At 40.1% G+C, this 133,616-nt stretch overlaps 8 protein-coding genes and 4 non-coding genes across 20 annotated transcripts in view; 8 read left to right on the top strand and 4 right to left on the bottom strand.

Moving 5' to 3' along the window:
• The window catches only part of arf2a (ADP-ribosylation factor 2a), an 8,586-nt gene extending 5,106 nt beyond the window's left edge, over nt 1-3,480 (bottom strand). Inside the window, exon 1 of the mRNA XM_031729925.2 lies at nt 3,374-3,480. The gene's annotated coding sequence lies outside the window, so the exon portion shown is untranslated. The remainder of the gene's footprint in view (nt 1-3,373) is intronic.
• A 2,366-nt stretch (nt 3,481-5,846) lies between these two features.
• wnt9b (wingless-type MMTV integration site family, member 9B) lies at nt 5,847-11,801 on the top strand. The gene is made up of 4 exons (XM_031729958.2): nt 5,847-6,052; nt 6,470-6,723; nt 8,153-8,418; nt 9,796-11,801. The coding sequence occupies exons 1-4, from the start codon at nt 5,967-5,969 to the stop codon at nt 10,255-10,257; spliced, it is 1,068 nt and encodes a 355-aa protein (XP_031585818.1). The 5' UTR covers nt 5,847-5,966; the 3' UTR covers nt 10,258-11,801.
• Nucleotides 11,802-22,539: 10,738 nt separating this feature from the next.
• On the top strand, nt 22,540-26,355 carry gosr2 (golgi SNAP receptor complex member 2). Its single transcript, XM_031729934.2, has 6 exons — nt 22,540-22,730; nt 22,955-23,019; nt 23,638-23,746; nt 24,943-25,075; nt 25,196-25,336; nt 25,807-26,355. The coding sequence occupies exons 1-6, from the start codon at nt 22,702-22,704 to the stop codon at nt 25,966-25,968; spliced, it is 639 nt and encodes a 212-aa protein (XP_031585794.1). The 5' UTR covers nt 22,540-22,701; the 3' UTR covers nt 25,969-26,355.
• A 708-nt stretch (nt 26,356-27,063) lies between these two features.
• gpatch8 (G patch domain containing 8) lies at nt 27,064-54,860 on the bottom strand. 5 transcript variants are annotated; one of them, XM_039611164.1, is made up of 10 exons: nt 54,729-54,747; nt 50,362-50,439; nt 45,763-45,781; nt 42,673-42,745; nt 36,257-36,298; nt 33,824-33,891; nt 32,874-32,960; nt 32,642-32,785; nt 32,415-32,545; nt 27,064-32,135 (listed from the first exon to the last, which is right to left on the bottom strand). In XM_039611164.1, exons 6-10 carry the CDS (start codon nt 33,848-33,850, stop codon nt 28,286-28,288), a joined length of 4,239 nt encoding a protein of 1,412 aa, XP_039467098.1. In that variant the 5' UTR covers nt 33,851-33,891; nt 36,257-36,298; nt 42,673-42,745; nt 45,763-45,781; nt 50,362-50,439; nt 54,729-54,747; the 3' UTR covers nt 27,064-28,285. The 5 variants fall into 5 exon arrangements, with proteins under 5 accessions (XP_039467098.1, XP_039467096.1, XP_039467097.1 ...); XM_039611162.1 differs by lacking the exon at nt 36,257-36,298 and adding an exon at nt 49,475-49,510 and having other exon boundaries at nt 42,673-45,781; nt 54,729-54,769; XM_039611163.1 differs by lacking the exon at nt 36,257-36,298.
• Nucleotides 54,826-74,387, top strand: map3k14a (mitogen-activated protein kinase kinase kinase 14a). 4 transcript variants are annotated; one of them, XM_031729931.2, is made up of 17 exons: nt 66,600-66,694; nt 66,807-66,934; nt 68,209-68,481; nt 68,565-68,646; nt 68,762-68,981; nt 69,272-69,655; nt 69,749-69,883; nt 69,976-70,105; nt 70,548-70,676; nt 71,978-72,082; nt 72,177-72,334; nt 72,425-72,575; nt 72,792-73,103; nt 73,196-73,305; nt 73,467-73,605; nt 73,713-73,813; nt 73,931-74,387. In XM_031729931.2, exons 3-17 carry the CDS (start codon nt 68,223-68,225, stop codon nt 74,090-74,092), a joined length of 2,577 nt encoding a protein of 858 aa, XP_031585791.1. In that variant the 5' UTR covers nt 66,600-66,694; nt 66,807-66,934; nt 68,209-68,222; the 3' UTR covers nt 74,093-74,387. The 4 variants fall into 4 exon arrangements, with proteins under 4 accessions (XP_031585793.1, XP_031585790.1, XP_031585789.1 ...); XM_031729933.2 differs by lacking the exons at nt 66,600-66,694; nt 66,807-66,934 and adding an exon at nt 54,826-54,944; XM_031729930.2 differs by lacking the exons at nt 66,600-66,694; nt 66,807-66,934 and adding an exon at nt 62,859-62,955.
• A 1,914-nt stretch (nt 74,388-76,301) lies between these two features.
• Nucleotides 76,302-79,758, bottom strand: LOC116312494 (apoptosis regulator BAX). Of its 2 annotated transcripts, XM_031729935.2 has the most exons (6): nt 79,586-79,758; nt 78,892-78,940; nt 78,222-78,380; nt 77,957-78,092; nt 77,729-77,833; nt 76,302-77,645 (listed from the first exon to the last, which is right to left on the bottom strand). In XM_031729935.2, exons 1-6 carry the CDS (start codon nt 79,614-79,616, stop codon nt 77,547-77,549), a joined length of 579 nt encoding a protein of 192 aa, XP_031585795.1. In that variant the 5' UTR covers nt 79,617-79,758; the 3' UTR covers nt 76,302-77,546. The 2 variants fall into 2 exon arrangements, with proteins under 2 accessions (XP_031585795.1, XP_039467101.1); XM_039611167.1 differs by lacking the exon at nt 79,586-79,758 and having other exon boundaries at nt 78,892-79,010.
• A 64-nt stretch (nt 79,759-79,822) lies between these two features.
• On the top strand, nt 79,823-81,820 carry rps11 (ribosomal protein S11). Its single transcript, XM_031729936.2, has 5 exons — nt 79,823-79,964; nt 80,443-80,583; nt 80,803-80,878; nt 81,206-81,335; nt 81,598-81,820. Exons 1-5 carry the CDS (start codon nt 79,950-79,952, stop codon nt 81,719-81,721), a joined length of 486 nt encoding a protein of 161 aa, XP_031585796.1. The 5' UTR covers nt 79,823-79,949; the 3' UTR covers nt 81,722-81,820.
• Nucleotides 80,644-80,727, top strand: LOC116312526. Its single transcript, XR_004198883.1, has one exon. It is a non-coding gene; the product is annotated as a small nucleolar RNA SNORD35 (small nucleolar RNA).
• LOC116312527 lies at nt 81,021-81,104 on the top strand. Its single transcript, XR_004198884.2, has one exon. It is a non-coding gene; the product is annotated as a small nucleolar RNA SNORD35 (small nucleolar RNA).
• On the top strand, nt 81,412-81,496 carry LOC116312528. Its single transcript, XR_004198885.1, has one exon. It is a non-coding gene; the product is annotated as a small nucleolar RNA SNORD35 (small nucleolar RNA).
• Nucleotides 81,821-108,080: 26,260 nt separating the features above from the next.
• On the bottom strand, nt 108,081-108,152 carry trnac-gca. The gene has a single exon. It is a non-coding gene; the product is annotated as a tRNA-Cys (tRNA).
• Nucleotides 108,153-112,807: 4,655 nt separating this feature from the next.
• lfng (LFNG O-fucosylpeptide 3-beta-N-acetylglucosaminyltransferase) lies at nt 112,808-120,324 on the top strand. The gene is made up of 8 exons (XM_031729937.2): nt 112,808-113,337; nt 117,097-117,145; nt 117,367-117,469; nt 117,549-117,702; nt 117,797-117,882; nt 118,271-118,436; nt 118,533-118,618; nt 118,704-120,324. Exons 1-8 carry the CDS (start codon nt 112,927-112,929, stop codon nt 118,768-118,770), a joined length of 1,122 nt encoding a protein of 373 aa, XP_031585797.1. The 5' UTR covers nt 112,808-112,926; the 3' UTR covers nt 118,771-120,324.
• The last annotated feature ends 13,292 nt before the right edge of the window (nt 120,325-133,616 follow it).

Genomic DNA, 133,616 nt, shown 5'->3' on the forward strand with positions numbered 1-133,616 from the left:
AACACCAGGCTTAGGGCTGTGCAATCTATTTACATTTTGATGTGCTATAAAAAAGAAAAGGGAGAGATAAAAAAGAAAAAAAAGGTCTCATGTACCATGTGTTTACCTTCCTAAGTATGCACAACAACAAGCCCAGACATATCTGAAAGCGAGAGACATGTGTCACCCACGGGTTATTGCCTAAAAGGTTGGAAGCTTACACTTCTACAGCGCCACTACTGTAGCACTGGCTTGACAGACTCTGTATGACAGGAAGTGCAAACAGTGAATGAAACTTGGCAATAAGGTTACATGGTGGAAAAGCAGCGTTTTAAGCAACTTGCTAAAAAGCTGTACCATACATCCCAAGTAAAAATATTGTTCAATTTCAACTGAAGAGTTACTTTAAGGTTAAGTTCCTTTTGTTACTGTGGAACTAAAGTGCTAAGCAATTATATTCCATTGAAAACACTACCATAGGTTTACTTCTGTTATTATATTTGACTCATGTTGTGTCACTAGATGTAATGAATTGTCATTACAGTTTGTCTTTGGAAAAAAAAGACAGTAAATGTCCACCATTGTCTTTACACTACTGCAAGCGGTAATCACAGCATACATGTGAGCATACAGTGCAAGTAAAACTTGAGCTATAATGTGGCCAGTGGCAACAGCTGGATCATAATGAGTGCTTCCGTTTGGTCAAATGTACGCCGTTTGTTGACTGTAAGTGTGAACAGTATTTTGTAGTCATTTCACAGCTACAACATGTACTTGAGACCAGCAGCTCCTGCTGATTATCTGGCATGAATGTGGTAAACCCAAGATGCGAATTTACCAGTGTCAAAAAGACTTCCTCAAAACGCCCACTGAATGCACACAATAAACACCGACTTTTTGCATGCCTGAGGCTTGATAAAAATAGCGGTAGTCTAAAAACAAGAAAAAAAACCCCCCAAAACAAAACACAAGAATCGAGTGTTACAAGCTCACTGCAACATTAATGCATCGACCTCCAGTGTGAGGAACAGAAAAGGACAGATTTAAAAGAGAGATTTGGAATATGTGGATTTACTGCTAACTAAATTTACTGTTATCTTTTCAGCATCCAGCTCTGGGATGCATCTCACTCTCAGTTTCACAAACAGAAAGCATTAATTATGTTTAGAAAACCGATATTTAGTGACTCTATAAAAAGTGATCGATTTCATCAACAAATTAAAGTGCTTTTTGACATGAGTACTGAAGTTTTAAATTTCAAAATATTAATATCCATGTTTGGGGAGAATAATAATTTAAAAAAAAAAAAATCAAACAAACAAAGATAATGGGATCTCCTAAGCTATTATGAACTGAGAAAAACAAATATGAGAGGTAGAATAACATACTGGAATCAGCAAGCAGCCTTTCAGGAAACAAGACAGCTTTACGGTATCACATCAGAGGTCAATATTTGTCTTTTCTCTGTTATGTAACATTACAGTGTTGGCTAATCATTCAAAGACTGAAGGTTTTTTGAAGAGCTGAAAGCCTGAAAAAATATTAAAGATTAGTTTATTTTCCCACAGTAATTAAAAATACTGTGGGAAAAAAGTAATTATTATCCCACAGTAAGTAATTATTGCTGAAAGAAAAATTGCGTATTAGCAATGGAACAGAATCTTATAAAAACAGATGATCGCAACACATTTTTTCCACCTCTATATTAGGCCAGTTAATGCACACTCGAGTCTTGTAATGTTAATGAAATATTTAATTATGGACCCAAGGGAGTTTGATATCAACTGATGCATACTGTCAAATCCGTTTCCATACATCAACTCTGGACTTTGTGTTGAGACGCTGACACACACCTGGTCACTTTTGGTAGTTTAAAGTTAGGTGTGGTACTTGAGTTGAGCACATGATGCACATAAACACACCTACAAGCAGCATTAACGTTATAAGGCTGATGACTTGTGCTTAATTTTATAACCTCAAAGAAATGTCTGTGTTTACATGTAAACTCTGGGATAGGGTTACAAAGTGCAGCGACTTCACTTGGATTCTGCAAGAAAGTTTGATCCACTCTCACAGAGGAGCACTACGCTCCTGTGCTTTACTGGGTGCTTAGAAGGCAAGGTTTTCCATTTTTTTTTAAAGCGGTGCATTACTTAAATACACCTTTCAATCAATTAGTCATAAATAGCAGGAAAATTGACACATTTCTGTTAAGTGATCGAAGACAGACTCATTACTACGAATGGACTAATCATGCTCTTGCGCTTACTCAAACCCACACAGGGTCATTATGAGCCAGGAAAAGACAGCTAAAGGGTTATTAAAAGTCCCCAAGTCTAGTGACAAAGTTGCTTAGTTTGCAGCAAATTAGGCGAACTAAGGAGGGATGATCACTGCTGGGTGGGAGAGTGATGTCACCACTTAAAAAAAAAAAATGAGTTTGAAGATTTCACAACACACTACCCAAAATGGTCCAGTTACTGTGCTGTGACCCTCCAAGAACCTCGTAGGAAGCAGCAGTGCATCCCTAACACCTGATTCAGCTTAAACATCATGCTTTTGGTCCGAGGAATGAGGAAGTGATGTTCAGTAGGTGTAAAGCAGTTCTTTGAGTAAACAGGACTGACAGGATCACAGAGGTGAAGTGCCACCCATCCTCCCATTCAATGAAAGAGGTGCGACTGTTTCTGGGAAGTTTTTTTTGTGTGGAACCTTTGGGTGACAAAAAGTCTTAAAAGTGTCTTTAAACCACCGACTATTATTACTTAGCTCTGTGATTCAAACCTGTCCCTCAGTTTGGTCAGCCGATCAACCCCCGTAAGACGAAACGTTTAAAGCCGTTTTGATTAACAAAAAATAAATAAATACAAATCTGAAAATAAGGTTTCAGTGCTCTGGTGCAATTTAAATGGCGCTGATGGCAACTTTAAGCCACCAAGCAGTAGAAAAGAAATTATTTTAATCTCCTTTAAGGTTTTATGGGTGAGTTGGAGCTGTGTGACGTTAACGCTAAGTGACAGCTCATTATCGCTAGCTTGCTAACTGTGCTATGGTCGTGAACCAGCGGAATAACGCGTAATATTAGCCATTTAGATCATAGTGAGCTCAAAAACACCACCGCCTAATACAGTTATTGATTACTGTTTAATAAGGGTGTGTACCCAGCGGTCAAAAACTTCTTAAGTCAACACAATGGTGCTAAAGTTAAACTGCTAAGGAAACAGCTTATGAACTTTAAAGTATCCTGCTCAAAGCGGCTACAACTTCAAACCAACCGAGCTGCAGGACTTAAACACCAGCGGCCTTCTTCTGTGTTCAAATGAAATCCATATTTATAAAGCTTAACTATATGGCATTTTTCAATGAAAACGATAAATGAAAAGAAAAATGTTACCTTCACTGACGCTTCTCGATGCTTCTACACCACCGGTCCGGTTCAACAACAAAATGGCGTTTTCCGGCGACGTCGTGTTCTTCTTCGTCACCATTTTCTTCTTCGTGTCATTTCGAAGCGGCTGAAAACATTGAACTCGAGGGTTTGCTTCACCAAATGGTGAGAAGGTGATATTACAAGCTTAGTGCAGGACTGCAAAAGTCTTCAGTATCTTAACCAAAGAAAAAAAAAAAAAAAAAAAAAAAAAAAGTCTTCAGCAATAACCCTCCAGGCTTTCCGAGGTCTCTAAACTCTTTTTTTCCCCTTTGGACATTTGGCTGCCTTTCCACTCCTTTTAAATCCAGTCCAGTCGTTTTTTAACCCACTTAACTCGGACTTAAAAAAGTACCAAGAAAAAAAGTACCACACTCAGGGCAAAAAACCACAGTTACACATTGCTACACATAATAACCCATCAAATAACTAATTTTGAACTATGTCTATAGGCACTTTGTTATTATACAGTGCAACAAAGAAAACACAGGTTTATAGACATAAAATAGGGTTTTTGTACTAACAACGTGATTCCCAAAAGGTTATTATCCAGAAACTTGACATAACCTGAATTAATGTCCAGTGCATCCTTGAAAGAATTTGATGGATCGAGACAAGTGGAGGACAGAAGAAGTAGTCACTGGCCTGAAAGAACAAAACAAAAACGATCCACAGCAGATGAAGTGTTTCTGAAAGTCATGTTCTTAAGAAAAAGAAGAAATCCTCCCAAAAACTGATAGGACCTGAGAGATGCAATTGAGATGACCCTTTAATTGATCCATCTAATTCAGGAAACAAAGACTCAGGTATGGCAAATCAGGCAACAGTTGGACTGAAGATGTATTGATTCATTTGAAGAGAAAAAATTCAAACTTTTTGGTTCAAATCATAATTAGTACAGAGGAGGTCAGGAGAGGAGCATGTACAAAACACAGTGGAGACTCCACAATGATTTGGAGCTTCATTTTAGCCAGTGGTGTTGGGAATCTTGTCAATATTGATTGAACTATGAATTCAGTAAAGTATCATCAGGTTCTGATCCAATACCATGGGTAGTGTCTGGTTTGCAACAGCTTCCCTTTTCAGCATGATGATATGAAGCTGCACTGAAGAAGTGCAAACTTCTTCAGTGCAAACTCGGTTTTTCCCATATAGACTGTATTCCTGTGTATGTTTGCATACATCACCTATTTTTCTAGCAAAATATAAAGAAATTAGGGTTTGCTCAAGACTTTTGCTGAGTACTGTAATATGTTGGCCTCTGGATGGATATATCCAATCATACACTATATAATTAATAAAACATTAATAAAGTAATATTATTGATTATTAAGCTATAATTTACAACAAAATTTGACTGACTTTTCCATTAAAGGATGGGACTGCCTTAACAAAAAAACGCCTTGCCTCCTTCTTTAGCTTAAATGTGAAATGTAGATACACAACCAAAGCATTAGTATCATTGTCTCTACGTTCATTTGTATTCCCAGATTTATTCTTTGTTTAAAAAATCCACTAGATGGGGCTCCATCCATGCCTGTTTTTTCGTTCTTTCTTTTTTCCTTCGACTGTTTGGGGCCAGATGGGATAGGTTTGATTGGAATAACAGACTCCGGTGTCTGATTCTGTCCTTTAATTTCAGAACTATTTTCAGACACGGATCCTTTGCTTCCTATCCATGCGGGGTTTTTTTGTTTTTTTTAAACCTGGCTTTCTTTTTTTCTTTCAGCGTGTTTGCAGGATGACTGAATTTATAGTCTTTAATGATGCAATATAAGAAATTATATGTGTTAACCAAAGAAACATCGTTTTGCTTTCTGAGCCCCTTTGATCAGACAGATGTTTGCTGTTAGATAACCATCAGCTTCAGTTGTGGTTGACGAACTATCTCAGCCTGAATCCATAAACATTTGCTCACTATTCCATATATTCATTCACAGCCTTTAAGCTACCATTCCATAAAACAGGTAACCATTACAGCAACTGCTTGTCTTTGTTTACTTAGCAATTTTGTTTGTTTATTGCTAGCTGGCCACACTGTTAATCATTTCAGCTAATAATTTCAGTTTTTGATGACCACTTTTGGTAGGCTATTGCAGTTTATATAGTAGCTACAGATCAATTTCAACCACTTTCCCCCGCTTTAATCATGCATATAGACCCTGTGTCTGAACAGTTCTACTGCTTATTCATTGCTTCAGGTAACTGACAGTCCTACACAAACGTTAGATTCAATCACGACTTTGATTAAGTTTTTATTATTATTATTATTATTATTATTATTATTATTATTATTATAATGAGCTGATCTTGCATCTTCTGGGTGGCGTTACAATGGGAGGGAACATACAGTAGCAATGTTGAGAGAATCCAATGACGGTGCGGCAGGATGATGAATCCTCCCCTAAGAGTCCTGCCTCCCAGCGGACGAGGGCGCCTGGCGCAGCGGATTGAGAGTCTGTGTGCATGAGGGGCCCCTTAAAGAGAAGCGCCGAGCGAACGGCACGGACTTTCTCTATTGAAGAATCAGCGAGATGAGGAACAGCGCCAACCCGGCATCATGCGCTCCAGGCTCCCGAGGACCGCCTGCCTATTGCGAATCATTGCACTCTGCATCCTTCTGTCGCACACTGCAGCTTATTTTGGGTCAGACGATAAACTTTTACTTGCACATTTTATCTTGTTGTTTGGCTTTTCTGTTTAAATCTTTAGAAGTGATCACAGCCACAACCTTTACAAGCTTTAGCCGAATTACGCACGCGTAATTATATTTTTATAGGGCTGTTCAAAATCCATGTACACGCTAAAATGTTCCAGTGAAACAAACAAATCCATATTCGCAATTTCAAATGTATTTTCAGGTAAATGAACATAAAAGTTTTATTCTTGGATTTTCTTCGAGAGAGAAAATACCGTTGTGGGAACACATTTGTAATAACCACATATGCTGGAACGGTGACAGAATAGTTTCATTACTGTGGTACAGGACGCAGTGTTTGTGTATTTTGTCACACACATACAATTTCTAATGTGATTTCCGCCCCCCCTCTTCTATAATCATAGACTGACAGGTCGGGAACCCCTGGTGTTTTTACCAGGCCCGTTTTCCAATGAAGCTCCATCGGGAAAGGCCCACCTGAAGCAGTGCGAACAAATGACTCTGACGAGGAGACAGAAGAGACTCTGTCGCAGGGAGCCGGGCTTGGCCGAGACGCTTCGGGAGTCGGTGCGCCTCAGCCTCCTTGAGTGTCGGTATCAGTTCAGAAACGAACGCTGGAACTGCAGCCTGGATGGCCGGGGAAGTCTTCTGAAAAGAGGTGAGCCACTTTAACACTTTCCTTAATTTTGGGTTCTTGCTCAAGGTCACTGAGAAAGTCTGAAATTCTCTTTAATCCAACTACAAATTATATACGTCTTCGTCTTTATTTACCTGCAGTGCATGGCTGAGCAGTAAGTACAGGATGTTTTATAGATAAGCACACCTGTAGTGCTGCAGGCATGTTTTTGTCGACATAAGCTCATCAATTAAAAAGTCAAAAATGAAAAAAATTAACCAGTAAATAAATTTATGCGTAAACTTTTTACCACCAGTTTAACAGCTGTAAAAGTTTGTAAAAAAAAAAAAAAACAAGGTTTCTTGTTCAAATTTAATGAAATAGTTTAACTGATATTTTATATTTTATTTCAAACAATACAGGTTTTACAAGCCCTTTTCTCACACAGGGAAGCAGCTTTTTCAATTACATGTATTACATGCTGTACAAGATAGAAACTGAATATACACCCGTTTATAAGGTCTTACAGGTTATTTGTTTTGTTCCTAATGGTTTTTAGTTGCATTTCTAAATAAACAACTGAGACATGAGCTTCAACTATTTGCAGCAAAGTGCTGAAAATCATTACTGTATATAAAAAAAAAGTTTGGTAAGTTATTTTGCTTGAGAAAACCAGTGACAAAATTAATTTTCTTCATCTCATTTAAAGATAAAAAATATTCCTAAGTCATTCTGTAGTACCAAAGAATTTGTCAAGATAACACTCGGTAACTCCTCTGAACCCCTTGACTTGATACAACCTTTTAAAGTTTTTGAGAAGCTGCTTACTTGAATACTTTATAATTTGCATGGCTTGATACAGCTATTGATCACCATATTGCATATAGCTCAAAATCCCTGCTGTGCACATAAACTCCTTTAGGATCTTCCAAGCTTTATGCATATGGATATCAGTGTGTGGGAGAACATGAACAGGTCAGCACAGAGGTAATGAGGGAGTAGAAAGCCAAGAAATGTGGTGCGGTGCAGAGCGCTCAAGCCCTGTGGTTATTTTTATCTCGGGAAAGTGGCCATTCCCAGAGGAAAAGGGTGGCGTGATTACCCACTTTCATCTTGGAAAATCCTTCCTAGTCAAAATAATAATTAATTGGATCAAAATATACCGTGGTGATGGCTCTGGGTGAAGCAAATAACAGTGCAAAACCAAAAGGAAATGTCAGGAGAGGAATTGCGACGTAAGAAAACTTGCAGAATTGCTGATGTTGTTGTAAACCCTGACAACGCATCGAGTCCTCTGTAAACATTCTGGCTTAAAAGGTTAATCGGTGACGCAAAAAGCATTTTGTCGTAAATTTGTTGTTTCAGAGAAAATGTTTCTGAGCACCAATAGCTTTTGCATCCAAAGCTTTGAAAAAATGTAGCTTTAAATATTTTTTCTTTTCTTCCACCTCCCCTGATCCCTCTGCCACAGCTTTCAAGGAGACTGCATTCCTGCTGGCAGTGTCCTCTGCAGCACTGACCCATGCACTTGCCAAAGCATGCAGCTCAGGTCGAATGGAGAGGTGCACTTGTGACGATTCCCCCGGGATCCAGCATCGGGAAGCGTGGCAGTGGGGGGTCTGTGGTGACAACCTGAAATACAGCACCAAGTTTCTCAAAAAGTTCCTCGGCCAAAAGAGGGTCAGCAAGGACCTGAGGGCTCAGGTGGATGCCCACAACATCAATGTTGGAATTCGGGTAAGTGTAGAAATATTACATCAATTATTCTGCAACAAAACAGTTTACTCCTTGAAGCCTGAGACGACAAAACGTACGCCTAAGCAACACTTAGCTCGATTAGTTGTTCTGCAATTTTACATGACAATTACGCCTCTGACGCAGTCCAGAGTATCAAATGTTATTGAACTGTAATCCTCGCCTCTATATTTTTCATGGTGCCAGCCAGATAAATGCTCTCTGATTTGGTGCCGTCATCGGCCCGAGCGGATAATACAGAGGCAGAGGGTGAGGCAGTTGTAGTGAGGAGACAAGATGGCTGTGGGATGGTTGGAGCCAGGTGTTTTCAGGCATGATAAAGCTTGCTGTGCGGGCCAGCAGAAAATTAAAGGTCTCATTTCAGAGAGAACGATTATAACCGTGGCCTCTTTTTAATATACGAGCAAGCATTTTTTTCCACTTACTGGATCACTGTGCTCTTCATAAATCCACCTAATGTTCATAACCACCACTGTGTAGCTGTGAAATAGCAGGCCCCAGGGTCCTACTCCTGTAGCTCACACCTACACAAAGCTGATGAGGAGAAAAAGGAAAAACACAACTATCTTATCTAATCTTTACTGAGTTAAATGTTTTCCTCAGTTGACACCAGTGTGGCCAGAAGAGACCAGGAGCCGTGTTAACAAAAACTTAAAGTGGCCGGCATCCCTCATCTCACATTAATGGTGCTCTGAAGCCCCGAGGGGTTCATACCTGCAAAAGGAGGAACTGAGCAGAAGTACCTAGAAGTACCCTCTGGGTCTCTCTGTATGACCTGTCTCTGGCCCCTGCAAAGACAGTAGCTCTCAGGCTGAGTGATTGCTCTCATCACTGACCATCAAGCTCAGTGAACTATTAACCTAAATGAGGGGCACCACTACCAAATGCTGCATTATGTTTTTGGCACTTCTTGTGCAGAAATTCTTATCGACGTTTTCCATGAGCAGGCATGTACTAAAAACAGGGTGGAGAGATTCCACTCGCCCCTGTTTGTCACCTCTGCCTCAGGCTTTAGGAAAGAGAGGCAGGAGAGAAGCCGACAGAGCTAGTTTCAACACACCGAGGAAAAAAAAAATAGCAAGAGCTGTCCAAGTGAGAAATGTGGGGTGAAATATGACATGCTGAACAGTATCTTTCAATCCATTATGTCAAATTTTTGACTGAGGTGAGCTAAAGGCACATATCGGTGGACCACCACTCCTAACCCCCTATGCACCCTGCAGGAAATTGTCTCACTCTTGCCAGATAGACCTCCCAGATAAGAGGCCAGGTAATGAATCAAAGTGAAGGAACTGACATTTCTTCCCTTTTTCCCTCCAATTCCTACCCCCCGCCCCCTAACCTCCCATCTTATCCCAGGCAGTGAAGAGCGGACTGAAAACAACCTGCAAGTGCCATGGTGTCTCCGGCTCTTGTGCTGTACGGACTTGCTGGAAGCAGCTGTCTCCTTTTCACGACACTGGACGCCTGTTGAAGTATCGATACGACACTGCCGTGCGAGTGCTGAGCGTCACCAACGCAGCCACCGGGGAGACCGAACTCGCAAGCCCCCGTCGCCAAGGTCAGAGCCTCCGGACTACCGACCTGGTCTACCTGGAAGACTCCCCCAGCTTCTGCAGGCCCTCTCGCTACTCCCCTGGTACAGGTGGCCGTTCGTGCGCCAAAGACACAAGCTGTCAGAGTCTATGCTGTGGACGTGGTTATAACACAGCCATGCGCCTCACCAGCCTGTCTTGCCACTGCCAGGTGCGCTGGTGCTGCCACGTGGAGTGTCAGACATGTGTGAGAGAGGAGGAGGTGTATACCTGCAAAAATGCATAACTGAATGATGAGATAAAGACATTTGCAAAGACCTGAATAAAGAAAAGAATGATCCTTTGAGTCAATGGAAAATGTGATTAAAAAAAATGAATCACTGATCATGGACATGACTAAACTGTAATCTCCTATAGACACTTAACACTAAGGGATTGTGAACTGCATGGAATATACAAATGTAATAATATTATACTGCTGGTTATAGTCACTAAATTGATATGCAACAGCTTACTGTAGGTGAGGATGTTTTCAAACTACCCTGCTTTTCTCTCGCTGGATGCACTGAAATCTCACTCTCCTGAGGATGAGGAGGGAAAATGCTCTTACAGCAGGTACTGGACCGGACTGGAAGACACCGGATGCTGAATCCTGTCTGCAAGGAAGCTCTAAAAGGGATTTTGTTGTGTTGTAATTGTCTCCCTCCATTTCACTATTTATTGTGCCAGTTTTGTTGTACTGCTGCTTTATATTTTAATTCTTGGAATCAATTGTTATCAATGAGGCTAAAATAGCCTCAAAAAGGAACCTACCTGTCTGACTTTCTGTCTGCTGTGGTGAACTTTTAGCTAAAGTTCAGTCCTGACTAAAAAGCACTTAAGTTGCTCTTGCTTCATGAGATCCTATGTGCATTATGAATTTTTTGTCTTTAGGTCTAAATATATGATTAGAAAGAATCACTGGAAGCTTTGAGTGGCGATTAATGCCACACAACCTACATTGTAACTGATGCATGAGAAGCTTATTGTGCAAGCAGAGAAGCTGGCTTTCAGTTGCTCTTATGGAAATGTCTATGGAAATCTTTACATGTGGACTAATGTGGGCTCAGTAGAACAAAGGGAAATACCTGGGGCAACAGTGAGGGAAACACCAAACACTGTGGTTAAAAATCACTTTTTTGCTTAATTTATCAGCATACCAGCCTGGCTCTTCTAATTTTGCTGTTTATAGAAGCACACACTTTGCTATGCTTTCAAGTTTAAAATTATTTGGCCGAACCATTTGGTCTTCAAAGTCTAATTTAGCCACATCTTTGTTCTGAATGCCTTTGAAGTGGGCTAATCATGCTCCTTATTTGCTCAAATTGCTAATCAAAGACAATCACCCACTTTACTACCCTTATATATTCAACTTCAATGTGTCCATGTGTGCAGGTCAAAAGTGCGTGCCGGACCCCAAAGGTTTGTTTTTATTGGCCAGTTAATGTTTTCTCTGAGGGACTCTGAACTGTATATATATAATCTGAGTATAACTCATGTCAGGGGTCCTGGCGTCTGACAATGTGGAATCATAATTTTCTACCTCACTTCATCTTTTGGCAAATATCAGTAAGATTTATGAGCTATGCAGAGTTATCCTCTCTGTAGATACATGTTTTCCCCTCTGCATTCGTTATAAATATCATATCTGAGATGTTTGTACAGTTCTTTTTAATTTGGTAATATATGAATACTCATTTTTCCAAAGCAATTTTTATAAAAATCTAGTTGCTTTACATTCTTATTTAAAACAAACAAGGTTAATAAATGGACAACGAGTCACAAGGCCTACGTGTTTGTTGTGTCTTGCTCAGTTGCTGCAGGCAAACACACTAAACCATGCGCACATGCACACACTTCACACGCAACAAGGAAGCGAGCGCAATACACCTGCCCGAAACACGGCTCCGTGCATCGACTGAGCAAAAACCACTTCCTGCTCATGGTGCCCTGGCCTCCTTTTCATCTGAAAATCCTGTGGTCGTGCTGCATCGCCATCAACCGCCCAACCAAAAGGCGAGGGGTGTGTGTGTGCGGAGAACACGCTTACAGGTGTTGTGCCTCTGGCCAGCACACCAGCCGCGATGACAACCATAATGCAGATGATGACAAAGGTGGTGACTCAGAGGAGTGCTGTCTTGCAGAGCATTTGACCCCAATTCACCATTAGAAAGTTACAATCGACCGCCCCACAACGATGATGAGAGCAGTTTATGTGCTATTATCCCTGAATCATAACTTTCCACTCATTTGCAAGGCATCAGTGAACCTACAGCATACAGAGGGCTATTGTATAAGGTATTTATAGTGTGCTCTCTGGTGCTTTTGATGTTGCTCTCTAATTACTGTGATTACACATTATTATTCCTTATTAGAACATTCACTTAAAACCCAAAGCATTGCAGTTAATTATAATGATAATTTTTTAAATTACTTTATATTATTGATATACAGCAAGTTATTGTTGGGTCAAATTAGTTTTTAAGTAAGATGAGTAAACTTGTCTTGGCTGTTCAGATTTTTTAATGAATTTTTTCGGACTACCTTGCATAGAAGAAAAAAAAACAGCTGTTTGCTTTAATGGCAAAACTTTATGGAGAGCCAAATGTCACCTTGGGGAAATAGGTAAAGGGAAAGGTTAGCTTGGGTAACAGACAAAAAAAATCTTAAAGGTTTTCTTGTTTTTGCTTAAAACTATTCCAAAACCAAACATATGTATGCAAATATTCAAAGTTTCAGTTTTACTAAACTTCATGTATTTTCACTATGATACATATCCGGCTTTAGTGATTTGAATTCTGACAGCTTGTTAAAGCCACTGCAGAGCCTTTAAAGGTATTTTACCTCAAGCAATAAAATGCACCACTGCTTACTATGAAATCACCAGCGGCTTACTCTAACTCTGACTTTATGATATTTCACCTTTTTTGTTTCCCATAGTCTTTAGAAAATGCTTTACAGTTTCACATGCTTTCCCAAAGCCTTCCCAAAGCTAACATGATCATTTAAAGAATCACTTGGTTAAATAGGTCAGCTTTTGTTTTAGATATTGAAGAGTTCATATTTTAGTGATATGTGATTTCCACTGGACCGCAACAATATTCTTCAGTCTGTCCAACAATTGTATTGTATTGCCTCTTTGAACCTTTGGATGTGTCCTTTGCTGCAAAACTAATTTCCCTTCTCAGACAATAAAGTTGAAAAATTCAGTTCAGCAGTACACAAAATGCGTCAGCATCTCTCCAATGACTGAGGTCAAGCCAGTTCATGTGGTCAGACTACTGACTCACCACATTAACTCATCATATTATAATAATCCAGATCAATATTTAACTTTATTCATCATGAATGTCATGTATTAAAAAGCTGCAGGATAAAGAGCAAGATGAAGGAGTGTGTCACGGAAAGAAAGGTGGAGCGGGGTTTAGATATTGAGGGACATGAAGGAAAAAGATGAGGATGGAGGGATGAGAAGGGATAGCGTGTGGCCCCGGGAGGCCTATCCCCTGCTGCTGCTCTTGTTGTTTTATAATGAACTCCTAAAGCTTTCATTTCCCTCACTACCCTCAGTGGAGGGGGCGCAGCGATGGGAGCTGCTGAGTCCACGGCCAGATTCGCACGCACAAGCCCCAGGGGTGGGGAGCTTTGAGCTGGGTGGGGGGGCTGGACTGAGCAGAGGTGCAATAGTCAAGCGCCAGTGTATGTGTTTGAAAGAGTCCTGACAGCAGACAGGTGAGGGCAAAAAGGTTTTTGCATATGTGTGTGTGAGCATACTTGCCGTGTGCACACCTGTGGTCACTTCAGCAGTGTTTGTAGTGAGGTCCTCGTGTGCGGGTGTGGGCTATAGTCACCCTGCCGTGTGCCAGAGCTTCTCTCTGTCTGCCTGAGACACTGAATAACATAGATAATGTAGGTTAAGGCTGATGGTAACACTATCTCCTGTGTCTGCACTGGCTCGGTTCAGGTAAAGGTTACTATGCCGGGTTGGGCTGCAGCAGTGCACCATGCTGTGATAGATGAAGATGAATTGGCAAATCAGGGCTGGGGCATTTTTTCAGATATGTATTATATTTGCGTTGCTTAGCAAAAAGATATTATCCATAGAGACTTACATAGCTTTCAGGTTTATACATCACTCATTTGTGTAAGAAAAGTAGATGTTAACTCAAGCGTGGAAGGCTTGGTAGATACTTTGCTCAAGGACACAAAGCGTAGTCCTGTCCTGTAATCGAAACCTCTGAGCCCCAGGTCAAACATCTACACCCTACAAGACTTCCGCCTCTGGAGAGGAGACTCTTAGACAGCATTGGAGCTGTGCCTAATGCCCACACCCTGACATCACACGGAGATAATTAAATAATGAAGACAACGAGGAGAGGAATGGATTTGGTGAAGAAGAAGAGGGAAAAGAGAGATACAGAGAGTTGTGAATACAGCATGGGGTAGGAATTTGGAATGTGAAATGACTAATGCAGTTGCTCAACCCACAACAAGAACATGCACTGCCTAGAGCTATGACAAGGCTGAGTGCATACCTCTAAGTCAGAGGCTGGGTTGGACTGGGATGGTGGCTGAGTTCCTCGCAGTAGGTGATGAGACAGTGCATGCCTGTTTGATGGTCAATTAAGCGGGCACAAGGTTTAAATGATGAATAGTTTGGTTTGTTCACCTGCGGATGGAGAAAAACAAGAAGAGCTGACAGGTATTACAATACAAATGATTAGTTTATACAAATTAATATAGGATACTAAATCAATCACAAGAAAAATATGAGGCTTTGCCTTAGAGCTGAAATTTACTGACAAGGTAATCAACTGAAAAATGAATGAGGATCTATTTTGTCTGTCAATAAAACATTTAAATCATTTTCTTTTTATTTTGTCTCTCATAAATTAGAGTTGGAAGGGATAAGCAATACCACCAGCCTCATGGTTCTTTAGGGGAAACAATATCACCTTTTGTGGATCTTCACATTTTTCAAAAATTAGTTTGATTTCTTCTAAACTGAACTGATTTAATTCCAATTTAAATCCTTCTAAGCTTATAGTGTTTTTAAGCATGTTAGCACTGTAGACAGTATAATAAATGGATGGAGCTTGGTCTAAAAAGTGAACACCACAGGCAGTGGCTTAAGCCCGCATTCTTTTTCATTGTCACCAAGGGGGGACTCAAAAATAATGCGGTTATATATAGATTTGCGGCAAAATAGTCCTCATCTCCCTTGTTCAGTGACCTCACTAATTGATCCTGATGACTTCATGAGCTTACACACTGAATAGAACATTAGGTCCATCAGTGCATTCATTTGCTCTCTTCTCTTTCCCCTCACCCCCAAGTGGGGGTGTCCAGTTGCCGTCCCCTGAGTCCAGTTCTGTCAAAGGTTTCTTCCTGTCAAGTCAAGTCTGTTTATTTATAAGCACATTTTAAAAAAGACAAGGGTTTATCAACGTGCAGTACAACTAAAAAGAATAGAGCAAGTAAAGATGTGTCTTCAAGTGGGTTTTAAAAGATGTCGAGAGTTAGTGAGGTTCTATCCCCTGCAACAGATGCAACTATAGCAAAAGCCTGTGTCATCTGTGCTTTAGGCTCAGCTCACCTTAAAGTATGCATAGTTTTAAGTTCAGAAAGAGGGTGCGGATTGCAAGGGAAGATCTGATTATTGCAAGGACTTTACCTAACAGTATAAAGCACCTCAAGGGGACCGTTCTTGTGATTTGGTGCTATACAAATAAAACTGAATAGAAATTGACATGAATTGAATTCATTTTATGCAACTTGTCCAGGTTGCAGGGGGAGCAGTTTAAGCAGAAACACAGAGACTTTCCTCTCCCCAGCTACCTCCTCCAGCTCTTCCAGCGGGACTTCAAGGTGTTCCCTTGCTGACCAAGAGATATGATCTCTCCAGCATGTCCTGGGTCTGCCCCGGGGTATCCTCCCATTAGGACATGCCTAAAACATCTCACCTAGGAGTTACCCAGAGGGCATCCAAGTCTGATGCCTGATCCTTCTCAACTGGTTTCTGTCGGTGTGGAGGATTTAGTGGCTCCTACTGAATGACACCCATCTTTGAGGGAGAGCCCAGACACCCACAGAGGAAGTTAATTTCCTTGTATCCAAGATCTCTACCAGTCACTACCCATAGTTTGCAGCCATAGATTTTCCAGTAAGTTTCAAGCTTTGATTTCACTCTAAGATCTTTTGTTTCCAAATGTCTTCCTTCTCCCTGAGGTTTGGGTTCTCAAACCTGTTGAGATTCATTTGTTTTTGTTTGAGCTACCCAGCTGTAAAGTCTTGAGACTCCTTCACAGGTTGTGATTTAATGGTTTGGACAAAAACATTCCACAAACACATACAAACACCTGCCAAAGTACTCAAAACTGCAATGACAGCTCCGATGACACATTCACAGGCAGACTCACACAGAATGGGTTGATTTCTGGTAGTTTAAAAAAAGTATAACACAGGAGTGCTGATGAACTGGTTTTACATAACAAAGATACCCACAGATGTTTACCAGACTCCTCTTGAACTGTCCATTCTCAAGCCCCACAACTACCCACCCATTGGGAAGCTCCTGTGGGAGGCTTTTCTCATGCTGCTCCACAGAAACACCTGCAGCACCAACAGAAGAGTTTACATGGCAGCTGCTGTGATAAGAGCCCACACACCTACATAACTGACTCCTCTGCTCGATATATGGCACTCCTCTTGCTTTTTCTCTCACAGCCACATGTGCGCGCACACACACACACACACATACACACATACACACAGTGACCTCCATCACAATCAAAACAAAACTTTCCCACATCAACTACGTCCAGGGAAGAAAAACACAGATAATGTTCTGAGCTATGTCTTCTCCCCAACTGGCAACATCTCTGAAAAAGAAGTCTGGTATGTTGCCTGTGATTATTTGTGATACCAATACCTACACAATTATGCTGTCTGCTGGCTTTATTTCCACCAGTATTCACAATTAAATCATGATTCTCATTAAAGGGATGGAGATAGACAAAAACATTTCTTTTGAGCTCTGTACACCACACAATTTTGTTCACACACACAGCGTAATGATGAGAGCGTGGTTTAAAGTGGTTGCATGACTGTGGGAAGGGAGCTGTCAGGCCGGGGAACCCCGGTGCAGTGCTTCGTGCCAGTGCTGTTTTTAATCGCATCCTCGCAAAGATGAAATCCAACCACAGGGGTGGACAGCATCGCTCATCCTCAGAGGTCTTAGTGTCACAGGTGGTATAACCAGAGGGCTGCATATCTGTGGGTATGTGTGTATGGGTCTGACACCTGTATGATCACTTTTAGGAGAGAAAAAAATACAGCATACCAGGAACCAACAGAGGGAGACAGTAATGCTGATCACCTGTGCCCATTTCAGAAGCTTAGTCTTCTCCACTGAAGAGAAAAAAGGTTGAGGGGAACCGCAAATCTACAGATTTACAAAAATGCATTTGACTCAAATCATGTACAAGACCTTAATAGACCAAATATTTCTTAAATAGCACTAAATCAATACCAAATAACAAATAAAAACTTTAGAGTACTTTGAAATAAAAAGAGTAAATAGAGGGCAGTTGTATTTCCACACAGCCTGCAGCAATGGGCTGATGTAAGACAATCACCCTGTGGTTTTATGCTTATTTGCGGTTGTCTTGCATCATTATGTTGTTGTCCTTAATCTGTTTTTAGTTTTGTTTCGTCTCTTTGTGGCTATTCGCAGACATTTCATCATTAAAAGTAATATAGTCGCAGCAACTGGGTGGTCATATAGACTGTCCCTCTGGGAGGAGAGGGTGCTGCCCTCTGGACCCCTAGCTGGACTCCTTTCACAGTAAAACCCACTGAGATGTTGGGAGCTTATGAGTTTCGCCTGTCATCTCTGACAGGCCCTCATTTGCTTTCATTCAGCGCCTCATCACAGCTTCAAAGACGAGTGGCTCACCTGCCTCAGGGAAGAAGCGTAAAGATCAGTGTGCCTTTAAAAGAAATGACTGGTATCCAGAAATTGTTGACCCTGGGCAATTTTGCTCCTCATAATTGGCTTCTTCGCTGTGTCTGTCTTGGGCAATCATTGTAGAGTTATGATGTGTTATACTGCCTGGAAAACATCATTAAGTACATTGTAGGGAAGTGATTCAATAACATATCATTTTCCCTTGATGAACAAAACAGTGTTGGGGTGCGGGGGTGGGGGGTAGGTCTCTGAGTACATCCAGTGCTTTCATTTCTCTACTGAACAATAACCAGGCTGCGGTGTTTTCTAAGCAGTACAGGGAGACTGATGCAGATGCAGCACTAAATGTTGTTTGGTTACAAGACCTCCAAAGAGGCTAAGATAAACAGCATTTCCTAACAACAAAGCAGCAACATACATGTATGTTCTCATATAGATATATTCAATTCATACCCATGCTTCCCTTCATACAAGTCTTGAGCCACCTTGCATTTCTTTATGTTGTATTTTGCTTCCAAGTAGCCAGACGTTTTTAAAGTGGTCGTGAGAAAGAGTTCTCCAGGCTTCCTGAATGACTTATAGAGTTTTATTTGGACTCAAAGTGATAAATCAGTGTTGTCTCTATACATAACAGACAACTTAGTAGTGAACCAGTTTTAATTTGTATCTTTAGACACTTTGTTTGTGTCATAAAAACACTAAATTTTTTCCCATTATTTAGGTGAATCTATGAAAAATGCCAAACACAACACAGTTTGACAGGAAATAGTATTTTTGAACCAACAAGGTGATTCCAAAAGAATTAGTAGTTGTAAACTTGGCATTTTTCGGCATGGTGTGCAACGTGTCCTAAAAAAATTGAGAATCACAACAAGTGGAGGACAAAAGAAGAAGTAGCAGACATAAAAAGTATCTACAGCAGATGAGCAGTATCTGAAAGTCATGTCCTTAGGAAAAATGGAAAAAGAAACCTTGAGAACGATTCCTAAAGACTATTTAAAGAAATTACAAGAGAGAGTTCTGGCTACCTTTAGAAATAAAGGTGGTCATTCTAAATTGTACTTTTCAAGCTCATCAGTATTTTGCAAACACATTTTTTTTCTTATTTACTGTATTTTTATGTATATTTCCTGTTTTCTTTGCCAATTATAAAGGTTTTCCACAATACTATGCGAACACTTTTGTGCAGTAAAATCTATACACTACCCCTCAATAGTTCAGCTATATGTTACTTTATACTACAACTGAGGGGAAATATTGTAATGCTGTAGAAAGCAGAAGTGTGTAAGAAAATTGTAATACAGTTTTCTTCTAAAGCAATATCTCAATAAAATATTTCTGTTCCGTATCATCATCCAAATTCCTTAAAATTACAAGAAAAATTAATTAAAATGGGAAAAAAGGATGGCTGTTACACCAGCTGTGCTCCATAGACATGTGTAATAAGGTATGACAGTGACAGTTTGCGCTAACTCGGTCAGTCAAAGTGATCAAGGCTCCACACCTGGAGTCTGGATTCCAGTTTGTGCCCGTGGTGATCAGGTGTGGATGAAAACCAGTAAGCTCATCTCATCCTTTCCTCAGGGCTGAAACATAAAGGACAGACGGAGAGAACCCCACGACCTCCAGAGAGGTGCCTCATGTATTGCTCAGAAATGGTTTAAGAGGGTTTATTCCTCCTTCTCGCTACTTCTTCTCTATTCTGAGCAACAGGTTAAAGCCGTACGCATCCAGCCACTACCCCGAGGATATGTTATGACAACCAAAAATGGGGAACTGCAAGAGCAAGAAGTGGCATGAACAGATCTCAAGATTTCTGACATGTGGGGGTGGGTGAAAAGGACCTCTGTTCAGAAGTGTCTAGCCTGAAGATACAACCATCAACTCATGTAGCATCAGGCAGCCGTGGAAAAGTGTCTGGGCCAACTTCTGATTGCTGTGCTGAATGAGGAAAACAAATACAGGTATCACCTCCAAACAGGAGCTCATTCCACAAAGTATGTTAATGTTTATGTTTCCCTTGCTTTCCCTTGCACCCGTTTATTCTTTCTTCCCTAACGGGTAGACACCACACTGATGGAGGCTATGTATAGGGTGATTGAGATGTGGTTTTATTAAGGCGCCAGGCAGCGCTCCAAGGTGCTTTCCTCATAATAAATCACTAAGGAACTATTGTGAAATTTAGACAGTTTTTTTCACACCCCACTCCATAACAGAGTCAGTTTGTGGCAGGCAAATCTGACATCTTCTCTTCTGTGTTCATGAATTGTAATCTCACTATGAAGTTTAATAATATTAGTTTTGGTGACTCTGGCTGCAGGCAAGAAGAGGAGAACAGCTTCTGGATGGACGAACAGGAACACTCTGACACCTGACTGTGGAAAAAGAGGATGGCCTAATTAGACCTAGTCAGCGAGAGCTGACAAAAGCTCGCCTTAGGACATGTTTCTTAGAGTCTTTCCTGTGACATGTCTACGTGTCAACAGATTATGCTGCATCTTCTCAGAGCTTGTCTTTGTAGGCCAAAGACTTTTCTTTTTACAGAGTGCAGTGATTGTACGGCATACATCTTTGGAAAAAAACAAGAATTGAGTTCATAAGTTTGAATTTTGGATAAACCACATGGTCAAAAGCATACTTACAGGCGCAAATATGTCTATACACTCCTACTTATAGTGTATGGTTAAATGTCTCTTAGCAAGTTGCACAATAACCAGTTGCTTGGTCTTTGTGAAGGTCATTTCAGAAGCTAATAACCTGCTTTATCCATTCCAAAACCATGATTGAGGTGAAGTTGAAGAATTTGGAGGTTGTCTTCCTCCTCAGTTATTCCATCTTCTTTGTGCAATGTACCACCAAAAGCAAAACTGGCTAAGACCATGACCCCCACCAGACTGACACCTAATAACAGAGTTATTAGGTTTGAAAGCCTCAACTTTAGTCCTCCAAACATACAGTGCAGTAATTCAGTTCAATTCGACTCAATTCAATTCAACATAGTTTTATTTATGTAGCACGAAATAACAAAATAGTCAGCTCAACACACTTTATGTTGTAAAGTAAAGACCCTACTAAATGCAGAGAATCATTTTGGACTTTGTAGTCTTTTAGAAAAGAGACCTTTCCAACTTGTGTAAATCTACAGTTTTATCTCTGAGATTTTCACTGAGTTCCCATGACTATTGTTCAGTCCAACTGGCAAAAAGAAACTACCATTTGTTTTGTAGTCAATCATGATTCTTGTTTTCTGAAGTCATTAAAAAAATCACAAATGTTCTATATATTTACTGAGTGTGAGTCTGTGAGCCACCTGCATTCCCAACATTTTGTGTTACTATACTATCTTGTATCATATATTTATTAGCATCATTATTTATGTATTATCATAAAAAATAATATTAAATGTATAAACCAAATCTCGACAAAAGTAACTTGAACTAAATGGAATTTAACACAAAAATAAAAGAGTAAAATAAAAACAAAATACATAAAAATATAAAACTATAACATTATTGTATATAAATATATAACATTATAATATATTATAAATATATTTTAGGAACATAATTTTAGGAAGACTGGTAGACGTAAGGATTACATTTTCAGCGTCCAAAATTGAGGAGGAGTGGGCACTCTTTTCTCCCATAAAATTTTCTGAAACATAAACAGTGACATAATAAAACTATAAGCATATGAAAAGGCTTCCAGTCAAACAGAGGTGAACAAAGTGCCGGGGGGATGCATAAAACATAATACTGAGAGAAGAACAGGAAAAATCACATGTATTACATATTAACCTTTGACAATTATGAAATAGACTGTACCAGTATTCCAGGTACAGTAGTGCATCCAACTTGATTTGAACAAGTGAATTAATTAACATAAAATAAAATATTATATATTATTATATAATATATATTATATAATATATAAATATTATTATAGGAATAATTAAAGAATAAACGAAACACTGGGTTATGGAGTTTTATATTGGTCAATAATTTTTATTAAACACTTTTAGGGTCTTTACTACTTTGATATTTTAATATTAAACTTACCAAAAATGATCAAAAGTTGGACTGGAAAACAAATATTTTTGTCCGTTGAGCTATTCAATAAACAAATGAAAATATTTATATCACAAAGTACGAACTTTTCACTTATTAAATAAAAAGCTTTGCACGTAAATCCAGAGTAAATGCAAACGATGGAAAAATCAATAACCACTTAAATCACATGAATAATCAATATACAGTATAAATCTTTACATGACATTACGTGGTATATCCTGGACACTGAAAAAAATTACTCTTCTTTCATTTCACTGATAATGCAGTATTTGTCGCATATTATTCAAGTCTTTTCCAGTTTTGGTCAATATAAATTGAAGAGCAAGGGTATTCCGAGTGTGTTCATTTCATCACTTTTTAAAAGATTTTTATTTAAAAATTCATAACCGCAATGAAAACACTCCTCTTACAGTCTGCTGACAGAGATGTGTAATTAAGAAGGAGTGAGCTCTCTTCTTTATTTCTTTCTATGTGATGACGTCGAGCGGCTTCCGGTTTCCTATTTCCGTACACAAAAGCTCCGCTGATGACGTGTAAACTCCTGTAACGTTAGCTACCAAGCTAACTGAGCTGCTTGTCACAATTAAAACTATTATAACAAAATTACGCGATAAAGTAAAGGGAGGGCGAAGCGTTTCTTAGATCGGGAAAAATGGAGACGCTTTACCACCAGACCAACAAGTGAGTTCTCTTGTCTGATGTGGAAACGGTGCCAGTTAGCTACCACTGCTAATGAGTCTAACTTATTATCACTTTTACTTCTGCTGCAGCAGGCTTATATCAGCATAATACGATTGTTAATCTATATATATGGGCCATACCAATATGTTCATGTACAGTAATAATTAAAACAAAACTATTTGTTTTTATTGCTGTTCACTAACGGTATGATCGTTGTGGATTAGGCAAATCCAGGAGGTTCAGTCTCTAATGGGAAATCTGGAAAAGACAGACCGCCAGTCAGTTCACTGTAAGTGACCAGCTGTCATGATTGTAAGGGGCTCTGCCCCTGCTCTGTGTGGGAGTGTTGTTGTGGTACAAAGCTGTCATTGCTAATGGCACCACCTCTGATCTAATCCCCTTTGAATAGCTTCTAATTTCTGCTCAGAACCGGCTCCTTGTTATGGCTGCTTCTTCCTCTCACATATATAATGATAAAAGGCAGGGCTAATTGTTTTCTGTGGATAGTGCCCGTTCAGTTCTGTGCCCAGCTGTTGCCAAGACAGGAAGTAGTAGGGTGGGTGGTGTGACAGATAATGGTGGGAGCCGGGCAGTGAACTACACTCCCCTTCACAAATGATGACAAAAGGTTTATTTTAACCCCAGGGGAGGATGTAAACCTACGCAGCTACTAATGAGCTGGGGTCGCTTAAGTGATGAATGCTACCCTGTGACACCTGGGTATATTATTAGAAGACAAACAGCAGCCCAAACTCTTTTCTTTATATATATCGGAAGACATTTTGGAATCAGTTCAGTATGGAAGTATATTAGCCAGTAAATTTAAAAATTATGAATTGTAATTTCACAGCCTTAACTGTTGTCTTCCCTGCAATTCTCTCTTCTTCATTTCTCTCTGTTTTACAAGTGTTAGAAAACGAACTGCAAGCTAGAATCGACCAGATCTTCAATCATTTAGAACGCCTTGAGATCCTGGCCAGCAAGGAACCGCCAAACCGCCGCCAGAATGCCAAATTGTAAGTTTGGATTTAAACAATAGACGGTAACCATAAAGACCCAGAAACAGCAGGGTGTATCATATGCAATAAAAGCAGAGGGAGGGTTAGATGATGAAGAGGCAGCCGCGTCCTGCCCTGTGGCAACGTGGCTCTATGAAAACATTTCCTCAGAAGCCCCCGTCATCACCAGCATTCCTGCTGCATCGGGCAAAGATTCATTTCTGAGCTGGATAAACAGGCCTTAGGGGACACAGTGCACCCCATTCCACAGCACTCCTTTAATCTTAACAGGTCTCTGGTGGGGCCTGAGTGAACTCAGGGCGGGGAAGGGGGTGGGGGATTGTGGGAGACTCTTCAGAACAACCACATAAGATTTGAGAGCAAAATAAATTTTCTCCTTATTCAGTACAACTGCTGATACACTGAATTGTGCAAAAAAAAAAAACCCAGGGTGCAGTAAGTATTAGCACCACTGTCAAACAAGGGTGGGGAGACAGTACGCTACATTAAAGTCATCAAATCTGATAAAAGTTCCTTTCCTGTCCTCTTCATAATCAGCTGATTTTATTTATTTATTTATTTATTTATTTATTTATTTAGTACAATTTAACAAGGATATTGCAGACAGCAGCCTGGTGCAGAGATGCATATGTAACTTCTCCGAGTCTCCCAGCACAGCATGTGGTTAATTTCTTTTATCTAGTTAAAATAATTTTTACTGAGAAACGCAGCAGAATTTAGTTTAATGAAATGATCGTCCATTCCATGCAGTGTACCTTCATATCAGACCCTTACTGTAACAGAATCGTGAGTGCTGAAAGTGAAAGTCAGTTCCTGATTTGGCTGATGCAGTGCTAAAAGTCAGAGGGAGGAATACATTGTTTTTCCCTGCCAGGGATGAAAAATTATTTAACAGAGACATGGATGTGTAGACCAGAGTGAGAGAAATCCCTCCTATCCACCTGGCAAATCACACCCTGGCTATAGTACTTGCACATTATAAGAAGTGCAAGCTTAAATTCAGAAGTGTTCAAAAACTCCAAATAGCCTGTTACCTCCCACAGGTTTCAAAATGCATTTGAAATCTCTATAGATTACTCTTTGAGGTGAATGGATTGCTTTGTAAAGAACTGCAGAGACCGTCATCCTTAAATTAGAAAATGTTTGGTGTAGTTGTAAAACTGGACACAGTTGAATCCTTTTCTTTCTCTCAGACGAGTGGACCAGCTCAAGTATGATGTCCAGCACCTGCGGAGTGCCCTGCAAAATTTCCAGCACAGACGCTATGCCAGAGAGGCCCAGGAGAGAGAGAGGGAGGAACTCATGAGCCGCACATTCACGACAAATGTATGTAAATTGTATAACAGTGATCAAAATGGTGATGGGTATTGGTGTGAATGCAACATTTTAAGCTAAAAAAAACATCTAGAGTTTGTGTAAAATACAGAGATTCCTCTTGTGTAATAGGACGCAGATACCTCCATCCCCATAGATGAGACCCTACAGTTTAACTCCAACTTGCACAACGCACACAGAGGCATGGATGACCTCCTGGGCAGTGGCAGCAGCATCCTTAATGGTCTCAGAGATCAGAGATCTACGCTGAAGGTTAGTGACTTAACACAGCAGAAAAACAAGTCTGCATCTGTAGCTTATTTAAACCGTTTGTTAAACAAAGGAAGCGGTATAGAAAAGCGGATTGAATTAAATTTCCTGACCCAGTTTCTGGTGTCCACGATGATCACAATAGTCGTATTGTTAGTGTGCTCATGCTCAGCTAGAGGGTGAGTCTGTGTTTCCAAGGAGGAGATGGCCTTCCTGGTTTTGCTTCAGGCCTCTTCTTATCAGGGTGTGTCTGTTGATCAGCACTCTCAGCCTGGTTGTCTAGCCATGAGAAACCTCTGACGGAGTGGCGCGTCAGGGAGGGCGTTGGCACTCCACGTCTCTCAAAATCAGAGGAATTAGTGGAGATAATTACAATGTGGTCATGGAAACATTTTGTTTATTTATGGCTCTTATAAACTGTCACATGTGATCATTACTGTTGAAATGAGTGTGGCTGTTTTGTCTCTGCACAGGGAACTCATAAGAAGATGCTGGATGTGGCTAACATGTTGGGGCTGTCAAACACAGTGATGAGACTTATAGAAAGGCGAGCCACCCAAGATAAGTTCATCATGATTGGAGGCATGCTGCTGACCTGCGTCTTCATGTTCCTGGTAATCAGATACCTGGGCTGACCTCCAACTATCCACAAGGGCGGCTTTTTGATCAGTCGTGGACATTTCTGCAGCACATCGTCCCTAATGATATGAATTTCTAACATTAAAACAAACTTCATAAGCTGTTCCCTTATATTTAGTTTTCTTTTAATGGCTTTCCATCATGTTTATTGATAAAATGGTGAAGTTGCAAAGACCTTAAACTATGGACAGTATTTTCAAACCATGTGAAGCTCAGTGTGCCGCTTTCCATTTTTACCAAAACCACTTTGAAACTGTAAATTTCTCCTGTGACTTTACACAGATGGTTTCTTATAAATACTTAACTGTTCCTCACGTTGCCATCAGTGTTAGTGTTCTTCCGCCTTGATAAACATGGTTTATAAAGAAATAGCAGTACGGAAATGTTTGTTATGTTCAGTGTTTCATCACAATGCAACTTAAGAATTCTCACCAGAAATTCTTGTGTTTTATGGTGTAAACTCAGTTACTAGCTTATTAGCTGCACCTGGTCAATACAGTCTAATGTAGTGGACAAAGTAGGATCGAGTTGATGCCATACAATTCTAATACATTAGGAACAATGACCAGAAAATTAGACTATAATTAGACATTATATTCTGCATTAAGGCAGGACTTAGTGGACAGCCTCATTAGGTTTAGCGAGCTGCACCTAATAAGCTGGGAACTGATAATATATGTAGCTAATAGTTCAAAGAAAATCGATGGAAGCAGCCCTTTTCTGTCACATGCTCTCTTTAAGTTTATGCTTGGTCTTGTCTCACTATGTGAGTGATTTTAAAGAAATTAAATCTATAATTTTCTTTCTACAGCCTCATGTAATGGTTCTGCAAGTGCTGACAGGACTGTTTCCCCTTTTACAGTAAATAGTATTAATCGTAGCCTGTGAACAAATGCACTAAATGCATGCTGCATTCACATGGCTTGACTGTTTTCCTGAAGCCTATTCTAGGTAACTCCAGCACCATCTACTGTTGGACATTTACATCTGCAGGGATTGTTTGACTGTCAGATGAGGCTTATGGAAATAAGGCAGGACCTTCATGTGACCATCTACAGTTATTTACATGGCATTTCAATAATGAAAAAATATGGAAAAAGACACACAAACTCAGGATTTTATTTGGTGAAACAGAGTTAAGTCTTTAAAAAATACAGAGTTGCTACTTTTCTTTTTAAACAGATCACTGCTGTTTGGCACCCCAGCAGGGATGAACAAACCACCGTGATAAAATACGTGTCCACCTCCCATCCAACTTGTCATTTGTCTGCTTTTCCCCCTCCCCCCAACAGCAGTGTCAACCCAGTAGAACGTTAATAGGTTAATCTACAGCAGTTTTATTTACAAAATTACACACAAAAAAAGCCAAACACAGCTCTTCTTTTGAAGAGCATTTTGGAAAATAATTTAAAAAACAGAAAAATACAATTATTGCAGTATACTACAATCTTATTATATGATGCACAGGCACCATCTTGATGTACAGATTTCAGTGCAATTGATTCAGATGTACCCTCATCTCAGGGAACAAGAGCTTTGCTTCAGAGTATTCAGGAGATTTATACCCCTTCATCACATTTCCCCTGATTTAGAGAGGGCTTCTTGTATGACAATGTCATACTTGTTTGGACACCATATCTGTTTTGTTTTGTTTTTTTTCCATATGGCTGTCACTGGTGGGTTTCTTCACATTACACACTGATCTATGTACAAGTTACTGCATTACAAATTACTTTTAAACCAAGAATCCAATAGAGAGTGAGTAGTCATTTGAAAACACAACAAGAGATCAGTAATTATGAAAGAGTCCATCTCTGAAAATTAGATTACACAGATTAAAATGTTCACCTCTAGAACAAAACCACTTCCTTGAATCGTAACATGATTCTGCTTACACTTTTAGCCATCATGTATCTCTTTGGCTGCCAAAATGAGCAAAAAAACAACCAAAAAAGCTCCAGTAGTTTCTGAGGCTGTTACTATTCCCCAAATTGGAATATAAACCAATGGTCTAGAGGAAGTTTCTACAGTTTTTAGAGGGGGAGAAAAAAAATCTGTGAAAACATGAGAAAATAAAAATCTCACATGTACCAGAAGAAAATGTTAGTGTCAATTTTGAACCCAGCAGTCTTAACCACTTTGTGGGGACGTGCTGCACTGTGAAGGCCAGTAAAGTTCTCACAAGATTCACGTCTTACAGCCTGCATGATGTAACAAAGACTTTATTTAAAACCCTAAACCAAGAGAGTTCAGGTTAAGTCTTTATTTTAGTGGTTGGTTGTTGTGAACACACTACTTCATTTTCATTTGTTTTCAAGAGCCGTGGTTAGGGGGGTGCTGGAGGTCCTGTCCTGAGAATATTGGGTGTAAGAGTGGGTGGAGCTGAAGGGCTGCTGCTGCTGCAGCCTGTGAGGGTCGGGGTGTGAAAAGTGTGGGGTAGAGGGCTGTGTGTGGAACATGGTGGAGAGCTAAGGGGGTGTGATGAAGTGCAGAAGCAGGGATAATATGTATTGGCTGACCAGAGAGGAAGGCTGTTGGGTGGGCAGGGATCAATCCTGCATGCCCCAGTGAGTGTCCCAGAGAATGACCAAGTGAGGGCCCCAAAGGAGACAGGGAGATGGGGGTAAGGTGATGCTGGGGAATGTGATGTACCTGGGCCAGCTGGGCATGTGCCGGATGTGGGTGGTGGGCATGAGCTGGGTGGATGCCCATTGCTGCAGCAGTGGCTGCATGGTGCTGAAGGATGGCATGTTGCACTGTGGTGATGGATGTGCCAGAAGCTACGGACACAGTTGGCTGCTGAATGTGGATCTGCTGCAGGGCTGGTGGAGGGGGCGCTGGGGCCAAAGTGGCAGCTGCTGCGGCAGCGGCCGCTGCAGCAGCTGAGGGAAAAGTCTTGACCTGCTTGGCTAAAAGCTGCTGCTGGATGTGCTGCTGTGCAGCCTGTTGCAGCTTGCTGTATTTCTCCATCTCCTCTGGTGTGAATGTAATGGGCTGACTTTCCAAAGGAGCCAGTCCGTCCTCCTCTGCCTCCATGCCATCCTCCTCCAAGCTGGGTGGTGGGTAACCAGGGTAGGCATGCATGGCAGCCTGCTGCTGCTGCATTTCAGGCATCATGGACTCCATCATTGGGTTCTGGGAAAGGTCCTGTCCTGACTCTCCTTGGTACTGGGGCATCATCATGGAGGGCTCTTGTTCAAATACTGGCCGGGTTTCTTGGTGCCCCTGGTCTTCTGTTGCAGGCTGCTGTGTCTCTTCTTGAGTCACTGTGCTCTGTGGGGCTTCCTCAACCTTCTGAACTGGTGGAGCTGGAGGTGGTGGTGGAGGTGGGAACTCCCTTATAGGTTCTACTAATATAACCTCTCCTTCAGCTTCAGAGCTCTTCCCTGTCCCTGATTTCTCTCCCTCTTCAGGTCTGATTAAAGGAATTGCTGGCTTTTTCCCTGCCTGCAGCTTACCAATTAGTGGAAGCATGGCTTTGTTTCCAAGAGATGGGGGTAGTTTTGGGCCAAAATAGCCCTGCGGTGGGTCTTTAATCTTAATCCCAGATTTTGTTCCTGTGGTAGAATCTTCAGAACTTTTCTTGGACTGAACCTTCTCCAACAGCTGTCGTGCAGTTAGGGTGTTTTTCTGTTCTCCTGCATCTCGTGACCCCCCTGGTCTCAGACCCAGCGAGCTCGATGAATGGGTGTTTCGGTTAAGGCCTCGTGAAGAAGAAGACCGTGGAGACTGGGAGCGGTAGATACGTGAGCGGTTGAAGTCTCTGCGATGGGTATCACTATCCTCTCGACCCCTAGTGCTTCGTCTGTGAGGAGACCCTTTATTTGAACTGGAGGAGCGGCTAGCAGAGCTGTAGCTACGACTGTAGCTCCGCCTCCAGGATCTTGCACTAGTGCTGCGACTCCAGCTGCTGGAGCTTCTGGAGCTGCTACGATGATGCCGTCTGTGCCTCTTCCTGCGGCTGTAGCTGCGTGAACGTGAGCGCGAGTCTTCTGAAGAGGAAGATGTGTACTGATGCCTCCTGGATCGTCTACGTCCTCGGCTACTCCTGCGGTCATACTCAGAGTCAGATGAACGTTTGGAGCGCCTTCGTCTGCGACCTTCTGTGCTGTAGTCGCTGTAGCTGTCTGAGTAGCTTCGGCTACGGTGGCTGTAGGCACTGCTGCCTGCTGAGGAGCGCTCAGAGCTGCTGGAATAAGAGCGACTACGGGAGGTTTGGCCACGATGATGCCGGCGACTGCTACCTCGTCGTTCCCCCCGTCTTGATGAACGGCTGCAGGATCGCCCTGATTCTTCACTATGGTGGCGGCGCTGTTCCCTCGGGCTTGACCTGTGATGACGTGAGCGCTGGGTATTAGAGCCCCCTTCTTCTTCACTTTCACTGCTGGGAGGTCTACCAGTACCAGGACTCTTCTGGGCTGAGGTGGAGCACGAGGCACTTTGAGATGCACTGGTGTCAGTCTTTTGTCTTTTGTTGCCACTGTGCTCCTCAGATGAGTTGGCCTTATCAGTACTTTTTCCATTCCCTCCTTCTGCTCCAGATTTGCAAGGCACTTCCTTAGCAGCACGTTTCCTCTTCCCCAGTTCTGCTCCTGTGTTTCCTGTAGCTCCTTCCCCTCCAGTTGTCAGCTGAACAGAGGAGGCAGCAGCTTTATCTTCCGACTTTGGTTTAGGTTTTTCCTTTTCTTCACCTGTTGCCTCAGCTTGATCTTGAGCCTTGTTTTTGCTCTTCTTACGTTTGTGTTTTTTCTTTTTTTTGGGCTTTTCTTGTGTTACCTCAGTCTCACCCTCTGCATCTTCTCCCGCTCCTTTTTCTTTTCCTTTGCGTTTTGAATGCTTTGCAGACTTCTTATGCTTCTTCTTTTTCTTTTTTTTCTTTGCACTATTACTTCCACTTGTGGGCTTTTGTTCTTCACTTTCTGGCTGGCCAGACTCTCCTTTTGACACTAGCTTGTCTTTGTCAGCACTGGTTCCAGGTTTATTAGCAGTTTCTACTTCAGATGGTGAAGCAGTCACTTCTTGTCCCTTGTCATCAGTGTCTTCACCAGGCTTGGGGGACTTTGCCACTTTCCCACCACGCACTCCTTTGTTACGGGACAGTTTGAAGTCAAAGTAGAGGGGATTGCAGCTGTAAGACAGGGAAGGTTGAGCTTTTGTAAATTCAAGGAGCTCCGATGGCCACTGTAGGGTGGTAGTCTCATCTTTGCTCAGGACTGGAAAGAAGGGACCAGTGGGCATTTTCGGACCAGTGTTTGTATCCACAGTATCACGTGTCTCTGCTTTCTGGGTGGGTGAAGCTGGTACAGCAGGAGCTGCATCTCCTGCACATGAAGGGGTCTCCTCTTCTGCCTTTACTTTAGCTGATAGAGGAACTAGGTCTGGGTCAGCATCTGCAGTAACGTTGCCTTGTTCCTTTTCAGTCTTGCACTCTGTCACACCACTCTCTGTATGTTCTGAACTTTCTTCAGCCTTGTTCTCCTCTTGTGTCTCTTCCTCATCATCTTCATCTTTGCTCTGACACTGTTCAGAGGCTTTCATGAACAGCAAAAACTGGAAGTGTGGCTTTACTCGACAGTGAGCTGGTGGTACATAGTGGTAGTACTGAGGCTCTTGTCCAGGAGATCCTTCATTGGTTTTCATCATCATTTTCAATTTGCTAAGCGTTGATGCTAAAGATCCTCCATCATCAGGCTGCTGCACCTCTTCTGTACCTGCACCACCACCTCCTTCTCCTCCTTCACCTCCTCCAGGCAGTCCCTTAGGGCTGTCTGTGCCACAGCCTGATGTGTCATCTTGTCCTCCAGCCTTTTCTCCCTCTTGACTCTCCTCTGTTTCCATAGCTTCCTCACCATGATCAGCAAAAACAGCAGCTGCTGTCTCCAGTTTTACTGGTGCTTTCTTGGCAAAAGAGAATGATACACTGACTTTTGATGCGCTGCTGGAAGTTGGCGATGATGAGGCATTCTTTCCCAGAGAGAAGCTAAAGGTTGGACCAGACTTTGGGGAGGCTTGACCAGTTTTATCTGACAGTGATCCTTCCAGGGCAGTGTCTGCCAAAGACTGTGTCATGCTGTTCTCAGGTGTCATGCTGTTGCTGTCTTCTCCTTTCTCTCCATCTACAGCGACTGTAGTTGTTTTGAACATAGGTCCACTTCCAGGAGTTCTGAAAGAAAAAATTACACCAATGTGATGCTGGACAAATTTTTTCTATCAAGGTCTTTGACTTTAATTTTTATCGTGCTTCCTGGAAAAGATGAAAATATACAAAAATATGTTTTAATTTACAGTAAGTGAAATGTTCAAATACATTTTGTTGAATTTGTCTTGTTTGGACTAACATATTGAACCAGTGACATTTATAAAATAAGTAATTTCACCACGTCCCATTAAATATATATACACAATCCATCCAGCAGATGGCACTCCAGGAATAAATACTTACCGGTCTTGCTGTTTTCTCTGCTCAGCAAGTTCATGCAATCGCCGCAGCATCTTTTCTTGCTTTTTTCCATCTTTCCGGGAACGTGATGACACATTACGGGCAAACTCTCTCTGCTTCAGCTCTTTAAGCCTCTGCAAGACAGAGAGAAACCGGGCACATCATTTCATCGTGTCTTTAAGTAACAACAGATCTGCATCAACACCGCAATGCTTGCTAAACAGCAGTACCTGCTTGTGAGCGTGGTCATAAGAGTTAATGTGGTTGTCAAATTCCTGGTGTTTGGTGTACTGTTTGTCACACAGCTCACAGTAGAAATTGGCTCTCAGGTCTTCCAGAGCTTTTGCGATGGCTTTTTCTTTTTCCATCTGGTCCTATTTTTTGTGGGAAATTAAAAAATATAGTATTAAAAAATACAGGTGATAACAATTATCACTGTGACAAAAAGATAAACAACCTCACCTTGTATTTTTGCCGCAGTTCTTCTGTATCTTCCTTTTCCACTTCAAGGACTCTCCTCTTCTCTGTGGCATCCTCAGCATAATCCAGCTAGAACAAACCAAAACGTTACATTATAAACCAACAGCATTGTCAAAGACAGTCCAAGTTCATCTTATATACCAAACATGAGTTTAATATGGTGCATAGAAGAGCTGATGTGCCTTGAACGCATCGAGTCCCTACAGTGACTATAGAAGACAGCACACAGAAACTCCAAGAAGAACAGTTGGTCAGTTTGTGTCGCTTGTGTGCGGTTACACACGTTTATCATGCTGACTGACTGTTTGCTGTAGAAACATCTATGCGACCAGGGTAGGTAAATGTTATTTCAAGACAAATATCAAAGACAAGGCAGGAGCTGAAATAACTGACAGTGATGCTCGCTGAAAATTTAAGCATAGCTTTATTTTGCTAGGCAGTGTTGGTGTCACATTCTTCTTTGCGGTTTCTACATGTTTTATTTTCATTAAATAGAATCATTCATGTCTGAAGGTATTTGAAGTGGTTAAGACTGTCCATGAGAGTCAAGATCTTTAATATGTTGAACACAGAACACCTCTGCATGAACTGTGTGTTGTGAACAGGAGCAGTTCTACTTAAGTAGTGTTGTAGGAAGTCACTGTGCCATAGCCTTGAGACTTCTGTTAAGGGATCTAGCAAAGGAACCTATCTATCTATCTATATCTATATATCTCAAAGTCATTTCTATTTCACAGTCAAAGCACTCACCCCACTATCAATACAAGTTCATAATATTTATCTAAACACCTTAAACTACTGCTTGGACACTTAAGGTGCAAAAAAAAAAAAAAAAGGAGAGAGAGAAAGGAACACCCTCAAATCTTTCTTTTATTACAGGTTCAACTACTACAACTTAAATGTGTACAAATCGATAGACATGAGCATCATACCTCCATCTCCATTCGTCCCATCCCCATGACATCATACTTAAGGATGATGGGCACAGGGTCAGTGCGTCCTAAGGGTAGAAAGAGAGAGAGAGGACTAGGTGAGCTTTTTTAATGCTTGGATGAAGGACCAACTTGGAGACAGCCTGCTTTTAGAGCATAGGGTGCTGGGGTTAGAGAATTTTGCCTTCAAGTGCAAAGAGACCAGAAAGCTACAGTGAACCAAACACCAGCCATTCTCACAGCTTACTGCAGCCACCAGCTACAGACCAATTTAGCCTTCCTGTTACATTTGACCGGGCTGCTGGTTTGCATTATGAATGAGTCAAATTAGCTGCACTGCATTCCTGATGGAGTAAATGAAGACAAGGGGATCAGGATTGCTCAGTAAAATGTCTTGATATAAAAGTACACTACAAAGCATACTGATCTTTAAGCCGGTATGTTTTCATTTGTGCCTGTCTGCACCCCTCCTCCATCCTTTCATTCCTGCAGTCCTGTTAAACCAGAATGCCAAGTTTATCAAGGACGCTGCAGCTCGAGGGACTGTGTCTGTCTGTCCGTGTGTGTGTATGTGTGTGTTTGAGAGACAGTGTGTGTGCGAGGGGAGCTGCAGCTGCTGCCACCGCTCACAAAACACCACTGCGACATCCTCCTTGAGAGTAACAAAGGCTCCCAATATTATCTAAAGGCTATTGCATCACTTCTTGCTGAACTGTCTGTCTGACCATTTACTGTCCTGAGGTCCAAACCTGTTCCCTTGTCAGAGGCCCCCCATTTCCTCATTATGACTGAAGCTGAAAGATTTTTCTTCCGTTTACTTAACCCATGTTATGATGTAAGCTGTGAAAAGAGCTAGATCAGAAGGAAATTAACTTGTAGAAAAATAAACAAACCAAAGACAACCAAAAAAACTAAAACAAAAACAGAATGAAACATTAAAGATATAAAATATATGTAAATCAAAACTACATTGGAGATCGACACAGAATTGCTTGATCCACTCATAATCAGCCAAACAAAGCAGAGAGAAAGAGTCAAATTAAAAAAAAAAAAAAAAAAAAAAAAAAAAAAAAAAGGACACAAGCACTGAACTACAGCAGAGTGACGTCACAGGCCAGGTATCGCCATGGTGACAGTGCAAGGGATGGGGATACTTACCTGGTAAAACATGGGCATGAGTAGGAGGAGAAGGAGGGGGGGACAGACAGACAGACAGGGGAATCTCAAAACAAAAGGCATAAAGAGAATTTGGACTAGTCTGCTGCTCCTGATGCCAGCCAGATGTAATAATTAATCACACTGATAATGATTATCAATTCAGTTTGGTTTCAGTTTTTTTTCCCCTCCCACAAATCCAATAATCCAATGTAGGTTTTTCCACAAATTAAATTTCTATGTATACCATTGGGCATATGGAAAAACTACTAATATTTATTTACAGTGGCGCTAAATAAGGTGTAAACTTACTACCAGTTGGTGCCATATATAAAGAAGAGAAAATAGAGTTCTCCTATTCGTAAATACAGCTGATTTTCAATAAAGAGAACGAAACATAAGTAATGGAGTAAATAATATGTTCAAAACCTTTTGGCTTTGATTAAAATTTCAAAATTATCACAACCGCAGCGGCTTTCTTACACATTCTTACTTTCCTAGACAGAGGAAAGTAAGAAAAAATTTACTGCAAATCTCCGTTTCTTTTAGCCATCATAGCCCAATGACATAGTCATTTTAAAATCATAAATGCATGGGCATAGTAGCACACTGTATAACGGCCTGCCTGCACTCTCAGTCCCACGGCAGTGTCTGTCACCTAGGCAGGCTTTTTATTTTATTTTTTTTAAAACAGAATACCTAACAGTGATTGGATGATTTTTGTGGCCATATTCAAACTAAGGAAGTGAAAGAAAACGGCTGATTTTGAGATCACAAGACTACTGATAGCCTGGACATGTAAGTTCATGCCCTTTGTCAAGCAGCAGCAGAAGTGAAACCAAAAACAGGGTTTAGTCTGTTAGCCAGCCACTGCAGTGGTCTGTCTGACAAGTCACAAGTCAGGCCTAGAATTATAGATTAATGAACAATTACAGTCATCCCAAACTATCACCAATCTTTAAACACAGTGACAATACTTCCACATTACCCATTCCAGTGAAAAAGAAAGGGACCAGACAAAAACAATGTGCATCTAAATCACAGGGTGTGAATCACAAGGTTTTTTGGAAAAAAAAAACTGAAAACAAACAAAATGACAATGTTCTAAGAGTAATACATATGCATGGTAATATACAAGCAGCAGAATGAAGACTAATACAGAGAGAATTAAAGCCTATGTAGCATTGGTGCTCTGATGAAAGGAAAAACAAACAAAAAAAATTGGAGAAATAAAAACAAACAGAAAACAATTCAATTGGGGGATAAAATAACATTTACCACTAAGTTTACCATCAGCACAACATGGGCAGGATCAAATCGCTGTAAAAAAGAAACACCAATTGGTTAAGCAGGAAGATTGAGGCACATAGAGAAGGGAGGGTGGGGTTGGGAGTGTGGTTATGGGATTTAGGGGGGTTTACCAGAGGGGCTACTGTGTGTCAACTGCCCCACCCCCCCTCATCCCTTCATTTAGGGCTAGGTGCTTACAGGGATTTCCTCTCACCACTCTCTCCCAACCACTTATCCCAGTCCCCAGGCCCCTAGCCTGATGTCATCTTGTTTCTCAAAGAAAATATACCCCAAAAAACAAATTACCACCCCTTACATCTTTTCCACTATGGGAACTTGCGACCTGTAACTGAACACAAGCCTCCCCTCAAAATGGGGCAGTGGGAGTTGCGGAAGCAAAATCTGAGCTCCCCTCAGGAGATTGTGCTAAATGAACCAACACTATAACATAACGCAAACAACATGGTTTTAAACTTTATCATGAAGAATGCTACCATTTCACTGATACATGCATGTAAGCATTGAAAAAGTGAAGACCACCTTTACCCCTCACGTTCTCATAAGGTTACATGTCAATAAGTTCCTGTAGTGGAAAAGCAGGTTGGTCTTACATCAAGTAAAACCCCAGAAATCCTTCACATTTTAGCTTGGGAAATTAAAAACAACCCACAAAACAAAAAGTGAAATCTCATCAAATAAGAACTGTTAAAGGAGATAGTCTGGGTAAAGGAGAGACTGGAGAGAACTGCCATGTCTGATAGTATTTTGGGTCTAGAGGGAGGCTTACCGCCTAAGAAAAGTAATGAATCAAAAATATACTTTTGCCTTTTTAAAGATGTGGTCAAATATCTAGATTGAGACAATAGGTGCCTCTAGGGATGACCACCATTTTCCCCCTCTGAGCTTTTTGCCTTGCAGATGCTTGTCAGCCCAGTTAGCAAATCTCCCTGAGATTCCTTCATTTCCTCGCTAGCCTACTGCCAGCAAGCTCATTTTGGGATGTGCTTAACCATGGAAAAAGTGAACACAAACTACACATAAAATGTACCTGAGGGAAGAGCCAGCAAGGCTTTGAGCAGTGCTTAGAGTGGTTTCTTTATTGCTATGGAACAGCAATGGTACTGAAGTACAACTAAAGATGTTAATTGTGCATCCAACCGTTTTGTCATATAGTCCTATATCATGTGAACGTAGTAGTTTAGTGTGCTACCTCCAACACTGCTTAAAGCCCCAGGTGAATGACAGTTGGAGGCAGGCAGAAGTGCACCTCTGGGACAAACATGCTATGCTGAAGGGGCAAAGAAACGGGGGGAGGATGGGAGCCTGTGACCATGGGGACAGAGACAATTGGGGTGTAAGAGGTGGAGAGGTTTTCCCTGCAAGTTGACTCTATGGCCCGGTCAGTAGCAGACACACACGCATCTCAGTTCCACATAATGACCACACACATACACATGAGTTTCACAGGTTTGGAGGTAGAAACAGGCAAACAAGCAGAGGGGAGAAAACTTGTCTACTCTGCAAGCCATTCACAGTCTGAGCCATGGTTACAGCCAATCAGATTACCCAACAGCAGCCACGGAAACTCAAAGAAGGGGGGAAAAAAAATCTAACATACACGGAGATGATGATTCTAAGGATTTTGAATGAATCATGGCTTCCTAAATCTACCTTGATTTAAAATGGATCGTTCTTTGTTCAAATTGAAGCACTTTACTCATAAGCAGATTGAAATAAAGGTTTAGTGATTATAAAGCAAAGAGGAGGAAGCTGACAGAGGCCATTAGCCTATGATAAACTGTAAAAGGGGTGTTACACTGAGGTCAACTGCAGAGTGGGAAAAGAAAACACACCCACACACACACACACACATACCCACCCACCCACACACACACACTGACATACAGAGGATCCAACAAACCTTACCTAAAAAAAGGGCAAAAGGGACAAAAGAAGAATAAGAACAGAGTCAATACAGTGAAAAACTTAAAAAAGGGGACAATGCTTTAATGTCAAATTTCATCAACCGTCTCTTCAGGCAAAGAGGACAGGAAAGAAGAGGAAGATTATAGTGATTATCCAGCAGACTTCAATGAGATGCAATGGTTCACCTATGTGATATGCCTACTCCTAAGTATATTAGCAAAATTCAACAGGAGATAGCGTGTTCCAACACTGGGCCATTAATTCCAGCACAACAACTGGACACAATTTGCCGCAGTCTCATCTGCCCACAAAGCAGGATGCTTACATAACCACATGACTGGTGCCAGCGGCAAAAACAAGAGCACAGTCAGCCCCTGCAACTTGTTCTCTCCTCCACACAGAGCACACATCCTTATCACATCAAATAGTCTGCTATTCACTGGTTCATGGCCAGATGGAAATAAACAATGATGGTTACTGAACGCTAAGCTCTGATATTTCTGCTGTTGTTACCCTCCATAAACTTGTCAGCCTGCCCAGAAAGAAATGAAGCAGCCTCCTGGCCTACTCTGGTCCTTGGCCATGGTCAGCCTGAGAATACCTATGAGGGACAACACTAGGAGCCAAGGCCATATATGTACATGTGAGAGCTGCTAGGGCGGCAGCAACAATAAAACTCAACAACCAGAGCTCATCAGAGCTTAGTATCTCTGGAGGACAAGTGATTCCTAGAAGCAACATTTTAACATGGAAAGAACAGACCTCACATGCTGCTATGCTGCATTAGCAAAAAAGGTAAAGACTATAGTGATTACCTGACTTTAATACCTTTTTACACTCAAATAAAAACAACAAAAAATACATAACAGCTCCATGTTAACAGTAGAAAGAGGATTCATCATGTTCATCTTCCTCTACTGGTCAGCCAAATGTCAACACTTAGCATTATTCTGGTAAATTAAGGACACTGTTTAGTTAGGCAGTCTGTGTTCCAATTTTGTCAAGCACACAGTCCAAGACATTTTCAAGAGCCCCTTTTCTCACTCTTTTACTTGGCAATATGGTGTGCTGAAAAATCCAATTCCCAGAACCATATAAACAAGGAGATCTGGACTAGATGAAAACAATTAAGCAGCACTATCCTGGACACATGTTTATAGATCTGTATATATAAGACAAGTGAATTTAAGCAACCCAGTTACAAGCTCTGCCTAAGCCCCAACACATTTAAGACAACTTTGTAATTTGGGCGTGTGCTTTTCACTGTTTTGCAGTATTAGTGGTGTTTCTCAATAAAATACCGATATTGAAAACAGATGTTACTGCTAGGTTTACAGGAAGGGCAATGCACTTGAGAGAGCATTGCAACTGAGCAAGACTAAGTGAGTGAGGGAGATGGATAAGTCAGACATGACTAAAATGTTATGGGTCCAGTGGATAGAAAGGGACATAGAGGAGGAGGCAGATAAGATTAATACCAGAAGCTATGTAGAAAAACAAGCTCCACTCTTAACAGACTGCAAGGACTCGTTTGCGCTGAAGGCATTGACATCACTCATATAGAATGCTATACATCACTCTTTTTGGGCAGAATTCAGGGAAGGGTGAGGCTATGAGCAGAAACAGAAAGGGGGAGGAAAGGAGAAAATGAAGATGCTGATGAGAACAGGAAAGCCAGTGAAGAGACAGGAAACGGCTTGGTGGAGACATGCCAAGGCTCTGCACCACTGCCTCTGAGCCAATGAGCCTATGAGCACAGCAGGTCTGAGCTAATGAGGTGCCAACGTCAGCCAAGGTCTAACCCACACGCTCAGCTATGTGCAGCCTTCTAAGTTCGTGCAATTCAATATAAACAAGGCCATTAGATTACTATGAATGGCCAAGAGAAAGTAAACCTCTCTTAATGCAGCTTTTTAATCTAAAGCCTTTTACATCTTAGAGAATTTGCTCCCGTGCAGAGGTCACTGAGCATGATACAGTCACTCTCATAATACAAAGCAATCCTTAAACTAATAGAGTAATACAATGTAATATGTTGTTGGACATGCAGTTAGAGTAGGGCTGCCACAATTAGTCGACTAGTCACGATTACGTCGACGACTAATTTAATAGTCGACGCGTCGTTTGAAGCTTTGTAAGATCACAAAAGACGCAGGAATAAGAAGTAGGATTTAAGAGTGTAATAACGGACTGAAACAGAAGATGGCAGGACTGCATGTACAAGGATGCCAGCTGCCGTTAAACCCCGAAGAAGAAGAAGAAGAAGAAGAAGAAGAAGAAGAAGAAGAAGAAGCTGTGTCCAAGAATTCATAGCGCGGCCCAGCGCAGCCCTGCTCAGTTTCCAACAGCTAGTTAAGTTTTAATATTACTCTTATTACTCTTTCTGGGTCACAAAATAAACGTTTAACATGTTTTCAGGCGAGAATGTAGCTGTGTAAACTTCAAATATCTGCTCAGTTTATCAAGACACCACATATTTTCAAAAGCCCTCCGACGTTTTTGGAGACGTCTGTTACCCACCAGCTCGATAGCTAGCCGGGGTTCAAGGCTCATTAGAGCCGGTGAGAACACCGGACTCCCGGCAAATTGTTTTCAAACCCACCGCCGTCTTTCACTACTCAGGTTAAACATGATATATAAGTCACTTAGATATCTTAAAAATGTTATTGTTTGGCTTTTTTTAGTATTTTATTTGTTCCTGAGTAAATCGGTTTGGCTGAGATTAAAGTTATAGTTTTTGCACAGATGAATAAACGTCAAGCAGACAACTGATTATCAGAAGTGTGAGATGCTCGAGAATATACTCCGGTGTCCTGTTAGATAGCAAGGAGCAGACGGCTGAGTTTATTAAACTCCACCGAAACAATCTGCAAATTTCATTAAAATTTAATAAACTATCATCTTGTCTTTATTTTTAGTTAGCACATACCTTAAACACTTAAAGCTGTAAGCTAATGATAGTTATTTAAGAGCAGATGCATGCTGGTGCAATAAGCTGTACGTTTTACGTCCAATGGATGCATGATCTGATTCGTCAACTAATCGCAAAAATAATTGGTGACTAGTCGACTATCAAAATAGTCGTTTTTGGCAGCCCTAAGTTAGAGTAACAGAAAAAACGATTTTTAGATTAAATGCTGGACTCAATAATTGTATAAAGTCATAGGTATACAGGGTAAACAGCAAAAGCACTGAGTTTAATGTTACAAGAAGTGTTCAACTAATGGGACTGTCCAACACAGTGTGTGATCAAATGTCTCTGCAACTAGTGGATCTATGGCCCCATTACTAATTTCTGTTTGCGGTCTCACAGCTGTAGGGTGTGTGATGACCAGCACACACACAGCAACCACACAATGGACAGCATAAAAACTTCTTTTTGAATAAAAAAATATGGCAATGCAGTGCATTCCTGTAGGGTTGTGGAGGTGTAGGCATGTTTATTATGAACTTAGAACATAATGGCTGTAAAACCATCTTTTTTTTTAATTTCTCGGAATCATCACTCTGTTCAATACCAGCTTGCTGATTAACATATTTATAAACTGCCAACTTATGGAGGTCCACTTTACAGTAACAGAACTGTTTTTTACCAGCTATGTGACCAAGAGATGAGCCTGGTCAAACTGCTGGTTAAAATGCTGCAAGTCGGTAACTGAGTGAATCAGAAATAATCTGTGCTACAAGTCTCACTCCAACGCTCAGGGACTTGTGGGGTAAAATAACTCCCCCAGAGGGTCTCTGGGCCTCTGTAGTTAAAATCAAGAGGTCCTTCAAAAGTCTTTAGTCCCTGGGAAAGGTTCTTGCAATGGAAAAAAAAAAAACAAAAAAAAAAAAACAGCTAATGTGTTCTCCTTTATTTGCACAACTATCCAACTAAAATAAATAAATACTCATGTTTTAACAGAAATGCAATTTAGCTAAAAATGAGATAAGATAAACACTTCATTTATCCCATATTTAGAAAATTCTGATATGATCAGCACATGCTTTCAAGTTCAAGGCATGATCTGAAATAGATAAAACAAATATGTGCCCTGGAGGCAACACAGAAACTACCATATCAGCAAACTGTATGTTCATAAGCATTGAATCTGAATGTGAACAAAGGGCAGATTCAACTTTGCTGTCAACTAAAGCATTATGTAAAGATGAATAGCTCCATTCTAGTTCCCAAGCCCCAAAGTCCCTTCCCTAAGTCTTAATCAAGGTCAAGAATATTTTCTTCCCTCTTTCAGTTTAAAGTAACAGCAGTATGAGAGCAAAAAAACAACTACAATGTTTCCTTAAATAACAATCAATTTCACACTACCAGATACAAAGGAAGAAGGCAGAGAAAAGATAAAGAGAAAAGAAAATCTAGCACAAAAAATAAAATAATACAAAAGGGGGAATGTGAGGGGAAAGAAAATGATACATAGTGTTCCAATAACATCAGTATACATTGAACTTAAGTGTAAAGAAGAGTGTGCCCTTACCCTGCATAGTTTTGCCAAGGCCTTGGCCCAACTTCCAGCCATGTTTCTGAAGCAGCCGGTGCCCGATGTTATCCTAGCAGAGAGAGAAGAGAAGAAAAAAACCAAAAATATTCCAATAATAAGAGGAGCTTTACCCGTAGGCACGGGTGAAAAAATAAAATAAATACAAAATTAAAATTAAAAAAACTAACAAAGAAAAAAAAAAATAACACTCAGATCACGCTACCATCATCAGCACAACCACCACCACCAACACCATCGTCATTATCGTCATCACCTACAGCGTGTAATAATCAGTGTCTTCCAGCACAAAGAGTGGTAAGGGAGGCTGGGTGTGGGGGAATAAAAAGTGGGAGACTGAGAGGAAGGGTTGAATTTCAACTATGAACAATACATGAGGCTATATGTTATCTGTAAACTACAAGATATCCTCCTGAAGTAGGAGTGCATTTTTAAAACCTTTATTAGGCAAAAAAAACTGGGCGTGATCATTTCTCTATTTTTCATTGATAAAGGTAACACATGAAGTCACATCCACTAACTGAGAAGTTAAGAGGAGGAGGAGTAGGAAGGAGGAAGGAGAGGGCGATATATGTATCACACGCATACATATATGAACCACTACAGAGCAAGATCTCAGTACACAAAGAAAAGTAACACAGAACAGGTATGGAAATCTAGCATAAACAAAACAAAGACCAGAAACTCCAAGCTTGCTGTGATTCTGTAACCATGACAAGGAGAGCACCATGAAACATATGCAGCTGTCACAAAAAATTATAGCAACAGGAAGAGACAGAAGTGGAACTAGTGGGCCTTGGATTACCATTACAAGGCCCAGGGTGGACAGAATATGCACGTGTGAGGGGATATGCGGGTGTGCAGGTGACGAGAGGGACACATTGTGTGCATGTAGCCCCACCAGATATACAAAAAATAGCTGTTGTGCTTATTTTTGGACATCCTTCGCAGCTCTGGTCTGTTATCAATCATCACATCCCATCAATTTCAACACCTATAATTTGATATTTTCATAGATATCATTAGTATTCAGAAATGAGAAAACATACCTTCAGACTACTTGAGGCCTCTGAATGTGCGTGCAAGGCTTTTCTTTTAATACTAATGATTTCTATGACAAACGCATCACAAGATCAAGCAACTGATAATGAACCAAAGAGGCAAGAGGAGTGCCAAAACATACACAACAGGAACTCTCAGCACACTGTGGGGCCAAATGTGCATGTCGGAGACCGTTATATCACTAGTATGGGTCAGCAAGAAAACAAAAACATTAAGTGAAATGCAAGACCGTCCCACCACTACACACTACAGTACATCCTCAAGCACAAATAAACAGGTAACAATGAGATTTCTTAATAAGCAGTGTTTTGCTGTTGTGATTATAACTATTCCAAGCTTGTCTAACATTCACCAGAGTGCTGCATTCTACCAAAAAACATACAAACCAAACAAAAAAGGATATTTATAATCACAAAGAGATTGACATCAACTTTCACAAACAGAAAGTGAAGGGGTTTAAACAGAAAAAAACTGCATGCAGCTTTTTGTTAAAGAGTTTTAACAAAAAGGATCGTCGGTGTTAGTAGCGCACTGTGAATGGTACACATACAGAGGAGTGGGGCGGGCTGAGGGGTGTGGGCGGGTTAAAAAAAAAAACTCCAACTGTGTTAGTCTCAGGTGGTTCAGGCACAGAAAGGAAAGTGATGGCTCAACAGGGCTCAATTAGTTCTCTTTGGTAAAAACAGGAGGTTGGGAGCAGAACAGAGCAGGCTGAGCCATGATGAGGGTGAGTTTCTAGGGTGGTGAAGGTGAACTGGGCTTGTATGAGTTAGTGCATGTGAAGGGGAGTGGTACTCACACACGCAGTATGCATACTGCATCTCCGCCCACGAGACTTTAATTGAGATACATCTGGCTGTGGCCCTTTTTAAGGTGCTTTTTCAGAGTAAACTGTTGCCTTCCTTTGCCCCATTTTACAAGTGACATACTTGTAAATTGTGACATACTCAGGACACTTAAAAATACTTTGCATTTTAGTGACAAGAATAACATATCCAAATCATCTGGCTGATCTTTGCAGCAAATGCTCAAGAAAGACTCAAATTCTTCACTTGCTGTTTATGTTACAGTTTGGTGGGTTGGTTTTTTTTTTACTGTGCAACTGTCAGATCCTTTCCGCTGTGGGATGAGATAAGAGAGAAATATGTGCTAGGACTAACATGGCAGGAAGGCAACTGGAGACAGACTGCCTGAATCAACTCCTAAATCAGGACACTGAAGGCTAAATTAAAAAGTCCTGCAAATCACGGTTTATTACTTGTTGCTGCCTAGCAGTTGGGCAAGGACTTATAAGAATTAGAGGCTTTATGGCCACTAAGGATCATTTCTTCATGCCTAATAGACAAAATGTGCTCTGAATTTATTGTTAGGGGAAAACACTGCAGAATTTGCTGCAGTGAAAGCCACTCCTGTTCTTGACACAGAACCTGCTTCTGTCCTTAACTGCAGTATTGGAGTGTGACAAGACTCTACACAAAAAGCATTTATTGATGAGGGGAATTAGCTGACCTATGAAGAAGGAATCGAGAAAATAAAATCCACCCTGAACTAACTGCTGAGAAAGGCACTCCCTCATCCTCTGCACAATTGATGTTAGCTGATTTATTTCTCCAGCACATAACGTGGTAGTTAGGAAAAAAAAAGACTCAGACTCAAGTGCCATAAATGTATATGCTCCCTTTAACAAATCAATTTTTTGTATTTAAATCAATTAATTATATTAAAAAACAACCTCCCCCCCTAAAAAAAAAAAAACAACAACAACAAAAAAGAAAAAAAAAGAAAAACCCAGCAAGGGCATGTTGGATGAGGCAACAGTTCCAACTGCTGACAGTGAGAAAACGATGCGTTCAAAATGTGTTCAGCAAAAGTTAGAGGGCGGAGATGAGGAGCAGACTGGGTGTTGAACAGACGAGTGCACCAAAAGAATAGACAGACAGACAGATGAAAGCAACGACGGCGAGTCCAACAGCAGTGCAAGTGGAGTGAAGGCATTTCCATACGAACCTGGCTTTAAAATACTGGGCTGTCAAAAAAACAGTCACACGTGACACAACGTAAGAAACCGGCCAAACGCTTTCAACTGCAATTCTGCTAGCTTCTCTAGTTCTTAAAAATACAAATCTCTCTCTGCTTTAAAACAAACATAATACTGTATACAAACAGAAAAGGTAGGCATTTCAATAAATCCACCAACTGACTGTTAATACAAGAGAAAGAAAAAAAATAGAAAATGTTATCCAAACAAAGACCTCTACAAGAGGAGGTGTTCAAGAGTGTGCAATGTGCTTTCAATGGCACAGTGCATGGCAACAGATATGTAAAAAGGGAAGTGATATGCAGGGGACCCCATTTGGAGACCTCAGAGTATTTACTTTTAGTGAGTCAGCCTATGCAGCCATTTTAATGAGACAGTATGTGTGTGTTTGTGTGTCCCTGTCAGGGTGTGAGAAATTGCTTTAGCTCAGATTAATAAAGACATGCCAATACTGGACAGGCATACTCATAAATGTATGGACCTAAGCTAACAAAAACCATATATTTTCAGTGGTGGTAGACAAGATTGCTTTCTGCAGCTCTTCATTCATTTTAGCAATTGCCTTGAAAGAGAAGCTCTGTAGTTGTCAGTTACTCTACATATGACTAAATGAAAACAACCATCTAAGTGCACGAAAAAGCAATTAAATAAAATAATAACCTTATTTGTATATGTGTAGACGTGGCCAATTTTATTTAATTTATTTAAAATAAAATAACTAAAAACATGTACTTACCTCATAATTCTGAAGTCACATATCAAGGTGAGGAAATTTAGCAGTCTAGTTAAGAAATAAACACCTCTAAACAGATAGGTGTTCCTGCTCTTTTTGTGTGTGAGTGTGTGTTAATGTCCAATAGCTACTTAAATCATTTGGGATGGTCTCAATTATGGCCCCCTTTGGTAGCTGTGGTAAATTTAGAGACTGTGGTGTTGTGAAAAATGTGGGTCAGTTGTGTTTGACCTTTTGCTTGTGCTGTTGTTCTTCCTACCTTTTATGTGACAGAAGTCAAACAAGGATAAACAGCTGTCAGATACTGTCTGGCTGTAATGCAAAACCCTGCATACTTCAGTAACAGCTGATACACCGTCACTCAAATGTTCCCATGAGAACCTTGGTAACTTTAAGACAATCATAATGTCTACAAGTAGCATAGTAAACACATAATAGAGAAATAAATCTCCCTGTGGCCTGAATACATGTGTTTCTTGGATTGGACAGCTGTGTGGTTTCTGTGGCTCTGAGGCTGCCCGCTGCATATCGCTCTGGTACTGGGTCAGGTCAGGGAAGGAAGGAGGATGGTAGGATTGAGGGACTAGGAGAGTCAAGAGACGTGGGGGGAATGAGTCTGGGAGAAAAGGTTGTAGTTGTGATTAAGACAGAGTGTTGAGAGGAAATAGTACTGAATGCTATCAAGTTAACACATGCAATGCAAAAATAGTGTTAGAGAAAATAGCAAAGACCAAATGGGAAAGATAGGAAGAGAAAAAAAGATCCCAATAAAGTACCACAGACCTCTAGCTGCCTATAGATCACACACAATAAGTGGCTGGAGAGGGGCTCCGAGAAGCTAGGCCGAAGCATTCACCAACAGCTCTGAGATGTAACACTGGTGATCAACTGCCACAAATTCTACTACCTTAGAAGTTTTCACTAAGGAAGCTGGGATAGGCGTGTCAACATAATAACTTAGCTTAAAATTTAATGCAGACTTTCAGATCTACTTGTATTTGTGTCATTTACATCCAAGTATTAAATTCTGTTTTTAAAACATGCTTTGGGGGATTTGGTCAGCATAATATAGTTACATTTTTTTGCTTTAAAAACTGTACTACACCTTTTTTTTTTTAAATTAAGAACAGCCTCATAATATATTCTGAATCATCAAATATCACCTGATATATGCTTGCATATGCAGTACTGTGCAAAAGTATTATTGAAACATCTGCAAAAAACAAAAACAAAACAAAACCCCCCACAAAGTTTGTACAATTCTAATGAGTATGAAAGTCAATATTTGGAATGACCACCTTTATTCATCAGCACAGCCTGAACTTTCTTACGCTTTCTTATAATTACTTTAAGTAGTCCTCAGGAATAGTACTCCACGCTAATTAAAGGTCAGTTCAAAGCTCTTCTTTGGATGATGGCTGCTTTTTAAACAGAACAGAAGTTCTGTTCAAAAACAGAAGTTCAGCCAAGATGATCTCACACTGCTTCAATAATGTTGAGGCCCTTGGGTCTGGGGAGACCAATCCATGACTGTTAATGTTCCAGGGTGTGCATTTCTATAAAAAGATATGCCTTTACTGTACTGCATCCCTGTCAGGCTGAAAAATGAAGGTGTTGCCCGTATTTTGTGTGTGATCATAATTCCTTCAATTTTGAAAAGATCTGAACTGGTTGAAAGGCAGCCCCAAACCATGACAGAGCCTCCAACGGGTCTTACAAATACTTTTACCTCTCTCCTGACCTCTTCCATACATACTGATAACAATATCATGTTTCTTTTCCCCATGTTTAATGTTTCTCAAGGACATGGCTTTCAGATACATTTATCTACTGCTTTTTTTTTCTTTTTTTTTTTTAGGCCTGCCATTTTGTCCTCCAAAGCAAAATATGAATAAATGGTGGGTGCCTAAGTACTTTTGCACAGTACTGTAGGTAAATTCACCTTGTTTTTGAGCATGCACTATACAAACAATTATGTTCAATAATGCTAACAGTAAGTGACAGTTGACAACACCTCTGCTGACGTGTGAGGAGCTGTGTGATGCTGCAGCATGGCCCTCAGGACCCCTCCACAAATAATAGCGCAGGAGCAAAAGAGCCGCTTAAGCCAGGTGAGCAGGCCACCTCTCTCCCTCACTGTTTTCTCCATCTCTCTCCCACACAGTACGATCATTTTTGTATCTGTGACGAACTACTTCATACATAAAATTCTACATGGATAGAATCTTTTAATGTTCTTGGTTAACAGAGTACTATCTACTATCCTCCTTAAAAATTCAACGAGGCTTGGTCAAATCAAAGGCTCAGTAAAATTCTTTTATAGCATACAGCTGTGTTTAATCCAAAACATGCAAGTTATTTTTCAAGCTAATACTGTGGTTAGAAATTATTTTACAGTACTTAGAATTCATCTAAGTTCCTCCATTTTTCATTCATCATTATACCCATTTACTACTGTATACTCTGTGATTAAAGAATTAGTTTCTGTTTTTTTAATAATTTATTTGTATTTCAGGTAAAGAGTTATTTAACTCTATGTGGTTACTGATTCTATCTGACATGCTTCATAAAGTGACCTAAAACTGAAAGTAAGCAGAGTTTGGGCCTGCTCACCACACTGCTTGAGAGACAGAACGGGGGTATGGAGAAAGTAAGAAAGACAGAAAGAAGACAGCTGCCTGCGCTATTATTGAAGTGCCTTTTCAGCGAAAAATGCAGTCCCAGTTGCACAAGCACCATGCCAGCACAGAATGACAGAGGGTACTGTACACCGAATCACTGTGTAGTAGGGAGGGAGCGAGAGAGAAACTGAGGTAGAGAGAGAATAGATGTAAAGTTTAACAGTAGTGAAACAGAGATAGCCAGAGAGAGAGAGAGAGAGGTAGTCAGAGAAGCGTTACAAGGACCCTAAAGATAGGAGTAAGAAAGCAGAGCGTGCAAATACAAACCGGGTCATTGCTGCTTAGCTAATAGGGGCCAATTCGCTGCAGGAGAGAAATGTCGAACACCCCAAGTTGTGTACAATAAGATAACTGTCCTATAGACACAAACACTAAGACACAAATTCTAAAGCTACATAGACACACACTCACTCAAACACAAATGTATCCACTCACACCATCTAATGTGCACTCGCTTGTTTGCTAAATGGGGTGGAATAAGCACTGCATAGTTTTCATAAACATAAATTTGACCCACTGCAAAATGTATTCTATTATTCTTCCTTTTTTAAGACTTCATTTAAGAATACACAAATGAAATAAAAAAAATACAAATAAAAAATAGCCTTGAAATCTAAAAGTGACTCATAAAAATATAAGTGACCAGCTTTGTTTAGCGTGTAAACTCATGCTACACCTATGTGTAATGTCTATGCCGTATCCATATTAAAATCTGTATGAATTTTCCTTTAAGTACTCAAATAACAGCCCCTAATGACAGTGCTTCATCCACTCCATGGTTTCACAGCAATTTCTTCTCCTAGCGTTTAGATGACTAACAATGACTAATGGGAAACTGATACAAAAATCTAACGATTATCTGTAAGCTCTACATAAAACAGGAACATCTAGCCTATACATACTTATTTTAATTGTCACACAAGAAATGGAGTAGGCATAGGACATGGGAAGTGGGGGGAGGGACTTAAAGGATATTAATGCACATGAGACAAGTGATTCTACAAGTTAGGTGACAATGTGTTCAAGAAAACACTGGATGCAGCTACACGGACAGTATGAATGGAGTAAAAGGTGTTGTTCTTATTGCTCCCTGGACCAATCATATCCACTCTCACAGCTGGTCCAATGGTGCAGGATGATGGATGCAGCCTTACCGATTCGATGGGCTTGTCCAGGGATGCCTGCTCCAGCTCCAACTGGCCCTCTTCATACTGGTCAAAGTGATTCCCACCCTGATGGACACATTTAAAAGTGTAATGTAGAAATATATCAGAAAGCAGTTCTAGTAGAAAACTGGTCAATTAATAAAGAAATAATTGGCAACTACTTTGATAAAAGAAGCAGTTAAGTCATTTTAAAATATAAACATTAAACATCATTTGGTCTTCTGACTAATAATTTGACAAAACACGCTTTTTAAACACAGGCGAAGATCTGTAATTTTTCACAATTTTCTCACATTTCAGAGATCAAATGATTCATCTGAATTGAGAAAATAGCTGTTGCTTAGACACGTAGTGAAAATAACCATTAGTTGCTGCAGCACTGATAGCAATTCACAGGAAGAAATTTGTAGGAAGAACTCAGGAATGAACATAAAATCTGCATTTCAAGACAACGCATTACTTGATTCTTATGTCTGCACTTTTAAAACAATGAGACAGCAATCTGAAGGGAGGAGTGCCCTATGCCTGGTACACCTTTACACTGCCCTTTACACTGAGCAACAGACCAGCACACAAATAACTGATCCATACCTTGAGTAAAAGCTACAATGCAGACATAAAGATGTGTTAATCTGGAGTCAATTTCTCAGCTGGTGCTGCTGTTGACCCGTGTATCATCAAATAAAAATGTGTATTTTATCATGCTACAGCATGGCCTGAATAACTACATACTTAAATTTAATTGTACATTTGGAGTGAAACATGTTTAAACATCATGTCTCACTCCATAACAAAATATGTCAATACTATACTTTATATTAAAAAACAGGAACTATAGAATCAATCCTAAGCTCCATGTAGCTCAAAAATGTACATGAGGTGCACACTATAATGACACAATTATGATTTTCTATTTGTTCCCGTTTTTACTTGTTTAATTGAATTGAATCTTTCTGTGTGAGGTTAGCACTACTTAGAACATGCTTTAGTTCATTTAAAACCTTGACTGAAAACTAAAGTGACAGGGCTGAGTTCCATTTCTTTATTTCATGTTAAATTTCTTCCAGCAGTTACAGTGACTTAATGCTTCCTCAGGATATCTGACTGAATATGAAGCATAGCTTTAGAAATACAAACTGAATCTTGGGTCAGGCCCAGAGTGAGTAATGGGCTTACCACCCCAACTGAAGGAGTGAGCTTACAGAGCAGTTTCTACTCTGAGACAGATGGCTTCCTTTCTCTAGAAGCAGAGGAGAGACGAAGGTCATGCTTATGAGTTTGTTTTATTCTAACCTCAGAATTATGAAAGACTACAAAGATATTGGACGGTGTATTATTTACTATAGCTGTAGCGTCTACAAACAGGATGTGTGTGGAAATCAAAAGCAACTATTAAAAAATAGAAGAAAAACTAGCAAAGTTTTGTAAACAGTAGAATATTTAGTTTCCCTTTATATTCATAAGTCTTCTTCCACTGGATGATAACTGATAATATTCTACAGCTTACAGCAACTCTGAAAGGAAATGTGTGTTTAAAAACAAAAGAAAACAATGCTTATGTGGCTGAGCAATGGAACTGCAGCACTTTTTTTTTTTAATTTTTTTTTTTTAGGAAGCCTGGTTTTGCAGAGATAAGCAACTATTTAATTCAGCATACTATAATGAGGTGATGAGATGCCATACTTGCTGTCATTAATTCAGACGAAACAGGACCCTGCATCAGCATGAGCGAAGCCGGGGATTATGAGAAGAAGAGCTGCTCGGGAAGCGCAAAGGGCTTATTTGTGAACAAATCGATGGCTCCCTGCAGTTCCCCCCTCGTCTCCTCTTCTCCTGACTTTCTGTCCAAACCACTTAATGTGCTATCAACACTGCCTCTATCCACCACAATGACTTCTAATTTTCACTGCTGTTTGCTTCCTCATCACTCTGACTCTTAATACATGAACCCCACACCAGTGCTGCATAGAAATGACTCTGACCATGTTCTCCAATCTGCATTACAAGAGTAAACTGCCACTTGTGCAATAGCAGTTAAATAGATGCCCCATACCACATCGCATTAGGAAATGAGAGTTACTCTTTGCAGGAGCTCATGAATTGTGTTATATTATTCTGCAAGTCAAGACTAGTCATGTTCTACAGGTCCAACAGCACTGCTAAGTCATTAAAGAGGACAGGGTTGTTGGGCTAGTTGTGCTATAGATATTAGGTAGACCATCTGTGGGTGTTTCCTGAATAGTGTTGCTTGGCAGCAAGCTTTTATCCATGGAGTCAGAGAGAAACTTTCTGAATACTGAGCATATGAATGCCTTTGCAGCAGTTCTCACATACAGAGCTCTACTGTGCTGTGCTGGAGCTGCCCTCAACAGACTCATTCAGACCACACAGCAATTCATCTCTCACTGACAAACCAGCAAAAAACCCAAGTTCCACAGTGGGTGCAGAGGGGGAAAAAAACAAAACAGTTTCTTATATGCAAGCTTATAATTAGAACTTAATTGCATGTCTGGTAGTTTGTCACAACACTGCTCAAAGAAACAGCTGATTACCAACTGTAATTATGTTTGATAATATTACCAAAATACACCCAATTTTAACCAAAAAGCTTAATACCAGCCCAAAAGACCACATGCTGTAATGTCATTTTTAAAATGTATCTTAATAACAGAACAGAAAAATCTAAGAAATAGGGGCAGAAATCATAAACACAAGCATTCATCCATGGATTAGCATTCAATTAAAGGCTTTAAACTCATTAACTAACCCAGCCTGAACTGCTATCGACATAAAGTGTCTCCTGCTTTTTTACAAAAAGTATAAAATAAAGGGGACATAGACATGACAAAAAGAACTGAACTATGTCCATGTATGTACAATGTGGCAATGCAAGTTTTTCCAAGTAGATAGGGTGATGCTTCCTAGAATCAGTGTTTTGAAATCCCAGGCTAAATGTGTTGGTGATTGGCTTGTTTTATTTATTAAAACTCCTTCCACATTAGTGTACTGTAATTAAGCACATAAAAGTATTAACATGTGCATCAGAATGATATCTGAGATTCAGATTACCACACTGCCATGTATCAACTCTTCTGAAGTATCTTTGAACCAGATGACAGATTACGAACAGATGTTAAAACAGTTACTTCATTCTCACTTGTAGTAACAGCTTATAGACCGCCCAACAACAACAACGGCAAAAGTGGGAAGTCCACAAGAAATAAAAAAAAAAAAAAAAGGTTTAGATGTTTGAAAGAAGTGAGTTACACAGTGGATGAATGACCCTCTAGCGAAGTGTTTATAATGAAACAATACCAACAGTCAATATGCAAGTTTATTTTGTAGTCTAGTAAGCATAACAGTATTTGGTTTCTACTGGGTGCGGTCTTAGATCCAAGATAGGCTAGTGGGGGACAAACAGCGGTTGTGAAATTAATCTATTCAGCTACAGAACCAAGCCAAGTATACAATCTGAATAACGTCATGTCACAAACATAACATTTTTAACTGGCATCGGAGATGTATTTATTAAGATAAAGTCACGACTGACCTTAAGCTGACGCAAAATATTTACAAAGACTCCCAGTTACTGTGTCAATATTGAGCCCGACGTTTAAATGCGGGTGGAAACAAAACAAAAGTGAAGCACTTCAGTGTGAAACCAATGATAAAAGACAGTTAATTTACACAGTTACATTAGCAGATAATCAGCATATGAATGACCAAGGACACGGTACTTAAAATGTGTCGCTAAACATGCTCCTAACTTATACTCTGTGTTTTCAAGTCGATACCGGAGGCAATTTCTGACTAATATCCGACAGCTATCTGTTGCTAGATTCATCCTGACCTGATGATGACCAGCTGTGGTGGAAATTCAGCTGTCAAAATGATACAGCCATTTATGGCTATTATTGCTGCAACAGCTCAATGTGCGTACAAGCTAGCTATGTTAGCTCACTATCCATCCTTAGCATATGTCGAAAAATAATCAGTATGCCCAAGGTCACTAATGAGCTAATTGGGACTCCAGTATCTATTTTGCTGTTGCGTGGTTAAATGTTTGTAGTTTTAGAAAGAAACGGTTAATAATGAAGACGATAACCCAAGACATGGGTCAAATATAGCACAGGCAAACACTGAGCCGTACGGCAAGTTAATATCAAAAGAGCCGCAGTGCACTAGCGTTAGCATAGCTAGCTTGCAGTGCTAGCAACGGGGATCTAGAGCGAAATGCACGATGGTATACACGATACGTCAAAACTGTCCTTAACCTTCAAATAGATATTAACTTACTGAAACACCTCGACACTTTAAAATATATGGAGGTGGACCAAATATTTAACATGCATTACCTGGAAATCACGCTCTTCGTTGAATCTAGAAAATCTGTCGGCCATTTTCTGAACGCAGCAGCAGTTGTGTACTCGCTCAGTCTGTGTCCAACAGAAGCGCGCTGTGGTGGGGAGGACGGTCTGCGGTGAATTTACACTTCACTGCCAATATCCACCAACAACTTCCAGCGTTGTACATGGAAAGCTAGACCGTATCAACATGACTACTTCTACACAGTGTGTATTTTACTTGTGTGAATGTTAAAGTGTTAGGCAACCCGGAGAGCAGAGTGACCTAGTGTCCCACTTTTTGCGAGACAACACAAACGTTTTTATCGCAAATACTGAGACAGTGACCGACATTTTGATTGGATCTAATTTTAAAGAGGACAAATAGAGAGAACATTAGCCAAAATTAGTTTTTGTTGTCACTTTAATTTGTTAGTTTCTACCGTGGGTGGGCTCATTTCAGTTTTGTTAAAGTGTTGCGTTTTTGTTTAGTTTTTAATATTTTCCATGTTAATTTTAGTTTGTCTTTGGGTGATTAAGAGGGTAAGAGCAGTTCAATAATAGAAAGAATAAATTCACTTGAATTACAGCTGTGAGACAAAACGGGGCTCCTTAAAGACATGGAACCAATTCCTCTCATGCTGGTTGTGTTTGGCATATTTGAGCAAAATAACAATGACAAAGAATGAAACTAACTTAGTTTTTTTTTTTTCATTGAATTTAATGCCCTAAGACAGTAAAAACAAATTAAGCTTACTTTTACTTAATAAGTATGAAAATAGCATTCAAACAAAATATTGGGTCATTGTATTCTGTTAATTACTTTCAAGGCAACTGATGATGCCATAATATCTGATATAGATAAGAACCTCCAAGGGCCTAAGATCCACTCATTTCTTACATATATTGTATTAAATAGACTACTCATTTTAGTAAACTAAAAGATAAGCATGTATATATATTTAAAGTGCTTTCTGCTTTATCATAGCAGAATTCAAACAACAGCAGGAAATTTAAATAGGTGGTTACTTACGAAATAAACATACATAAATTAATTAAACAGATAAATAAATAAGGGCTTTGTTTATGTGCAATTTAGCATGGAATTATTAAATATCTCCCCTTGCGCATTACATGAGCCTAGAAAACTACAAAAAATAGAGGTTGTAGATGTCGTTTCTATGCTAAAATGACCTTATTTTAGACGGTTACTAGGTGGTTGCTAAGGATGTATAATCAGACCTTTGCTGATATAAATGTGAAAGAAACATTATATGAATCTTTTATGTGTTACCAGTGCGTAAATTATATAACTGGTGATTTTATTTTGTTGCTTCGTGGCTACTAGGCAACACGACGATGCCATGATATCTGATATAGATAAGTACCTTCAGGAGCCCAAGATGTACTTCTTTTGGTTTGGTTTCTCAACTCCTGTTGATCTTGGAATTTGTGGAAACAAGTTAACAGACAGACAGAGATCCCTGGGGGGGGGGGTTAGGGTGAAACATCTTATTTGGAATTTGATCTCACCAACATCTACGCCTACATTTTTAAAAAGCTGGGACAGCAGCATGTTTTGTAGCTCCGAAAGCAAAACTATTTTCTTATTCTTGTTTGACATTCTTGCTTGTTTTACGGTCATGGCTTTCTTTGTCATATTTTTTTTTGTTTCATGATGCATAATGTGTGACTTGAAACCATTGTAGGTGTGCCAGTTTATCACCTGCATTGTTTTTCTACAAAGCCACGCTGTTGTAATACTTGTAAAATGTGGTATTGTCTTGCTGAAGTAGGCAAGGCCTTCCCAGAAAAAGACATCAACAGGATGGCAGCATGTCTAACTTTCACATTTAACCTGTACAAATACACCCTTGTATCTTTAAAGATCTTGGCTTAAATTAAAAGCAAATGTTAGTTTGTCACACCAGATTACATACACAATACACATGGAATGGAAAGAGGTACACAAACAGTAGCTATATAATGTATGTAGCTTAATTTAAAACATGGCTGAAACAAGCCAGAACATTTCCAGATAAAACACAATGGCATCCACACCTAAGGACGACTCAGAACGTTTTTTCAGATGAAGCCACAAAATTTTATTTGTAAAGCACATTTCAAGTTAAACATCACAAAGTTCTTCAGAACAAAAATAGCACAACATTAATGCAAGTTTAAAAAGCTGACTTTTTAAAAATCACAGTGCTCAAGCTCAGTGGGAGAGAGTTCTGTTCCCTTTAGTTCTCAGCCTTGTCTGATGCACAACCAGCAGGCCCATAAACTCTGAGCTTCCTCAAGGCCTATTTTAGGGATATATGGATGTAAAAGTTCACTGCTGCATTTTCATGCAGACCTCTAAAAGTCAAAACCTGAATCTTAATGTGGACTCTAATGTTAATGGGTAGCCAGTGCAGCTGAATGAGTAACAATGTGAGCACTTTGAAGACTTAATCAAAAACCTCGCATTGGCCTTCTGAACAACCTGCTGATGTTCCAATGAGGCTTTGTTCATACAAGTAAACAATGAATTACAGTAATCTAAACATGATGAAATAAAGGCATGAATAACAATTTCCGAGTCAAATTGTGACACAATGGAACTCAATTTGACTATATTTCGTAAGTGACAAAAAACAAGAGTGAACCAGAGATTTAAAATGAACATCCACAGTGAAGGCAGAAGCAAAAGCTAACAGAGGGTTCCTGGTAGAAAATTTAACAAATAGAACCTAGGGTTCTATTACCTTAAGTACAAATATGTAACTGAATGTCATTTGCATAATAGCAATAAGAAATGACATCAAAAGTGCTTGAGATGCAATGAAGAGCAAGCAGCTATGACAGTAAAGCCCCCAGAACAGAACCTTGTGGCACTTACTTAGAAGGCAGCCAGAAAAACCGATCATTTAGACAGATAGTACCACTCCAAAACAGACCAGTATCCAGTATCTCAGCCTATGAAGCATAATGTGATGCTCAAGGCAGATATCTAAGGCAGAGGTCAAGTCCAATATTAGCAAAATGAAACATTCTCCTACATTACTTAACATTATCAATACATTATTGAGATTTCACTGGGAGACTCTAAGAAGAGCCGTGTCAGTGGGATGAGCTCTATGAAAGTGGTTAAAACAGAAGTTAATGCTGTTCTAACAAGAACAAAATGGAAAAGACAGTGATCATTAAAAAGATCTGTTGAGAGATCAGCATCATTCTATACATGCACATATGTTTCTGTGGATGAAACTGCTAAAACTACCTTGCGCATAGGTTTACATGTTTGATTCGTCTTGATGCATGCTCAATCATCCAGGTAAGTAAATCTCCAAAAGTTGATTCTGTTCATCTGGACGTAGCTTTTTCAGTGGGAGAAACGTTTCGTCACTCATCCAAGTGATTTCTTCAGTCTCAGCTGACTGCAGGTTTCCTGCACCCTCAAGACCGATTGTCTGTATGATCAACTCGGTCACCTATAATTATCTCCAAGTTTCTGGCTTTGACCCTCAACCCGCTGGTAGGCAGCTCTGAACACCACATGCAGAACATGTTGGATTATGTTGGGAAGGTGAGAGATGTCATTATGGAGGCAGATGAAACCATGGTCTAGAACGATGTTACATCTCTCTTCACTTGCATCCCAGTCATGGAAGCACTGGAGGTAGTTCGTAAGAGATTACAGGATGACCCCAACCTCAGCAACAGGACCACTCTCAGCATCGACCAAGTGTGTTTGCTTTTGGAACTGTGTCTTCATTCCACCTATTTCAAATACAAGGGTCAGTTCTACAGGCAGAAACATGGGTGTGCCATGGGCTCCCCAGTATCACCCATCGTGGCCAATTTGTACATGGAAGAAGTGGAAAAGAGGGCTTTGTTATCCTACCCTGGAACACCACAAGTCATTGGTTCAGGTATGTGGATGACACCTGGGTGAAAATCAAATCTCAGGACGTACCACAATTCACGGATCACATTAACTCGGTGGACCGACACATCAAATTCAACAGGGAGGATATGAAAAGTGACAGATTAGCCTTCTTAGACTTTGAGATTTCCATCAGTAATGGGGGACATCTAAAAGCTGATGTGTACCGGAAACCTACGCATACAGATCAGTATTTAAGGTTTGACTCTCATCATCCACTGGAGCATAAACTGGGTGTCATCAGGACGCTACAACACAGAGCGAACACCATCCCTACAGACACAGCAGCCAGGGAAGCAGAAGAACATCACATCAAGAAGGCCCTGAGTAAATGTGGTTATCCCAGCTGGACCTTTTTCAAAGCTGGGAAGGCGCCAAAAAAAAGCTCCAGCCGATCCAGGAGAGAAGGACAACTGCTGCCTAAGGGAAAACCCTCAGTGATCCCGTATGTGTCAGGAGTATCGGAACAGCTGAGGTGCATTTTTTCTAAACACCGGGTCTCTGTGGCTTTCAAACCCCAAAACATGCTGCGCCAAAAATTGGTCCACCCCAAGGATCGGGTCCCCCGACACAGAGTAACATAGTGTACGCTGTTAAGTGCCAGGAGGATTGCCAGGATTTATATATCGGGGAAACCAAACAACCTCTGGCGAAGCGGATGGCACAACACAGAAGAGCTACCTTGTCAGGCCAGGACTCTGCAGTCTATTTACACCTACCGGCCAGTGGACACTCTTTCAATGACGAGGATGTACACATCCTGGACAGGGAGGAACGCTGGTTTGAGCGCTGAGTCAAGGAGGCCATTTACGTGAAAAGGGAAAGACCATCTCTGAATCGAGGAGGGGGCCCAAGGGTACATCTGTCACCATCTTACAATGCTGTGATTGCAGCCATTCCCCAACTCTCTGTGAATGGTACTCATGGCCATTGATCAGTGTTCTTTGATCAGTGGGCTTTGATTAGTGGTTGTTGATCAATGGTCATGAGAATTTGCATAATTATGATTAAGGAACTGACCTCCCAGTCCATTGTTCCTTCAGTGGGCTGGTTTCAGTCATTATGCAAAGGTACTGTTTATAAGATTGGGGAAACCTGCAGTCAGCTGAGACTGAAGAAGTCACTTGGATGAGTGACGAAATGTTTCTCCCACTGAAAATGCTACATCCAGATGAACAGAATCAACCTTTGGAGATTTTAAGCAAATGATTTTAATCTAACAAGGTTTTTTATTACCCATTTAAATTAAATTGCCTGTCTTTAAAAATGAAACTAACATTAGATTGAAAACTCAATATTTTGGCCAGCAAATTTAAATGACATAATCCTTATTCATTGGCGGTGGCTAATAAAAATGTAATTTAGAGATGCAGAAGCAGATAGACAAACATTTTAAGAAGTTAGATATTCATGAGAAAAAAGAGACTGACGTTGTGCAAAAGAGTAGTGGAAATAGTATTAATATATAATGTCTACACTATAACTCAAAGAAAGGAGCAGTAAGGTATAATACAGAAATCTGTAAGTATTTGTGTAAACCTATTACCTGACAAGTGTATTCATCTATTATAGAGTAGTAGAAGAATGTAGGAATGTACAACTGCAGGAAAGATTTCCTGAAATGTTCTTTAGGACAAGTGAGTTCTGCTGCATCTATAGTGCATTATCCTGTTCAACAAGTGACTGAAATGTTTATAAAAATAATGAGTGTGAAAGATACCAATTTAAACACACAACTTCACATCAGTGAGGCTCAGAGGACAATGCATGCCTTATGGCCCCGTGTATTAACCTGTAAAAGACTTAAGTAGGTTATAGCTCCATCTTGTGGTAGATTTATATAAATACAGATATTTTTCTTACAGCATGACGTATGAGCTGATGATATACTGTATTAGATTACTCATCATTATTATCATTTATTTATCCAGGTAAAAGTTTCAGAGAGATTTAGCGAGTGAGTCACTGAGTCAGTCTTTTTCAAGATAGACCTGGCCAAGAGGGCAGCAGATGGTACAGCAAATACAACACATAAGAATATAACAATTACAGAAATGAACACGAATGATAATCAGTATAGACATGTGAAGACAAACATGTGGATAATATGCAAGAACGGATCATTACAAGAGTAATAATAAAAACAGTCCCTCTGACCAAAAGAGCTATTCTTCTGCTCCTTTAAATTGGACTTAATTTCCCCCATGGTAGGACGAATCAGCCCAAGCAGAGATTTCCATTTATATTTTCAGATGAAAACCAACCAATGGGAAAGTCTATGGATAATGGCTACTTGGCAGCACCATACAGAGAACAGTTTGGACAGGAGCACTTCAGTGTGTTTTAACCTGACAAATTATGATATGCAATGATACCTAGATACCTATAACATGTAACCAGTTTAATTTCAATTACTTGAATCCTTTTGCTCTTAGGAAGTGTAGACAACAACTTCTTTTGCCATTTGAGATTAACATGAACTTGGATTTAACACAAACCTCAAAGGCAGGCAGCAGAAATTTAAAGATTTGCACTCCTACAGATAAATGGAATGCAGTATTTGGATAAAATATCACAAAGGTTATTTACATAGAGAGAGATAAAGAGTGGTCCCAATATAGATCTCTGAGGAGCTCCTTTGGATACTGGGAGAAACAAAGAAGAAGACTCAGCAAAGAGGACACACTGTGTTTAACTGACAAGTCATTTGAAAACTAGCTAACAGCTTTTACTGATAAACCAATATTGTTCTCTCTGTTTATTAACATTACATGCCCAACTGTGTGATCTGTAGTTTTTAACATATGAAGGACCACCTCCTCATCACCTCCCTATCATCAACAAAGGGTATATTTCTATATTTCCATATCACCACTGTTCCAAAGCATAAGGTTAAAAATTAAAAGTTTGTGGTTCATCCAGCTTAGGAAAATAAGGTTTAAATTGATGTGGTCTTGAATTCATTGTATCCAACAGCTTTAAAGCCTTGTGGATCTCCATGACATTCAGAAAAGAAAAGCTGAAGAGTTGAATACAAGATTCATTTCGAGCAGTTGCAGAGATAACCTCCTGTTCATTAAGCTGTTTTAAATCTTTATGTAAAGATTCAAATAAAGACCCTGGAGAAACCAAATATTTATTAAAGCCGTTAGGAATGTCACATTTTTCAGTTAAAGTACAGACGTCATCAACAACAAAAAGGGTGTTATATCGCCGTAAGAAGATCGTATTGTTATCCAGAATCTTTTAGAATCATTAAACTGTTTAGTGTTTTGAGGTTGAATTATTTTTGAGTTAAAAATCAGCCAGATTTAGTTTTTCTGGCCTTAGCCCAGCCAGCATCACTTTCTTTGAGGTGACTGGACAGCATTTTACTCTAAATTTGCGGATAGGGGCATGGTTATTTAATATTTTAATGAAAATGTATTTCCATGGCAAATCAATATCACTAATCAGGTTTTATTCAAGTTGCAGTCCTATGAATCGCGGAAGAAAGGTTGCTAAAAAAATCTCGTTTAAAAAACAATTTGTTGTCTTGATTTCAGGAGTATCGATTACCTGACTGCATCTACAACACAGTAATTACTGACATCATTTGCAAGACACTAATATGGGAATATTTATGCGGAGAGTATGTAAAAAATAAATAAATGTGGTGATGATTTTTCTGAGCATTTAAGATTTGGACAAGTTGGACTGTAAATTAGTTGCGTGAGATTAATATTTGTAAATGTAAAACTGCCTGAGACAGAAGATAGTCAGTACGAGTTAAAATCTCCAGCGAGGAGAATTTCAATAAGATCTACTGTAGATACTCATCTTGGTAAAATACATCATAAACGCCTTATATATTAAAATACAAATATCTATATCTCAGCAGAAAGCAAGCAAGACCTATAGATATATAGTAATAGGTTATTAAAACATAAAACAAACAGACAAACAAAGGCTTTTTATGTGCAGTTTATTAAACAGCTCCCCTTTCACGCTGCATGACCGCTTATCCTCTTGTCTTTAAATTAAAAACAGACGCATACATGAAGAGAGAGCATTTTGTCTTCAAATTAAAAGCACAACTATAACTTACAGCCACACGCAAACATTGTGCTCAGTCCGAGCAACATTTAAACATACTGTTACAGTCAGTGATTAATAATAGCGCAATATGTCTTTGCATTCTGGCGCTAAATGTTGTTATTGTAAAAATTAAGGGAACCCAAACACTACTTCGAAATTCAAGCGGAAACAGGAAAGAAGCTACATGATGTCAAGATCGCCATCGGCCGACGCCTAGTTACGGGAAATACGGTAAGTGAAGAATATATAGTATTTATCATAAACGGTTTAACGAAGTTAAGAGCTTTCTGACTTCAGTGTTTCCCGCTGTTTGTCGAGAACTCGATTTCTTGATTTACATGTTTGACTGTTTAACGAATAGTTCAAACATTTTGGGCCCAAGTTTTATGTGAAATGGCGGTGAATGTGGCTAGAAGGAAGTTGGTGCGCGTGCACACAATAACAGCGCGTGTATACACATGAAATTACTGTTTAGTCAAATTATGTTCATTTTTAAATGAATCGCTAAATAGTTAAACATCAAAGGTGTTATCAAAGGTAAATTGTTATAGAGGCTTACTGTAGATTTTACTGTACAGAATATAATTACCGTCGTACTGCTCATACTTCTCAGTGGTACCCTCATTTTATTTGTATTTTTTGTCACAAAGGCTGTACTAACTCTAAACATGAATATGTTGATGTTCTTACCTGGTAAAAAAATTTTTTTAAGAGCATATTAGTGATAGAAAAAAAACTTGCTATATTTGTTATAGGAGTCCTCATAAGAATAGCCGTTATGTATGTTATTATATGTTGTCGCAATATATGCAGTCATATATCTTTTTATGCTCTTATCTGTTTCATTTAAACATTAGAGCCCCCATGTAATCTTGATAGAGCTAAACAATTACATCTACCAGATGTAATTGTTTACATTAGTCACTCTTGGCAGGTCCTATTTTTCAGGTCCAAGTTATGCTGGGCCTCCATACCGCAACAATGCTTGCTAGATCTTTCTTGGCCCAGAGTCAAACTCCTGGCCTGCATTTACAAGCGAATCAGCACTGGTCCAGGTCCACCCTTAAACGAAAAACCTTTTGTTCCTCCTGTGCAAATATCCTGTTCTCATTTTCTTTACAAGATAGCAGGAAAGTGCAAATATGACTGTATTAAGATGAGCTCACTATATAGAAAATGTATAGAAAGATTGCAGCTTAGTAGAACATTATTATAATATACATGCTTTTAGAGTTGTTGACTTTGGCCATGTTTAGTAAACCTATGTTGAATAGCATTGGGAAATGGAGGGGAATGTTTTTCTTGAGGTGTCAAATACGCATTTCTAATATTGATTCATGAGAAAACTGTTTTCCGAATTAATTTTAATTTGTCAAAGAACCCAGTAATGTTTACAGAAAAACTAGGATAACATTAATAACAATGGCTTAGCTCAGAATTTTCCTGGGTAATTATTCTTTTAAAATGCCAGGAGTTTATAGAACATCTCAGTTTAATGGAAATAATGTGCAGCAAAGAGAGGACTATGCATTCTTACTGTAACTGACTGTTTCTTCATTGAAGTTAATATTGAGGAAGTAACTAGAAAAAGGGAAGTTGTTAGACATTAGACAAGGGGTATGACTGAGTACTTGGAGCTGCATTTAAATGTGTGCCTGCAGATGTTTTTTTTTGCAACCTTGTGGATGTGTAGTTGAGGACTGGAATGCTTTCCTGAGAAGCAGCCACCGGTTCTCTTAAGGAACTCTTGCCTGTGTATTCTGAGTCCCTTTTAGCTGTCGTTACTAAAGGGTTTGGAATTTCATTAATCTCTGTGAGAGAAACAGAGCAGCAGAAGCTGTACAGTCACCAACTGTATGTTTTGTTACAGTTTAGTTAAAGATTTCCACAGCAAAGATCATTATGGATTAAAGTTTATAGTGTGCACTATTAGTTACATGTTTATTAGATATGTGTAGACATTTAGGGTGCAAAACTCCTCTAAAACATAATTGTTTAGGTTTCTGATGACACTGACAGGGAAGTGTAGGTTCAGTTTGCATGTAAATCAAAAGACTTTAGTTTTGATTACTTGACCTGCAAAATTAATTTGCAGAATTTGATAATCAGTCATTGCCATTTCTCCAGTTAGTAAAATGCCATGCTTGTCAGTGCAGAAAGTTGGAATAGAAGTTAAAAAATGACCTTAGAGTTGCACAGACTTCTTTTGCAAAAAGTGAAATATTCTCAGGACTGCATGAGCAATATATGGCAATAGTGAAGATCATTGGAGATTCATTTCAGGTATAGGGTTTCTAGAAATGATGTTTGGAATATGGTCAGAATTGGTGGTGTGCCCAAAGCTGAGACGTATAGCCCTATTCTTATCTGTTTTACAGTGGTACCAGGGAGCTGTCGTTTGGTCTGTCTGTTTCCAGATTCATTCACAGCTTAAAACAATTTGACCACAAATGAATGTAAATGAATTTTTGGACAAAAACCCAAAACAAAGCAGAATTTACGTCAAGCTTTTAATAATATGAAGAGGCAATTAAAAACATGAAATTTAAAAATCAAAACCAGCAAATTGCAAAGCAACCCCCAAAAAAAAAACAAAACAAAAAACAAAACAAAACAAAACAAAACCACTGGTCACTGTGGTATATTAAAAGAAACCTTAAAATCTTGAACCTTGAACTAGTAACTTTTGACTGTTTTTTTGTCACACAGTTAATCTGTTGCACATAATGTTGTGGCTAAACTGACTAAATATTTCAGCTCTAGACAGAATGAGTAAATGAGAAAATGATTGGCAGATGAACTGATAATTGGTACTAATTGTTGCCATTTTTATGAGTCATAATATGTGAAGTTGGTGACTAATAGAGTACCAAAAACAAAATTCAAAATGCTTTGACTGTCTACAATGTCTGTACCTGTGTCCTCAAGCTTATGTCGGTTTGGCAGAGATATTGTTGTCATGACAAACAGTTTCCTTATCAGTAGGGGTGGAGTGAGCAACTTACATTGAGCTTTTCGATTATGGCATGTACCAGAACCTGTCAAGTGGTGTTCCGAGTTTCCTGTAGTGGTTTTTGTATGACTAAGTTGTTTTTCTGCTCAAGAGAAAAGCAAGTGAGATTATTTCAGATAGAGCCATCAGATTATTGACAGCTCATACGCTTGCCTCAGTCTAAACACTGTTTTCGGAAATAATTTTTCGCAAGAAGATGCTCATAATGTGAGTTTTCACACTGCCACATTTTCATAAAGAAAGAAACTCTTTGTTGTTTTAACAACAGGACATATAGTGGAGAATGTGGGCGTGTGACATGACATGTGACGTGCTCTTGAATGTTGGCTTGCTACAGGGCACGCACTTATTAGAATATCAGAGCAAATGAAAGGCCACAAATCCCTTCACATTTAGTGGTGTGAATGTGTACAGAAAGTTGACTATCCATTCCGGGTGATTATCAGACTACCTGGTTTAATGTGCACACAGAATTGAAATTGTTTTTCACCCAGTAAAGAAACTTTTTTTAACTGATTTTTCGCTTTTAAACAAATTTGAATTCAGTGCTCGGCTGTACTAATCATATCCTTTGCTTCTTCCTCACTAAAACCTTGTATCTTGATAGTCTGCAAAGATTGAAAGGGTTTAGATATTACCACTACTCACATCACAGTTCATAGTTCACTTTTTTTTTGTCATCATACCCATAAGCAAACCTGTTATCCTTTAATTGGTAGTACTCAAGAGGGCAGAGTAAGTAAACCAGCCCTGTTAGAGGGAGCAGAAGGAGGGGGGAATATGGGGAAGTGTAGATGCATTTCCCATAAGTCATAGTCAGCCAGCTCCTCCCCCCAGTTGGCTGAAAGCCAGCATCAGGAGAGCAGAAAGCAGAGCGGCAGCAACTGAGCTGAGTCGTTACTGAAAAGTCGAACATGAAGGCACGCAAACGGAGCACCTAGTTCGTGTCGATGACAGGTTATTCAGAACAAATACTTGAGAATGCAGTTCAGACTGGCATCTATTGGTATGTCTGCCCGCTACGTCGGCTCACACATACAGAGTCTGTTTTTGTGCCTGTTTGTTGCAGTGGGGTTTTCTCTATTTCCTTTCCACGTAAATTCATTGGGGTGTGGTGGTGCAGCGTCTTAAGACGGAAGTGACAGTTGAGTTGCTTCGCTCTAGATAATCTTGCGGTGCATGAAGTCTGCGTACAAGGTAGTATCATTAATAAACTCAAATAGCTTTAACGTAATTTTGATTATGTTTTGATCTTATTTTTTGCTGTATTCTTACTTGTATCTGTATTTTATTGGTGTTGTCAGCAGCAAAAACATGCAGCGTGCATGTGATTGTTTTAGTCAAGAATTTAGGCTTAATCTTTGTGTGAGAAGCTACTAGTGTAATGGACAAACTGACGCAACTAATTGCAACTGTAGTGCTCTAAATGTAGTTCTCAGTTTGTGCCTTTTAAACTGCATGTAGTTTTCCTGTGTTGGTTTTACAGTCTTACCTGTTGTGCTGGTAATAACTTTTAAGGTGTGAACAGGCAGCCATGCAAATCTTTATTTCAAATTAGTCCAGGCTGTGCAGCCCAGGCATTGCCTAGGTTACTTCCTCTGACTGAAACAGAGTGCATGCACTGAGCGACAGAGTTTGCAACTGTGAAAACAAGGCCGGGGTTTAATTTCCTGTCTCATCTGCCCACCTCAAATTTCACAGTTTCAGTTCATCTGCGCTCCTAAACATGTGTGGCGCAGTAAAATATGTTAAACTTCAAACGAGCCATAATGAAGCAGATCAAATTATTTTTGCGTTTATGCATGGGTGTATAATTCTGTCGTAAACCTTTCATCTTCAGTCAGATTTATGAGCTTTTCTGTTGTGCTCGATTACAGCAGGCAAATGGCACTGTGGAAAGTATTTGCAAAGTGCGCCATAGATGCAAACTAAGAACGAAAAATTAAGAAAAAATGAACAAAAACATACAGCAAAATGCAATGCAACCTTTAACCTGAGATGTGTTTAGTTTTCAGTATCCATTTGTTCCCCTTTTTAGGTATCCTCACTCCCACGCTCACATTAGCAGATAAAAGTCCTTTGTTACATTTTGGAGAAATGGTTTATGCTTATACAAACTTCACAACATTTCTAAAGGTCACTCTTGATGAGTCGCAGCAAGCATCTGACTAACTGAATAAATATGACGCACTGTGAGCTCTGAAGTAACATGTTCATCAAAATCGAAAGCTCAGTTTATAAAGGAGCCAAATATGTTGCCCTCGACCAAAGACAAATTCACTAATTAATATTTAAATAATAATACTAAAAAGTTACTTTTAACTGTCTGGTTATAGCCACACAAACAACCCAGGCGTCTATAACTAAAACCAAATTGATTAACTCTTATATAAGATTAAAGACAAAACATAAAGGCAGGATACAGTTGATAAGGAAAATCGTTATTTATCAGCTGCTTGTGTCTCTTGCAGATTTAGAAGATAACATGGCGGTGAGACAGAGGCTCTTCAACTCAACAGCGCCTTTCACTGGACCACCAAAAGCTGACCTGAAGGGGACATATCCATCATGCTCCAATGCAGAGCAGGAGACTGAGGAGGCACAAGAGGAGGGGAAGGATGGCAAAATGGGATTTACGCAAAAGTGGTCTGCTGATAAACTCACTAAACTCCTGACACATGGAACTGCAGAACAAGTGGAAGAAATGCAGTTCAAGACCTCAACCATTGTTGCTCAGGCAGAATGTAAATATATCTTATTTTTATAGTGTATCACATCAATGAACTTTCCTGTGAGCCAATTTTACATTAACACTGTGCTCTTTTAGGTGAAACCCAGGACTCCCAGGAGTTTAGCCCTTCCTGTTATGAACGATCCTTCCGTGCCTTCCCTAAATGCTTGACCACCAGGTAAGATCTTGGGGACATTCTCCGCATTATAAATTAAATTTCTGTTCAAGGGTCTGTGCTGAATTGTGTAAACATGCCTTAAATTCCTTTTGCTTTCTTCGAATTTCTTTTGAAGTCTTTCATCTGACCAAAACAATGTGGCGTGCCAAACAATGGCCACCATCCAGGAAGCAAGCACATCAATACTCTCCCCAAGAAAGAGTACCCATAGGAGACAGAAACGTAAGGGGAAGAGGAAGAAGCAGCAGAAGAAGAAGGACAAGCAGCGACAGAGACGTCGAATGCCTTCTGGAGTGCCTGAACAAGAAAGTGGAAGTTCTCTGATCCCGATCCTGGTGAGGTTACTCTTCACATCTCTCTGAGTCTTGACTATGAAACTGGATTGAAAAATGGGTTAATATTTAGTATACTGTGCTGTTAAAAGAATTTAAATCATCTTCAACAATAGGGTCCTAATCTCTAGAAGTCCCCATGTAAACATTACCCTTCCTAAATTGTGGAAGTGAAACATTGAATTCCAACAGCCCCGCCTCTTTTGGCCTTGAATTTTTAAGCCTAGAGCAAATTTGGAGGATGTAAACACCATCTTGTCTAAAAACTTTTTTTCTTCTTCTTCTTCTTGTAGGAGGACTCTTCTGTTGAAGAGAGAAGCGATCTCAGTACCTCTTGCTGTAGCAGCTTTGAAAGCTCAGAGGAAGACGACCGAAGGGCTTCTTTTTACAGCCAACAAGTTTACAACAAAGGCTCAAGCTGTTCCCCTTTGAACTGGCCAGTTTTGGGTAACCTCTCCAGTGTTCGGTCATATGAGCACAACAGCAGCTCGGACTCTCTTAGCAGTGTGGGAGACTGCTCACTGGCCCTTGCTGGGCTCAGGGGCTGTGTCAGTCAGGGGGATCCATGCTATGCAGGGCCATTTTTCAAAGAAGTGGAGAGGGAGACTAGGGAAGACGAAGATGAGTTCTCGGAAGCTGACTCTGTTAGCAATGAGGGACTAATTTTTTATCATGAAGTAAGTTCTGCTTTGCTTCAGTCTGCTTGCTTCAGTATGTTTTGGTTTGAAAATTTGCTGAACCAAACTAACCTGTTTCTCTCTTCCTGACAGAAAATTCAGCCTGTGGACTCAGAGTACAAAGAAGGGAGAGAGTATGTCTTCCAGCACTTCATCAAGGAAGGCTCCTATGGTGAAGTACACAGTGCTGAAGATGTGAACAGTGGGTTCAAATTTGCTGCCAAAAAGGTAATTTACAGCATACTGTTTTGTATAAAAACGGTCTTGTTTAAAAGTATGTACATAATCTTAGTATTTTATGTTCCATCTTTTTCTCAAAGATCGCCCTGAAGAGGTTCAACAGTGAGGAGGTGGGTGCGTGGAGTGCCCTCAGATCTCCTCGTGTGGTGAAGCTCTTTGGAGTGGTTAGAGAGGGGCCTAATGTCGTCCTTCTGATGGAACACAAAGCTGGTAAACAATCCCACTATCTTCCCTTCACACACAGCGTATGTTGTTGATACTAACTACTCCTGTTCTCATTTAAACTCAAGAAACAGATGAGATCAATTAAGTGCACCAACATGTACAGTACATGGAACTTGAGTCGACTGAGTTCAAGTGTAGAAAAATACGGATGTGATTAGTGTTGAGATGTGGAAGTGGGTGTTTCTGGGATGCTTGAAATGACTGTTGACCTTACTCAAAGAGTGTTTGTCCAAACTGCACCAAACGTGTGACGCGAGCTCCCTTCCTGATAAACATTGATATACCTGACACATTTTTCCATTGTCATTAAATGCTGGCTTCTTTACAAGCCATAACCCAGAGGAAAAGATTAATCAGATGCTCTCTGTTGGTAAATATTACTGAGACAACAGTCTTTGTCCCGCTCTAACGTTTTGTGTTATTCCAGGCTCTTTGGGCCAGCTGATAGTGGAACGTGGTCGACTGCCAGAGGATTTAAGTCTCCACTACCACTCTCAAGTTTTAACAGCGTTGGAGTACTTAGTGAAGAAAAGGGTGGTGCATCTCGATATTAAAGGTATATTATACAAATGCCATACCTTTGAAAACTTTGATGACTCGAATGTTAGCCTCATATTTAGTATGTTTGGTGTGCCCACATTATGACTGAACAGCCATTGAAGTCATTCATCAACACATGTGGTTATTCATGACACGTATCTTAAGAGTGAGCTTTTGTAAGAATTTTAGTGTAATTTAATCAATTTACAACAGAAAATAAATCCACAAAGTGAAGTTGTTAACTTTTATCCACTTTTTATCTCTGTATAATTTACAAATTAATAACGACTGTGACTGTTCCTGTGACTTCCTAAATATTGGTGATGTTGTCGACTGATAAATTATGGAATGAAAATGGTAAATCCAAAAAAGTAACAATATATCGATATTGGCACTGCCTCACAACACTTTCATTGTGAATATTAAGAGGTAGAGAACAATAGTAATAACAGTAAAACTAAGAAATGTGTCAGCTTGACTTTTACTTGTTGTGGTAGTGGAAAGTTGAAAAAAAGACAGAGAGAAAGTCAGATTTGTAATTAGTTCTCATCAGAGGATTTTGTGTCTATGTGCAGCTGTTGTTTGGAACACAAGTGTCATAGATACAGTCTAGATTTGATCTTCAAGCACCTGGGTTGTGAAACCAGATTACCACAAAGAAAAAGACGGGCTGGGAATTTCCCACAGTGTGACTCACTGCTGTTCTGTAGACACGGCGCATGTGCACAAAATCAGGAGAGCGAGAGAGAAAGGGAGAACGAAACGGAGTGAGGGGGGGATGGGACAAAGAGCAGGAAGTAGTTTGAAAGAGAAGAAGAGGAGAAAAAGTACAATGGACAGAAAGAATACAGAAGATGAAAATAAAGTGGAAAGGGTTATATAGAAGAACAAAGGAAACACAAAAACAGAACAGAAACTGAGATTGAGGAAGAGCAAAAAAGACAGAATAGCTTAAGAGCTGACAAGACATGTTTTGTGGTGTATCTCAAGCGCCATCTGCTGTCTGTAATTTCTCAGGAAAAGCTAGACAATAATACCACAGATCTTCTTTATCTGCGTACGGTTTGTGACTAGTTTCCACATCCATTCCACATTAAAGAGTTGAGCACAGCAGCTGTCCCTGTGTGACTTCATATTTTCCATTCATTTGGCTCCTTTGTCTTAGACTGTTTTGTGTCTAAGCAGCTGCCCTGTTTCTAATTATGTCATCTAAAAACTACACAGCACAAGTCATGGAAATCAACCAAGCACCACTGACATCACACAGCAGCACACAGATTAATGCAATGGATTACTGACTCTGCTTGTTTCTCACAGCCGACAACGTGTTGCTGTCGGATGATGGTAGAGACACCTTCCTATGTGACTTTGGACATGCCGAAAGGCTCGACAATCAGGGTCAGAGCCTCAGTAGGTCCAAAGGTAAATCCTTTTCCACTGAGTAATTTTGGTAAGATGTGCAATTTCTCCACTTACATGTCAGAATTCACAATTTTCTCAATCTATTTGATTACAGATCTGAAGGGCACAGAGACTCACATGGCCCCTGAAATAGTAAAAGGAGAACCCCGCGGAGCTAAAGCAGATGTGTGGAGCAGCTGCTGTATGTTACTGCACATGCTCAATGGTTGTCAGCCTTGGACAAGATACTATAATTGTCGCCTTTATTTGAAGGTATTCTTCGAATACTTTATTGACAGATGTTTGTTCTTTAGAGTACTCGTATCAAGCCTTGACTGAATTCCCTTGGTTGATTGGTTACAGATTGCTAACGAGCCCCCTCCTCTGAGAGAGATCCCACCTGACTGTGGCTCTCTCACTGCTGAAGTTATAAAAGCAGGACTCCAGAAGGATCCACTGAAGAGATCATCAGCATCTGACCTCAAAGAACAAACTGACAGAGCTCTGAGAGAAGGTAAAGTAAATCTGCACTGCATCTGGGTTGATGGTGGTTTCAGCAGTGAGTTTACAGACAATTGAGAGTTTGTTATTTTGCATTTATATGATATGGAATGCTTGGTTTAGTGACCATCAGTTGACCACACTGAGTTTAGTAATACCTGCTATACATTTTGAAGTCAGTTTATCGTAGGTACATAAGTTCATTTAATTTTTATTGATTTGATTGCAGTTGGAGGACTCACCAGCCCAGTGAAGGGTCCCTACTTAGAGCCCTTGCTTAACACCAACAAACCAGGTGACTCCATGCAATTCATCACCAGCAGTGCTGACTTTGAGGATGAAGAGATGCACCAAGAGTCCGTGGAAAAGCTGATCACAACAGGGAGGACAAAGAAACTGACTGATGAAGAAGAGGCAGACGCTGAGAAGTCGAAACGAGGCTCGCCTCATGAACCACAAATGCTGATCTCTGAGCTGAGCCACAAGAGGGACAACAAAATCACCACGGTACCTGAACTTGAGCTGCGGAAGCTGGTTGGAGGTGAGGTTTTCTTTAAGCTGTATTTAATTTCAGGTGTTAAGTATAGCAGATGCTTGAACTCTGTATGCTTTTGTTTTTTTGTTTGTTTGCAGATTTCTATCTGAGCAGCCTCTCCCAGCTTCATTCTGCTGAGATGCAGGAGCAGTTGTTGTCTTGCCTCAGCAGTGACCCTTACTCGAACTGGGAACCGTGGGACAAAAAGGTAAATCAAAATGCAGAGCAGAAATAAAGCCGAAATATCAGGAAAAACATGTTGTTAGGCGAATAGGTTACCAATTACAAGAACTTCTCTGGTGGCCTATTGTTTTGGTTAACAGCAGAATTAATGGACCTACTGTTTGGTTTGTGTTCCCCTTTTTCCAGGACTCTGGCCGCTGGTCTCTGAGCCCAGGAGACGACCTCAGCTCCGGTGTCTTCTCCTACAATAGCCAGCCAGATGGGCAGGTGTTCAGCTTGGATTTCCTGGGTCACACACAGCAGCCACCACCTTGCTGTTTTGAAGGTGAGATGAAAAGCTTCTCTTCTCTACTGTTTAATATGATACCAAATTGTATATATATATTTTTTCTCTTTCGTCATGTGGCTTACTCTGCTTTATTATTGGTCCAGGGGTGGATGTCTGCATCAGAGACTTTAGTGATAAGAAAATCCGGATCAGAGAGATGCGTCGGGTGAAGGTTGGCCATATTGCCACTGGAATCAGTGATCAGGTGAAGTGTACTCACAGCATCCCACGCTATTATATGCAAAAAGCATGTGTTGTTTGTCCATTTCAGCGAAAAATATAAAGATTACACTCGTTTGACGCTTATCTGTGTGTGATTTAGATCTCTGAGAGGGTTTTCACACTGAAAACTGAGCACGGCCAGCAGATTGGTCACGATGAGGAGGTGCAAGAGTCCGGCCTGGCGCTCCGCTGTTTTCCAGCTCCAGACTTCAGCACTTCCTGGAGATGGAGAATCAAAGATGGCATGCTGGAAACACGATAGAGCCCTCAGCTACTTTATTCCAGCTGCAATTTCATATTAACCGCTCATCATTTCATGTTGTGCTTCAAACACGTGTCTTCAGCTTTTGTTGATGTGTGAGGGACCATAAAAACATTTGTGAGCCTCCACTTTAACAAACTGCTTTTGTGCCTAAAATATCATAAATAAAATTTAAAAATAAAAAATAAAATGAAATATAAAAGAAGATTGATTTTTAGCTTTGTGTCTTGTAATGTTGCATGTGTCAATGTTTACGATGAGTCAATAAACATAAAACTGTGAAGTCTGTGAAAAATTGTGATCTCTCTTTTTATTTCATACAAAAACAGGTTTGTAATACTTATAAGTTGATAGTTCACACAACGATTTAGAAGTTACAGCTATATAGTTACTAATTATATTATTACTATTACTATAATAAATATAATGGTTTCCCATTAGGATAAAGTTGGTCTCATTTTACTTTTCAGCCTTTTAAGGTTATATCCAATATCCTTTAATAAATAATAATAATAATAATGATAATAATAATAATAATAAAAGAAAGGCCTTTTCTATTTGTTCCACACTGGTGGCAGCCTCCCCCTCCCTCATGGATGAATATATCAGTCAGTCTGGTGACTAGGGATGGGTATTGATAAGATTTTAACGATTCCGATTCCATTTTCGATTCTGTTTAACGATTCGATTCTTTATCGATTCTCTTATCGATTCTTGTTTTTAAAAAGGAGAACACTAAGGTCGATTAGCTTAGAATTTTGTTTTATATCTTCTCTTTGAACAAGATAGAAATTTAGGAGTAACATGGCCTTATAAACCCAACAGTGAGATCTTAAGAGATCCACAGCCTATGGCTCTTCAATGGGGTGTCACAGGGTCCCCGGGGAAAATTGTAAATGTAAAATAATAAAATAAATATTCTTCTGTAGCAATAACAAAGTATAACATAAATTATTCTGTAGCAATTACACAAGAATATCCAGTAATGTCCCTGCCTACAATTAAACACATTCACTTACCATCTGCTGTGGCAAATGGCTGCAAGGTTTTGACCACAAACTAGTCACTGCTCGGTGACATTCGGGCCTGAAAAGAGACGCTACCGGTGGACTGCAGCGACAACTGCCAGCGAGCGCCAGCCAGACTCTGTCTGTCTGTCTCATCACGGTCACCTAAATGCGCAGTAATGGCAGGTTTTGTAATAAAGCAGATCGCACTAACATAATATGCACTGTTAGTTGATTATTTACCTGCCGCATTAACGGGAGAGGACGTGCAAACGTTACCGCTGCTGCTGGGTTGAGATTCACGAGTCCGGAGCGGAATTAAAAACACGACATTCATTTAAGGTTATCGCGTTTTGTGAGCAAATGCTTTTGCATATTCGTAGTGTTTCCTCCTTTAAATGAAATATCTACTTTGCAAGTATTGCAAGTTGTCCTGTTGTCATCCGTTCTGGTAAAGTATAACCAAACTTTTGAGCGTTTGAGCCGCTTAGGTGCCGTGTTTCCTGCCAGGTACGCTCCGCAACGTGGTGACGTCATTAAGGGCGACTGGAATCGATAAGGGAATCGTTTGCAAAAATGGCAAACGATTCCAAGGAATTGAAACAGTGGGAACCGGTTCTCAACAAGAACCGGTTTTCGATACCCATCCCTACTGGTGACTGATGACTATTGCATATTTACCAGAATCTTTGGTGCAGAGCGAGGCTAATCCCAGAGAAGAGATTATTAATACCTAAAGATTATTTATCACAGTTTGATAATCCACCATTTTTCCAAAATTATCTGAAGGCTATACTTTGGATTACTAAGCCTTGGGTTATGTTTATGAAAATGAAAAGGTTGATGTCTTAACTTGGACATTAAAAAAATATCAGTGTGCTTCCTGGTGTCTTACTTTGCATTAAAAATTGACACCAATGTATAATCTAATTAGCACATTGTTGTATTGATCTATACAGGTTCAAACACCTCTCGGGAGACTAAGTTTCTATTTGTCTCTACATTTCCAGCAACACATGCATTTTCTAGGAAAAGGAAAACAGGGATAACTGGTATGGTGATTTGCTGACGTAAGAAAAATTTTAATCAAGTAGGGGGTGTGACTGATCGCGAATGATCTGAGCCATATTTTATGTGATCATAGTGCTGTAAGCCTTTTTAGTGCAGTCAACATTCTGTGTGTGATTGATGCACAACTACAGTTAAGAGTTAAAAGATTTATTTTTAATATTACAGCATACAAAGTCACTGCAAAAAGATTTCAAGGGAGACTTGAAGGAAATTTTACCTTTACAAATATGATATAGAAAAGGTGAAAACTTGAGAATATCAAAATGATTTCAGAGTTAAAAAAGAAAACAAAATCCACCAAGGCACTGACAAACAAGAAGAATGTATAAAAAGCCTTTTGCTGTATAGACAAAGTCGCAGTTTGAATAACTCACGTACAAAATACAGTACTTTGAATATGTGTAAAGTGAGGTAAGAATATGTGAGCAATCCATTGCTTTCTGTGTCTGCAGCGTCAAACCTTTAGTAGACCAAAAGAACACCGAGAAGTAACAGAATTATTGAGTGTCACGTTAAGGTCAGAATGCTGGTCAAAATGCCCCCAAACACCTTATGATTGTATATTACACAAGATTGCAGTTCTTTTACCATCTTTTCAGAGAAATTATATGACTGTTTTTTTAACAATCTAATGATTCATCTTAAACGTAAACATAACTTTATACAGAAGAATTGGGTGTTGCACCTACTGGAAGAAGAGAAATGAACTGGGGTTTAATTAAACCCAAACTTTTACCGGAGTTCTCTTAATATATACCGTTTTCTAAATATTTCCGCAAAAATATCTCTTTAACTTCATGGAATATGACCACCCTCTTACACGTTCAGTGCCAGCAGAACATTACAGATTTACACTAGTGAACACTCACAAATACATGAGAATGTGGATTGGCTAGTATACAGACAATGATGTAAAACGGATGGAGAGAGTGGGAAGAGCAGAAAGGCAATTTCTGTGAAAAAAATACCAAAAAAACCAAAAGAAAACAAGGGAAACTCTTAATTTGATCAAAACATTTCTCATAATATCATTTAAGGTAGAAAACAGAATGCAGTGACTTGTGTACCAAGTAAAAAATAAATTAATTAAAATGCATTCCTTGTTCAAGTCTTGACAAGCTCTCCATCCTTCAATTTTGTGCACGTAATCCTGCACAGCTCACTTCCCCAGTGGCATAGGCATCTTGAGTGCAACAGCGCTATTAGTCCAACTCCCAATTCTTACACATGAATAAGAGGCAGAAATGAAGAACAATTAATTCGAGACAAGTTCTTCCTGTTGAGCGGGTTTCTTTTTGCATTCTTCCTCCTCCTGTGCCCATTTCCCTCAACTGCAAATCTTGCTGTCTTTCTCCTCTCTGCTCTTCATGCTTCCCTCACATCTTGCGAATGACAAGAACAGTGGTAAGGACTCCTGCCAAGAAAACCCCGACCGTCTGCCATGTTGGTGTGCCGAAGTAGGAGCGAATACCCTCCTAAAAATGCAGAAAAGACATGAAAATTAATATGGACAAATGGACTATTGCTAATAGATTAGGTTTATTAGTTAGCTCCTTACCCAGCCACCTTGCTCCCTGATCCAGTTGATCACATGTTCCCGGAGATAGTCTATGGTCCAACTGATAATGGTTCTGATAATATCAGGAATCTGAGTTACAAGAGCCTGGAAAGGTGTAAAGAGAAGATTTTTAGATTTTTTTTAATTTTTTTTTTAAAATTAAATAATGCATGCCTCACTTTTGTTATTCATTTATTTTTAAATACCAAGCACAGCAATTTCACGTACTTTGATAACGAGTCGGCATGCAAAGTAGAACAGGGCAACCACCCTGCCCCAGTTAAATATTCCATCTGAAAAGATCTCATAGGCCACTCTCATAAAAACCTCTCTTGTGGGACAAAGTGAAGAGTCATTTATCATTCTAGGGAAAAAGATTGAATAATGGTAAGCAAATCATTTACTTATTACAGTTATAGTTGACCAAACTTGCATATCATAATACTCCACGCCTTTAAAATTGCCTGAAGAGGCACACAGACAAGTTACCAACCTTTGGAGGTCTACATTTCCATCCAGCTCGTCTCCAATCTGCTGCAGGCACTGAGCAAGCTTCTTAGTTTTTGGGTCAGTCAGCTGGCTTCCACCAAGCTGTTCTCTCGTCACTGCTTTATTGCCATCTACTTGCCTCTGAACTCGCTCATAGATGAAACTATACAGCACAAATACACAACAGTAAGCATTCTTACACTTTCTCTAATTCAACAGCAAGAAACCAAAGTGAAGGGGTTAAGCTGACCTGGTTACCTAAGCTGGTTGTCATCATTGAACCTTGGCACATTAGCACTTTCAAAATGGACTGTTACTTATAAATAGCACTTTACTTCTCTATTTGAGCGTTGAATGTGTTTTCTTACAACAAGCCTCGTTCACATACGATACATATTTTCTCTGTGGCAAAGCACTTCTAACCCAGCGTTAGGACACTAGCACTGCGTCAAGGTCAACATGAGATTCACTATTTACGTTGACATGCAACCTAGAAGAGCCGGGGATCAAACCAACAGCCTTCCAACTGGAAGGTGACCTGCTCTACCTTCTGAGCCAAGTCATCAAAGGCACTCAAACTCCTTACACCTAACCCCTCATATCAAGTTGATTTCCTTCACAAAAATGATATATTCCACATATAACTGCTACCCAAGAGTGTAGTGTGTACTCACTCCTTTAACAAAATAGTTCCGACTTCCAGTATCTGATCTCCGGAATTCCCTGAAAGACAAATGTAGGCACTCATTAGATGACTCAAATGCTGATAAATAAGCATTGCGCCAAATTATTATCTAAAGTGATCTCATGTCTCATGAGCAAGATGTAATTATACGTCAATTCTCAGTTTCATCCTATGCATTTTCTTCGTAACAATTAGTTTAAACACGTTTTTAAAACTATTGTTTTTGTAAATTATTTATATCTGCTGTTCAACTCAACTCTAGACACCTGTTTGTCCGTAAAATATACAAAGGCAATACATCAAATCTGGTGTTAGTTATTTACTTGATAGTATTACTTTAAGTTAATTCGCGTTAAACATGGTCGTAACTGAGGAAATTTGCCATTTTTTAATGTCAAAAGGATGCCGTTTCCAAATGTGTACGTTTCGCTTTTGGTCAAACGCGTTTGCTTACTCTTTCTAGCGCGAACATCTACACAACGCAGTGCTAACGCAAAGCTAACGTTTAGCTACTTTTGCTAAGCTAAGCCCTATCCATGTTAACGATACACTTAGCAAGCAATAAAGCGGCAAACTAAATGTTAACTGTTAAAGCGCCACATTATCTGTGTCTATCGGACTCCCACCGACACTGTCAGAGTCGAAATATATATATTTTATTTGTTGACGATAGCTGCTACTACCTTGATCGCCTCCTCCTGGGTGTGATGCCATCTTGTTTTCTGTTTGGGTCGTTTCTGTTTCCCGTGCAATCACGTGATAACAGTTATTTGTTCGTGCCAGTGGGCGGCACTTGCCACCCTCACTTTTTCACCCCCTAGTTTAATTTACAAATGTACAAATAGAACTATAGGCAACAGAAATAGGGAAAAACTATAATGTCCCCTACCACACGTAAAGTGGTACGATAACCCTGTAATTTTAGACCAAAAAAAGTCTGTTATATCTTTTTTTTAGCCTCGCCTAAATGAACGTCATTTCCCGTACCTCGGTGTCTTCCGTCCGTCGCGCGCATGCACAGGCCTCTTTACGACTCGGCTGGCAAAGATGGCGGATGCACAAGTATGTTCGGCAAAACGGCGTGGTGACTTTAAAACGACATATTTACACTTTAATAAACCATTTACTCATCTAGAATTAAGTATATGCCATTATAGTGTTCTTATATTTGTTCCTGAGTCACTTCAAACTACATTTACGCGCTTATAGTCAACATTTTTTGCTCCTCTGTACTCCCTCGTGCACCGCTCAAGTAGCCGGAATGGTAGCTTGGTTAGCTTAGCGTGCTATTAATTACCATTCCCTATAAATACGGCTTCTACTCTTCGCATGTTGTGCGTGTTAAGTCTTAGCGTTTAGGCACGTCTTCTGTAACTTGTTAGCCTGTATGTCATATTAACCAAAAGTGAACATAGTTTTTAGTGAGAGGAAGTAAGTCTTAAGTCGACTAACGAGCGGCGGCGTGTGAGAGAAATGCGTGGTGAAGGTGATGTGATTTCTTTTTCAAAGCTTTAACTCGCTGATCTGTTTTTCTGACCAGACCGAGAGATCCTATCAGAAGCAGCCTACCATCTTCCAGAACAAAAAGCGTGTTCTGATCGCAGATGGTGGCAAGGAGACCAAGGAAAAGCTTCCTCGCTACCACAAGAGTGTTGGGCTGGGCTTCAAAACACCAAGAGAGGTAAATGAATCAATTCAAGACATTCGTCAAACATTTAAATACATGTATTTGGTTGTAAGCTGCAGATGATGTTTTTCTCACGATGGTCTTCCAAGCCTGCAAGGTTCTGACGACAGTGCCTTTTGGCAACACTGATGCAAACTTGTGATTATGATTCCATGTTAGACTTGATAGTGTTATCACTCATTCATAGACAGTAACATGTTTGTTTTTCTCCAGGCTATTGAAGGCACCTACATTGACAAGAAATGCCCCTTCACTGGAAATGTTTCCATCCGTGGCCGTATTCTCTCTGGTCAGTTTGTTTCATAGCACAGACAAGTGTTTTTACAGACGTCCTAAACTTAATTCAATTTTAACTTGTAATTTTATTTTAAATGAAGCCAGAACAGTCTAATTTACTACAAACCACATATCTTCCTTTTTTGTCACTGTCCTGCAAATGATGCTTATCTCACGATGGTCTTCCAAACCCTTTGGGTTCTGACGACAATGCCTAATGGCAACACTGATGTAGTCTAGTGACAAAAGTACTAAGAGCAGTTTTCTAAATCTATCCTTTGCCATGTAATGACTATAGAAAGTGGTATAACACAAAATGCTGTCCATTATCTGTCTGAAGGTGTGGTGACCAAAATGAAGATGCAGAGGACCATTGTCATCAGACGTGACTACCTGCATTACATCCGCAAGTACAACCGCTTTGAGAAGAGGCACAAGAACCTCTCGGTCCATCTGTCACCTTGCTTTAGGTACAGCATCTCAAATATGTTTTGTTAAATAACTGTTTACTTAATAACTGTGTTCCTTCAAAGCATCTTATTTTGCTGCATATGATGTTTTTTCTCACGATGGTCTTCCAAGCTCAGGAAGCTCTGACGACACTGCCTTTGGCAAAAACTGATGCCGCTTTGCTTCAGTATGACAAAATTTCTGTCTACTTATTTTTGGACATGCATACCCATTTTAAATTCCCCTTTGCACTGTTTTTTTTTTTTTTTTTTTCTTCCACAGAGACGTCACAGTTGGAGACATTGTGACTGTCGGGGAGTGCCGACCCCTCAGCAAGACTGTGAGATTTAACGTCCTCAAAGTGACAAAGGCTGCTGGAGCCAAGAAGCAGTTCCAGAAGTTTTAGATGTGACTTTGAACAAGATGTCTGCTGTCGGCTAATTTGTCTCATTTTGAAATAAAGGAAATCTTGGCTAAATTTCCCGGAACAGACTGAAATAGAAAACATTTTTGTGTGGCTTTATTTCCAGTATTTTGAGGATAATAAAGAGACAGCACTCTGTATTACTGGTCACTGTAACAATATTATTGATAAATTTATGAAGTACTTGTACTAAAATTAAGTATTTTAATGTTGGGTACTCTGCTTCCTGGTCTAAAAGTCTATAAAATCTGGCATTACCGTCATGATAAGGTACACTCTTCCAATTCTTAGATTTTACATATCAGTGCACAAGGAAGTTCTGGTTCTAAAGTTATTTAAATACAAACCTAATGAACAGCAGCACATGACATATTGTCAGTGAGCAAAAAAAGAAAAATGCAGAAGCAGTGGGTGAAAACATCAAGATTCAACAGCTTGTTTCTAAATGTGGTTCGCCTTTAAAAACAATACAAGGAACTGCAGTGACTGCTTATAAAGACTATCAGTCTCATTGTTGGGTATGAGTTTGGGCTCACTCCTTTTCTTACATTACTGCTTTAGTGAGGGTTGCTCTGCACAGCATTTTAATCGTGTAGACTTGGCTATTGCAGCATCTTGATCCTTTATCAGCTATTGTAAGTTTGTTGCTGTCCTTGGGATCATTATACTATTGCATGACCCGGTTTGGACCAAGCTTTATTTGTCAAACAGACGGCCTCACATTTGGCTCCACAAGATTTAAAGAGCATTGTTCCCAAGTCCGAGGAACAATTGCTCCCAGATTGTTAACGATTTATCTCCTCCTTAACATTGTTTTAACACACCTGAATGCTGCAGACCAGCAAACTGCCAAGAGTGGGATAAAGTAGAAGTCCTTTAATTTTCTTTTATAGACGTTCTCACACTTGCTGCTTTCCCTATTGATTCCCGTGTAATTAATAAGTGTGGACTTGATTTTCACACAATTTGAATTTTGATTCAAATTGTTGTCAGATTAATAATCACATGGTGTAATATGTTTTGTAGTTCATCTGGACTATAGTTTGAGGGCATTTAAGCCCTGCTAGAGAAAACATTTTTTACATCTTCATAAATTAAGCCTTAGAAATGAAAGAGAGTGCACTTTGTTTTTATGAAAACTAGTAAGACAAAATAATGCAAACAAGGTGAGGCTTTGGAAGTTTTAAACATAGTTGAAGTTGAGTAGATAGAAAAGTTGAATCTATATTTTCATATTCGGTGCTTTAGTTCACTTACCAGCTTTATTGGTCTTTCTCAGGATGGCTCCTCTACTGTTTTAATGAAATAAATCCTATAGATTGTCCCCACAAGATACATTACTGCAGCAGGTATTTGTAGTAGCCAACAAATGCTTTTAGTGATAAATTGTGAATTATTCTACCATCAATAACTCGAGTGTCCTAAGGCTGAAAGAGAGTTATTTCCTAACTGAAGTCTAGTTAAAAGCAACATGGCAATGATGGGACATTTAGCTTAATAAGTAGGTTTTTTTTTAATTATCCTGTAAAAATCATGAAATCCATGCAGTTGCTAGACATGGCACTAAAAGCACAAAAGAGATTATGAAATGACCACTGGACCAATGGGATGGAAGATGCAAATGAACCTCTTCAACCTCACTTTTCCACATGAGAGAGGTATAAAAAAACAATTAGTTTTGTTATCATTAAACATCAGAACTTCAGCGTGATTTGCCAAACTGGGAGAAAGCCAAAACAAAGAATACAATGATGACAATGTAGAGAGAGTGTAAAATATTATATATGTGAATTTACATTGAGGTACATTACATAATGTGAGCAACAGACACATTAGAACAATATGCAATGTGTTAGGATGACATACAGATCAGACTGAAGAGTGGGATATAAAATGCAAGTCCTTCCATTTTCTTAACTTCTTCAATTCAAGGTCAGGGTGGTATGATGCCTAAGAACAATATAGAATATAATATAGAACACTAGAGATAATATATGTATAGTATCTGTTAGTATGGGATGCACAAAAAACAAACAAAAAATCCCACACATAGTGTCTCACTCAAACACTGGGTCATAAGCAAGTATTGTGCTGTAACATGTATTCATAATTATTTTTTAAGCAATCAAAATACATCAACCTGTTCCTAACCAATCTCCCTATTATCGCCAGCAGGGGGCAACATTTGATTTCATGAATCAAATGACAATACTTGCTTTGTAAATAAAAATTATGTTAATAGAATTTTTAATGATAAAATATAATAATAATAAGAAAACAATATTTATTTTTATTGATCTCACAAAATAGTACAATACAATAAATAAACAGCAAAGTAAAAGCGGCAACAGCACTTAAAAACATAAAACAAAGAAAAGTACAAATTAATTATGAATATGCATAAAATATGCATTTTCATCTGTCACAGAAAGAAGAGTTATATAATAATATATAAAATAATATCGGATTACTGTTGAATAACATGAATGTCTATTTCAGTGATTCCAAAGGTGTGATTCCGGGCCTCCTGTTGGGCCATTAAGGTACTGCAGGTGGGCCGCACCAGTAACAGAAATTCAGTTTGAATTTAGTCTGTATGTATGTACAATTAAACATAATGGTATTAGTTATACTTAAAAAACAAAACAAAACAAAAAAACAAAGCACGATGTAATTAACCCTTGGGAGAACCTGGGACCATGTAAAATGAATGAATGAATTAATAATGATAAAATACATTGCAGTGTTTTTTTCAAATCATATCTCTTGGATATGTAAAATGACACTTGCATGATGCTGCAGCCATAATATGACCTCATTCTTTTGTACTGTTAAGGCCCAAAGATGCTCAGTGGTGTCTGAGATTCAGAGAAATACACAACAAGTGTGCTTCTCAGCTGATTCATTTGCATTTGTCCTTATTTCTGCTTGAGAAGCTGACAGCTCTTCTGTGTGGGAATCAGTCAGCCCCCCACCCCCTTCACCGTCTGCTAGCTGAGTGCCGTGACAGAGGAGTCACTATTAACATAATGTCGCAGTACATGCTTTTTTCTCAGTGCTCTAGTGATTGTGGGACATATGGTGACGATGTGAAAAGGAGAAAGTGGTTAATGTGAGCTCAGCCATGTAAGTAGTCCTGTCATTTAATGATTAGCAGACTGAGCAGCTGTTCTTCTGAAGCTTTGCTATGGAAAAACAAATATTTCCCCCAATTACAGTTTTTACTTTTGTTTTTGCTGTAATAATAATAATGTAGCTCTCCACCCATGCTGCAGTGTTTACCTAAACAGCAGTGTCCCAGCTTCAAACCACAAATTGTCCTCTGTACCGGGGCTTTCCCAGCTCTTTCTCTCCTTCGTTGCCGACACTACGGGAGGGTGGGAGGGCTTGCAGGATGTTCTCGGAATAACAGGCTTTCTCACAAGCAGACACCCCAGGGAGCATGATGGCCCTGAAGGACCCCCAGCCCACATGAGTGCAAGCATGCTCCCAAGGAGTGTTTGTCTGAGGGCAGAGGTCTGATCCCTTAAGAAGTCTGAGCAACCATAATAAACCAAAACTGACTGTCAAAACTGTGATGGATATGTACGGGTAGATAAGCCTGGCCATGTTGCTGTTGTTGTGCATAGATCCAGAAAGCTAAGATAAACCGTGCTAATCATTTAAGCTAAAGAGTTTTTCAAAACTTCTGACACACAAGATGCAGACATACATTTCTTTGTGCCATTGTTCTATGCATTTACTTCCACGCAAGTCTGATTGCTGAATTCAAAAACAGCAATAAAAAAAACATTATTTATTTGTATTTTCATCCTCACTTCGTGAAACACAAGCCCTGCAATTCAGGGTTCAGCTTTGAGATGGAAAAAACAGTCACGCTTCTGCTAAACTAATTTCAATTTTCCTTTTGGAGGCATCACAAAAAGTGAAGATAGATTCCGTGTAGAGTGGAATTTAGTAGAGCATCCATCACTGGTGGCTTACTCGGGCCCTCTGTGCATATGAAACAAATGTAAACGGTAAAGAGCCTATTTTTTAGCACACTCGTATAAAAGGGTTCTCAGCACGCTAATATCTGCAAACAGCAGTATTGCAACATGTTCTTCTGTTCAATAGTAGTCTTTAAACATTGTTATCTATATATTTTCTGGCCATGACATTGGACACACAGCCAGGTCACTTCACATTCCTCCAGTCTGCCAACATGTTTACCCGGAGTCATGGAGCATGCTTGCAGCCATGCTTACTTGTGTACCTAATGGTAGTGATGTTAACTCTAAGGGTCATCCCAGTGAGGGTAATCAAACAATCAAAACAGAGACCTTCTGGTGAGCCAGCAGGAGGTTGCAAAGCCACCGAAGCTGGAGCCTGATCATGGGCTGTTTGGAGGCTGTCGGCGGCATCCAAACTGTTTTCCAGCAGAAACAGCGGCATAAATCAGAACTGATGGACTGAACAGATGCAGAGACTGTTTTGTGTAATACAGAGTAGCCTGTGCTTTAACACATAAAGCCTTTCACTCTGTGGTCTGTATTACAGACAAAATAACACGACTGCCCAACACAAAGGTAAGCTTGTTTCCTGAACCTCAACAAATGACCTCTACGTTTAAGTCTGCCTTATGAGGGATAAATGTATTATATTGCTACAGATTTTTTTCTTCTACTGCAATATAATACAGAACCATTAAACCCACCACTTCCCTGTGGTTGCCTGCTAGGGTGCACAACACAAACTAGACTCCACTACGGGTCAACACAGGGTCACCCTCCACATCTGGGCATGCCATTATATATTTGAACGGACAAAAAGGGTCCAACGGCATATTATTATGACACGATTCTCGGCCACAAACAAAGTGCCATGTGGTCAGGCTGCACACTGCAGTCATATATATTAAATATGGGTTTGGATGGCCTTTGGTTAAAGCCAGTGAAAGTGGATATGGTGGCTAATAGGCATGTCAAGATCTATGTCTTTAAGGTTAAAGGTTCTGGTCACAGTTATCAGTGTCCGTTATCTACAGCAGCACCTTGAGCTTCTTAACTGATTTTAAGTGATCTAGCAGATGTGGCTGCTGCTCTTCGCTTGCAGACTCATCAGTTTATGGTTGCTTTTGTAAAAACATGCTTTTATTAACCTTATGATTCCTGTTTGCATGTGAGTGAATGTTCGCTGAAGGGTAAATTTGAACACTTCAAAGAGTATCCATTACAAAACGCTGATTGATAACTGCTCACCTGGTCTGCCTGGTAAGTCGAGAGCCATGCAGCTACACTGCAGATTTACACGACATCTACTAATTCAATATTCTCGGCGTTCATGCCTGCCTGTCATACAAACTGCATGTCTGGCATGTGTGACTGCGGTGGGCATCTCCAATTTTACACCATGTCATCAGATCAAAAGGGCGGCTGGTGCTGGCGGGTCACAGGACAGGGTGTTGTGTGCAGCAGCAATTTTGGGTCATGTGTGAACCATCCAGCATGGCTGTCATCAGAGCAGCCCCGGGGTGTGCTCCTGCTGAGTGATGGCCTCACACTGGAGCCCTGATCAGGCAGAATCTGGACTACATATTAACCATGTGCTATTTTCAGATAAACCAGGTGACTTGTGTCCTCATGGAATGTATATTCATTTGTACTTGAATAGGCATCTATTGCTAATGAATACAAACTAAATAAATAACAGAATTACTACAGAAATACCAGAAGTTTTAGTCTTTTGTTTTGTTGAATTCTTTGAGTTTGTGTTTTGAGAAGGTAAATAAAGACCTGCACTGTAAAGTGTAACACTTCTCCCTATGAAGTGTAACAGGAGAAACTCAAAGGAACGCCCCTCAGCAACAGTTTGTGCTGTTATTGAGCAGTTCCTGTGCAGTGAGAAGAATTCACCCTGGCAGATGGTGGGGCCGAGGCCCCCGAGGCCCCAGGCAATGCTACACCCTGGGACCCGGATACCTAATCATGCCCTGTTGAGCCTCTCACCTGCTGCTCCACTGCTCACAATGTTATCTCATCTCCCTGACCTATTGTGGCTCCCATCGGTGATAATGACAGTTAAGAGACCCACGCAGCGCTGGAGCAGGAGCTCGGTCTCCCCGGAGAGAGTCAGAATCATGGGAAACCTCAGAGTAATCGATCTCCCCATCCTGCCTCCTCTGGTGGATCTTATTTCTTATCTCGTATTGCAGTAAACTACTGTGGTGTCTGTGATTAAAGCACAGATTGTTTTGACTTTCACAGCCACTGTTCTTAGAGCTCAATCTTATTTTATTATTATTATTTTTTTAATAAATCAGTTGTCAGTGCCCCTCATACACTGTAGGAAATAGAATTATAACAATGTAATGTAAAATCCACAGTGGCATTTAATTTGCTCTTTGTCTCGTCTCATCAGTCTAAAGTCTAATTTCACAATAGACAGAAAAAATTCCACTTGCTCGCCATCTAGCTCAGAAAGTGTTTGCAGACCATAGCTATGCGGCCTTGGGTAACCACAGTTAGTTGCATTTTAAAAATTCTGTTCGCGCAACCTACTTAACCAAACCACAGTATTGTGAAGATCCTTGTTGTTGTTGTTGTCCTCTTTATTTTTGTGCTTCACTATTTTCATTTTCACTTAGTCATTTATCATGAGAAAAAAACCCTCCTCTTCATGTGCGACCTCAGTTCCCACCATCTCAGACAGACATGGTCACAGTGGCCCATTTTTCACTGGGCTCTGCCCAACTTAATTAGACTTTCATTACTTCATTCTGAATGTGTACCTCATCAGTAAAAAAAAAAAAGATGGGAAAATGACCTGCTAGGTCAAAAATAATAAAAGGGGTATTTGTTAAGTGAGTTTAGCATTTTACTTTTTGTCAAATATAATCCACTTATTCTTCATAAGGAAGTTCTTTTCTCTGTGTTCGGTATTTACATAACTGATCTTGGGGCACGGTTCCCACTGAAGTGAATGCATTTGCTTATACACAGTGACTACATTAAGGAGACAATAGCTTTCAGTTGCACATACTGTACTGTAAATCCTATAGCTGCTGGTTTGTTTCTCTATATTTCTATCTTCCCCACCCAGTTTTTAACTCCAAATCCACAAGTTCCCCCAAATCTCACATGAAGTCATTAAAGAAAATAAAGTTTTTGTAGGACTTGATGCAGCCTTTTTGCTTTTATAGGAAATAGGACATTAGGTGACAGCCAATAGGTAGCTCCTAACCAAATGCAGTCAGTTAACTGATCATCAGTTAGTTGACTGGAAATCCCAGCAAATTCATCTCAAGGTCAGACAGGTCAGGTCCTAAATTGCAAAAACCTAATATCTACATCCCAGATGCTACAAGCCTTAGTTAGCATGCAAAATTTTAAAATTTATGACATTACAATTAGAAAACTGAACAAGTATGACTTGTTTGGAAGGGTTGCCAAGAGAAAGGCTCTTGTCTTTAATGGCAGAACACCTTAAGTAGCTTCTGAAGACTTGTCGAACAATGTCCTTTGTAGAGCATCACATCACATTTGGTGGAAACGGAACACAGCAGATGAGCGCACACACCGCATACCAACCTTCAAGCTGGGATTTGGCTGTTAATCAAATGCACTTGATTGAGCAATCATGAGCAAGTGTGAGCAACTCAGAAGCAGAAGTTTGGGCAGTTTGCTGATCTGGATCATTCAGGTGTGTGTTGAAAGAGTACCACAATTTTCCCAGACGTCCCAACAAATTCATCCCAAAGTCAGACAATGACAATGATAAGAAAAACTGCAAAAAAGAGAAGAAAACTACCAACTGGCAAGCAGGTTCTGTCGCTAATCGAATGCACTTGATTAATTGATCATCAACAAGTGTGAGCAGTTCTATGAAAGCAGATGTTTGGGCAGTTTGCTGGTATGCAGCATTCAGGGCTTCGGGGCTTGTTTTACAGACCTGGGCACCTTGAAGTCAATGAGTCAATCATGAACTTGTCTGTAAAAGTATTCTAGACTCAAATGTGAGATCATCTGTCTGACAGCTAAAGCATGGTTGATACTGGGTTGTGCCATGGCCCTATTTACGTACAAATAATTCACAGAGTGCAAAAGTGCAATAAATGTTTGCATTTTGGGTGCAGATGTTTGGATAAAGAACCAAATGATGTGTAAATGAATGTCCAGTTTCTTCTAAAATAATGATGAACTGAGATCTCTTAAATTCTAAAGAAAATAACAACTAAATTTCAACATGATACCATCTTAAATCAGCAGAAATCTCTTCTGGCTTTTTGTTGGCTTATTAAAAAAAATGTGTGGGTTACATATGACAGTTTTAAAAGCCTTTGTTTGAGGTCTAGTTGTGCTTGTGTGCTGCACACATTAAGGGAAAGTAGTGAAAGGGATTTCACAATGACCTGTTTCTTTATTATTTTCTCTATGAATGGAAAAAACAGTATCTTGTTTCTTTAGTAAATTACAACTGAAAAGAGAACAAAAGAGATCACATGGAAGGACCACACCCAATAACTCTCTGACTGATTTCAATTATGTTCCCTTTGTAGCAATACAATCAGTATCTAGTCAAGAGAAAGGAATGTATTCACATGGGATCTCCTACAAATTCGACCTCCTTAAGCATTAAAGGCCACTTAAATGCTGGTTATTTAGTGAGACCTGCTTAAAATGAATAAAATTTAACACAATGGCACATTTTCAATTTCAGTTTAAGAGCTTTATGATTCATAGTTCAGGAAATCTGGAGGATATCTTGTGTCTTTCCACCTTGGCAGGATTCCTACTCTAAATCAACCATGCATATGTTATGTGTAATGTTAAAAATCTCACCGTAATCATAAGATTATTAAAATATTTCACTCTGGATGAGGCTCAGATGTAGGCTGCAACTTTTCCACTGACAGAAAAAGGAGAACACACATGTTGACAGACCTCACAGATAGTTGGTTGAATTTCCTTCTTCATAACACAGTAGAAACTCCCCCAACAATTCTGCAGTGTAACATCAAAGAAAAGTACTATCAAAATGACATTGTTGTGTTCAGTTTATGGGCGAGAGTTGTTGATGTAGGCTGGTACAATGAAAATAAATAACATTTGGCATGTCTGTGTTAGAGAAATGTTCTTACTCAGAGAGGTTTTATGTACAATCCAACAGAAGCCTGAAAAAAAGAACCTTAAAAACCTATTCAAACCCTATGTGATTGCATTTCCATGCAAAAAATGCATGACCTCCCACCCTCCTCCCGTGTCCTCAGTGGTAGTTATGACCCCGGCTGACATACTTCTTTTGCGGGCCAAGCACATGTTAGACCACCTCCCCGTGAAACAGAGGGGGTGCTTTCAATGCAAGACAAGCTGAAGTGACACAGCTGATAACCCTGTGCCATTGTGTGCCTGGCTGCCAGAACATCTCTGTTTCATTGCAGTGCGTAAAACATGTTGGAGATAACAGCCAATCCCAAACATTCCGCAACAGAATAAACAAAGCCGTCATTTTTCTCTCACCAAATCTCGTTTCTTAAGATAGATTGCATCTGTAAGACCACCATAATTCAAAGAGAGGAAATCTGATCGTTTGTAATGTTTTGTCTCTTGGGACAAAGTGGCATTTTGTAACATGTATGAAAACATATTTGGTAAGAAGAGAGAGCAGATTGGTGTGTGTTTGTGTTTGGAGACTTAATAGGGCATAACTTTTACATTAACATCCAATAGCTGGTATACAACCCTCTTTAGAAAATGTTTCAAGCTGCTTTATTTTGAGACATGAACCATGTCAAATTGGCCTCAGTTATGCATTTCATTAGCTTCACATGCAAATGTGTCTCAATTAAAAAGCCTTATGTGTCTTAACCCATTTATTGTAGAACATATGAAAATAAAGAAACAGCACGGTTTATGCTTGCAGTGTTGATGTGCTTAGTCTTAGCATCACAAATATAACATCCAAGGCCTAAAAGAGGCTTTTCCGAAGTTATATACATATATTATTTTGGTCCCAAACAATTCATGGATGAATCATGAACAGACACACTCTGGTTTATAAAAAAGTTGCAAAATAGCCTGAACTGTCTGTTGTGATTTGGCAAGAAACTGAAAAATAAACATGGGCTGAGATGGGGTGTGGAGGAGAACATAAATTATCTACCTTTGGCTTTTTAATTAAAAGTACAAACAAAAGTTAACAAAAGTGCTTTGTAAGTACTAAGCCATGATAGATAAAGTTTGCTGGAATTGCTGGAGGGTAGCGGAAGCTACAATCAAACTCTGTGATCGTGGCATCAAAGATAAGGGAAATACTATACGGTGCATGTACCGGTAAGGAAGATGGGTTTCTTTTAATATTCCTAGAATATGGGAAAACACCGGTATGGCTTTTAACATCAAGACTATTTTTATTATAAGCAAAATGCAGGCGCTAGGCTACACTTGTTCACAAAACTGTGGGAATTAGGACTAATAGACTAATAGACTACTCTAGCACAAACAATCTTTTTTTACGTTTGTATAAGTCATTAACTATGATTGTGTAATGGGTTAGTAGCCCAAAGCAGGTGGTACACAAAGGAATAATCCTGACATTTTGACCAAAGAAAGCTAGGTTCAAGAGCCTAGTTAATGGTATGGATCTGTATAACAGTACTCCTCAGCTTTAAAAATAAAGACTTCTCTGACTTTTTCCCATCCTGTTAAATTCCAAATTCTCAACATGTTACAATCAACAATTAGACTTAACAGTAGTTGAGAGATTTGCTGTTTGTATTTGTAAATGGACTGATTCTTATATAGCACTTTTCTACTCTCCCGGAGTACTCAAAGCGCTGTATACAACATGCCTCATTCACCCAATCACAACCACTTCTAAACTCAAGTGCAACTAATAAGCATTCACACACATTCACACTCCGATGAACGCATCGGAAGGCAACTTGGGGTTAGTATGTTGCCCACGTGGACTGGGGCAGCCAGGAATCGAACCACCAACCTTCCAATCAGTAGTTGATCTGCTCTACCATCTGAGCCACAGCCACCGAGTGCCAAGTGCATTTAGGCATATAAGTACAGGAATATGCATAACACAGCCTTGGCAGTCCCATTAAAGAAGGGCATCTTTGCAAGTCCTGCTATGCTTGTGTGGAGAAATCGAGAGAAGGAAACAAAGCGTTTCTCGACAATCTGTTTCATTGTCAGTTTCTCTGATCAGCAGAGCAACAATAATCTTTTCTGCTTTAGCAACTTTCAGCTAAAGATAAAACAAAAGACATCAAATAGAAAAGGAAAAAAACAGTCAATCACTGTCTGATGACTTGAACTGTATTCACACAATAAGCTTAATCTCCAAAGCAAAAGCATAATCAAGCAAAAGAAAATGAATGAACTCTGCCTGACCTTATGAAAGGTCATACAATGGTCAGTGAGTTTTGGTTTGCCACTCTGTCTTTATCTATGAGGCTGTCAGCTCTTTAGCTATAAAAACAATTGATTTTGTAAATAAGAAGCTTTCAGATTCTTTTCTGTTGGCTAGAGTATTCCAATCAACTGATACTGAATTTAGATTTAACAATAAGCCTTCCCAACTTTCCAGACTCAGAGAATCAATGTCTTATTGCAAAAAAGACCACACCACTGGTCCGTAACCCTCAAATAGCAACAACAACATAACCACTTTGTTTGCTTTTCGTTTAACATATGGAAAAAAGTGACTCATCTAATGGTACACTGAAAAATCAAAGCCCCTCTGCATCCTCAAGAGGTGGCCCCAACATAAACAGCGATCTGTTGAGCAGCAGTGTAAACTTCCTTTTGCTTGCTCTGATGCACACACTTCCTGAGGGGATTGAGTTCTACACCAGACTGAACCCCATTCTCCATAACGGGGTGGAAGTGTTCCAGCCAACCAGACAAATTTAGGCCAGCTGCTGTTCTTGGTTGCATCTTTGTCTGCATGTATCTGTATGCAAAACCTAAAAGACTGCATGTGAAAAAACAAGCAGACATAAGCTGTGGGGGCATTTGTATATTTTCAGGGCTTAAAACTAGAATTACAACCACCAGCCAGCTCAGAGCTGTTAGAGTTTACATGTCTCCACATACTGGATACAAATGAGACTTTAAAGGAATTTAATGAAAAGTAATAAGTGTTTTTATGTCTGCCCATAAAGACAAAGCATAAAGTTGCAGTCATAACAGTAAACAACGTTTCACAAATTAACACAGACACAATCTGACTTCTGTTCCTGATTTATGGCACTAAGAAAGTTATTTTTGGATAAAATAATAACATCACAAGGAAGAACATCAACATGGTCTTTACGTCAACACTTCATTACAAATTTGTCTAAAATGCTGTCATAATAAGCATAGAAATAGTTGAACTATTGAAGTGTTCTTGATATTACAGTAGTACTTTCACAAGGATAAGATGGACAGATAAACAACTGGGGAAAAAAACACTTGTTGTCAGTATGGAGGTCTAACAGTATCCAAAGGCGTAGTGCACACTGCCTGGTATTAAAGATGGGCTAAGGGATGATATTAACAACTTTTGAAGAGATAAACTCATCATCCCCAGTGGATACATAACTTGTGTCACAATCGTGTAATTGTAACTGATCTTTGACCTTTTACCTGCTCCTATCGTCAGATTAAAATTTCCTCCAGCCTTAGTCGTGCTTTGTATTTGGTCCTAATTAGAATATGAACTAAGATTGCTACTAAACATCAACATATCCATGTTATCACCATGACCTTGTTGGCATGGTTAACATCTAGTAAGCACATAGTTAAGGCTGGACCAGGTGACCCTAAATCCTCCTTTAGTTATGCTGCAATAGGTGTAGGCTGCTGGGGGACTCCCATGATGCATTGAGTATTTCTTCTCCAGTCATCTTTCTCACTCACTGTGTGTTAATAGACCTCTTTGCATTGAATCATACTTGTTATTAATCTCCGGCTCTGTCGGCAGATGGCCGCCCCTCCCTGAGCCTGGTCCTGCCGGAGGTTTCTTTCTGTTAAAAGGGAGTTTTTCCTTCCCACTGTCGCCAAAGTACTTGCTCATGGGGGGATCATATGATTGTTGGGTTTTTCTCTGTATGTATTATTGTAGGGTCTACCTTACAATATAAAGCACCTTGAGGCGACTGTTGTTGTGATTTGGCGCTGTATAAATAAAATTGAATTGATGTGATATTAGAGTTCACTGTCATTAATTCTCTTTCATTAGTTCTCATTTTTTACTTGAAATCAAATAACTATTTTTGACAGTGTCTTTTGAACTGTTTCATCACACTCTTAGTTCAAATTAAAGCAGCCAGTAAAACATCGGTTCATACCCTCATAGAGCAGGGGTGGCCAATTAATTTTCTCGATGGGCCACAAATAGGGCCTAGTTGTAACATCTTGCCAGTAGCGGTTCATAAAGTAATAAAATTAATATTGAACAGAACCGAGTTTAGCTTATTGATGTCCATCACAGTAGTATCTCATAGATTCTCATGTAGCCCCTTAAGGAAATGAACTGCCTACCCCTGATGCAGAGTCACTGGTGACCAGTGGCATTTAAAACCCTCCTGCACACAGTTTTAAACCTTAATAAATATTAAACTGGTTATCCATTAAAGTAAATCGGCTCCAGTACACTGTTTGTTATGATGGGATATATTCACTATAGAAACAAAAGTGATTTTTGTACCAGGCTTCAAACATTCTTCTTTTTTCTGCTGTAACTCTGACTCAAGCCTTTATAGAGCATACAGATTTTTCAACCCTGGAGTGTTATTGGAGTTTATTATGAGACTTTTTACCCCTAAATTTTCCATTGTCATGCTGCAAATCATTTCACCATATATGGTTCCCTGCTGATAAAAGATTAAGGAAGTGTAGTTTTTGCCTCTTTGCTGTTCTTTTGCTTCATTGTTTAGCCTCGAAGGCTGCTGCAGCTCATTTCCCACAAAGTCTTGTGTTGAGATGATGTTCCTCAGATATAAATGATGTCAACACTACATGTTTTCTGAGAAACAAGTCTGTTAACTTAATTGTTATGATAAAGGTGGATTATCTAGCCGGTCCCACTAATTCAGCGTGTTCTGCAGTTTATTTTTGATTTCCTGCACCATGACTGGAGATTCATATCTCTGCTGGCAGTAGCCCAACTGCAACAAAATCACATCTATGAAGGTCCCCAACCTTGGCACTTTGAGAAACACTACAGCTAGTCCAACAGGTCATAGCATTGCACTATGGGAGACATGATTGGGGTACAGTAGGTATGTATAAGTTTGGACCTCCTGGGGGGAGTCCCACCCAGGGAGAATGGAGAGGAAACCGCACAGATGGAGGTCAGAGTTGGGTGGCTCACATCCTACTCAGTGTTTGTCCTGTTATTCTAATCTACGCCAACACACACACACACGCGGGATCCCGATTGGGGAATAATGCCTAGGGAATCATCTCAAAAAGCCTTCTTTTAAAGGCTCGGCAACATATGGAAAATTCTACAAACTGCAGAACTCTACTCTACTACAACTCATGAACAAGAAAGCATGGAATGACATTTAGGAAACTGCAGGATTTTAAGAATTGTTGTAAAATGCGGTCTTTGGGGTGACCTTGCCGCAAAGTCTTGTAAAACCAATATAAAAGAGTATAATTAGAAAGAATACTGCTCTAAACTGTCATTTTTCATCTACAGAGGACTCTACATGCAACCTTAAGGCATGACTTGGCAAGTGTAAAGTCCTTAAAGCCTTTGAAGACTGTCCGACTGATGTATGGCATTCCAATATATGATATCCCTCTGTGATTATTTGTGTGGCCTGTATCATGTTTTTTCCAGGCTGTTGCTGAGTCCGGAGGCTAAAGCTGGCCGATGTCATGTTTTTCATGGCTGAAACACGGACACCATCCTCAGATGTTAAACGTATTGAGAGTAAAAGTAAACCCCTCACTATTGTGTGGGACAGGGAAGAGACATTTATAATACTTATCATGCTGTGTTTGTACCGATTTATTATCTGCTAAATACTAACACACCAATAAGCCTGATGCATTGTTGGATCCATAATTTTTTTTTTTTGTGATATCACAAGAAAAGCTATTCCTGGATGGTATTTACAGCACACGACTACAAAGGCAAAATCTCCATGTGCGCCTTTCCCGAATATGTGACTATGTTCACATTGTCTCATCAAAGGTCACACTGAGACACGTCAGGCAAACTCTGGCCAAGACCAACGAAGCAGCGGTAGTGACCTGGGAAATCGGGATCTTTCCGTCAATACTGCAGAGACAAAGCGATGTCAGGGGATGATGACCCTTTCCAGCTAATCAGAGGGAAGGTCTCCTCCCTCCACCTCTGCTCTGACAGTAAAGAGGTTTCCATGTTTGTGTTGGCTCGTGGAGGCCTGGCGGTACCTGTATCCTTTCTGGCATAAGTTGATGATACAGATACTTATCTTCTGTCTTTGCATGGAAGAGAGGAAGTCAGAGTTTCATCAATTAATCTTGTTTATCACTGCCTAAATTCTGAATCCCTGTAAATGTAATTATTTAGTTTCCTTTCACGTAGCTTTTGCCCAAATTCCTGTACCACATAATCCACAGATAAAGTTGTTGTAAACCACATCTTGAAAAACTAATTCAGGCTTAAATTTCTCCATGTCCATTTTCTTGCCACCTCACATGTATTTCAATTTTCAGTGACAGTGGGACATGACTGAATTTACAACCAACACTGGCTGTCAGTCGGTCAACCACTTTGGCCTAGATTAGAATATATTACTGACAGCTGAATGGTTATGATGTTTTGTTGAGACATTTTAATCTTTAACAGATGTCAAACTCTATTGTTGGAGTCCAGACCTTACATCTCCTTTGTGCTTCTGATGTAATTTTTTAATGTTACTATTCCCCTTTCTTTAGCTGTTAATGTACACACTGCAAAATATAAAAAGAGTTAGCCCCACAGAAGACAAACATGGTTGATGGAATGCAGCTTTACTAGCAGAAAAATGGCTCCAAACTTGAAACTTGAAACCTGGCCTAAAAATTACATTTTTTTCAAACCACTGCCATCCATCCAACTCTTTCCTAATGAGTTTATGGCCTCAGTTGGTAGTTTCAAGTCTTATTTTGTAAAATAGAGTCCCTGTTAGAGTAAAAAAGAATAACAAAAACAGCAGAGTAAAATAAAATTTATCACGTGGCCGAGTAGCTGTTCGCCTGTGAGTCAGATGATGGGCCACGTTTCAAAACACCAAGAAACTAGTCAGCTTTAGACTTCACAACAGGCCTTCACTAACCTGTAGGTGACAATGAATCCATCCATTTTTCATATACAGGACATACACCATAATCTATTATATAAATATTTAATTATATTATATAGTTATTATATAATTTATTCCAAGATCAGCAAAGTAATATACCCATACTTGCCATGTTTTATGGCATTATTGAGTTAAAAAGGCTTGTAATGAATTTATTTCATGTTTTCTGAACAGAATAATTGTCTTTTGAACCCTTTGATGCATCTGCTGATATTGTATGACATTTCTTTTATCCTCTGAGACTGTTCCTTTTGTTCTTCAACAGTAGCTTTATAGAGCGATGGCCATTGACAGCGAGGGCCCTTTTTCAGTCACTGTGGCCAAGCATTGGCTTAAGATGCATATCTAAGCGTACTCTGACCTGTGCTTTCTTCATGCCGGCTGAAATCCACAGTTTGTCCAGAGTCCTGACCCACTCCAGTCTACGCCGTGACCCTGGTAATGTTATACAAATGTCATGCATCACAGGACTGATAGCTCTTGTATAAGATGCAGGCATTTGGCCTACGAGCACTGTTGCAGAAAAGGTCCTTTGTATGAAAACAGGGACCCCCTAGCCCAGTGGTTTATTAATACAAGGTTTAGCAGAAAAAAAGCCAAAACTAAACTAAAATGTTGTAAGGTTTCTGCTGGCAATGCCATCTCAAAAAATGCTTCCGCTTAATTATTTGTAATGTCTGTTGTTTCCTCAAGCCATTTATAACTCAAGCTGGCTCTTTATTTGTGCAGCCTTCGAGAAGAACAAAGCTCTTGATGCTGCAGTATACTTTGTGGTTTCTTCATTTCAGCATTGCAAGACTTTTGAGATTTATAGTCAATGTTGCTTTGATGTTAAAGATTGATAAAAGTTGTAATTGTGTTCAACTCTCAGCAATAAATTGTCTTTAAAAGGCTTTGGAGTAACATGTTATCATAATATGACATATAATCCTGTCCAAGGATTTTAGCTGAAGAACAAAAAGTTCCCTTAAAGTTGCAATAAAGATGTGATTAGCTTAGCAGGATCTGTGGGCTGCCTTTCACTCAGTTAAGCGAATGATTTATTGCCCATTTGGTGAGATAAGACGATGAAGCCAGGATTTGATCAAAGACTTAGACAAAAAGTTGCATTCTTCTGTAGCCATCACCTCAAAGGAAATGACTTACAGTCAAGCCACAGTAAACTGTCAGAACAACAAGCTCTGCTTTTTTATCTCTGCCTTTTCTGCAGCACCCTGTGGCTTTGCAGTTCTCCCAGCTGAAACCATCTCCAGACGTTAAGGTTTCTTATTATAGTGACTGTTTATAGATAAAGATTTCATGTTTGTGTGGTGTACAGAAAAGTATGCGAGAAAAACACACTCACACAGTCACATACAGAAAATTTGAACTGTAAAAATTATTTAAAAAATGATGAATGCTTTGAACAGTAAATAAAGATCCTCTCAGGCTGCTACAGCTTAAAAAAAACTATTAAACAATATACCATCAACAGTCTTGTTTTTATATCTTCTTGTTTTCCCGGAGTCCTGCTTTCCTGTTTCACTGTCACTTCATATTTCTTGCATCTGCAAAATTACTCAAAAGTAAACCTGATCTTGCCTGTGGTTCTGAACCAAGTTCTGCAGAATCTCTGCAACCAGAAACAAAATAAAGCCTTGTTTTGCCAGAGATCCCAGAGCCTAAATTGCCATTTTATGTCCCAGACAACAGACGGCTTAGTGATGCAAGCAGGCTGCCATGGAAACCATTGCTGCCTGCTGTATTGGTTGTGTCAGAGATACGCCCTTTTGCCCTGACCCTTTCCCTCGATGGCGGCACACTTTCCCTGGGGGATTTCACATACAACATCTGCCCTGTCCCCCCTCACTGAGCCACCCATTCCAAAAGCCGCAGAGCTTCTGGACAGGCCTTTCTCAATAAAGGCCATCCACACACACCTGCTGAGAGGGTTAGAGGTCATCATCCCAGCAAGGACATGACCTGCAGGGCTCTAGCCCTGGTCCTCCACACCACATAGCAGAGGAGAAAGAACCACAGTTAAGAAAATTAATTCTTCTCGTTTTCCTTCAAGCTATCACTGCAACGGATCAAAGTAAAGCCTTTTTCCTGGAACGCTCCTTGAGAACACAAGTTGTACTGATTTTTCTAACACATTACATCAGCCTCTGAAAACACTTTCCCTTTTCATGTTCCCAGGTTTTGGTGTCTGGCTGCTCCGTCATGTGACTGCTGTGGAGACAGAAGGAGAGGGAGTTCCCAGTGGCGTCTGTTCAGATTTCTGTGCTGCCTGCTGCCTCATCGGGGCCTAAAGGAATCACCCGGCCCTCATCAATCTGCTTCCACATTCCACAATAGCCGACAAAGAGACTCCACTCTCAGTGGCAGATGGCTTCGCCTCAGGCTAACCACGCCAAGCTGCCATTGTTCAGACCGAAGGGTTTGATGCAGGAACCTTTGTTCCTCCTCCTTCAGTGTCACAAAGGGTCCTAGGATGCAGAAGTTGAATTTAAACCTTCTAAATGTAGTAACACCAATAAAGTTTCCAATATTGAAAATATGCTTTAATATAAGGTATACAGCATGTTGCTATGAATAAGGAAGCTAAGTATGTATAAGATATAGTGGGTAAATAAAATGAAACACTAATGCTGTGACAAAAGGGTGCGATAGCAAGGATTATCCTGATTCCCACAGGAATACAGGAGGTAAGCGTGGGCCCAGCAGGGAAACAGCAGCAAGCTCTCACAGCTTGCTTACTAGAAGCCATGTTTTCTATTGTTCTCTCCAACCAGTCAAAATAAGAGAGCCTTGTGAAACCACAACATTTATTTTAAAAAAAGTGTGATAAGAAGTCCTACTGGGGCCAGAATCACAGATATCAGTAGTTTTATAATTTTTATAAACAGTTAAAAACTACAATTTGATTATTTTTGCATGCAGGGAAATTTTTGTGGTCCCTTTTGTCTCAGATGGTGCTGCTTTCAGCTCTTTCCCACCATCACTAAGAACTCAGACCTTTGGCGTTCTTGCTATTGTAAGCTCTTCTAATTTACTATTTAAACTAGTTCCTGACTTATATAAATAAAAAATGAAATGAACTAAGATGGATTATTGCACTTTAGTGTGTGCAAAGATTCTACTGAGTCACTTTGCAGACATCTGTTGCATTTGCACTTGCACTTTTATTATCTTTTTTTAAAGCTATGATGCCCTAATTTGCTTTAGCAAAACATGCATAATGCATAATGATTTTATAAAATTTGCCCTTTGTTTTTGGTGGAAAAACATCGACATGCAGATTTTTTAAATTTAGCAAGGAATTCTCCACCTCTACCTTAATCAGATTAGAATTCTGCTTATTTTACTGCCTTTGTGCTAAAAGTCTGGTAAAGGACTCCAAAGCTCACATTCCGCATAATAGATCCCTCCCCCCCCCCCATAACACTTATTCCTTTATAAAATTCAAATCGCAGTGAAGAAATTAGGCGTTAACCCTCTACTTAAATACTTGGAAAAGTTCCAAGACTTTAGAGCAGTTTAACTTTAAAGCATTTTTCAAAAATATATTTCCAAATCAAATATGTGGATCCATCTGCTTGGGAAATATGGGAGCAGCTGAAAACAGCATTGAACAATCATTTCTACCTCTTTTATGTGTAATTACTTTATTACAAAACAGCGTTTACTGTAAAACACTCTCATAACCACAACAAAAGTAAACAATATCACAAAAAGAATTGCCATATTGATTCCCTGTGGCTTAGTGCAGCACCCCCGGTTTAAAGTCATATTGATCCAAGCTTCTTTTGAAACACAATCCAGGCGTAGTTTTACACCCAGATACAGTTACATGGTGGGTTTTTGTAGGATCTAATGCTGCCGTTCAGTTACAGACCCCGGCAACTATTTTATGGCCTTTTCTTTGTAGTGCTTTCTTCCTGAAAGTGGAGGGAAGTGAGGATTTCTTTATGATGTGGGATTCCTTGAACATGCTCACCAAAAGCTCACAGCACCTTTGACTGACTCCATTCAGCAATTAACATAAAGCTGCCTCTCCATTAGATAGTATGCAGCCCCAGCTCTCTGGGCTTTTTGTGGGGGAGAGGGCTACATTTAACACATCTGTTGTCTCCCATGTCTGGGCAACCCACAGACAGGTCTGTCCACAGTGATCCTTTTATTTGGCTCTGAAAAGGCCTATAGGGGATCCTGATAGATGGCCTTCATACCAATGAAAATGCAAAGCAGGGTATTGAGAAGAATAGGGAGCCACCACTCCAGTACACCCCCAAGCTCCAAACCCCTAAACTTCCTTTAAAGGACTACTCTTAAACAGTCTGATGCTGAGCCTAATCATGTTAAGAAGAGAAGGCATGTCTAGGCATGTTTTATTTACTGCATTCAGCAGGTATTTTTTTCTCCTCTTTACCATCTCAACAAACTTAAAGAAAACTATTTTACCAGATGAAGCACTGGTTCAAAATGGAAGTTGTTCTTGAAGCAAGACTTAGCAAAAATTAAGTTTCTATCCATGTTTTATTAAAATTTGAGCCTAATTCCAGACAACATGCAAAAGAAAAGCTCCACTAAACTATATCTTTAAACAAACACTGGTTTTATTTGATTGTGTATTTTGTCCGGTGCTATTTTATTTCACATGGTTCATACACAACGAACTTATTTCGTCTGAGTATTTCCATCAACAAAGACTGGAAAAGGACATGGTGGGGAGTTTTTGGTTTTTCCATCATAATTTTCTTTTTTCCTTCTGATCCACAAGTGCCATTGTTGTGTTGGCCCATTCTGCTTTTCATACCCTGCCAGTTTATCCATTTTATTGGAAAAACTTTGTCCTTAGGGCAGAATCCATGTAGACTTGAAAAAATTAGTCAGAAATAATTATCCTTTCATGGTGTCCACAGCTGTCTGCTTGTTTATCTGCAAGTTACAACAATCCCAACCTTAGTCACTCAGTACTTCTGGAAGAGCATTTTCATTCATTTGTAGTTGTTCTTCTGACTTAATGGCCAATTTAAGCATCTGCGTAACTTTGTGCTGAACATTGGGGGGTCAAGATCTCTGTCTAAATAAATAAATAAATCTGGGTAAATTCCCAGATGATTAAAATGCAACTGTTTTGCTGGTAATAACTGAAATGAGTAAAGAAAATCAACAGCCTGTTTATGCAAGATAATTCATAATTTTATTGGGGGGGTTATATTGGTTGGGTTTGATCATTGGGGGGTTATAACCCCCCTAACCCCCCTGGAAATTACACCCCTGAATTTAAGTAAATATTAACTCTTACTTTCTTTCTAGCTCAGTTTGTGTTTCTAACCACCTTCTGAAAGGATATTTGCTTAACTTTTTAGTTACTAAATCCTATTATATGCTCACCAGATGATGTTTTTCTGTGTGCTATTTAGAGCTGAGAAACTACAGGTTTTGGACAATGGCACAGTTTTTGCAGTTTTGCATCTGTGCATCACCACAGTGGATTTTGAAACTTAAACTTACTTTGTCCAAAATAAACAAAGTACATTTAGCTAAGAAGGTAAAGAAAAGACAAAATGTCATGTCTGTGGAGGAGGAATGGAGACTGTAATTCCTGTATGAGGGATTAGAGTCCCAGGAAGTAAACAGTAAGCTCCTTAAAATTATTCTTCTTGTTCTTGATGCATTATTTTAATATTTAATACCAAATACTATATATAAATACTACTATAAACATATAAATGAAGCTATATGGCCAATAGTTTGTGCTAAAAACAGAAAGCAAATACTGGCTAATTTTTTTTGCTTTTAACCACACAGAGAATTTAGTAATGTAACTAAGGTTTAATAACAGGGAGTTTATGAATTGGAGTCCTGGGTTAGCCGGGTCAGAGGATGTTTACTGCATTTCTTCAGCATCACTGATCAGGACAGCACAGACATGGAAAGACAATAGACAAAGCAATGTCCTATTTAAAGATGGGTCATTGCTATTTATAAACCAGTGAAGAGGCCATAAGAAGGGGGATGGAGATGAAGACAACACTTTATTGCTTAACTTGAAAATTGAATTTTACTTCTACAGCCAAAGTTTAAAGATCGCTACAATTACAAAGAAAAAAAAATTAGTATGATAATGACATTTATCAGCTATGCAAGCATGCTTTGGCTGTCACGCTTTCTCCTGTTGTTTCCAGGGTAAAGGAATCCTGTAGTTTCCTCTATTCATTACAGTCAGCTCTTATTTTGACATCTGTAACTGGCCCAATAGAATCTGTTATGCAAGTTAAAAATACAGATAAATTCAACTTGTCACAGCAGCTGCAGACAATGTTACTCTCCATCTCAGGCAGCTGATAATATCTCCTCTGATATCAGATGTGGTGGAGCGTGGCTGTTTTTAAATGTTGCAGCAAAGCACACTTTGTTTTATAGCTGGAGGACTTGTTAATTTTCTGGTAGCATGCTGTCCTTGATGTATCCTGTGTGTTGTTCCTGTAAGTCCCCTCATCGTCTATCCACTTGTGAGATCCCCTTCTAAATCAAAATAGACACTTGTGGCCCGACACAAAGGGCAGTATTGTTTCCCTCTGAAAGGCGAGCATGTGCTTTGCTAATGCCGCACTTGCAGCAGCCAACCTCTGGGACAACTTCTACATTCAGCCTTTGAATAAGGAACACAGTTATGCATGGATGACTTCCCCCAAGGTGCCTGGAGGTTGTGGGAAAGGGCCCATAAGTAAGTGTAGCCTCAATGAATGGACATAAGACTTTAATGATAGCAGGCCCATCTCAGTCCATCATAAGGTGGGGGTGGTTTGGTGTGGATAACAGTTCCAAAATTGCTAGAAATCAGGGTGATATAACCTAAGCTTTATTTCATATTTTTATATACTGTCAAATTTTCTTTTACGTAGTTTCAGATGCACTTGAGTTAAACTGAATGACATTGATGCGTTTGGAAGTTTTGATCATGTTAGACTTTGATGAGCATCGTTCCCAACTCCAACCTTCAAGGTCTTCAAAGGAAACTTTAGCTCAGTGTGGTTAAACCAAGTCAAGCCAAGTTTGTCACCAAGTAAAGATTCCTGAAACTTCAGAAAAACTTTTTTCTCCTTCCTGTTTTTGCCTACTTTTCTTTTTTTGATCTCTCTCTCTCCGCCCTTTGCTTGTAAGAGTCTAGTGTTTATGACTAACTATTTAAGAAAAACAAAAGATCCAATTTCTGTGGTCAAAATCACTGAAAAACAGTGGATATTTAAAGCTTGGCTACATATGGAGCTTCACAAGATGTTCCCTACTCTGCTGAAAATCCATTCCACTGGAGTCTTTGGGCTTCTCAGTTTTGGCAGTTCTTATAATCCAACCCTTAAATGCTGTGCATACATCATTTTGAACACTGAAGGTCAAAAAGTGAAATACTAATTTAAAAAACATATTTCAGATGGGGAACTTTTATCAAACAAAGCAAAACTAAATGACATTAACAAGGGCAAAAAAACAATACACCCACTATCTGCCTTTTTTGTCAAGTGACACAAATTCCTCATTACAGCAAGAACACTGTAAAGATCATGTTAACATTGTTGGCCTTAAATAGGCTGACAGAGCCTGGTTCTTGACTTCCAGGCATTGTGTTCCAGGGTCAGGGCTGTTTGTGGCTAGCTTGATCTCAGCTCGGTCAGACATCGCCTCCTATTAAACTGTGTGATCAGAGTGGCGCCTGTATGGAAACCCGTGAGGCTGATTCAGTCGGCTGCCTGAAGGAGATTAATATAAAAGACTACAGACAGGGAGGTGCACCTTTCATGAATCTGCTTGAAGACTGGCAGAGATCTAGCAGCAGGCTATCTGTTGTTAAAGTGCAATCTTCCAGAAAGTGGACAGTAGGCTGATACAAATTGTGCAGTGGGCATCAAAAAAGAGATGTAAAGTTGTGATTGCGCAGAATGTTTGGCGAGTATCTGTTGATCAGCCTTGATGTGAGTTTTTCCTAAATTTGCATAATATGATCTGTTCGATTGCAGTCATGCCATGCAACATTTGGGTGCCAAAGTAACCTGCTTCTGTCATGGATGTCTCCCACGGGAAATAAAAAGGCTTGTAAGCAGCACTAATGCGGCAGTTTCCCACGGACTAAACACGACTAAACAGGCGCTAAACACGACTGGTACTTAGGGAGATCAGGTGAAAATCATGTTTCTGACACTAGTCTGCAGAAATACCTCAAAGAAAAGCACACAGATCAGATCTTATAAATACATGATTCAAATTCACTGCTTTTTAACTTTTTGGGAGGGAAAAAAAGCCCAAATTCTACAATCCTGCTGACAGTAGAATAAGGCCTCCGCTAATCCATTTAATATGAGAGGATCAGCCCAGTTGGACCCACAACAGGAGATAAACCGCTGCCCTGTGGGATGGAAGCTGCTCTTGTTTCCCGGCTGGAGCTGAACCAGTGACGGTGCCAGGAATTAATCCCAGTCAAAAACAGAACAGATTCCCTCCGCTGACCATGGTGGCCAGTCTGGGAGGAAAGTGTGTGGTTGTGGGATCCATAATCATGCGGGATTTCCTGACAGGTGGCATGTTCAAACCATGCCATGTGGCAACCCATACTTGGCCTTATTACTGCAAGCTTCATCCTTTAATACCGAGCCATCCAGCTATCAGTTAACACCAGCTCCCTGATATTAATAGCTATTATCAGATCATGAAACTAAAAGAGCTTACAAAGCTGAAAAAATAATGAGAAAAAGATAACCCTTGGATTCCAACAAAGCAATCAAAAGAACAACATTTTACTTCTGATGCATTTGTCTATATTAAGTTATGCAAATTTACTCATTTTACAGAGGAAAATCTTCAGAAGTTTCCACTAGTGTTATCTAACTGGATAAAAAAGCTACTTTCCCCCCAAAGTTATGTAAATGCTGCTTTAAGGACAGTAGCCGGTCATAAAAACAAAGTTTGTGAGGCTGAGATATGCAGAGAAAAAAAAGTCACCTACATGCATTAAATTAGATGATTTCAACCAGCTACTGGTGCAAGTGTCTTCAACAATTAACTGGTATTTGCTGCACTGTCTAATGTTTTCACATGGCAGCGAAGTCATTTCACTGCCCAGCAGTCACATCTGCTTTTCATTGTCATGGCTCCTTAATTTGCCCAGTCCCTCATGTTGCTGTATATCACCCTCCTCCCTGTAGAGTTCACTCCCAGTAAACAAAAAGCCTGAACTTTGCTGCTCTGCATTACAAAAACATGAATGAAAATCCTCACGAGTCTTTAAAACAACATGTAAAAGACTGATTCCTTGTAGACTGTGAAATTGAAAGCAGGGTGTTTATTCTTTCTAGCTGTTAATAGACTTTCGGCTGCAGAGTAAACATTCATTAAAAGTCATAAACAGCAACAGATGTAGAATAATGCTAGATGACCAAGCATCTGCCGCTGCGCCGTGTGAGGTATTGTGGTATCAGAGAAGAATATTGTGAAAAAAGCTCAGGGGATCAGGACATCTTAGAGATATTAAGGTTTCCCCAATGACAACTGTTCAGTGGTAGTTTCCTTTCAGCCTGGAGGTCGTCTCCACAAAATCCAAAGGCCTGGAAAAAGAGGTAGCAGAGGTTTGGTTAACAGATCGAATGACAGGAGCTTCTGCAAGTGTGAGATCAAAAGGGAGTTTTTATTTGGTCACAAAGCCACCGGAAAGAGGGAATCATAAAAGTCTTTCATACAAGCTGGATTCAGATGTTAATAATGTATTGGTGCACCACTCCTCTGTCAGCTGGCATCAATGGTTTAGAGCGGCTCTGTGGTTAGCGCTGTTGCCTCACAGCAAGAGAATCCTAAGCAGTCTGTACATTCTTCGGTGGGTTTTCTCTGGGAGATCTAGTTTTAAAACTCAGGAGTTTAACCTCCTGTTTTTTTAAGATGCTCAATAACATGAACTTGTCCACCTAGTGAGGTCTTGAAATCCCTTTTCAACCAAACACCATTTGTCAAATACTGTCCTGTGCAGTGAGTCTTTTATACTTAAGAGGAAGGAGGCATTTGGATTTGAACCAGAGACCTTTTGATCTGCAGTCAATTGCTCTACCACTGAGCTATACCCCCGTACAAGAGACAGCAACTATGACAAAATGACAATGAAAAATCACGAAGTAGAACGCTTCATCCGATTGCAGTCTGTGGGAAACTGACAGTCTTTTTTTAACTTAACATTGTTCCACTTGGTTCACATTTTAAACTGTAACCTTTTCACTGAGGCTGTGAGCATCTAAATCCACAAGTCACCCTGATCTTCTGAAAAAGAGAAAAAAAGAAAAGACAAATGACACAATACATATGACACCCACACAACACTCTTGGAGTGAAACCTCAGCACTTTCCCACCAGAGTCTCTCTCCACTGTGTCTGCCGTCCCGTGAGAGTCTGACACATCAGACTGCCCTGTCATTTCCACAGTATCAGATCCCACAGCCCTATTCTTCCACCACAATACACACAGAGATCATATCTCTCCAACTCTCGGTGTTCCACAACATAAAGCCCCCCCGTAACACTGGTGAAACAACAAGTAGGAAACCATGACAGCCCCCAGCCGATATCCATAATTGGGGCCAACCCACTAGATGCATTTAAGTCCGGGGCCTCATTTGTGAGGCAGAAGACCAGACCAGAATAGACAAGAGTCCTCCCAGTTTAATATGTTGATCATTTGATGCTCCCGGAACAACAAGAGCTGCCACAAAGACAGAGTGCTGGGAAGCATTAGGCTGACAGACTGGAAGTAGGGCAGAAGCAGGGGGTGACTGTCAGGTCTGAACAGTTATGCAAATAGCTGTAGTACTAAAGAGGAGAGTGTGAAGGGAACAAATATGACGGGGGTGTGTGGGGAACTTTAAAATCAGCTACCAGCAGTGAGTTTCCTGTTTTCATTGGACCTGCAGAGTTATGTTTTTCTCCTCTTCAGGAAAAAATTCTCTTGGCTCAGACTGCTTTGGGTTTTTTTCTTTACATTTATCTAAGAAAGAACTTTATTGCTACTGATTCCCTCTTCAAAAAATCAAAAGTTAAGCCTACTCAACGTGATGGCAAGCAAACATAGAAAGCTTTGCGATTGAAAAGATGGATTAGGCAAAACCCATTTGGAGTAGTTCTCATATTGGAATAAGAAGGAAGGAATGCATCAAACAATTAACAGGATATGAGTCGCTCTGATGCGAAGGTATCTGACTACAATCTAAAAGAATGTAATAACGCTGTATTGTTGCTAAACACAAGCTTTTCTGGGCTATACATTCACCAACTTACTTCTTACAATATGCATTGTGATGTGGAAATAATTCACCTGTTATATAGTTCATCAGCTTTTAGTGGTCTCTTGAGTTTACTGAGATCTTTGTGAAAAGACACACCTGAAGTATCGCTGTTGTGTCTTGTTTCCAGTAGCAACAGGTGGTTTTGTACAATTTAGAGACAAACATGCGATTGTGAAAACAGAGAAGTGTATAGCAAACAGTTTGGATGGATAGTATAGATATTTCATGAAAAGAAACCAACCAAATCTAAAATGTACATACAAGTGCAATATTTCTTCAAGTAAACTATCTGAATATCTCCACACTAATACAGTATGAAAAAAAATATGCATGATGGGAATATTTACGTGTTTTATCTGAACTTTATCTTAAAATATAATCTGTTTTGTTGTTCCATTGTGCTCACCTGAAGGAACTACTTCCAGACTTTTGGGAATTCTGTGTGTAGATCAATAAAAATGGGTCATATTTACTCGTCTCAAAGCAGCTGAAGCATTCTCAGTCGCGGTCTTTGGAGAGTTTCCGCTAATGCAGCATGAGGAGGGAAACTGAAACCGAGATCTGAGGCGGACGGCCGGTCCCCTGGCTCTCACTTCTGGTGTGACCTGTAATCCCATCAGAGATAGTGTGTCCACGGTGGGAAAATAAACAGAACTGTAGACTGATCCCACCACTCAGCTCCCATCTCAGTGTGGTGTTATTCCATTTGTACTTTTTTATAGATTCAGTGGTACCCAGTACCACCCTCCACTGTGGTTAGTGTTTTTATAAAATTGAACAGTGTGCTATATCTGAAACATGCACTGCATACTGGTTATATGCTTGTTTCTTTACAGTCATTTGATCAGTTCAGCAAGTTAAATGAAAGTAATCAAACTTGACAAGTTTATACTTCATGTTGCCCTTTTTAGCATTTATAATAAAGTCAGAAATTATATTAGTAACTGCAACTAAATCTGCAAAAATGAATGACAAGTGAAACGCAGTTGTAATAACTCATGTATACCTTAGGAAATTAGCCAAACAATTATTTTTAAATCAGTTTAGAACAAAATAGTCTAGACTCAAAAGAGTCTTAGAATCAATTTATCAAACATTTGTCTACTTATTAATCCTAAGTAATAGGATTTATGTGTTTCTCATAAATGCAAAACTCACAGAAACATTTATTAAATGTTGAGCTCTGATTATTAAGCCCATTTTAAGGAACATTAAATAGTTCTTTTCACACTGTTGGATGGTCTTCAATCAGCTGCCTACCTAGTAGCCCTATAGAGTGATTTCCAGTTGTGCCTGGGTAACAATAATTTGGCGTATTCACAGCTAGAGAGCGGTTGTCCTGTGTTCTACCTCCTGCATGTGTCAAAAGAGAAAACTTTGAGCACTGTTCCAGTCTGATTCTCGTAACATGTTCCAGAGTTCTTGTTTAAACACAGCTCTAGACAGCGTGCTTTATGCATGCTCCCTCCTGCAAGCTCTGTCCATGCAGCTCTCTTGCTGAAACTAAATGGAGTGTTGCCAGTAATGAGATTTCATTCAAAGTAGACTGTATATGAAAAAAGGGCAACTTCAAACAATGCCCTGACCTGGTCTGCTGACACTGTGTGAAAGTGACTTCAGACTTGGTACTGAAGCAACATGCCATATACCACGGAAGACTGGAACTGAAATATTCACTAATAAACAAAGGCTTCAAAAAGCAGCAGCATTCATGGAGCCATCCTCGGGAATGTTAAACAAATGGAAACAAATGGAAAGAAAATCTTGCCTTGAGCTAATGTCTTCCATGTTGTCTTATAGCCGACAGAGCAGAGTATGTATTCAGGTTTTTGTGGATTTGGTGAATATTATGTGATAATTAGTGTGATGCTGTCTAGACAGTTCTGGGCTTGGGTGATCACGCTGTCCCACTTCATCCTGGGATTCTTTACCTGCTGTATGTGTTTCACATGCAGCCTCCTTTGGAAATAGAAGAGCTATAAATAGCAACCCTTTAATTTTATCATCTGGGCTCAGATCCCCTGACAGACTGATGCCTTCAAAGGGAAAAATCAAGCACACTGTGTGTTTATTTGTGGGTTTGTGGTCACTGCGGTGAGGAAGTGGCCTCGTCTGAAGAAACTAGGTTTAATACCGCTGCTATTCAGCAGTAATGTTAGATGGAGAGGTCAAAGAGGAGGTAGAGGAAAGGCATCTGAAAGCGTTTCAAATGGCTGAAATCAAGTGAACCGAGAGGGAGGCGGGAAAGGGAGCAGAGGCTTCTAAGACTGGAGAGAGTTTTGACTTGCCATTATAACAGCTGACATTGTTTCACAAATCTAAAGAGCCAAAATACAGTTTCCTTGCTAGGAAGAAATCCATGCAAACCCAGCAGAAAGAGGCGTTTGACTGAAGAAGAATGAAGGCCACAGAGACAGCCCCTTCTGTCTGGTTTCTCATGCTTTCTTTTAGACGCCTTTCTGTGCTCACTGTTAAAAGGTGGACAAAGAGCCTTGTCTGGAGCAACAGAGCGGAGCAGTAACTTCTGTCTTGCGTGTCTAAGAATTAGACAGAATGAAACACCTGCAGCGGAGAATATGCTGTTCTTGTGCATATTCTTAAAAAAGACTGATTTCATTTCTTGAACTGCAACTGCTGTAAAGACATAAAAGAGTCAAACAGGAACACAGACTTCAGACTTGGACGAGTGTGACTGTTGATCTTTTCCTGATGCCCCTGATACACCTAGTCTTTGGGACACTGTTAGTTCGTTGGTATTGAAATCATTATGGTCTGTGCAGTTTTTCATCCTAATTTGGATACTGTTGATCATCTTGGGATAACACAGTGATAATAATACACCCATGTGATTGATCAGGCTGCCTAAACCTGACGGTTGCTGCGGGTTATTGAGACTCCACCAGCTGAATGTTGGTCTAAATGAATCTCTTTTGGTCAGCATCCCAGCACTCCATTGCGAGAGCCAAAATTTGAATAAGAAGTGTTCAGGAATGACCAACTGTTTAGTGGCCTCTCAAGGTCAGTGGAGAACAATGGAGCCTGTTTGTCTGGTGAACACCCGGCTCACACTCAGGCGAATTCAAATAGCTTCACTTTGAAAAAGAAAGAAATTTAAATGGGGGGGGGGGGAATAAGCGTGATTTCAGTGTGGTGAACAGAATCCTTTTATTACCCGATGAGTCACAGCATTGTGGGGATGATGCACTTTTTCTCCAGGTGCAGTCTCTGAAACACACCTTTCTTCGTGACCAGCTGCAATTTTTGTTTTACTTGGGTCAAACGTTCACTTTCATGATCTGTGAAAGGACAAGCTGCACTCACGCACGCCCCGTTGCCGCATCACTGGCTGAACACTGGATTCACGGACCTCCCACGAGGCGTGGCCAAGCGTCGAAGCTTATATATTTCTCTCGTAAACGCTCGCTCCTGTATTATACAGCTATGCACCCTAACGGAATTGATGTTTGTCCTTTTGCGTTTTATTGAGAAAAAAAATTACCATATGGACTTTGGATTGGGAGTTCGTTTAGGCGCTTCATAGATTTTAGTCGTATTTAGGTTTAATCATGTTGAAAAATAATGGAAAGAAGACTGCAATCTCAGTAGCCTGCACAGCATGTCTCTGCCTGCTGCTGCTGCTCCTGGTTGCTGTGCAGCATCACCGGGTGCAGGTGAGCGAGGTGACGAGCGAACAGGACATCGGTACGCGCGCTCTGCTCCAAGATGCCACGCTGGGGGAAGGGGAGAGCGCACCGCCCGGGAGCGCACGGGATAAGAAAGGATTCTCGGCGTACTTCACCAAACTGACCCGGGGACGGAGGGAGGTGGAGAAGCCCGCACGCTCGTTCGCTGACCCCCCTCCAGCTGAGAACATCAGCGCGGATGACATCTTCATCGCAGTGAAGACCACCAAGAAGTTCCACCAGTCCCGGCTGAGTCTGCTTCTGGAGACCTGGATCTCCAGAAACGTGCAACAGGTAAATGGGAAAAGTGTAGCATGGAACATTTTCAGCTCGTTATCAAAACACTGCGCGTGCATAATCAGAAAGTTAAAGATTTTAGTGACTTACTTTGTAGATGATGTCATTGTTGCTGAGCCCGCGCTGCATAGTTGTAACAATAAGTCAGTGTACGCATGCAGGTGATGATGATGTTTGATCGCTGTTTACGGTGCTGTATTGTTCCCCTTGTCACCAGATGACATACTGAAACGGCCACACCACCCCTGTTCACCATGCTGAATTCCCTCTGCTCTGTCACGTTTTATTTTCCCCTGAGTGATGTCCCTGAGAACGGAGGGAGCAGTTTCAGAACTCCCTCTTCTCCCCTTTTCTCAACCCCCCTCTCTCCCCTCTCTCTATTATCCCCCCTCTTTTGAGGTGTCCCTGTGAATGCCCCCGGTGCAATGGATGCTTCACAGCCACCGACTCCAACGCTGTCCCCCTTCCAGGGCTAACAAAGCTTCTTTCTGAAGGGGGAAGAAAAGCTTTCCCAGCCCCTTGTCTCCCCTCTCTCCATGGGAACGTGGGAGCTGAGTCTGGGTCAAGCTTAGTGGAGGGATGGGAACATGGGGGCTTCGTTTAGGGGATGCCTGGGACAAAAGGGTGCATCTATAGGCTTGCTTATGCTGGGAAGGAGCACGCTGAGTATGAAAATGTATCCTTGAAAACCAAGCTCCTTTAGAGGGTGCACAAAGACAAGGCTGAGGAAACAGTAGCTAGTCAAAGTGATTTTATCCTACACCTCACATGCGCTTTTGATGCCAGGGTTTCAAATAATAATAGACTGTCACAATCACTGTGTGAAAAGGAGTAATGATTAGATGGAGTAGATCAAACCATGATCTGCAGCAGCTGCTTACATGGGAACAGCTTCTGCTAATTGTTTGCAATTACTGCAGTGGATGATGTTAGTTAACCCATTTAAAACAGAATTAACAGCAGGGCTGACAGGCAGGCAGCTGGTAGGTGGCTGCTTGGACAAAAAGGACAGACTGAGCACCACAATGCATGAAGGAGTTCCTGGAGAAGGGGTGCCAGGTGGTCAGGGGAGACAGCACAATGGAAGGCCTTAATGCCAGCCATATGATGTTCCGAGTTCCCACCATGTACATATGGCCATCCTCTGTGATCAGATTTGATTCTCACGCTCAGCTGATGGACATCTGTGGAGTTTGCATCAATGTTGGAGCGTCAGACACAGGGGACAAAAAGTATTATTTCTGTATAAGCAAGTATGGTTTTTGCAGGCTTTTACACTTGCTTGCTTGCTTCTCACATCTGCTCAGTATGTGATCTGGTGGTGTTTCTGTGAGAACAGGGAAGGTAGATTATCTCCGTGATAGGTTTGTTGACACAATAGTGCTTGTGGCCTTCTTAATCTTTGAGCGCATACATAGCATAAATAACACTTTTGTAAATCCAGCTTGTTTGGGTCTTTATGCACATTGTTACCCGCCATAGCTAATAAATGCTTTTGGAAAAAAAACCACTCAGTAGCTGGGACTTTATGTTTAAAGTTTAATTCCTAACCATCCTCTTTACTTTCTCTCTTTCCGGAGTTCATTTGGAAATCTGGCACATATGAGCGTTTTTTTCCCCCAGTGTGTAAAATTATTTCTAGTGTCTGGACAGCTGGCACTGACATCTTCACGGTGGTGTGCCATGCATTCCTCTCCTAAGAGTCTGATAATTAGCCAGCAGTCCAACAATGAGATCTTTTACCATTTAGAAAAAAAAAACCTACTTGGAGCTGCAGTTCAATTAATCAAATGGCTTCAGTGTAAAGAAATAAAATACAAGCTGTCAGAAAGTGGGTGGATGTCATTCAGGAGGAAATCCTGCTGTTAATCTGCAACTTCTGATTTGGTAATCAACAAATGCATGCGTTTTATGCCATCAACTTATCTTTTACTGCATCCCTGATGAAACAATTCTAATCCTGTTTGATGTCTGCCAAATTATTAGTCTGCACAAAAAGTGCTGAAATGCTTTGAAAAGCTGGGACAGAAAGGGGAAGGAATCAGGGTGGAGGTGGATGATGGAAAAGAAGGGAGCCCAGTGCCCTTCCTTCCTGTGGAGCTGGAGGCAGCCAGCCAGGCACCACGTTCAGCTCAGACAGGGCCGTGCCAGACCTTCCTGTGATCAGGAGCGCAGCGCCGCTCTTCTCCTCACCCCTTGCCCTCTCGCCTCTTATCTCTGCTCCACACAGGACCATCTCTTTTCTCTCTCGCGCATTCTTTTTGTTTGAATTAGTATTCCATGAAAGTAGCTCTTTTAAGTTTTCAGTGAAGGAACAATGACTAAGGAAAAAACTTCACCGGGAGATTTCTCTTTAGTTAACTCCTGCAGCTGTATGCAAATGCTGGCAAACGCTTTCAGCGTTTACCCAGTGGAGACTTTACCCAGCATGAAAACTCACAGCATTGTTCTATTCAAGAGGCTCTGGCTGTGTGTGGGGGGGGGGAGACAACAGGGGGTGAAAAGGGGGTGAATGGCCACACACGGTTTTCGATTTACTAATCAGCAGTGAGAATCCACCACCGCTCCTCCATCCACCCTCCTCCTCTTTCTGTCAGTACCCAGGCAGCTCTGGCAGCTGCCTCAGTGATTAGGCTGTCTATTGAACGAGCTTTAAAGCAAACAGCGCCAGCCTCTGATCCCTTCACCAGTGAAACCACCACTGTTCCCTAAACAAATACAGGCTCATGGCTTCAGCGTTGAGCAACATCTGCTCAGAATTTGTTCCACAAACTGCTTGAGCAGCCTCGCTTTGTGTTGGGGGAAAAACAAAAACTAAACTGGAGCAACCGATGTTTCATTTAATTCAAGTAAAGTCAGCGGCCTGCTTATAGATGCACATCACAGATTGCAGTTGCTCAGCAGCAGGGCGATGGTGGTGAACGTGCAGGCATTAGAGCTCTATCTGTTAGTGAGGGTTAAGGGAGCGTGACCTGGCATGTAGAGACACGTGGCGTAGATAGGGTAGCGTGGTGTTCGGCAGGTGCTGCCTCACCTGAGGTGAAGAGTAAACAGACCACTGGCGGTTACAAAGCCTGGGGCCGGCCGCCTTTTCATCACCACTATTCAGCAGCTCGCACCTGCTCTGTGTGAGTTGTCATAAAGAGAAGTCTAATCTCTTCCCGCTTCTTTTAAGTGTGTTCCTGTAAGGTGCCCTTTGTTCTTCACTCCTTTTATGACTAATTGCTACATTTAACAAGCGCCTGCAGTCTGGTGGTTTTAATTCTTCTAACGTTTTTGAATCTGTCAGTCACACAGCTGCGAAGACAAAGAGACAGACATTTTTTTTTATGCTGCTGTTTTTATCAGCATTAATCATTTTGAAGCTCGGCAGCAGGTCCAGCAGAGCGACGAGGCTCAGCCACGGGATGTGATACACGAACGGGGTGTGTGTGTGGGAGGCGGACAGTCTGCCTCCTCCTTTGTTGTTTGTCTGGGATGCTTCGGGGCGGCTGCATAGTTGCCATGGTGAGAGTAAAACGCAGGACAAAAGGCCTTTATTAGAGCAGGAGGCTGTTTAACTCAATGCGTTTTCCACTGCATAAAAGCAACGCTGATTGATGCTAATCACACCAGCTGGATGTGACGGAGAGAGACTTTGAACACACTGTTGCATATGACCGTGTGACCACTTCACATGATCAGCCAGAGTAGCTGTAATTTTGTGGCTCTGAAGGCCAAGTCTCCTTATCTGTGATTTCCCTTGTTTGTTTACAGACGTACATCTTCACAGATGGAGAAGATGATGAGCTGAAGAAGAAAATTGGTAAGTTTTATGAGGGAGCTTTCAAGTTGCCAACAAAGATGCATTTTGTTTGAGAAAGGCGCCATCAATGAGAAACTGAATCCCATTTTAAATGCCATAAAAATTTAGCTCTGAGCTTCTTGCCTCTGTGAAAGATGACTTTGAAATACACAGATGCTTCTTTGATGATGCCATGCCTTATGTTTTAAACTATAACTCTGTTTCTTTCATGACCGCCACAGGGAGTCACGCAATTAACACCAACTGCTCTGCGGCACACAGCCGACAAGCTCTGTCTTGCAAGATGGCGGTGGAATATGACAAGTTCATCGAGTTGGGGAAAAAGTAAGCATCGCTTTAGAAAACGCTCACTTGTGCATTAGCCGGGAATGTCTCTGGATCTAATAACTTTTCTGTTTCGCAGGTGGTTCTGTCACGTAGATGATGACAATTACGTGAATGTTCGGGCCCTGGTGAAGCACCTGTCCCAGTACCCCCACACCCAGGACATGTACCTCGGCAAACCCAGTCTGGACCGGCCAATAGAGGCCACAGAGAGGCTGGGCGACAATAAGATGGTATGCTGAAGATCGTTGTTGATATCGCAGTATATATTTCAATGGTGCCTTGCCAGATGGTAGCATTAATAACCTTTTCGTTCTCCTTTTATAGAAACCAGTGAATTTCTGGTTTGCTACAGGAGGAGCAGGTTTCTGTGTGAGTCGGGGTCTGGCGCTGAAGATGAGCCCATGGGCCAGGTAAGATATTTATAATTATACTGCACTAAGATTGCATTTGCCTTGCAGGCAAAAAACCCCCCAAACGTCCTCAATAGTCGATCCAAAGGATTACTATATTTGGAATAGTAAATTTCTAAGCTAAAGCCCAATAAAAATAAAGGCAAGAAGTAGCGCTCCAAATCCCCACCCACATGACAATGCCAACCTTGGGCGTGTCTTTACTTGGATCTGTAACCAGCTTGCAACACCGAGAGACTCTAGAACTGCCATTACAAGGCAGTAGGTGCAAGGCTTTAGGTGTTTCAGAGGCGTGTTACAATTTCAAAGTGACTTACTGTCAGTATAAAGGGTTAGTACAGTAGAGCAGAGTACACTGGCACTGACCAGGGGACTTCTTATTTTTCAGTGGCGGTCACTTCATGAACACAGCGGAGAAGATCCGTCTTCCGGACGACTGCACCATCGGCTACATCATCGAGTCGGTTCTGGGGGTCCCTCTGACCCGCAGCAACCTGTTCCACTCCCACCTGGAAAACCTGCAACAGGTGTCCAGATCTGAGATTCACAAGCAGGTGAGAGGCTTATAGGACATGCTGCATCCCCGAGAAAAGGACAAATCCGAGTGAATGTGATGTTAATGTTTTTGCTCTTCTTTTTTTTTTTTTCAGATCACTCTAAGTTATGGGATGTTTGAAAACAAGAGCAATATCATCAATTTGAAAGGGGCGTTTCCAGTAGAGGAGGATCCATCAAGGTGAGGGGCTGTTCTACTTCATTATAAGACGTATTAATTTAAGTACATTTTCAACACAAATCTAAATCTTTTTCTTGTCTTCCAGGTTCAAGTCTGTGCACTGTCTCCTGTACCCAGACACCCCGTGGTGTCCTCCCCAGGTTCCCTATTAGGGCGACCGCTCCTTTCTCATCCTCGTCTCCGTCTTGCCTCGGTATCTGAAAGGCTCGTGGAGACCAGTGTTTGGTATTAGACCATGTAGCTGCTGTATTCTTGCTGCAGTGGTGCATGGTCTTCAATAGTTTTACTGGGCTGCTGTGCGGCCCGCCTCGGGACTCTTCCTTCCTCTCTGGAGCCAGAACCTCATCCCGTATTATGGGATACGGTCGGAGGACTTCAGCTCAGCAGGAAGTAGCTTTCATCGTTAAGCTTTGCAGGCAATCAGTTGAGCTTTGTGATGTACATGTTGCTTGTAAATGTATCTGCTATTCTCATAGAATGTATTGTCTTATATTCGAGCCTTTTGCCAGCTTTACATTAACACCTTTTTTTTTGCTTTTTAAAATGCAGAGCCCTTCAAGTCTATGTTTGTAGGCTTTGGGCTTTTTTTTTCTCATTTAATTGGCTTTTTTTGTGTATTTCTTTTGCATCAAATGACTCCGGACATTTGCTCTAATATGAAGATGTTGTTGTGCTTTTAAGTTAACAGTGTTATATTCCCCATAACCTGAGCTGGCAGTTGGCAGATTTCCAAACGCATCCTTTGGCGATCCAATCTGATGTGTATCAGGACAAAGCACTTTTCCCTTCCTCATAGTTTTGTTTTTATTTCATGAACTTACCTAGTTTACGTCCTCTAATGATATACTTCAGATTTGTAGCCAAACTAACAAAAAAATAACCCCTCAAAATCTCAACATTTGCTCCTTTTGATGTATTTAATAACACTCCTTGCATTAGTTACAATCAAGGAAAAGTAATGAGTGGTAGAGATTTTGCTTTGGGGTTATAGTCACCTTTGCTTTGCTTTGCTTTGACAAGTCTTTTTTTTTTTTAAATATTGCACAGCTGTGTTTCAAATGAGCTGATGTTTGCTCCTCACCTCTGAAAGGTACAACAGAGCAGAATTACTGTCTTTTTAGTTTGGATGATTCCCATTCGAAGAAGAAAAGCAAGAGCAGTTTGAATCAGTAGCACAGAAAAGGAGAACCACATGGGTAAACTGAGCCACAGTCTATAATAGTTTGCACAAAAGACTGTTGAGCCTCTGTGTTGTTGTCAATATGAATGTTCCTTATTTACACATAACATCAGCTGGTTATTGTTGAGGCCTGCGAGGTGAAAGCGACATCAGCGTTTCCTCATGGAGGTGTCTGTGTTCCCTCTGTGTCATTTCTCACCCATATTGGGTTACGCTATACATCTTGATTACAGTATTGTGTACTGTGCCTTTGTTTAAATGAGTAGGGATTGTCTATGCTTAGAATGTAATTTCCCCCTTTGTGGTTTACATACACTTTTAATGACCTGTATTTTTTTTGGACTGCTTTAAACTGTGCTAAATGACTGTGGTGTTTTATTCTCCAGTATCTGGAGGGTTTGACCAGTTCATTCCCAATAACTGGCTTCTCAGGGATTATGAGCTGATCCTGGTGTTAACTACCATGGGACCCACGGTGGGACCTAAAACTCTGAATAAAAGTGCATAACCACTGAGAAACTTTCCATTTTTGGGTAATGTTTTTATTTGACTGTCTTGCAAGCTTAAGATGTTACACTTAATGCTCACATTAATCCTATTTGTAGTACTTGGTGCTTTATGGACACTTGAACTTAAATCACACATTAAATCTTGTAACAAAACTGTCACTCGTGAACTCTGGACGACACTGGGAGATTCAAGTTTTTTGTTTGGGTTTTTTTTCCAGTTGTCCTTTCTCGGGAGTAGCAGACAACAAAAGACAGCCTGTTTCGGATGACATGTCAGTACAGGAAATAGTTTGATTTAGGTGTGGAAGCAGCTTTAGTAGAATCTGCAAGACACAGGATGATGATGATGATTTTCACGTTGCTGCATTTAGATATCAAACAGACTTTGTACAAACAGCCTGGCAGGTTAAAGACCTGTGACTATGCTAAAGACTGGTCTATATGAGTATTTCAGTTTTACTTTATAGCCGAGGCTTACTTTTAATTCCTATGTGTGGATTTGATGCTGTAGTACACATGACTTCACAATGAAAGAAAATGACCCTTTCAGCATGAATTGTAGTGGTTACACTCGGGATAAACATCCCCCCTACATTCTGAGATGGCTTTTCATAATCCAATATTCAACAGATATTACTATGATGAAAGAAGTAGCCGGAGGCCTGGGTGTAAACATGCTTAGATCGGTCCAGGTTTTCCCAGCCCTCCCTGCACTTATCCGTGCTGTTATAGGGTAAGAGGAAGGGTCCTTAGACTGGCTGCCATACATAAAGACAACCATTGGCATCTACAAATAATTTAGATTCACCAACTAACCTAAAACCACATGTTCTTAGACTGTGGGAAGACGCCAGAGTACCAAGTGAGAATCGACACAGGCATGAGGAGAATGTGCAAACTAGACACAGGAGCGTCCCACGCACTAAATGAAACACAAATAACAGCAAAAATAAAACAAAACTAACACTAAATTCTATAAATCCAAGAATAACCAATGCTCAGTCATTCCAGTTATCACAGGAATGATAATGAAAACAGGAATCGGAGCCTAACCATCATCAAATCTAAGAGAACAACAAGACCAAACAGAAACCACGTAATTAAAGCACTCATAGAATGATTTTCTATTCCATTTGAACACTCAGTGTGCTTTCTTTCCACAAGCCTCATTCACACACTCTGATGGATTCATCATGGGCAACTTAGGGTTCAGTATTTTGCCCAAGGATACTTTGATACACAGACTAGAAGTGCCAGATATTAAACCACTGACCTTTCGACAACCCGCTCTACCTTCTGTGCTACAGCCACCCTGGTTAATATGAAAAAAAGAGTCCAAAGAAATTTAAAACCGCACACATGACAAATTCTTGATTGTTGTGTCAGTTTATATGTTTATTCATCAGTGAAGGAGGCTGTTAGATTCACTGTTATGACAGGTAGACCAGAAGAGTTGTCATTTAAGGGAAATGATATGTTTTTGTGTGCTGCTATAACAAGATGTGATATGACCTGTGGATAGATTAAATGTGCAGGAGTGGACTTTTTCATGTTGGGCTCAAAATAAACCAATTGCTGGTGGGTAACACTTTCCGCCCTGTGAAATATACATTAATGTTGTTATGTATCAACACTATCAGCTTTGTCTGTAATGGACTCTTTTTACACTGAAGTGTTGCTATTTTTATTTAGTTTTTATTTTCCACCACTTGTTATGACGGACGGCAATTCAGTGTCTTCCCACAAGGGATTTAACATGTCAAAGGAACAAAAAACCCCCCAAATTACTACTAACACAGGAACTTTTAAAAGAAGGCAGAAATTATTTTCTGCACTGTGAAGAATAAAATATTAATTAAAACAACTTTTCTTTTTTAAAAACTTTTTTTTTATCCTAAAATAAACAGTTTACTTGAAACGAAGCACATCCCGGCTGAACTCTGGGAGACACTGAACTGAAGATCCATCACCAAAGCCTTGCATGGGAGACAAATCACTCACAGCAAACATCCTCACCACAAACCATAATCACAGCTTTGTCTTCCATGGATGTATAGTGGGAAAAGCTTGAGTCTTTCATGTGTCTAAAGCTCATGTTCAAACACAGCACGAGTCCTCCGCAGCCTAAATTTCCCCACTTCTCTTCTGTTTTAACTCACAAAACATTTCCAATTAATCTGCACAGGGGTTTCACACATATAACTAAAGAGAGCAATCGAGGCACTTTGATTCGTAGACATTTATTCTGACGGTTGTTCTGCTTCTTCGTCTTGCTAAGAGGAAGAGAAAGATCTGTTCCCTGGCACTGCACCCATGGGAAAAAAGAACATGTGGCTTAAGTGCAAAACTCTTGTATTATTAAACTGTGAATGTGCAAACAGTAATTGGATCAGCAGCAGTTTGATCTTTTCCTGCAAGAGGGAAAGGTTTTTATATAAACAACAAATCATTAGAATCTTGGTTTAATCTGTCTTTAATCTTTTTAACCGCGGAGGAAAACTCAGAGTCGGTCGCAGTTTTACACAGTTTTCCCAGTTGTAAATCATTAAAAGTACAAGTAAGTAAAACAAAAAGTTTGGATGCTTTTACAAATTTGCCAAGAGAGGATTGGAAAACACCAATTCCTGGAGGTTACGTGTAATTCAGATCTCTGAGCAGCTCTGAAACAATTATCACTGTTACATATTTTTCTTTTGGTGGTTTTCCAATATTTGCCTTCCTTGCTATTCTAATTATATCTGTCACCAGCAAGCAAATGCAGGATAACACAGCCAGGCTGAGGCTTTAAGTGTATGCTATTAGCATTTCAATTTCCACCCAGAGCTTAGGCCAAGTTTTCACCCTCACACAGGGAGACTGATTGAACAGAGCTTTGTTAAAGAAGAGAGCATGTTGGACACAAAATGTAGCTGCAACCAGACTCTGAGAAACTGCAATATTTAACAGCTACAAACACTTTTGTTTTTTCAAAACGTGAAAAGAGTGTGCTTACTACCTGAGTAATTAGTCTAGTAAAAACCGAATCAGGTCATTTGCATGTCACTGAAAGGCTCTTAGGAAATCTTGATGGAAAGTTTAGAATGACTGGTTGACAGAGGTGGAATGATTTCAAGTGTTTTGCATATGTAGGATGCGGTGACAGGTGAAAGATTACACGAACTGCAAACAGGCGCCTCAGGTGGAGCACCTGCCCGTCGGTGAACTGTGGTGAAATGTTACCGGGGGGCTGTTTCTCTGGGTTTGTTCACTGATAAAGAATCCAGTATCCAAAATGTCTGTCGCGTTCTGTTGACAAAACATAAAAAAAAGCCAACATGACTTGAGTTTGTCTCAGTTTGAGTCATGGTTTAGGAGAAATGCAGCTTCTCTGCCCACCCACATGTTTTCACCCCAGGGAGAAACTGAATACAAAAACAGAGAGAGTCTTGTCTGTCACCCATGTAATGACCCAACAGACTGACTGAGAGCGGTTTTAAGTGTTTTATGACTACCGGGAAAGGTTTTCACTCAGTTCAAAATGATAAAGAACTAGTCTACCTGGTATTTAGATGGCCATCCACAGTGTTTACCCTACCCTACCAGGTATGGAGCCAGGGTCAGAACCTCAGTATGAGGTGAAATGCTAAATGTCAAACACTCAACCGCAAAGAGCCTAAACAATTAAAGCAATGCAAAATCATCACAGGAGAAAAAATAAACAGACATTAAATTACTTACAACCCACAAAACTGCCACAAAGTCACACAAAACACACAGATCAGCACAAAGAGGCAAAAACTCAACCACAACGACACACATTGGAACCACACAATGATCGAAACTGTGACCATGAAGACTTTCAAAACAACCACAGAGACAATAACAACAGCGACAAAGCAAGAATCGGGACAAGCTGACGCAAAACAACCAGAAAGACTTAAAAAGAAGCCGCAAAGAGAAATATAAGAAAATTCAAAATGACTTAAGAGACACAAAATATCTAAAATAGGAATAAAAGAAATGTGAAGTTAACTAAAGCCTGGGGATCTTTCTAGTATTTTTCATTGTGTGACAACATTGATAGTTTATGTTAATTAAGGTGACATCTTTCTGAGTATCAATATGTTTAATACACATTAGTATTTAGATTGGGTTTTTGGTGAAGAGATGTCATATCTTTCAGATCTAAAGGTGTCACAGGTCTTAAAAGTGCTTTGGTTGGAATGACGGAAACACTTGAATTAGCCTGTTAAAAGTCTGTATTGCTGTCTGTTTAAAACACAAACACCCCCGTGTGTTTTTTTACACCTCCTATCAGCGTTTTGAGCGGAAAATGTGAAATTTCACAACTCTGCAAAGGTGCTCCCTTCCTTGCGTTTCACTCATTAACAACACTGCAACTGTGAGTAGAATGGAAAACCCCTTGTGTGTGTATGGAAAAGGGGTGCTGGGAGTAGATCTGGTGAGGTATGGATGCTTGCCACAGAGGGACATTCCTCAGAGTGTAGAGGATTACAGCGACGCAGGCCACTCGCACATTGTCTTCATGACTCTCCTCTGCTATATCAGTCAGTCTCCAATTAACAGCCTGCATTGTCTGCAGGATTAGGAGCGGCGGGACAGGGCCCGCGGAGAGATCTCACAACAACTGGCACAGAACTTAATCCTGCTCTGCATGTGCTCTATAGGCCATCCAAGTTGGGAGTTTTCTATAATCCAGGTATCACATATCCTGGCAATGGAACGACTTGAACTTACTAAGCAGCACTTGAGTGGAGGGCTTGAGGAATGTTGAGGAAAACCAGCTTGTAGAGAAATGTATTTATCTCAGCTCTCATGTTTAAAAAAGTCAAATAATTGTCCTGATTGATTCCCAACAGAAATCTTGTTTAATTTAAGCATTGACATTTTTACAAAATTGTAATTATATTTCTTTGTTTTATTTGGAATTTTGTCATCAGTATCTGGGCTTTATACTCTACTGTACTCTACTGCTTTCTACCATCTTCTTCTTTCATTTGTTTCCTTTAGAGGTCACCATAGTGCCTCTGTTTTATTCTCTTCTGTCACACCAACTCTCTGCATGTGCTTCTTCTCTACATCCATAAACCTCCTCTGTGGTGCTCTTACTCAGCAGCTAAATCTTCAGCATCCTTTTTCTACTGTGTCCACTCTCCCTCCTCTATACATGTCTAATCCACTCAACCTGAGGTGTCACTCTGACAACAGTTTGGATGCTCATAGCCTTGCGTCTCTTCATCCTGGTCTCCTGTACATATAATTTTTACATCTACATTCCCGGTCTTCATCATATCAGCCAGCTCTCGCCTATAAAAGTCACAGTCCAAACTCCATCCAACAATAGAACAGTTTCCAATGGGAGCCTGCTGATCAACACCAGCACCAGTGCTGCTCATTGTTAGGCTCAGGTATCAACCGATCCGATATGGAATGCTCGTTTCTTCATATTTGATTTGGCTAAGATCTGATACAACCCTCCTCCCCATTATTCTGGGCTTGGGACCAGCACTAGGAGTACACTGGCTTGTGGCCCCCTGGTTGTTTGTGCAGGATTTAGTTTCTGATCCTTTATTGAAGCAGCTAAAGTGTTTGACATGCAGTAATCAATACAGTTAGATTATCCCGCATGAGATGCTGTAAATAGTTTATAAAAGTTAGACAGAAAGGAAAACAGTCATAGTGAGCAATTAAATTGAGTATATTCTCCATGTTACTGTGCTGCTTGTAGGAGAAAAAGGTCAAATTTTTCCAACATGACGATTTTTAAAGTACTAAAAGTGTTAGAAAGACTGACTTTAATAAGATTGAAAATACAAAATGACGAGGTTAAAACCCATCACTTTGTATATGCCTTGGGTAACACATAGCAAGGAGAATATGACAGCTCCCCCAAACAAGAAAACTGCGTCAGTGTAATGATGTTTTGGAAATGTTCAACAGAGCATAGATGGTTTGTAAGTGCCATGCTCATTTTCTCATTAGGCTGCACGGCTGACCAGGAGTTGTCGGCTTTACAAACATGGATAAAATAATAACATCTAAAAAAATACTGGAGTTACAACCCAAATTCCCAAAATGTTGGAATTTTTAGAAAAATGGAAATAAAAACAGAATGTGAGGATTTGCATATACCATATTTTATTATCTTATCAAGAAAAACATTGTTGTTTTGAATTTGATTTACCACTATTTAGCATCTTTTTCTTTTTTTAAGCAACAGTTCATAAACATCAGGAAAATTAAATATGTATATACCTTTTAGCACTGACTTTCCAGATGTCCAAGCTTCCAATTCCATAGGCACTAACGCACCCCAATCCCATCAGAAATGCAGGCTTTTGAACTGAGTCCCGTTAACAAGCATGGTGGTCTCGCTCCTTTTTAGCCCAGAGGATGCGGTGTCCATGTTTTCCAAAATGAATCTGAAACTTTCATTCGTCTGACCGCAGAAAAGCTTCCCACTTTGTCTCATTCCGTTTTAAATGAGCTTTGGCCCAGAGAAGTTTGCTCTTTAGCTTAAACATGCATTTCTGGATGGCACGGTAAACTTTCTGGAAGTGTTCCTAAACCCATGCATGATTTCCATGTTATGTTACTGACCTGTTGTCAGTTTACTCTAAAATGTTCTTCCTCCTGTTTCTTTTTTAGTACCACTCATTGTCTTTAAATTTACATTTTACACAGTGTCCCAACGTGTATATACAAGGCTTAAAAGATTGATTTCAGTAACTCTGCATTAAAATAACATGGCTAACGTTACATTTCTAAGTCTAAGATTTAATCCATCCATCTACACATTGATTGTCTCAACCATTTGTCCAGTTCAGGGTCGCAGGGAGGCTGGAGCCTATCCCAGCTGTCAGAGGGCGAAAGGCAGAGTAAGCCCTGGACAGGTTTTGAGTCTATCACGGGCGAGCTGGGTTTTTAATTATTTGGTACTGCCATGTAAATTTATTGTTTGAAGGTCATTTGCATGAAAGGTTAAACAGGTTTTGCATACATGCAAATGAGGGTGCAAACGGTGGTGTATGACCTCAGGCACTGATAACTCATCTCCACATAACAATGCAACATGCTGGTAACCAACTGTTAAGGATATATTTGGTTTGATATGCACCAGACTTTTATGTGGAGGACAGCTGGTGGAATACTCTCACCAAGCAACCAAAGGTTTTATATTGTGCTCATAATATTTTACCAAAGCCACTAAAAGACCTTTTAGATGTGTCTGAATGCAAAAACTGTGACTCTCTCCTCATTTAGACGGTGTTTTCGAATGTTTGTCGTAACCTTGGTAATAAGAAAACTTTAATATCCTGGCTGTGAGATGAGATCATGTGGTTAAATGTCTTATGTGGGCTTTTTCTTTGGAGTTGGTGGTGAACCACTGGATCATGACAAATTCTTCACACAGAAGAACAGGAAGGAAACTTTGAGAAAGTCGTGAAGCATCTCAGTGAGCAGGGCTCAGAAAAAAAGGGGGGGAAAAGCAAGGACACGGATAAATGGCCTGCTCCATAAATCTTTCTTTGGGTACGTGCTCCCACTGACTGCTTGGGGTGATGTGCACAAAGGAGGAGGTGAGGTGTGAACGATGTGAGTGCTGACTCTCAGGACGCAGCAGCCTCCCTCAGAGCTTTGCCACAAAAGGGACAAGCCAGGCGCCCGGTTTCCTCCACTCCTGCTGAGCAACAAAGCAGTGACAGGACATGGAGGTGCTCACGTGTAGAGTTTGCCTCAGCTATACTGTGATGTCAAGATGAGAAATGAGAAATGACAAAGTGTGAGAACCATTCATAATTACATGGAACTTTTCCATTTTATGCCACTAACAGCTGTTGTTTAAATACAAAAGCTATGATAATCTTAGGATGTACAACACATTTTAAAATAACACCATCATCTTTTAGGTTTGTGACCACAAAGGCAGCATAATTGATGGCATCTAATTGTAAAATAAAAGTGATTTCACTAAGAAAAAAGTGTGTGGAACTTTAGTCTTCCATTAATCATCTCTCAAACCTTCTGAAAAGATTTCGCAGTCGCTCTGAAAGCAGCTTCTACTGTTATATTTTTATTAGCCTACATATCGACATTGATGATCATTAAACCCGTTGTGTGTATTTTTCAAATATTCAAATATACCAACAACATTTTTCAACTTTCTACTCCGATGAGTGTCTTTCATCACAAAAAGTCAGCTTCCTTGAGATTCATTCCTTGAGTCTACCACAGAAAACAACCCACAAAAGTGACATGACTGTATAGCGGTTATACAAACGTGAGGAGGCATTTATTTTACTGAGCTTAGTAAGCAGTTGCTGCTCATTTAGTTACTCAGCACACATATTTTTTTATTCCTGCTTCACTCTCACTGCTCTTATTGCATTACTTTGAATAAAAGTAGCTATTCTGAGTTAAAAACCTTGCGTAAAAGGATGTATAATAATAATAAAAATAATCATCTGCTCCTTTGCAGGCCTTAAAATGAGTTTTAAAAAAGCCCAGTAAGTACATACTTACTGTTTACAAAGACATTAAGGGGGTAAGTAGGAGCCAGTAGATAATCAAATAATCAGTTTCATCCAGTTTTGTCACAAGTGGAATACATTCAAGACATTTGCTGATCTTACCAGGAGTGGATGTCCCACAAATTTCTCCTGAGGGTCAGAGTGCAATGCTCAGAGAATCTGCAAAAAAAGACCCCAAAACCCCTACAGGCATCAGATATCATGTTAGATATTAAAGTTAATGACAATATGATTAGAAACTTGACTTGTAGCTTCTAATTAAACAACGAGACTTCTGGAATCACAGCGTTTGGAGCAACAAGAACAAAGTGGAGATGTTTGTCCATAATGCACAGCACTACATTTACAGAACACCAAACACAGCACAACAGCTCAAACAAATCATACTGTCAGACAATGAGATGTAGCAGTGATTATTGCAGCCATGGGAGCGGGGCACCTGAGTCGATCATGAACTTTTTGGTATACCAAAGTATGCAAGGTAAGCTTGGCTCAAACAGGCTCATGCAACAGGACAAGGATCCCAAGCACAACAGCAAATGTATAACAGAATGGATGAAAATGAAAAGAATCAAAGTGTTGCGTTGGCCAGACCTCAATGTACCACAATGCTAGCAGGGTCTTAAGAAATCTGTGCATAAATTAATGCCTGCAAGCCTCAATGAACTTAAGAAACTTTGTAACCATTGCATTTTTAAAAATTATGTCTCGATACATAAAACCTTTGAATTGAAAGAGGGTGGATCTTCTTTTTTTATGGTGTATGTAAGAGAGCGAATGGCGGTCAACATTTAAAGCTGACAGACGGAGCCCGACTTGACCCTGATAGAGGTATTTTGTGTGTAACTTCACTTGCCAAATGGAAACTCAATGCTTCCAGAAAGTCAAGAAAAAATAAATTCAAATAAAGTCTAAATAATTATGACATGTTTTGGAAAACACCTGTCAGCAAAGAATTCATTTTCTGTTTCTCTTTTTTGCTAAAATTGCTTATCCTCTTATTTTTTTTTCCAAATGCAGATGCACCAGAAAGATTTCAGAGGGGCAATATCAGCCCTGAGGTTTAGGCTGATTACACTGGTGCACTTTTAAATGGAGGTCTTAATTGCCTTGTGAGGCTTAACTCTCTTGTGTGTCTCCTGGCCGTCAGTCATGCAGCTGCTTGGCACTGAGAAGGCAGAGAAGAAGGAAAGCCATGGTCCGACCATCTGGAAGAGAGCCCAACCAGACTCAGGAAGTGTCTGTCTGAGTGTTTTGGGGGGGTCAGAGGGTGCAGTCTCACTCTCCCCAACTGCTCCCCCCTCCTTCCCCTTCTCCATTCAGCTCGTCACCTCAAAGCATTAGTAATGCATTCCTCCAGTCCAGCAACAAGCAGTGTAATTCAATTTCCTCGACAGTGAGGCTGTGTGAAATTTCAATTGCGTCTCTGTGTTAGACGGGCTGTGAAAACCTCCCTGCCTCCATCGTGCTTTGTTTGTTTACTGCTCAGCCCGCACAAAAAACAGCAGGAGCCCGGGAGATGATGTAACCTTGGCATTTATCATTCGGGGAAAAAGTGAATCTGAATATTACAACTGTCTTTTAGTAGGCTAAACTCAGGAGACACATTTTTGATAGACAAATGTGACACATAGTTAAAGAATTAAAATAAAATAGGCAGTTTTAAGATAAAAAGGGGTATTTTTAAAATACAAAAGTCTGTTTGTCTGTTCTTGAATGATCAGTTGCAGTATCAAACAGGGTAACAGCAGCTGGTTGGCGGCATGAAGGAAGTTGACAAAACCAGACTAGTGGCCCGGTGCTGACACTGACCTCTTGCCTGCTGTCTGCCCAGAGATGTCACAAACACAAGGCTGCCTATTCTCCTCAGCTCATATTGAACTACATCCACACTGTCGTATGTTACTGCATAGCGACAGAACTAAACCTGAGCAAAAATCAGACTCTCTTCTGCAAAAGGAAAGCAACAATGACCCCCCAAACCTCCGAGAGAGTAAATGTGAATATCTTCACATTTTCTCCCCTACATTTCATTCTAAATGTTGGCACATGTAATTTTTGCATGTTAGCTGGACATGCCACCCCCTTTTTAGCTGAAGAAACAGATGCCTTTATGCTTGAATTATGCTTTGAGGGAAATCTACACCGTAACTTACGAGGCAACTGGAAACCCCTCTCAGGCTTTTTAAAATATTAATACAAATTTCTCCTGCCAATTCCTTTTAATATTATTTTTGTAAACTCCTCAGCGGAGGCAAACCTGCTCATATGTATTCCACTACAATAACTGAAATAACTGGAAATTTAGATTTATAATGGGAACCAGAAAAATGTGAATTATCATCATCTTCTTCTTCATTCTTGCATCTTCAGGTTGACCTCTTGTCTTTTTATCAGTGCTACCATCTCCAAACTGTACTTCATAGCACGTCTCACTACTATCTAGTAAACCTTCCCTTTCAGACTTACAGTGAGCTTTTAGAATAAAGATGAGGAACGTGAAAAGTATGCAACAAAACACAAACCCTTGGCCTTTGCAACATTGGCCCAATGCTCACTTTCTACCCAATGATGGCAGACCTCCACGTAATATAAGAGATGAGATTCCTGTGCTGAGATTCCAACTGAAGGTGTATCCGCACGGGCAGCAAACAAATCACTACAAATTGGTAGCTGTAAACCACAAAGGTACCAAGATCAAAACCCAGAATGACTGGATTCGCCTGCAGCTAAAGTAGAGTAGAGAAAATGCAGAAGAAAAGCTGAGTTGGAGATCCAATGTAAGAAACAGCAGGATGAAATTGACTCTGCGATCAGCTCTTCAAAAATCTTGAAGAGAAAGATGCAAAACGCAGAGAACAGGAAGTCAGCTGTGAGATCGCAGAGCTCAGAGTCAAACTCTGCACCAGTGAGACCCTTAGTGAAAAAAATTATTTGAAGGCACAAAACTTAAAACAAGAACTGGAAAAGACTAAAACTTTCTACCTGGAAATCATAGAGAAGCAAAACCAGGAGAACACAAACATCAAAAATGAAGAAAAGAAGATTGTACTGCGGCAGGCTTTGCAGTCTCTGCAGGAGACAAGAGAAAAACAACAGCTGAGTCCAACATTTTCCAACCAGGTCATTCTCAGGCCCAAAATGAGACACTCCAGGAGAATCTGCAAGAAAAACAAGAAAGGAAGGCCAAAAAAAAAAACACCCAATCCAGAGGCAGATGCCCCTCCCTGGGCCTGTTTTTGCTGAAGATTTCTTCCTTTTCAAAGGGAGTTTTTCCTCACCACTGTCACCAAGTGCTTCCTCATAAGGGATTGTTGTTTTTTTCCCCTTTAATTCAGTTCAGCTCATTTGTATGTAAATACTGTTGAATTGAACTGAACTGAATTGATGATTTTTAGGAGAGTTAGTGAGGGAATCAGACTGTTATAACATATTACCCATAACAATGACCATAAAATGATCAAATAAAAAAATGGCATTACCAAAATATCTAAAGTGTGAAGATTTAAATTTTATCTTGTTTGTCTCCAAAGTAATTAAAGTGTCAAATTACAACAACTTAGCAGCAGAAATAAACATGTTTACAGCCTTGTTAAAAACTGTATTTGTTCTGGATGATTTCCACTCTATTTGTGATGTTTATGCTTTTTCGAAGCATTTCCAATAGTATCTACCATGTAATATGCCTTGCTCAATGGTTCATGGAACTATTAACAGTTTTGATAATTGGCTTGGTAAATTTAAACTTTATAGCTTTATCTATACTACATGCGCTACATGCAGGAGACAGCATCAGATCAGTATTCAGTCATTGCTATGAAGACTTTCTCTTTGGCATCCACAGACGCAACAGCTCATAACAAAGTGGTGTAAACAGAGGTGAATCCACGTTTGCATGAGTTTGACTCTGCCTGCCAAAGATTTCTTTGAGTAGGACACTTCCTCTTCAATGCTGACTTCAGTCGATTTGAAGACTTGAAGTTTGAGGAGCACATTTTTAAATGAATTTCTGGAGTTTGAACTCTCACGAATGTCCCCTCAGGGTCCAAAAAGCTCTTAAACCAACTGATTTATCAGCAAATTTTAAAAAGCCTGAAACATTTTCAACATTTTCAGTCATTTTTGCATCAGTGACCGTAAAGGATTCCCGCCATTTTAGCTGCTAAACGCTGCACGATGTTCACCAGCAGCCTACTGTAATTTTAGAGCTCTGTCTCTGAAAACAGCAGCCTGTGGGGGCTGAAAATGAAAGTATCACCTTAGCATTTTATTTCTGAGAAACTTAGCTGTTTTAAATAGTCAAGCGTCACGACTCATATCCTGTTTTGTTTGTGCTGTATGTTTACATTAAATGTAGTGACGTCGGAGAGCACTTGGTGGTTAAAGAGAATTACCAAAAAAACATAAACAACAGACCAAAGTGATCAAAAAACATAATTTCTAAACAGCATCAATTTAGATGCATGCTCTCATCAGCCACTTTATTAGGGAACGCTTTGCTTGTTGGACTCCCTTCTTCCTTCAAAACTAACTTCATTCATCACGGTATAGATTCAGCAAGGTGCTGGAAACATTCCTCGAACACTTTAGACCATATTGACATGATGACATCACACATTTGCTGTGGATTGGTTGGCTCCACATCCATAATGTCAAACTTCTATTCCACCATATTCTAAAGGTGCTCTATTGGATCGGGATCTGGTGACTGTTGGTCCATCGAACTTATTGTCATTTTCAAGAAATCCATTTGCAATGATTTGAACTTTGTAAATAAG

This window comes from Oreochromis aureus, linkage group 4 (genome assembly GCF_013358895.1).
Source record: "Oreochromis aureus strain Israel breed Guangdong linkage group 4, ZZ_aureus, whole genome shotgun sequence".
Classification (NCBI taxonomy): domain Eukaryota; kingdom Metazoa; phylum Chordata; class Actinopteri; order Cichliformes; family Cichlidae; genus Oreochromis; species Oreochromis aureus.

Excerpts from the sequence above, each read along its gene's own strand:
- wnt9b (XM_031729958.2), top strand. The coding sequence starts at position 5,967 with ATGCGCTCCAGGCTCCCGAGGACCGCCTGCCTATTGCGAATCATTGCA. Across the intron at positions 6,724-8,152 it reads GGGAAGTCTTCTGAAAAGAG|CTTTCAAGGAGACTGCATTC; the intron begins GTGAGCCACTTT and ends CCTCTGCCACAG. Across the intron at positions 8,419-9,795 it reads ACATCAATGTTGGAATTCGG|GCAGTGAAGAGCGGACTGAA; the intron begins GTAAGTGTAGAA and ends ATCTTATCCCAG.
- gosr2 (XM_031729934.2), top strand. The coding sequence starts at position 22,702 with ATGGAGACGCTTTACCACCAGACCAACAA. Across the intron at positions 25,076-25,195 it reads GCCGCACATTCACGACAAAT|GACGCAGATACCTCCATCCC; the intron begins GTATGTAAATTG and ends CTTGTGTAATAG. Across the intron at positions 25,337-25,806 it reads ATCAGAGATCTACGCTGAAG|GGAACTCATAAGAAGATGCT; the intron begins GTTAGTGACTTA and ends GTCTCTGCACAG.
- gpatch8 (XM_031729926.2), bottom strand. The coding sequence starts at position 54,773 with ATGGCCGACAGATTTTCTAGATTCAACGAAGAGCGTGATTTCCAG. Across the intron at positions 42,746-50,361 it reads TGGACAAGCCCATCGAATCG|GATAACATCGGGCACCGGCT; the intron begins GTAAGGCTGCAT and ends TCTCTCTGCTAG. Across the intron at positions 32,786-32,873 it reads AACTGCGGCAAAAATACAAG|GACCAGATGGAAAAAGAAAA; the intron begins GTGAGGTTGTTT and ends CACAAAAAATAG.
- map3k14a (XM_031729929.2), top strand. The coding sequence starts at position 66,719 with ATGCAGTTCAGACTGGCATCTATTG. Across the intron at positions 68,482-68,564 it reads CATTGTTGCTCAGGCAGAAT|GTGAAACCCAGGACTCCCAG; the intron begins GTAAATATATCT and ends GTGCTCTTTTAG. Across the intron at positions 73,606-73,712 it reads ACCACCTTGCTGTTTTGAAG|GGGTGGATGTCTGCATCAGA; the intron begins GTGAGATGAAAA and ends TTATTGGTCCAG.
- LOC116312494 (XM_039611167.1), bottom strand. The coding sequence starts at position 78,995 with ATGCTTATTTATCAGCATTTGAGTCATCTAATGAGTGCCTACATTTGT. Across the intron at positions 78,093-78,221 it reads GGAAATGTAGACCTCCAAAG|AATGATAAATGACTCTTCAC; the intron begins GTTGGTAACTTG and ends CTTTTTCCCTAG. Across the intron at positions 77,834-77,956 it reads CATGCCGACTCGTTATCAAA|GCTCTTGTAACTCAGATTCC; the intron begins GTACGTGAAATT and ends ACACCTTTCCAG.
- rps11 (XM_031729936.2), top strand. Across the intron at positions 80,584-80,802 it reads GCTTCAAAACACCAAGAGAG|GCTATTGAAGGCACCTACAT; the intron begins GTAAATGAATCA and ends GTTTTTCTCCAG. Across the intron at positions 80,879-81,205 it reads CCGTGGCCGTATTCTCTCTG|GTGTGGTGACCAAAATGAAG; the intron begins GTCAGTTTGTTT and ends ATCTGTCTGAAG.
- lfng (XM_031729937.2), top strand. The coding sequence starts at position 112,927 with ATGTTGAAAAATAATGGAAAGAAGACTGCAATCTCAGTAGCCTGCACA. Across the intron at positions 117,883-118,270 it reads AAGATGAGCCCATGGGCCAG|TGGCGGTCACTTCATGAACA; the intron begins GTAAGATATTTA and ends CTTATTTTTCAG. Across the intron at positions 118,619-118,703 it reads GTAGAGGAGGATCCATCAAG|GTTCAAGTCTGTGCACTGTC; the intron begins GTGAGGGGCTGT and ends CTTGTCTTCCAG.